The sequence below is a fragment of the Channa argus genome, chromosome 14, assembly GCF_033026475.1.
Source record: "Channa argus isolate prfri chromosome 14, Channa argus male v1.0, whole genome shotgun sequence".
NCBI classification, from domain to species: Eukaryota; Metazoa; Chordata; class Actinopteri; order Anabantiformes; family Channidae; genus Channa; species Channa argus.
This window is the reverse complement of record NC_090210.1, coordinates 16,375,233-16,511,201: the sequence shown is the minus strand read 5'-3', so window position 1 is coordinate 16,511,201 and position 135,969 is coordinate 16,375,233. Positions and strand designations below refer to the sequence as shown.

The window sequence follows — 135,969 nt, the reverse complement described above, 5'->3', positions numbered from 1 at the left end:
TTTGTAAAATCAGCCATTCCATCATGTTTCTTTTTTTTTTTTAATTACCTTCATGGTAAATGACCACTCCATCCATATCTGACAAAACTCTCGAGTTCTGCGCTCTGCAGTAAAAGGAAAGATGTTAGTGTATGGATGTTTTTTTAAGAAACGGTTTAATAAGGGACTATAAACGATCTGCTAATTTTTTTCAAAAATATAATTAAGCTGCTAGGTTGGTTGTTCCTCTGTAATGTAAATGTAATGTAAAACAAAAAAACTCTTGCACTTCATTACTTAAGTAAAGGCACATACACAGATATTGACATTAAAATAAACTTCAGATAACCAGGATGCAGATAATTGTATTATAATACATTATTATGTATGTAGCACAATTATAATGGGGCTGATTAAATGAAGCTAACTGTAATTCCTTCATATACTGGTGAATAGCTTAATGTATAATATTAGATTAGAATTTATTTGTTGATTATAGCAGTAACTACATATGTCAGATTATAACAAAGTGTAGTAAAAAAAAAAAAACAACGGAAGCACATGGAGAACATGCAAGCCACATAAAAAGGCCTGGGGACCTCTAGCCCATGAGGCAACGGCACTAACCACTTGACCACCCTGCTCTCTGTTAACAATCAATCAAATTAATATCTATGTCTAATAATAAAAAACAACAAAATAAAAAATAACAGTCAAATAATAAATATCCGTATCTAACAATAAAAAGTCAAATGCTAGTAAAGAAATGCAAATTAGAGCAAATAAAAAGCAAGTTCGTGTAAAGTGACAGGCAAAACAGGGAACTGGCACACATAAAATAATGGACATAGAGGTTGAATAATAAAAGGACAATCATTAAATGAAGAAACTCCACACCACCTAAAGATATCTTTTTACTTTTTATTTTAAGGGTTAATTCTCGCTTTGGCCATTAGATGTCGCAATTTTTGCCTTTGTTATCCGTTCCTGCCCCATTCATTATTCAATGGGGAGTTTCATTAATCCATTGCTGTGACTCACCAGTCAGTCAAACCTGTTGCTAAGCAATATGGTAAACCAGTGGGTGGGACCAGTCACCAGGACTGGTCTTTTAATTTATGGTGGGTGACATGAATCTACAGAAGGAATGAGGAGACTTCTCATTTTCCTGAAACACATAGTAACCAGCTGTTTGATCTCTATACAACAATTGGTGACTCTAAATTACCTCTAGGTGGTTCGGGGTTGCGTTGGGCTGGAGCCTATCCCAGCTGTCATCAGGCAAGAGGCATGGTACACCCTGGACAGGTGTCCAGTTTATCTCAGGGCCAACACAGAGAGTCATACACAGACAGACAACCATTCATTCTTACATTCAAACCTACACCAAATTTGCAACAGTTTGCAACATGCAAGTCCACAGAGAAAGGATGCAGCTGACCAGTTTTGGATCCAGTATTCTAGCTGTGAGGCAGCACCACTTTTAATAACAATCCTACAAGAAAACAAAGGGAGAAACTCACTATATATTAAATGGAAATCAGAACTGAATATTAAACGCTCGGAAAATGACTAGCATACTATGAGTACAATGCAACAAACCTCCACTGGCTCCAGGAGATGGAGAGAGTTTGGCTGGAAGAACTTACTTTGTTTCTTTATAACACAAAACAAACAATTGGCAACACAACAGCAAAGCTGGAGGCTCTGTGGAAACAAAGATGCCAATCACTCACAAATGTTTTGGTCATGCAAGAAAATAGAAACATTTTGGAACAAAACCATTAAAATTATGGAGGACATACTAAAATGCAAGATCTCCAGAGACATCCAGACTGTGTATTTGGGACTTATAACAGATGAAGTAATTTAAAAGAAAGATGTGTACCTATTCAAAATCTTTATAACTGCAAATAAAAAAGCCATCACAAGAAACTGGTTGAAGAGTGAACCAGCACTGTTAAAGCACTGGCTCAACACAGTAGAGGAAATACATCTCGTGGCGAAACTAACCTATTTTATTAAGAGTTAATTGCAAGATCTTCAAACAAAGATGGGAGAAATGGACTGCATACAGTCCATTTCAGGTTCAGGTTAAGGTTCCTAAACCTAATGTTGAGTGATGCTCGGGGACACACCTGGTGGGCAGACTGGGATTTTTGGGTAGGCTGGATTATGATCCCACAGACTTCTGCTTTCCATCCTGCTGCTCTACCCATTGAGTTACTAGGCCACTCGCTATATGAAACGTAAAGTAAATAAAGAGTAATATATAGAAAAAAAAAATTCATTTGACTGTGTAAAAGTGGGCTAGTGTAAGCTGCGCTCACCCAAATGTTCTCCTACCACCACTAGTGACGATACGATGCTGTCTTCTCAAATCCTGCTACTTATGTCCCCGAAGACAGTGGCGGAAAAACATGGAAAGAGGAAAGGAGTGGCTGATAGGTTCAAGGAGTTCTCTGGAGTTCTGCATCTGGGGATGTCGCTGGCCTCCACCATCTTAGACCTGACCTTTTGTGGCTGTGGTTGCCAGACTTCACATAAAATACTACTACTGACTACTTCACTTATTTTTATGTCGCTGATTTTGCAATACCAGATGAGAGATGTAAACGGATTGGGCCTACTTTTTTGCTCTAATTAATTGCTGCCCACTGTAACTACAGGGTCAGTCTCAGCAGATTTTAAACATGCAGTTGTCCAGCCTCTTCTTAAGAAGACAACTCTAGACTCTTTAGCGTTGTCTAATTTCAAATTCAGTGTGGTTTTAACGTAGTACCGAGTCTAGTTATTATATTATATTTAATAATTATTATAATTATATTCTGTTGGCCAGGGATGCTAGGAATTCAGTTCTGTTGTTCTTCGATTTCCCTCAAGGGTCCATTCTCAGTCCAGTTGTGATTATATTGTAGATGCTTCCACCAGAGTTTATTTTATGTCTTTTCATCGCTCCACAGATGACATTTAGATATATTTACCTCTAAAGGCACTAGGGTCAAAGACACAACTCCACAACTGCGTGCAGGCCAGAAATTTGTGTCTGCATGGACTGTTTGCTGCTCTTGTGCCGACTTGTCCATGGGCCAGAAAAGTAAACCAACTACTCATTTCATCCTGTGTATCAAAGGGAGTCTCAAGACAATAGCATGCGGGAAAGTATGATTGCCCCTATATGGTTGCAGTGGTGTCAGCCAAAAATGGGTTTTATAAATGTTAGTGTAATTTTAAAGCTTTTAAAATAAGGAAAATTATTCTAAAATGATTATTAGTAATAAAATGCTATTGTAATTTAAATCCTTTAATACAACTGTCTAATTTATAAGAATCCAGTGTCAATTATCAATTGTATGTAAACATGCTCTTGAGTGTACGTAGCCCTAGTGGGATTTAGCAACATCAGAAGGACTGGAAGTTAATTTATTTTAAAACTCTGGTTTATGACAGAATTCTCTTCCTAGTGAAGAACAACTTCACAACCTTTGGTCAGATCAAGAACACACTGCAAAAGCAAAAGCTGTTATTTCTGTGCCTGCCAAAGTCTATAGTCAAGGGAAGACTTGGAAAGAGCAGTATTTAGTTGTGTTGATGAAAGTGATCTTGGCCTGCAGTTGGATGATGGACCAGTGAACAGAGCCCTGATGCACTCTTGTGGAGATGCAAAGAGAGCTGAATAATTGCTCCTGCCAGGACACCTTAAAGGTTACCCTTTATAGGTAAGACCTAAGACAGCCAAGACAGCCTTATAGGCACTGATAACACGAGAAAACTTTAAGGAAGACTGGAGTAGTGTTAGAGGGACAATGAAAGTGCCACAGGTCCTGTCCAAGGGACAATGAAAAGGTGTACAGTACAGTACCAAAACTGCTGTAAAAAGGTACAGTCCCAAAACTTCTGCTGTAAAAAGGTATGGCACACTAAATAATGTGATAAATTCAGAAACAGAATCAGACTAAATTGTGCATACAACATATATTTTATATATTTGTGTCACCAGACTGATCCTTTTTTTAATAAGCCAAATTATAATTCTCAATTTACCATGAACATCCCCAGCAGCAGCCCGTTGCAATCCCTTTTTGCGGTAGTTCATTATTTCATTTAGTGGCACATTGGCGTCAAGCCAGCTGTCAAGCCCATATACTCATGTAGGTGTGCAGGCATGATGAGGCTTCGGTCTTAAAAGGCCATGACAAATTGGACTGGAGCCAAATGAGAGAGGTAATTGATGTAGCCTTCTGACAGACACATTAATAATGTTACCTCTTGACCTTGTTGGTGTGAAATGTAGATGTTACTTTAGTTGCGATATCTGTCAGTCATGTTGGTCTTGCTACTTATTCCCGTCACTCTTCGGCTCTGCCATCCCCATCACCAAAATGAGACACAGATCATCTATATTACCATACACCTACTATATGTAGACATCTCTGTTTAGGCATTAATCTCACATTATACAGCACTTTTATTAAGGAGCAGAGATTTGTTACTGTAACTGATAAATAGACAGAAATAAATGTGAAAGGATGATTAATTGAAGAGGCACAAAGTTCTTCCACATACTGTCAATAAATTCTCAATGAATGTTTGAACAACAGTATGTTAATTGAAAATGAAACAACAATCTTTACGAGACAGCGGAGACAAAGAAGCAAGGGGTTATCTAACAGATAACTTTCCAGGGCTTTACAAAAAGTGGTGTTTACTGGCAACCACATCAGCACCATCAGTGTTAATTAGGGCATATTAGTGTATGTATGATATAGTATAATGACAAGATGTAGTGGGGGACAAGGTAATGGAGAGTAAAAGAAAATGGTTTTTCTGCATCAGGTCAAGTTCACATATTTGAAATGTAACAGTATACTGTTTTTATTCTACAGTACTTTTAATCTGACTCTGGTCTTTTATCAAAGATATCCATAAAGAGTCCTGCAGGATTGAGGATACAGTCGAGGAACCACAAAATTCTATCTTAGCATCGTGGTTGTCCAGACTTAAACAACCTGTTCCTGTTCATTTGGTACAAATTATGACTAGGCAACAAGTTTGCAACTCAACTTTGCCCTTTCTAACAAGCATTTTTTCAACGATTTACTGGTTTGCCTCTGGCTAACGCTGTGTGTGCTGCCTGCTTTTCTTCTAAAGAGAAGGTCAGGCCTTTTTAAATAAAAAAGGAATGGAGCGAAACCTTGCTTTGTTAGCCACCACTACTGTGAACTCATGCAGGACCATGCATCGGTCCAGGATGCCAAGCTCCACTGGAGACCAGGAGGCTCGTCAGTCTGGTCTGCAGGGTGCTTTCACACTGGGTTTGTCCACGGCACAGTGATCAGGGGGATTAGTAAAGTAAGTGATAGCAATAACATGATATCAGAGGCCAGAAAAGAGAGCTGAGAGGAGGACAAGCTGTGTCAAGGTAGGACTGACTGACTAAAGAGTTATTGCTGTCTCTGTTTCTTCAGAGAATAACTGTTTTCTTGAGCTTTTTTGCAGATATAAATAGGTACTGTAATATAAAAAATTAGCAATGAGCTTTAGTTAAAAACTGTTTGAACAAAGAAGAAAACTAAAATCCTTGTTTATCATCATGAGGATACATTTTCTTTAAAAATGCACATGTTGTGACTGACGAAGACTAGTTAATTAGTGTCCAAGTTCAAACAACATTGTTTGACTGGAAGATCTGAATAGTTTGAACTCTAATTTTATTCTCTTCTAGTTTTCTGTTTCACTGACCTTTGACCTGTTTCTTGTTTACAGGACAAGGTCTTTAGGCCAAATATGAAGCCAGAAGAGTCTTGAACTGTTTTTTCAGTTAGATGATCATATTATAAAATTAGGAAATAAAGTTTTTGTTTAATTGCCACCAACTTGAAGCCATACTGGCAGTACTATCTTCTCATTTCTCACTATTGACTAGTTTGAGCCAAAGCCTCTGTGAACATTTTGTGTCCCTGCACTAATTCCTCCTACCAATGCATAGAAGCAGGGTAGAATGGGAAGTGTCACCTAACCTCAGGGCTCCTCATGTCACTCCTCCCCCTCATGGAGGTTTTGTAGAGCTCATAGGAAGCCAATTGTCCCATCTGACCTCTGCTTTATTTCCTGGCTCATCTCACATCTGGACACTAACACAATGTAGAAGACAGCAGCATTCACAGTGTTACAAAGCCTGCCTCTTATCTTCAAGGTGCACATTCACCACAGGCTGAAATACTGAAATTATATTAGACATGTGTCACACAGGTCCATTTTCAGCCCACCTCTGTGCCCAGTTAAAGAATACTACTTAAAAAAATTTATAACAACAACAAATATAATAATAATAAATGTGCGTATAATGTATTCAGTATTGTAGCATCATACATTTAGCCTCCACAATCAGGACTAAAAGCCACCATATACATCACATAAAGGCTCCGTACATGCAAGCTGCCCTCTTATGGAATTTCAACTCTTCTATTTGTTGATTTATCTTTCATTTTGAGTTATATAGGATTTCAGTATGTGATTGCTTTCACATAAGTTGGTTCTCCAGAAGGAAACGCTGTTTAGATTCTTTTTAATAAATACCCCCTGTGTTATCTCACTTTACCTGCATTCCTAAATAGCAAAGCTTCTGATTTACCTGAAAGCATGCTGGATCACCTGGTTGGATAGTACTATTCACGTAGGCCAACAAAAGCGAATAAGTACTACAAGCTGCATTTCTGTCAGAAACAAACATGTTTCAAAGAAATATCTATAAAGTTGGCTATTTGCAGCCAACTTTATAGCTGGTCAACACAACTCTCACACAAATGTTATCCTTTTTCTTTATTATTTGTGGGAGAGCTGTGCGACATAGGTCTCTTTTAGGACATGCATGCTATTATTTTTCTTGTTAGTCACTTTTGAACTTCTCACTTTATTTCAATTTTTGTCATATTTTCTTTCCATTGAATATGAATGAGAGTCACTTGAAACTTCCCTTCAACTTGCCTCTTTTCATCAGTTTCCCGTATCGTCAATTACAAAAGAGGCCTGTTACTTGTACAAAGGAAGTCCAGAAATTCTCAAATTCTCTCAAAAAATCACAAATGGGGGCTCTTTTAAAATAACCACCATGCTTTCATTTTAATGAGTATCTTAAAATAAAGTATATTACTGTGTACATTTTTTCGATAGGACTAATACTTTTTCACATTTTACACATTTTGTGAGGCCAACTCTGAGCAGTTCACAGCCTGTCTTCAGCAATTGCAAGTGAGTCAGCAGGCCGGCAGCAGTCGTCATGGTAGCGTAATCAGCCTCAGAGCTGTGTCCAAACACTTGACCTGGAAGTTTTTCTCCCTCAAGATACACAGTGGAGACACACAGACGCACGCACACACACACACACAAACACACACAGAAACCACATAAAAAGCTGAGGAACAACTTTGGGAGTGAAGAGGAAGAATGTGAAAAAGAGGGAGGAAAGGGGGAAGAAAATGTAACATTCAAACAAAGGTAAAATATACATTTCAAACTTGTAAGGTCGCCTGGCTTAGTAATCTAAGGTCTCCTAATTTAAAAATGGTTGTTAATGTACAGCTTAAAAATGTCTGTTGATACTTTACCCCAAAAATCTGTGGACTATTTGACCTGAAATTTGGAGCATATTGCATGTTGAACATGAAAGCGCATGGGGCCTACATCAACTTGGATCATAGCTGCCAGTCATTAAACAATGGCTCCAGTTTTAACATCACTGTAAAACCTGATGAGTTAGTTGAAAACTGGTTGCCTTAAACCACTTAGGTGTATTAACTCAAACCATTCTAGCAACACTGTGAAATAATTTGGAATCATATGAAGTATATCCCTCAAGATGAGTGAAGAGAAATTATCTGGATTGTGTGCATTGTTTATTACAAATACTACTAATTATGCTTCACTTACTTATTTACCTTCCACTAAGATAAATTATTCCAATCTAGTTATGACAACTTTAACTTCTGTTGTGGTTACTCTAATTATTTGAGGAAACTGATTGCCTTAAACCATTTAAGTTACATTAACACAGTTTACACGCACATTTCTGACACAGCTTAAACAATTCATTTAGTTCAACATTGAGCAATTATGACTAAACATTTCCGTGTTCAGACATTTTATGTTCTTCTGTTTACAGTTCTTAATAAAGTGGCACGTCACCATTTATTTGGGGTTACTTTTACCATTAAGTATTAAAACCAAAAACAAACAACTAAAAAGTTGAGAGTTGAATGTTCACACTGACATTGCCATCAATGTGCATCATCTGATTCATGTATATGAAGTTAAAATAAAATTGCCCGTCCAGCTCAATGGGTCTAGAATTCAGAAAGTCTTTGTTAACAGTCTGAGTTTGGACATTGATGATATTAGACCAGATTTATTTAAATGAGTTTAAGCATTTGTAATCACAATTACTTTAAAGTGAAACAAAAAAGTACACAGTATAGTAATATACTTATCAAAAGCATGGTCAGTGGTATTTTGGAGCTACCTGTCTTCAGTTCGCAAGAAGAAAAAATTATTCCAAATTCTCATTGTACGTTTTTATTTTCTGGCAAATGGCCCTAAATACATTTTATTATTTTAGACTCCACAAACTGCTTTAATCGCAGGTGTAGTTATAACAATGATGTCAGTTACAAACTTTGATTTGAGCTTGTTTCAAGAATCATAAAGATTTAATAAGACAACCCATACAAATTAAAAAAAAAGCTGCAGGCTCTCTGGGCATTTATAAATGGAGAGCTTAGATCAATCCAAACAAAAATCATCAGTGAATTTCTCTAAACTCTGTGAGACATTACAATCTGATTCGTGATGACACCTGATGGGGGGGACACCTGCAGGTACTTCCTCTTTACTGACCATATCCACCACAGCCACTCTTCCTGTTGGGTTATCTCCGCCTGAAAAATACATTTTTGTGTGGATAAGTGCAACTGTACAAAAACTGTTAATTGTTCAAATGGAACAATTAAAAACACATCGGCCAGGCACACAGCTCCTGTGGGTGACAAGTTTCTTCATTCCAAAACCCATCAAGGAGAAATGTCTAACAAATATTTCCACAAATGCCTTGATGCCTTAATGTGTACAGTGATCTGAAGTAAGACAGTCAAATGCACATGCATGAGAGCTTCTATAAAATTTTGAGCAATATTTGACAAGATATGTTGTATAAGTATTTCTGAATAAAGAAAAACATCATCGAGTGGAGCAGAGTGTCTGAAGAAGCTGGGGAACGATAGTTTGGGAGCGAAGGGGAAGAATGTGGAAAAGAGGGAAGAAAGGGGGGAGAAAATGTAACATGCAAATTACATTTGTAACCTGTGACATTGCCCGTCTTAGTAATCTAAGGCCTCCTGATTTAAAAATGGTTGTTAATGTTCAGTTTAAAGAAAAGTCTGCTGATGCTCTACACCAAAGTTCGGTAGACAATTTGACCTTAAATTTGGAGCATATTGCATGTTGAACATGAAAGTGCATGGGGCCTAAACCAACTTTGATCATAGCTGCCAGTCAATGAACAATGGCTCCAGTTTTAACATGTTAGGCTCCAAGCTGTGTCATGTGTTTCTTGTCTTGCTTAGAGATTGACTGGTCATGTAAGTTATTTACAGTCCACAGTGCAAGAAAAAAAAATGGCGAAGCAACAATATACATGTGCATCAATCTGTTGACCAATGATTGATTAATCAATAAAGCTTGAGAGCTAACTGAAAACTGGGCTTCATAATTTTAGAAAGACATTTCCGATGGAACATGAATGCATCATTAAATGGAGTGGATTAGATTAAACTATGCCTCCAGGGAATTCTGGAAACCTCACATGACACGAACTGTCTGAATTCATTGGTCCGAGGCACGTGTCTAGTATTTCGTCATCGCAGCTTCTCGCAGCCAATCAGAAATTAGAACCAAAAACCGTAGTAAAAGTATTTGAGCGGTGTCTTCTTCAGGGCAGTTTAATTCTGTTAGAAGCATCGATAACTGTGTGCAGGGAGCCGGAAAAATTAAATCCAGGGGATTTAAAAAAAACTCAGTTTCTTAGTTTGAAATAAATAAATCTGAGCAGTAAGTTCAGACATAAGGGGGTAGGCTTTAACCAGAAAGAGAAGCATGATTTTTCTTTGCCGGACAAGGAAAAGCAACATCAACTATTTTGCCAAAAAGGAATTAATTTCCTCATAAACACTTGCAATTTAATTTAGTTTATTCATCGTACTTAATTAATGAAGACTCGAACAAGACTCATCAGTACATAGAATTCACTTCTCTGTAGGCAGCTGCAGAGAGGTAGCCTACGGAGGCTGATCAGGGTTCATCATCATGGAAGCAAACGATCACCGAGAACCGGAGCGCCCAGTAGACTCCAGGCGGGGCGACGAGTCCAACAGAGTCATCCTGCCTGTCCTCCAGCCATCAGACAACCAGCCGTCCCTTAGGATCACCAACTTTTACATCGACAACATTTTAAGACCTGACTTCGGTCGAAAGAGGAAGGACCGGACTTTGGTCCTGGAGGGAGGCAGTGTGGGGGTGTTCATAGGAAGAGAGGAGCTCGCAAGAAGAAAGGCTTTAAAAACTGGCAACCAGCACCAGGGTGGAGCAGGAAGCGAAGAGGACACAGGAGCATCCGACGATCAGCATCCGGACCCTCAGTCAAGGAGGCTTGACCTGATAGCTGACAATGTGGGCCGCAGGGACGATGGGGATCAGTGCTGCAGGCCCCAGGCCAGCTCGCCTATTGCAGCCAGGCCAATGTTGTGGCCAGCCTGGGTTTATTGTACCCGCTATTCAGACCGTCCGTCGTCAGGTTGGTATAAAACTATACTCATTGGCCACTATTCGTTAAAAAAAACATAGTTTATTTCTGAATTGTACATTTTGCGGAAAACCTCCAACCTCAAGTTTAAAAAAAAGAACACACACACAAACAGTTAAAAAAGTTGAAAAAAAACTTGTGAAAACAGTGAAACAACACTATTGTCTAAGCTGTGCGACCCCTACTTTTTGACTTGTAACAATTGACAAACCAGTAATCGCGCAATCATCATCAATATTATTATCATTATTATATGCTTTCAATGTTTAAAATGTGTTATTAACACCACGAGGATATAGTCAAAAATATGTTTCCCCAAACAAACGACTTAAAACATAAATTATTAACTAATTCGACTTGTTTTGAATGGAATTCGATCTGGATTTGGGGTTTAAAATAAATGGGCTATAAGGACAACAGCATAACTCGGCGTGGTCAAGAAGTGTTTTAAAAATTAACCTAAAATTAAAGACGAATCGAAATTAAAGTAAAAATACGGAGAAGTTAAGTAAATCCAAGTTTAACGCCATTGTTCTTCTATCTTCTTTGTTAATATTGCATTAGCATATTTTTTGACAATGGGGTTGAGGGGTGTCTAAAAAGTGAGAGCCGTGTGTCTAAGAGAGGAATTTGCTGTAAAATGCTGAACACGACGTTTAAGCCTTGTCACTTACGAAGCAAGCGAAAAAATATTTTTGACAACAAAACATGCAAAATTTGAAATCAATCGATCTGAAAGCTCTTATGCATTCCACACTACCGTAAATCTTCTGATTTAGCGTCGCTCTATGTTGAAATCTGTTGTTTAGCTTTAAATGGAAATACATATCAGGCCTATTTAATTTTTTGTCACTAAATGAAAAGTTTTCTGGGATTTGTTTAGCTATTGCATGTAAACGCATGCTTCACCTTCCCTTTGTCATGAGTCAAAAAAAATCATCTGTTAAGTCATCTTGCTAAAACAAACCAGCAGCCGAAAAAACTAGTCATTTATCGAAGTGACTACTGAAAGAAATCGGGAGGAAGAGGAATCAGTCAAAAATGTTGTTTTCATTGTTATAAGCAGACATTAAAAAGTTTCAATCGAGGTCTAGGCCCGAGCCTTGTGAAAATGACTGTAAAGGACCTCCAAAGAAATCAAGGGGGATTTATATTAAATATTACTATTTTAGAAGATTCTGTAAATGTTTAACAAAGTGTAAATATAGTTCATAGTCGTTAAAGCAAGGCAACCCCTCACCGAATGGCTTCAAAAAGGCGCCTTAAAAATTGGATAATACAATCTATTTGGGCCTGCTACGTTTTTCACAGTTTACAGAACAAGGCTTATAATCATTTTTCTGGCCACTTTCCTGAATTTCCCTTTTGATTTTGTCATAATAGAAAAATCTCAATAGAAATAACAGGGTTATCTCTAGGAAATTACATTTTAGAAACGTAGTTTCTATGGTCCCGGGAGGGGAGGGGGCGAGTAACTCCCCCATCTTGCGTCATTTCATAACCCCTCCCCTATGCACCCTCCTCCCAGGCTTCACTATAGTCTACGACAGCAGTTCCGGATGCTGAGGACGGGCAGCACGCAGACTGATGGGCTGTTGCTTCATAGCTCTGCCGTTTCCCCAAAATTACAGCACAAATCCTACAACACATATATTTCAAAGGAATTAGACAAGACAATTCTAATGAAGGAAAAATTAGATGTCACCCACGAAGCTCCAGGGATTGCCAGCGCGATGGAGTTTACAGTGCAATACACATACAAGGAGGAAAACTGTAAAGTCTGGAGGTTTTTATCTATCGTCCATGGGCCGTGATATTTCTTTCGGTGGCACTAAAAACACGAGTCCTCGATTCTCAGTATCACTACAATCTAAAAAACTTAGGTTTGTTTTATGGAAGGAACAGATACTGTTTGGAGAGTCCTGTCATACGTGCTGGCCCTGCGTGCATTCTCCAAAATTACATTTTGGCATTTTGTGTTTTCATTGTCCGTTCTTACTGTAGTTTTTAAATATCAGAAAGTAGGATACTGACCCCAACTAATGACTGTTATTTTGTATTAATCCCCTACTCAACCAAGGGCCCAGATCACGCAAACCAAAGAAGGCTCCGACCCCAAGCAAAGAGGACAAGCGTCCCCGGACGGCGTTCACTACTGAGCAGCTCCACCGGTTAAAAACTGAGTTCCAGAACAACCGCTACCTGACTGAGCAGCGGAGGCAGAGTCTGGCCCAGGACCTTGGCCTCAACGAGTCTCAGATTAAAATCTGGTTTCAGAACAAACGGGCTAAAATGAAGAAAACCTCTGGGAACAAAAACGCGCTGGCGCTGCATCTTATGGCACAGGGACTGTACAACCATTCCACGCCCAAGGACAGCAAGTCAGACAGCGACTGAAGGAGGACACGTGGAGGGAAGGGGATTTGTGAACCATGCAACAGCATCACTTCAGTACCAGCATTCGCATTTAAGACTCAAGCAGAGGCGATATTGTGACATTTTGTTTGTCTTCAACGTGTTTACACGTGTGTGGGCTGGGCCTGCGTGTCCTCGGCCCTGATGGTGTCCAGTCCAAAGCCAAGTCAAAGATGGAGCTATGTCACAGTCAAAAGTCGGAACCACCATGCCTACAAACCGGTCCAGTTCAAAATAGTGACGGTTTATTATTACAAGTGCTATGTATGTAATGTTAACAATTGAACACAAGAGCAACATTTCAGAACAAACACTTTAAGCGGAATATGATGCTAATAAAAATATTTAGAATATTTCTATTTGTTAGTTTAATTGTGCCGTCGCTGAGAGGTAAAGTAGCCTAATGTCCAAAATGTATCCCGACATTTTAGTGAAGGACGTGTTTTGAATAACATTATGCACTACATAAAAACATATTTAGGTTTCAACGTCAATTAATACAAATGAACGATTTATTAACAGTGCAGATACAAGTGATCTTGAGTTGACATCAGGTATTTTATCAGTAGTATTGTTTTCACTCGACACTCCAGTAGGATAATGTTTACAACATTTATGCCGAACATTGAATAGTAGAGCACACCACACGATAAGCACAAAAATATATATTTCGTTTTATACAGGCGTGAAAAGTAAGCCAGCGACACCCTTTAGGGGAGTGACGAGCTGGAAGCATCAGAGAAGTGAAGAAGTCGCTCAGCTGTTGCGTCTGATGAACTTTATTGAAAATAATTAGCTGAAATCCAAAGGTTTTTTTTCTTTTTTTCCTGCTGCAAGCTCAACTGCTATGTGAGACAACAGCCCGCTTTGTGTGTTCTGGGTCTCGCAGTTTCGAGTTTAAAATGTTACTCTCTGCTCTTCACATCTTGGTTCTGACAGTTTATCCTGAGGTCTGATAGGTTTGCACTAAAATAGCTTTCTACGGCGTTTAAGTGAAAACAAACGGTTTAAAATGTAGGTGAAGCTAAAAGCAGCTCAAGCTAAGCCCAACTACACTTCTTTACCATAATATCTAAACCAAATTTTCTAAATCTTATTTTATATTATGGGACAATTGTAATTTCAAGAAAGTTCTCAATTTAAATTATCAGCTCAATTGATTTTTTTAACTCAATTTCAGCCTAAATACATTTAAAAGAAAGAAAGAAAGAAAGAAAGAAAGAAAGAAAGAAAGAAAGAAAAACATGTCCCAAAGCCTAAACATCCATGACCAACCGTCTGCCGACTCTGGCCAAACCATAAAGCTCAGTTGTCAATGGGTAATATGTAACCTACATCCACGAATGTTCGATAAAATGTATATTATATTCCTATTTATAAAACGACGAACACAACAATGTGGAAACTGAGCTCTTATCTGTTTTGATAAATTGTCTCTCCTGCAATAAATGTGTCTGTTTGTGTGCATACAACATATTATCTGATGTGGATCCGATCAAAATCGGTGTGTACGATGCTGTGAATGAGTTTATTTTCTGTATTGTACTTCTAGGAAAATGTTTTGTTTTTTCCTGCAATCAACTTCTGCCTTAAAATTATGTTAATACAAGCTAAAAATATCTAGTCTTCTACAGAAAGCAGTTGTATTTGCAACTCTGACATCAGGATTTTTAAAGAATAAACAATTTATAGGCCCTACATTTAGTTTTTTTTTACACCTCTCAGCGGAGTTGTTTTTATATCCAACATGTTAATAATTTGTATAATGGTCAATAAACGACGCCATGGGACATTTGACTCTTCCGAATATTTTTGTGGAACATCCATCCACATCCGTCCGTCCAGACATTATTTGTACTGCTTATGTGGATGGCGGAATAGCATTAAGCAACAGGAAAAAAAAGTTCTTCTATCAAAGGAAAAAAATGGTTGAAACACTCGGTGTTTTGCTCTGAGCGTGATTTTATGAGTTAGCCATATTTTTATTAGGATAACTTGCTAATGTTTAGTATACAACAATAGAAGAGCGAGAGTTAAGACCAACGGACAAGGAAGGGACGACACTTCCAGGCTGCAGACCTTGGTACAATATTGCAGCACAGATACCACCGAGAGTTTAAGTTACTGTCTCTGCAAAACAAAAATTATTCTAGTATTTCATAACCATGTTCTCATAGTAGCAACGATACACTTTTCACCTGATTTTTTTTTACTAGTTTTATCATCCGCTATCGTTCATTATCACCGTTTTGTATCATTTTATTTGTTTTCGTAAAAGAAAAATAGAACGTTGACACTTTCGCTATTTTCTTTTCTCGGTGAAGTTAAAGGACGACACGAAAAACAAATTTTTTTCATAGAACAACTGTTGCACTGTATTAAATTGAACTATGCAAAACCACATTGGTGTAGTAAAACATCTGCAACACTATGATGCTTTGAAAGTGACACAGAAGTTTGAAGCCACATTGTGCTATACTATTATTATATAAAGTACCAAATTTAGGACCAAAATCAAATTAATAGGTACTTTTCAACCATAACTGAATTAACCAAATTACGGAATATCCCTAGGAATCCCTATAATATCCCTGTTGACGCTCTGTTCTTTAGATATTATTTTTTGCAAACACACACACATATATCTTGTGATGTGCAATTCGTTTTGTGAATGTATAATTCAGAATTTTCTTTGCCCATAAGCACACCATTGCTGTACATTACAAACGATCTTTAATGTGTCAATTTGTCAGGGAAGTGAACCACATAACTATATAATCTTTCCTTCTCCACCTGAATGCACATGTACTGCTTCAGCTATAGAAAACGCAATTGTCACCATACATCAATAATATGATTTATATGCATATAGACATTGAGCAAACTTTAATAGAAGAGTTTTTCTGGTGAATTCCTCTTGGTTACAACACAATTATAACAATTTTGAAATAAAAGCAAAGCTGGTCAACGAAGAACACCCCACGAATATAATTGTAAGCTTTAATTGTAAGGCAAGTTAATAATATTTGGTGTATACTGATATCAGGCAATCAACTGGCCAAAACGCTGTGTTCTCAAAATTAAAAGAATTACTAAACTGATCTTAAACATTAACCCATTAACAGACCTTTAAAGCTAGATGATTTTTTTAAGCAACAACAACAACAACAACAACAAAAACAGTAACATGTGATGTTTGATAATAGGTTTAAAGTCAGCATAATTATTCAAATCCATCACTGTTGCTAAAATCACCTCATACATATGTCTTCCTTTCTGTAAATTGTTTATCTGCATCTAACTAAGATGGAGAAATACTGATAAAAACAAAACTGAGGAGGAAATATGAGAGAGTGAAATCCATCAGCAAACACCCCAGAGAGTTGTCTGGGTCTCATCCACTAGCAGCTGTAGGTAGCAGCAGTGACTTGGACACTGTGAATGTGCTTTGGCTAATGATACACAGCAGCTAGTGATAAAGCTGGAACCAAAAAAAATGTGGAAAATACAGATCTTGGTGGTCATGTTTAACAGTCTGGGAGACATTTGCATTTCTTATGGTCACTTTACACCATTTAACTGGGCTTTGTGGCTTTGGAACAAAAAAAACAATTATTTAACTTAACTTTTGTTTTAAATTACAGTGTTTTCTTTCCTCTGTCCAGAAGCAGTTTTTGGCTGCAAGAAATGTAGATAAAGCTGTGTGATGGTTTCTGTTTTAGATTTAATATCCAATTTCCATCTGCATCTCATGGTCTACAGCAGCGGATGAAATAGTTTTAGAGACAATGGGATTTCAATTGGGATTAGTTAAACTAATGTCAAACTCTATAATGAGATTTCATGTTCAAAGCTTTGGGGTGTCATTGGAAGAATGCAGCAGTAAGGCAAAGTGCATTTGTACTGCAAGTAGAAAATAAGCACTAAAACTAGAAAACACCGCATCACTACCTATTTACCCACAAGAGTTTTAAAAAATCATAATAGCTCAGTAGGAAACGGCAGAATATTATTAAAAACATCTTATTTACCAAAGGTTCATCCATCCTGTTGTCATAAACTCAATCTCTCCAACAGGCAGAGGCAAAGGGCAGATGAGCAGAGAAAAGAAAAGTAGGCTACATTTTGCAAAGTACTGATGTCCCCTGTGTCTCCTGCAGACAAAAGACAGCCGACCCAGTCCCCCTTCCCCCCACTGAGTAATTTAGCCATAGCATTCTAAACGCTTCCTAGTCAAACTTGGAATATTGAACGAGGGGATGGGGGCTTTGTGGCGGAAATATAATTACGCTCACTAAAAGCGGGTGAAGGTGGAGAATGGGAGATGACATCAGACCAATTTCACACCCTAGACTTGGATGGCCATGCCAAGCCTGGGCCTTGCCGCGCTACGCTGATCAAAGCCTACTGCAGCTGCCCCAAAAGCCAAAAAAAGGGCGACTTAACTATGCTAATCTCCAGGACAAATATATTTTAATCTTGTTAGAATACAAGTTAATGCTGTAGCTCAGTGACCAAACTTTATGCTATAAGAGTAAAAGAATACAAGAAAACAAAATGAAACACTGTCTCAAAAGGTTTTCCAACCCAACAAGTGAATGTTCATCCTCAGAAAAACAACAGGAGAGACATAAAGTAGCCATACTGTCATAATCTTCTCCACACACTAACCTCAGTAAGTAAATCCCCCAAAGTACTCATACAACAGGGTGTAGAACATATTTTGCTACTGGCTATGATAAACCTGTCAGTCAGAAAACCAGATACTATAGATCACTTTCCCCACTGTCTGGTAAAAACCATAAATTAAGGGTACTTCAGCGCAAAGCATCTTTGTTAGGTTTAAGGAAGGATCATTTTTGTGGTTTAAAATAAGTACTCTTTTAAAATTAGATGATCTATATTGTCATTGTAAGCACAAGGTTAATGATCATGGTCATGGTAAAAAGAAACAACGTTCACCATGTTGATTTGAAACAGTGTTAGGTTTTTGTAATGAGACAGAAAGCTGGGCTGGTGGTTGTGTTTGACAACTTCCATGCTGGACACCTTTTACACAAATACGAAAAAATCATCACTTTTACAAACATTGTTATCTAATGTAACTTCCAGACTAACCTGTATTTTGAAAAACCTTGGCATCCTAATGATTTCTCATTCATGAGAAAAAAACAAACTATAAACCTTTACAGTGAGTCCAGTAGCTTCCCGTTTGTTTCCTCTTGTGAGTGTTAACCTGATAATCTTTACAAACCAATCATTTGTCTGCTTGTGTTGCTAGAGCATGCTGATATTCACACCTACAGACAATTTAGAGAATTTAGAGCAAACTCTACACAGGAAGGCAACAGCTGGCAGGCAGAATTAAACTGGGGCCCTTCTAGCTGTGCAATGGCAGGGCTAACCACTCCTCCACCATGCTGCCCCCCGTGCTTAATCAAATTTAACTTATATAGAGAGAGAGGAAGTGCCACATGAGTCTCATTGGTCCCTCTGTTGTTCTGTTTTCTGTTCACTAGCATTACCTCTACAGACTTAAAACCACATTTAAATAGCTTCTTGAGTCAATCAACTAACTGTATGTTACATCAACATATGTCCATGTGTCTATGTGCTGTCAATTACTTGGTATTAGGTTTATTACTGTGAATGTCTGACCATTAAGTGCTTTTGCAGTGGTGTTGGTATAAATAGCATTAGATTATCCGCTAGCAGTCCACATTAGTTCTTGACATTTATTTATTTATTTTTTTTTTAAGATTTAAAGTTCATATAGGAAAGTGTGGAAAAGTTCCTTCTTCAACATTCGTCCACAGAAAAATCCAGAGACTTGATAATTTAGTGATAATACAGTTGGGTCACTCTTTCATAAGTCTAGGTTTATTTTGTGTTTGCCTTCTAACATAAGACTCAAATTTGTAAAATAAATTTAAATTTTCTGCCCACTAGACAAAGCGTTGCGCAATTTCAAGATTTCTACAAATAGATCCCTCTAAACACGATCATAAAGGTGTAGAATTAAGGCAGTAAGTAGAGATCAGCTATAGCATCAATTTGTCCATAATTGAGGAAAAGCTAAATATTTTAGCATAAAATTACGTATTCTCTTGAGTTGATGTAGAATCCAAGCAGCGACAGAAGGAATAAAAAAGGAAATCCAGTGGTTGACAACACATCTCACATCTATATGCCAAGTGCAGGAAGATCCATTCAAAAAGTTACTGAAATCCAAAATAGAGTTTCAAGATTTAATGTATTAAAAATAATTGTTCATTGTCATTTGTTCAAAATCAAACTGATTCGTTAAGGGGTTAAGGTCTACTTTGTGTAACGTCAGCAACACAGCTGGTCCCACCACGAATATAACACACCACTATAATTCTTCGTTTGTGTGACTGCGGTCCTTACAGTAGTCTGAAATCAGAAAAAACAAAGAGACAGCCTTATGAATATTGACATTCGTGACTTAATTACATATATGGAAACATGGCTCTACGTTGCAATTCTATGACATGATGGCTAAATTCATAGAAGAGGGCTTCTCTGTTAAGTCCTTTAACATTTTGCTTTTGTTCACAATTACCATATAGATGCTAAAACTGGCATTAAACCTTCCTCGTCCACCTGCAGCCTGGATTGGGTTGTTTGTCTATGCCACACACCTCCATTGTTGTAAAATACATATTAAAATCCCCTCAGCTAGATACACTGCCTTACTGGATAACAGTTATACATTTCAAAACGGGTGGTTGAAATATTTGTAATAATTTTAACGTTGCCCCACATGCTCTGTATTTGCATTTACTTGTACTGCAGCCAGTCAGTTGCACATGTGACATTTCTGGTGGAGTTACAGCAATTCACATCCGTTTGGACAAAGGCTATTTACACCACACATTTTGGAAGAAAGAAGCAAGTGCACTCTATTTGGCTGTGCCTGTGTGCCACCTTTTATAAAACTTTAGCATGTTTATATTTATTAAACATGCTAAAAGACAATTTTTATTCAAATATCCTGTATTTTGATTTTGTACTGTCAACATTTATAGAACATATGTTTGTCTATTTCCATTCTACCAGACTACACATTGGTTTGCTGACTTGCTGCAATTCAGGACCACACAAGCGACATGTGTCAATTTTAAATAGAACAGAACCCCCACCCAGATGGCACAAACTGGCATCGTGCTGGGTAGGCTGTGGAGGGCACCTCTGATGTCATCCTGTGGAACAGTGTGTCTTAATGATTTGTTCTTAATTGTTTTCTATGGCAGAGACCAACCTAATCCAGGCTCCAGACTGACAACTCACCAAATGTGAGTAGTGAAGATTCAGTGTGGTTTAGTGTCTGTATAGTGAAGATGAAAATGACAGGTGTTATCCTTCAAAGCTCAGTTCTGATTGTTTTTTGCCAGGTCCAGGCTTTATTTATTTGGTGGTTCACATTCATCCCTTTATGCAACATATATCCAGCTCCAGTCAGAACACCACTGTGATCTTAAACTGACACCCATTTGCACATTTTACTGAAATGTGAGTCACGTGTACAAGAACAACATCATATAGCAGATTTAGAAAAGAATTGTCCCCTTTCAAAATATATAAAAAAATAAGGAGAACTTTTACAGCTTTACTCACTCAATGTGGGCTACAAAATACAAACGAAACAAAAAAATTAAGGCTTTAAGGCCTTTAAGGCTTTTGGTCTGATTGGATTCTGTTTACCTACTCTTCCACACAGAACTGCTCAAGCGGAGTCAAATTTGATTGTGACTGCTAGGGGACTGCAGTCTTTAGGCCTTTCCACAGATTTTCAATATGATCCAAGTCTGGGTTCTGACTAGGCCATACAAGGACATTCACCTTTTTGACCTTCACCCACTCTATGGTCAATTTGGCTGTGTGCTCACTGACATGTTGAATGGTGAAGCTTCATCCTATCATTAGCTTTCTGGCAGAGGGCAACAGGTTTTCCTCAAGAATTTGACTGTTCAGTGTCCCATTCCGTTCTATACTGACAAGTGCATCAAACAGTGTCAAACCCCACAACAGGTTTTACCACCTCCATGCTTTACTGTAGGTATGGTGTTCTTTGGACAGTGACTTGTATTGTCTTTCCACCAGACAGACATACAGACATACAGTACCTTTTGTCATTAAGGACCATAGAATTTAATGTTGCGTTCATCTGACCACAGCACATTTTTTTCTTTTAGCCTCAGAATCATCCTTGTAGTTTTGTTTGAACAGAAGCTTCTTCATAAACATCTAACAATTCTGAAACCTTTTCTCTAATATCCGTTTCTTTTGTTTGTATTAATTTTTACAGGACTGAGATGCCAACATTGATGACAGGCAACATGCACATTTGCACAAACGTGTAATGCAAGAAGAACAAACAAAATAACTACTAGTCACCATTTCTGACAGCAGTTGCTTCGTTGGAGATTGGATATGAATCAAACCTAGAACATTTGCATATGAATTGATATATGAAACTGGTCAAGATCAGACTTAAAAAAAAAAAAATCTAATTTGCTTTGTCCACACCTCAATGAATAAAATCAGACCTGAGTCCCTTAGTAAGATCAAATAAGATCAAGGCAAATGGAACAGATTTGAGCCAATTAAGCAATTATGTGAATGCTAGAACACAGATGCCTGAATTGCAGAGGGATAGACTGCAGGTATTGCATAAATCTACATTCCCAAAAATCTAGCATTTGTAAAGAAAATCCTTTTGAAATGGAGAAAGACAGCATGGCCGTCTTTTCTGTGGTAGAGAATGCATGACAGAAGTGTGTGATACTCACTTCTGTAGCTGCAACCCCAGATGTATGAACTCGCCCTATGTGAAGCATTTAAGGGGGGTATTTGGCAATTTATCAAAACTAATTTCTGGCCCTGCATACAGCCGTGAAAACTTTCCCCAAATATGACATAGACAAAGATTAAATTAACCGTACATATGTTGTATAAAGTCATCTTATAATGTCATAGTAAATTAATGTGCATAAAATATTTGAATGCAAGAACAAGTACAGTACAAGTTTTAAATATATATAAATAAAAAAGATTTGAGTTGAATAATTTATTAGTTTTAATCATCTAGTGCAGTGTAGAGAAGGGAAAAAGAGCTGCTGATACCTGAGACTCTGCTGCATAACTCCTCATTCACATGCCCTGTGTCCTGGCTGAATAAAGATACAATGTCGTCCTCCAGCTCTTCCACGATCGTTTCACACTGAGACAAAAACAAAAGTAAGTTGGAACACTTATCGAAGAAGAAACGCACACACACGCTTATTTTTTTATCACTAGAGGGGACATTACATTCACCTACATTCATTTCCTGGAGAGTAACCCTAAACTTGAAGAAAGTATGTAACTGTACACGCACCATGAACATTACTATGGCAATATTGGGATTTCAATGATTCCTTTGAACTTTTTCAAAGGGGAGGAAGAATAACTGTACAACATACATAAAAAAAAAAAAAAACACCACCACCAACAAATTTAATCACTTGGGATTTTCTGACATTAACACAGACACAAATTGTTTATATAGAGTTAGATCTACACATACACCCACTCAGTTTTTTAATCCAGTAGTGTTGAAATATCTTGCAATTTGGCAAGCCAGGGCCTCCTAACTTCATTTTAGTAATCATGACCAACTACAGCTTTTGGTTTCTCCGGCTAACGTAAAAAAGGCTTTTTATTTTAACAGGGCTCACTGTACAATGGGAAAGCCCAACTAACAGAGTAAAGACCTGACAAAGAGTTTGTGTAAATTTACACAAGTCAGCAATGTCTCTTGGAGAGTGTTTCCAAAAACTGCAGATTCCAAGGAAGTGCAACCACTTTACAAGGTTTAGAAAAAGATCCAAACTATTCAGACTGTTCAGATGGTCAGGAACAACCTAGAAACCATCATGGCTAATGTCTGCCATGCACTGGTTATTGCTTAAACACCAGTGTCACCGTCTACAGTCAAGCAAGCTTTACATTGTCAAATTCTGACAAAAAGGCTACAATTTAAGTAAGAAGCAACTGCTCCCCAAAGCTCAACTAAAGTTTTTTGAAGAGCGCATGGACAATGGTCATTTCAATATGTTCAGTTTCAATGTAACTGCAACTCTCCATGTATGTTACATATTACACACACCTTTTTGAACAGTGGTGAGTATCTTTTTTCCTAGCCCCCGGCCCCCCCAAAAACGTGTTGGCAGTAACACAATAGAATTCAACATCAGCACAAACTACAAAAATGATTATAATGATAAAATAACACTTCTCTAAGACATTTAAGACATTTCTTCACAATGGAGGATGTATTACAGGATGGTTGGACTGTCAAAGTGTAATTTATTTATCCTTTATTCTAACCTGCTTGAATACATATTTCTTCACGTGTGTATATCAAACAAAAGCATTTCTATAGTAGGTTTACTAAATATTCAGTTAATAATCAGTTGAGCATTACAAATTAAATACAGAATATTCACAAGTTTCTACATAAACTTTTGCACTCACTGCGAATTTCAAGGCATTTGATGACTCCGGTCCATCAAACTGGAAATTTTTGAAATCAGGAAAGGTCCCACTTTCCTTGCTGCTCCTGGGAGCAAACCTCTTGTACTGTTTGTGATTAGTATCAGGGTCCACATGCAGGGCGTAGTCACTCATGCTGTTACACACTTCGTCCAGGAGCTCGCCGAGGTAAGTCTCTGAGCGAACAAGAGGTACCTGGCCAGAGAAAGAAGTATAAGAGCTGCTTGATTGTGTGAGTTTACTGGAACCCTGGGATCATTACCCAGTGTTTCCTGTACTAACTCTGAAAGTTAGATTAACACACAGACTAAACCAGGAAAAGATAGAATAAAAAAACAACAACAACAAAAAAACATCATTAGCATCATTAAAATATGAAAAACAAACCTTCAAATCTGAGATGACACCTATGTCACTGCACTGGCAGCCAAACACCACAAGTCATTAGCTTATGACAAAAGAAAAAAAAAAAACATTTCCTCCTCAGGGTGAGGCCTGGACAGTTGCTAGTCAGGCTACAATACAGGACTCTGAGGTTCAGCAGGGTGACCTCTTGTTTCTTCACTCTCATAAACAAACTTCACCCTCCAACTCTGACTTTTAACCTGTATGAATACCCATTTCATCTCTCCATTCTTTTCTTAACACCCCATTTCAAGACAAAACAGTAAGGCGGTGTCTAGACGGGTCAAGACAGGTGCTTCCCCTGCTCCCACCATCCCCGGAAGGATATTGGGTGAAGGGGTGATGCCTGGGTTGAGGGGGCGATGCCTGGGTTGAGGGGGCAAGGATGTGATGTCGAAAAGGTTGAAAAGGGGGTGCCCTTAGACTTTGGAATGGGTTGAAAAAGCCAAAGGGAGCACTCGGTTTCTTGAGAAGGGTAGGGTAGGGTAAGAGGAGTAAAAAGGAGAAGCAGAAGTCGTCTACAGATGCCAAGTGCAGGGTAAACTGCTCAGCGCCTGTAATGCTTCTACTACCTTTAGCCCATTCATGCTCAGCTATCCTTCAATGATCAAAGGAGCAAATCTTCCTTGTCTTTTTTGGTCAAAAGGTAAGAGGCTGGGGGTGGGGAGGAATGAAGAGGTACAGCATGGAGAGTAAGAGGGGAGTGTTGGATGGCATCCTGCAGATGAACTGGATTTTGGAAAAATTTAAATATTTTATCCCCTGGCCCTTTTGTCTTTTCAGAAGTGGATGTGTTCTCCTCTGGCCCAATCCTGCTGATTACAACACACACACACAATTTGATTTTTTCATTTTCTCCCCATCTGTTTCCATCCTTTCATTTTTTTTGCCTCTTTCTCTGTTTGATAAAAAGTGTGTTCATATATCAAAAAAAAAAAAAAAAAAAAAGAACCAATCACTACTCCCTCTGGTTGATACAATCTATTTAACCCGATTCCTTCACCAGAAGTTCCCTGGAGCTTGACAACACTAAAAGGAAGTCCAGTCAACAGAATGTGTTACAGCATAGGGGCAAAGGTCGGAGGCTGAGTACCATTGAAGGTAATAATGATGAGGTTCACCTGTCAATCAAAAACTGGCTGACCAAAAACAAACAATATTTAGGTTCCTAAAGGAATCATCACCTTTGCAAAGCTGTAACAAAAAAGTTATTAATACAAGTGTAATGTTTCTCCAAATAGGACAGGGACACTGTGGCAGTTGTGTGTCAGCCTTCCCATTTTACAATAAAACCATCCTCATGAACAGGCATAGGTGACAAGGAAAAATAACTGAATTCCAGGTGTGCCATTTGATTAGTAGTTAGTGTATTCAGGTGAAGTAAAAAACAGAATTGTCTTTCATAGTAACTATCTGTAAATGAACTAAATCTTTCAGTCCTATAATTATAGAACACATTAAGTTTGACTGAAGCCGCTTTATTCTAGATCTGATGTTTAGCTTTTAATGAAGCTTTGAAACACATACAGACATAAAACAATAAAGTTCCACTTTGTAATTTTTATATTGTCATTTTTTTAAAGTACTGAAACCTTTAGGATTGCTAAGAACCTGTGTGAACATGACCGAAGATGTTAAGAAAAATGTTCAGATTAAGTATAAATTTAAAAGAATTTAAATGGAAAATTACTAATTTATGAGTTTATGTAGTTAATTTATTATTCAATGATCATTATTGATACTTTGTGTATTAATAACATATATATGTTGTAGAAATATATACTGCATATTGGCTTTTTTAAAATACATAATTTTGGAAAAAGAGAGCCGTACTATAGCTCTGAGGCAAAGGCGGGGGGTAGAAAGTCCAAGTGTCTTCCTTTTGATTAATATCCAGATCAAATTGTGACTTATATTCACATCTAAAATCAAATGTTTGGACATCAAATAACAGATGCATCTTTACTAATCAATAAAAATTACCATTAAAAATTATTTTGAAATCTAAAGAAACAAAATCCTCAATATTATACAACCCCTGTTAAAAAGAAAGAATAGCCAACACCCCCACACCACACCCCAGTCGAACAATAAAACCACATCGATTCATTTTAACTAAGGGCTTGGGCCTGAGTCATTATCATGCCATGCCACAAAATGGTTTAGAATTAAACTCCTTCCTTGCCAGTCAGAGACTTGTGAAAGGAAACTGTCAGTCACAGCGTTGTTTGAAGAATGGGACAGGGGGGTAGGGTGTGGGAGGGTGCGACCAGTTGGGACAGAAAATAGGTTTCTCAGGGATGCTATCCGCCATTCAATTCCCATTGGACAGGGAACCATTATAATACCACTGTGGACAGCGGCTATTCAGTTTCATTGTCCTTGTTATATAGGCAATGAAGACCCATAAATTAATAATAATAATAATAATAATAATAATAATAATAATAATAATCATCTCAAAGTGAAAAGTGGAAGCCATAATGTAATTGTGACTATTGTTTATTACATATCAGAAAGAAAAGGAGTAAATCTATGTGTAAAAAGTTTATTTTACAACAAAACAGAAATACTGAAGCACTGTGTAATTAGCTTGTAGTTAGTTAGTCTCTGCATTGACCATGATTAGTTCAAGCACGTTGAGCTTTTATAGGGGTAGGTACATGTATTTTGGAACTTTGAAGGGTGCACAGACGTTAAATTCTTACCAAGATAAGAGGACACAGCCCAGCTTCTTTTTTACATTTCTTTTGTACTTTTGTTAAATATCTAATGAGACACAAAAGGAAATGCTAGGGTTAAAAAAAAAAAAAAACCTGGCAAGTCACCACACTGTTACATTTGTAGGCCATGATACTATCTGTCACATTGTCACCATGCTATTGTGCATCTTCTCATTCTCAATGCATGACTTCCCACTGGTCACTACGGTGGCGCCACTTCAGCAAAGTTCAATGTCTTTGGAGAATTCAAATGTGGCTTTGTTGCAAGATGCAGGTTTAACTTTTGTGCCACAGAACAGCCCCATGCCCCCAGGAAGTCCTGCTGCAAAGAGGCCAAAGAGCAGAGACTTAAAACCTGCAAATCCTGCTCACTGAGCGTTGACATCCCTCCCTTTCTGATTCACACTAGGTCAAAAGCTACTGAAAAAGAGGGAGCTTGGAGGGCATGGGATCAAGGCTTGGCTTCTTCTGTGGCAATGCAACAGGTGGAGGTTAGTGTCAGCTAAGGGCAGGGGGTGAACCACAGCATCCTAGCCTGGTGACTAGCCTGAGGACATGCTGTTTTCTCTCAAAGATAAAGTATATTATACACACTTGTCACACTAACCTTAACACTTGAATTAACCAAGATGTCTATCTAACAAATTTCTAAGACCAAAGGTGAAGGTGAGGTGTCAGTTATCATGTTGCACAGCCATGGACTATTCTACCAATTCAAAATAGTATTACAGTTAGGGCTCTACATAGGCTGTAGTTAAAGCATTTGTTTTAGATTTTTTTCAGCTAGTCTAAGAAGAGGTGCCTATATGGATGTGACAATACATCGAGTCACTGAAAGCGGGAAACCTGGGATTTGTTTGAATCAGGAACCACATTTTATACACATTACTGAAAACATTTTATAAATAGTTCCTCAAAGCACCTTAAATCTATCTGAATGTATTATTGCAGTCTAAGCCTATAGCAGCATGAGTATAACTAACTATAAGCTTTATCAAGGTTATAAGCCTAGACTTAAAGTAGAGAGGAACTGGGAGCTGGTTACACAGGAGAGAAGCTTGATAGCTAAAGGCTCTGCCCCCCATTCTACCTTTGGAAATTCTGGGAACCACATGTGGGATGATATTGTACAATGAGGTCTTTTAGTTATGATGGAGCTTGACCATTTAGAGCTTCATATGTAAGAAGTAGAGTTATAAATTCGGTTCTAGATTTTAAGTGAAGCCAAAAGTTCCTTAAAAAAAAAAAAAAGAAAAAAGTGGTTCGATCCCCAGTTACAGCTATATGTCAAAGTGTCTCTGGGAAAGACACTGGACCTCCAACAGCCCATTCCTCTCCCCAGCTGTGCAGTGCCGGTCCAAGACCGGTAGAAATATGGGAGGGCGGCGTCAGGAAGGGCGTCCTGCATAAAAACTGTCCCAAATCAACGTGCGGACAATGATCCGCTGTGGCGACCCTCGGGATAAGCGGAAATGACAAAATAATAAAAAATAAATATAAAAAATAATAAGCCTTTTATAATTAATGTTTCCCTTATGGCCACAAGAGTGCAAACCTAAACGAGCAGGACCGGCAGGTTGGATAGACTGGGGATAAATCCAGGGTACACCATGTCTTTCCTTAGATGGGATGAAGTATGCTCCAGCACCCTGGTGACCCCAAGAAGGGCAGGTGGTTTGCATAATGGATAGATGGTCTGGTGTCTAAATAGCACAAAATCGTACAAAGCCTTCATGTTTTCTTCCAGGTTAGTTATATTTCAGCATGCATTGAAAACACTGGCACTAATGTGCTAATCTGATCGGAATAACCAACAGCTAAAACTTTGATTCAGTCTACTGCATAGCCAGAGTTAGTTTACTGTAATGTTAAGCTAGTCAACGATATAACACTGCACAAAGCTTCAGTGTTCATTTTAGGTGAACCAACCAGGCTGAGAGTGAAAGCATACAAGCATCGTTCTGTAATTGTAAGGATAATTTGAAGTGTTTAACGTATTTTATGGTGTAGCGTTGTAGCCAACTATCAGGTACAAAATGATAATTTTCTCGTTCTAAAGAGTCAAAATATCTCACCTATATTCCACTTACTGGTAAGGTACTACAAACCAAATTCTAAAAAAGTTGGGACGATGTGTAAAACTTAAATAAGTGCAATGATTTGCAAATCTCATCAAACAATATTTTATTCACAGTAGAACATAAACAACCTATCAGATGTCAGACACATTTCACCATTTCATGGAAAATATTAGTTAATTTTGAATTTGATGACAGCAACCTATTTAAATAAAATTGGAACAGGTCAAGGTTTATCACTGTGTAGCACACACTTTTCTTCTAACATCTGTCTGTAAATGGCTGGGAAGTGAGGAGACCAGTTGCTGGAGTTTTAAGAGAGGAATGTTGTCCCATTCTTGTCTGATGCAGGATTCTGGCTGCTAACAGTCCTGGGCCTATGTTGCCAGAATTTTCATTTTATGATGCGCCAAATGTTTTCCCAACATTATATACTGTAGATGGGGAGATCTTCAAAGTCTTTGTAATTTTATGTTGAGGAAATTTTTTCTGAAATTGTTGCACAATTTTTAAACGCATTTTGTCGCAGATTGGTGAACCTCTGCCCATCTTTACATTCAAGAGGCTCAGTCTCTCTGAAAGGCTCCTTTTATACCCAGTCATGTTACTGACCTGTTCCCAATTAACCCAATTAGTTGTCATTAATTTGTTATCATCCATTTGTTTCTGTTTGGAAACAAATAGCTGCTCTCCTCTCGTCCCACAATTGTCACCCCTGTATGACATTAACTTTGTTTCTTTTTTCTCCCGTAGTTGTCCTTCTTCTCTGTCTCCCTGTCTCTGTCACTTTCTGCAGGTTTCCCCGGCTTTGAAGCTATGTGTTTTCCAGTGTGCAGCTACTGGTCCTACCAACCTGCCCAATGTTTTGATGTTGCTTTTTTTCCTTTTCTCTCTTCACTTTCCACTCACCCCAGCTGGTCAAGGCAGATGGCTGCCCACCCTGAGCCTGGTTCTGCTGGAGGTTTCTTCCGTTAAAGGGAGTTTTTCCTCTCCACTGTTGCCTAGGGCTTGCTCCAGGGGGAATTGTTGGGTTCTCGCTATACATCTTTATAGCCTTGACTTTATTCTGTAAAGTGCCTTGAGATGACTTTGTTGTGAATTGCCACTATATAAATAATGCTGAATTGTAGAAGTTTCAGTGGCTGTTCTAGCCTTAACATTTAAATTAAACATGAACATAGTATCTAACTGTCCATTAGTGTCAACAGTTTTCTAAAACATTTTTTTTCACTACATGTGAACATCTGCATTCATACAACTGACAAGGGAGTGTCTCAAAGGTTTGCACATTATGAACTTTTCTGTAATGGGCAAGCATCATTACTAGAACTGAGTATTATCCATTTATTACTTTTTTCCACTAGATGATGATTGTTGTGAGCTTATTTTCTAAGAAAACATAACTATAAAAATGTCTAAGCTGTGTTGGTGATCCACCTTAAATCAGGGCTTGTCTTGAAAATGAAGATAAAGCATTGTTAGAAAGGTGAGATGAGCAAACATGAGTAGAGTCAGATGCCCTGACAAGACACAGAAATTGGGCAAACAGATGTCACAAAACACCAAACTAAACAGAAGCACAACTAAGAGCTTGAAGTAAAAAGATGTAGTGGAACATGGTAAGGGGAGGAATTCTTTTCTAATGATTTAATGTTCCATACCTTTTTGTCTTCCATAGTTCCATCAGGGTTGAGTCTAAAGCTTCCTACGTTGATTGATTTCTTTGGGTCCACTTGATGTATTGAGTAGTTCATTTCATCCACAATTGCTTTGCATGCTGAGAAACATGGGTAAATGAATGAAAAGAGAATACTTTTTTAGAAGGTAACTTTTGGAACTAAAGCATACTACAATGTCCAGCAGTTGGTCTGTGTACACAAACTGTACGGCTAAAACAGGCCTCTTGGATACCGACCAATCAAGGCAGGAGGCACCTTAGAGACTAGCTGAACACAAAGCTTTGCTTTGATGTTAACACATGTTAGAGTGACTGGCTAAATTTAAATATATGGATTGTGGTCTGTTTCTATTTTATTGTGGAACCAGTGGCTACATTTACAGTTTTTATTAAGTTAAATGCAAATACTTAATGCATTTACTGCATCTCCCTATGACAAACCAAAGTATAGTGCTAGCCATGGCTAATGCTCTTAGTGTTTATATGAGCCCACACACATTATTATTAGCCAGTGACTCAAGTGCAATTATGTAGACATCTAGATAAACATTGCAAAACTACCTGTTTCGTTATTTGTTATATCATTTTAAAACAAAAATGTTTTTGTGCAGTGTGAAAAGACTGAAGTTTTAAAGATTATGGGCCCTCAAGAAATACTTAAAATAAAAAAATACTTAAAGAAAACCTACAATAAACTACAACCAAACAACATGTGAAATATTCTACTACAATATCCAGTGACAGCTGACTTACCAGAACAATAGAGCACCTTGTCCCTCTTCCCATGAACATTACTGATGAAGATGGCAATCACCATAACAGTCATCCGAATAATCCATGACTTCATACTGATAACCTAACAGGATTTTCAGACAATTAGACTGAATAGTTAGTTTAGTAACATGAATCAAAGTCTAATATAATCAATATAATGATTTTGTGAGTTTTTTTAATGAGCAAAACAAGTGTCAAAGCTACATTTTCCATGTGGTTAAATTATCAACTAGCACATCTATGGATGGGGAATAATGTGTTATCCTTGATCCATTTCTAGATGATTTGTATTGACCCATAAATAGTAATAGTAACTCACAGTTGGATCAGCATTAAACTCCCAAGTATTAGTGGTAATACAGCCTTCTGCTGTGCTTTAGTTCACAGATGGAAATTTTGACATTTTAACATTTTTTTAGCTACAGATATTGATTTTACAACTCAGAGTCTATAGCTCCATCATTGATGGCAAGCTGTTAAATCCAGAGTCAGCTAAGCAGGCTCAACTCAGGGTCAGGCTCTTTTGCTGGAATGTCGGCAATAGGTACCAGCAGTAGTGTCTTGCATTTTAAAGTACACTATTTCATACCCTTCTGAATCGCAGCTTTACTATTGTGGAGGGGTATGTGTGTCCCTATGATCTTGGGAGCTGTGTTTCATAAGGCAAAGTAGTCCCCGAGGGGGGGCCTTCTGGAGCCAGACCTGACAGGGGAGCTTGTCTGCAAGTGCCTGGTAGCCAGAACTTTGTGCCTGGTGGCCGGACCTTTGCCTATGGGGTCCGGTCAGGCACAGCCTGACAAAAAAACTTGGAACCACCACCTTGTGGGCCCACAACATGTAGGGACAGCAGTCAGGGTCAAGTGCAATACAAGGCAGGCAGCAGGCAAGGTGAGGAGTGTAGGCATGCTGATCCATGGATTTGTTAGCTAGTTTTTGGAATGTGGACTATCACTTCTCTGTCAAGGAAAGAGCCGGAGCTGGTGCAAGAGGTTGAGCTTTACAAACTATATATGGTTGGGCCTACCTCTACACATAGCACTGATTCTGGAACTATACTCCTAGAGAGGGGTTGGATTTTTCTGGGTTTGCTCAGAGTGACAGGTGTCAGGAGGGTGGGGGACAGTCACAAGTCTCCAACTGAGTGCTGCCGCATTGTAGTTGCAGGGAACGAGAGGGCTGCCTCTATGCGACTGAAAGCTGAGGGAAAGTCTTTGGTGTTATTTGCGCTTACGCACCAAACAGTACTTCAAAGTTTTTGTCCTTCTTGGAGACCCTGGGGTTGGGTCTTTAAGAAGGCAACACCAAAGACTCCATAGTTATGCTGGGGGACCAGGTGGGCAATGATGGAGAAACCTGGAGGTGAATAATTAAGAGGAACAGCCTTACTGATCTTAATGCAAGTGGTGCTTTGTTATTGGACTTCTCTCTGTGCTCATAATGAGTTGGCCATAACAGGGTGCTCTCCAATTACGAGCGTATCACACTACTCAGCCTTCCTGCAAAAGCCTATGCCAGGGTGCTTGTAGGGAGCCTTCAACCAATTGTCAACCTTCAGATCCTGGAGGAGAAATGCAGATTCCACCCTGGTTGTGAAACAGTGGACCAGCTCTTTAGTCTTGAAAGACTACCGGGGGGCTCATGGGAGTATGCCCATCCGGTCTACGTGGGGTTTGTGGACTTGAAGAACACCTATGACCGTACTCTGAAAGTACAGCGAGTTCTCTTTGTAAGTGTTTTATTTTATGCTTGAAGCCCGGACGGACTAATTCTGAAGGCTAAATGTTTACACATAGACTCTAAAGACCAAACAGGGTTAACATGCTGGCACAGAAGAGAGCGGCTAATGTGTTGTCTTCCTGCTTTTTTAACAGCTGTCGTAACTACGAGCAACCACTAATGCGTCGTGTGGTTAAAACGTACACGAGCCCCTCAGAAATCAACGAACGGACTTTTTTGCATAAAGTGCGTAAACATTGTACGTTATGTAAGACTGACTGCGACTGCTTAGGTCACGTCAGAATGACAGTGAATCAAATACGCAGTGAGATGTAAAGCCGGAATAAATGCAGTACAGTATATTAAGTCATCACGTTCTTGTTATATGCCCGGTGGAATGTGAGATCAAATTAAAAATAAAAGCCAACATATTGGGGCTAAAGGGGGTCGATTAGCGAGACCGTCTTACCTGGGGAAGAGAGCGAGACACACACGCAGCGAAAACGGGATCGTTGTAACTCGGATGACAGCTGTGTCAGGAGAAGTTGCGTACAACGATAAGCCGCACTGAACTTCTGTTCATACTTACTATTACGATTCAACTTAGAGCTGAACTTATCTATGACAGCTTTCATTCATGCCTTACACGTTTTTACTTTCCGCTCTTGTATTTCAAAATAAAATATTCATTGACCGACAATTTGTATTAATTTCAGTAATAGACCCAGAGTGAGATTACAGTTAAGGTAAAAATAATTAAGAGAACATTCTAATATTTTATGTAAAAAAAAAAAATCCTTTACGGATACTTCACAACTGACTCCAAACGCGATGAGGTGCACTTTAATCTTAAAATCACAGTGAGTTTACTTCCCCTTTCCTCATGGTGGCTTCCTTTTAACTTGACGCCGCTGACAGCCGTTGCTCGGTCGTGGTACATCCACGTTTTGTTAGCTGTCGGTCTGGTTCACCAATCATGCTTTAGACTCAGACAGCACAAACCAATCAGGGATATAAAGTGTCTATTTTTTCTTTTTCAACTCTTTATTTACAACAAAGGGGTGCACATGTTTATTCAGACACAAGTGTAAACTTCGTGGAAGCCAGAGGAGCAGAAGAACTTAATTGTTAATTTATTTATTATACCTTACATTTTTGTTCTTCACATATTTGGTTTAGGTGCCACACGTTTAGCAGTGAAACAGGGTTTGGCCCATTTAGATTTCTGGATGTAAAATGTACATAAAACGTTTAATAAATAAAGGAAAATAAATAATGAAGGAAAATAATAAAGGAAATAAATCTTCATACTTGTCTGACATCCTTAAATTTTATATTACTATATGTTATAAGACAAAGCTCCTGTCTGTCCCTAGAATTCAAAAGAAGTCAGGTGCCTAAGTTTTCTGTACAAAAATTGCTTAATTTTCTAAACATCTGTTTTGTTTTGTTTTATTCAAACGCATTAGCATCCAGACTGTGACCCTCTCGCTCTCCTCTTTTTTTTTCAGCTGTAATGGTGAGGAGCTGTGTGTCCCAGACAACATCTGGTGGTGCTGGTGGGGACACCTGGAAGTTGCTCATCACCTCCCCAATTATATTTTCTTTATTGCTTCCTTTCGTTTCTTTTTGCTCTCTCTTCTCTCGACTCAACCCAACCGGCCGAGGCAGACAGCTGCCCACTCTGAGCCTCTTCTGTTGGAGGTTTCTTATGTTAAAGAAAGTCGCCTTGTGGTTGTGTTCAAGGGGGATTTGCCAGGTCTCTTTATAATTCTTTAAGTTTACAACCTTACAGTGTAAAGTGCCTTGAGATGAGTCTGTTGTAATTTAGTGCTAATAAACCCCTGTATTGAATTAATCTTGGTTATTTTAAAAATTTGTAGATTTTAATATTAGTTCTTCAGAGGCCAAAAATACACAAAAAAGATGGTGATTGCATGAAAGGAAGAAGGGAATCGAGGTATGTATGCACATGTGTATGTATGCGTCTATGTCTGAGGTGAAGTAAGGGTGTAGTACTGAATTGCATTTTGCAATTTGAAGTTGTAGCTGTGAATTATAGGTTTTGATTACCTATTGTTTATTGTGTGTACCTACCTGGTGAATGCAATACTGGAAATTAGCTAAATCTCGAACAATGCATCTCTTATCACTGAATAAGATTAATGTTCTTGTACATTGTCCCTAATAAATAAACCCCATGTCCTAAATTGCTCTTGGCAACAAACACCCATTGTTTAGCACCTATTGCTGCCTTGTATGTGAGAACTGCTGAATGGCATTTGCAAGCATATGTAAAATGTAATGTAAAATGTTTGTACTAAGCAGAGGGGCAAATCAACATAAAAGGACCTATGGTTGAGAAGAGGCTAGATTATTGTATTGTATTTATTGTATGTACGAGTAGGTTTCAAATATAAATTTGTGTTTGCAACATGCATTTCATGGTTAAATGCAGAGACTTAATTTCATTGTAACTTGTATGTGCAATTTGTATATGTGCTCAATAATGACAATAAAGATTATTCTTTTTTCATGTGTAAGTTCTTATCACAATAAAGTGTAAATCTTGCTGTGGTACATAAAGATGATGTCATGATCCATCGATCCATTATCTGTAACCGCTTATCCTTTCCAGGGTCATGGGGGGCTAGGGTCTTTCCCAGATCTCATTGGTCGAAAGGCAGGGTTCACTCTAGATAAATGTACTTTGCTCGTGACACAATGTCAAGCTCTACAGTCGCAGCATTGGTGAACACTGTGTTCTTGTCTACTTCAGCAGCCTTGTAGGTAGATCTCCAGTTGCTTCCCCTCCTGAACTCATGTGAGATCCTTTTGTACCTTTTCACACTTGCTGTGGAATTATAGCTACATTGAAAGGAAAAAAGGGAGGAACCAAAACCTTGCAACTAGCTTTGAGATAAAGTTTAGAGTCAAGGGAATTTCAGAACAGGAGGTGCATGTGACAAAAAGCCAAAACTAAGATTTAGTTTACTAGAGTGAATGAACCAGCATTAGAAACATCCATTCTGTTGAACAGTTACAGAGCTTATGCTAATCTGTGAAAATGTAGGGTAAACCTTCATGTCTTCTTGTACTTGTGATCATTAGCTAACAACACAGATACAGCTGCCAAGAGGCTACTGGCAACTTAAAGGATGCCATGTTTTATTACACGCTACTCAATCCATGAGTTCACACGGTGAATCAGTCAACCCATCTTAAGTTCTAATACAACTTTGACCATTGCAAACATTTTAAAACAACTATTGCACTGTCCACTTTAAACATGACTGGATCTTTTAGTAGAGAGGTTAGCAGTACAGCCTCACAGCTAGAAGGTCCCTGGTTTGAATCTACCTGCTGCAGAAAGATAACTATGCAGAATAACTATTCATGCTCACACCTTTGTTTGGTGACTCAGTTTAGATTCACCAATAATTTAGATGAATATTAATAAGAGGAAGAAGAACCACACTAGAAAATCAAAGAACCACTACTTCTTTTTCCACACTGAATTTGCTTATGCTACTTATTATCACTTCCTCATATTTGCATGTATTTCTTAAATTATTAACCCTAGACCACATATATTATCTGAAAAACATCAATAATATTCATACAACTTCTCATTATGTGTTTTAATGTACTGTAGAAGAAAAGTGTAATTAATTTTAATTAATCTGTGTAATTGTCACACAGATGACCTTGGGCCATTAGGACCTCTGAAGGTCTAGGACCCTGGGGGCAGTCACTTTCTGTCCGTGGTTGATAATCCAGTCTCCATGCATTTACACTCCACGGTGTTGCTGGCAGAGTAAAGCAGATCATTTGCAGCCTCAGTCCGACTCAGGGGGGAAGCTGGGTGGAGTACTTCAAAGGGACTTCCAGACCCACCAGAGGACCCACTACACTAAGCCAAGTTAGCATGTAGTTTACTTGCCTGCAGAAATACAAATACATACTATGAACATGAGAGTCATCTAACAGCGTAGTAGTATGAGGAGAGAAAAACTCATGATTAGGATAATATGTCATACATCTAGGTTCATAAGTATTGGAACAATAATAATTTTTTGGGAATTTGGTCTCTGTACACCACCACACCAAGTTTGAAATTAAACACTTAAGAGCTGTTTTACTGTTATTTTTTACACTTTCCCAAGTGTATACATTTTTTACACATTCTCAAAATGTGTCACCACTACTAATCTATGATTGTCAGACATTTTAGACTTGTGTCACTTCTTCCCTTTATCTCAAAAGTTCTAGAAAATGTTGTTTTTAATCAACCTGTTTGTTCTTAGATGGTTCCAGTCCTATTAACCAATAGGAAGTTTTCTGTAATGATAGGAGACACATCATCTTCCTGTGAGTCTCTCTCCTGTGGGGGGCTGCAGGGTTCCATTCTCTGACCTGTGATTTTTTTACTGTATATGCTCCCACTGCGGTCAATCATCCACAAGCACAATCTGTCCCTCCACTGTTACGCTGATGATTTATAGATTTATTTGTCCGTCAAGCCAAATGTGGGTAATGCACTACAGTCCCTTAACTGTTTGGATAATGCAAAACTCTAGGTGTTCCAAAATGTCCTTAACTTGAATGAGAGTAAGACCGAGTGCATCATGTTTGGCTTATCTTTTAAGGATAATGGATTAAACCTGGATCTTGGCAGTCTAGCCACTTATCTTGGAACATCAGTAAAGTGATTTTTGACTGTGACCTAAGATTTGATGAACAGATTAATCCTTGTTATAAAAGCGAGCTTTTTTTCAGCTTTACCTCCTATCAATTGTTAAGGCATTCCTACCCCAAAAAGATCTTGTCAGCTCAAGACTGGATCCAGGTATGAAAGGTAGAGAGACTGTGCATTTGCTGTTGCTATTCCAAAACCATGGAACTTCTTACCACCTGACATCAAGTGGTATGACAAAACTATGGCATTATAATTACAGCCATTTAAATAGACACCCTCATTTTTGGTGGTTTTTAAATAATGGAGCAAATGGCTGACAAGCAGTTGCATGGTCAGATGTGACTTGATCCCTCTTTACTTAATGATTATTAAAGCAGAAGGCTTAGAGGTGTTTATGCGCGTTATATTTGCATTTGGTAGCTGTTTCCTGGAACTCTTCATCCTTCAAAATGAAGTCCAAGGAGCGGTCTACGCACGTAAAGGAGGCCACCATTAAGCTGAAAAAACAAAACAAAAAACAAACAACCCCCCCCCGAATGATAAATAGTAAATGGTCTACCTAAATAGGGCTTTAATCCAAAGTTGTTTCTCACACACACACTTGCACAACAATGCCAGCGGCTGCCATGCCTGGTGCTTACTTGATCAACCAGGAGCAACTTGGGGTTCAGTGTCATCTTATTAATTGAGATACAGCCAATTTGTCAAATCCCTTGATTGAAAGCTAAAACTTTTAATTTTGCTCAATTTCTGATTGTTTCATTTTAAAATCATTGTGGTGGTGTATATAGGCCAAATGCCATAAAAAACAAAAAAGCAGGGTAGAATAAAGCTCTAGGAAACTGTTGCATATGCATTTTCAATTTTGCATATTGTTGTTATTTTAGTGAATCCAATAGCTGTCCTACCCGCGTTGGTCCTGAGCTGACTGAAGCACAGGCCTCATGAACTCATGTGTTCTGCAAGGGTGGAGCATAAAGAATGGCTGACCCAGGAGAGGATGCTCCTGACACAAAGGGAGAAAAACAAGCGAACACCTCCGTGAAGTTTCAAAACGTAAGATGAATAAAGTTCACAGCTGCATCTTTGCTGGTTTTACCTGTTGAGTGATTGTACTGAGAGGATTGTTGAGAAGTCGAGTCTTAAAGTTTGGATGAACAGAGCTCCACACCTCCTCTAGTGACAGACTCCTCCCTTCTGAAGAAGTGACACATGAAATCATCAGCATCAGAAAGATTTCACAAAAAGCAACCTTTTAAAAATATACTGCTGCCATGGTTAAATATTCAAAGAAACAACCTACACATAAACATCTTTATTAATCTTTAAGGTTTTCAAATCATAGCTGTGAAGTGTAATATGCAGATTGTCAAAAAATGATGCACAAACTTGCTTAAGAAAATGTCCAAACATTTCATATGAAGCAAACGATTTTCATCAACTTGTCCTGAGCCTTGCAAGAAAGACACATGCAGCTGTATGATTAGAAACCTGGTTACACGTATACAGTACATGGCAGAAAAATCATCGTTCTCTGACAGAAATCTACCCAATTTCGAAAACCAGCTGTAAACATGACACTTAGTAAATCAGCTGTCCCGAGAACCAGGTTACTTGTAAATGGCCGCTTGTATAGTGCTTTTATCTAAAGCGTTTTACAATGTTGCTTCTCATTCACCCATTCATACACCGATGGTGGTGGCTGACATGCAAGGTGCTCACCTGACCCACGAGGAGCAACTTGAGATGTAGCCTGTACCGGGAATCGAACTGGTCCAAACTGCCTTACCTTCTGAGCTACAGAACTGAGGCAACCCATTTTACAAGAGACTCAACCCAGATTGACTGTGGATATCATAATGAAGGACAATAGCGTTTCTGCCGAACCAGAGACCTTTAGTGAGTTACGCAAACGTGATAACCGCTACACCACAGAAACGAGTTACTTAAGTAACCGGGGTACTCTTTTTTGGGTAATCAGGGAACAGTGTTTACAAGCACATAAATCCACGGATACATGCAGCAGAAGAATAACCTGATTTCTCCTCCACCTCTGACTTATTTTAGAAGCCTGGAGCAACGACTTTCACTGTCTAATGACAAAAAATGCTTCTTTTTGACTTCTCTCTAACTTGCGTGTGTGTTTGTGTCACAGCAGAGTGACAGCGCAGGGGGAGAGAAAGAAAAGACGCATGAAGCTGATTCACAACAGTCCATGTAAACGCGGTCAATGATCTAATAACTCCACAGATTTTAAACGCTGGGCTCTCTAGCCAATATATCAGAGCTAACAAAGCCCTCGACATCGCAGGTGAAACATTTTCTCAAACTAAAAGCAAGTAGAGTTGCCATTAAACATCATTCCCTGGGATACCCATGACCTGAGTGACTGAGAATCTTCACAGACAGTATGCAATGAATGTAAATGGAACCAACCTAAAGTGGAGGCTCTGAAATATAGAACAGGTGTACTGTAGCTGCTGGAGTACAGGATATGATATTCGTACTGAAGCACCTGGCTGTTGCCTTCTGGCACCACACAGACCCCATCATCTTCATCAACAACACACTGTAGAAAAATAGGCAGGGGAGGCGGCTTAGTCTCTTTAGCTGCTCCAAACAATTGTTATTGTTTTAAATTCATTCTAATGTAATTAAAGTACATACTATATGAGATTGAAATGAACATCATCTACCTGTTCCTTTTCTTGTCCTTGCTGATCAGGCCAGGAGTGACAGGAAGTGTGTGTCTTCGAATCTGAACTGGATTCTTCCTGGTTCCACACTGGATGAGAGTTAATGACAGCTGATCTCAGAACAGTCTTCCTAAGGTAGCCTTCCTGTGAACCCTTAACCCAAATTAGAAACTATCATCACTTTTCTTGCCCGCAGTAGGCTTTCAGACTGTCTCTATACTAATAAGGGTGACAGGAAAGACCTTCTCACCTGAACTGACTCCCAGGTCCAGCCATCTCTTAGCTGCTCAGACTGCTGGAGGAGCTGGTGACAGCAGTGACAGAAGGTCTCCTCTTCCAGGACACCCAAACTCATCTCAGATGAAACATGGTGGTGGATAAGTATTAAACCTTTTAATGTTAAAATAAAATTTTTAATGACTTTAAAACAATATGCCACTTTGTGCCATATTCAAGCCCCTCATTGAATTACACAGAAAGGGGAGTTAAAACCAAAAATTTAAAATACATTTTATACTGCAAAGCAATTAAGCAATACACATAGTTTCCTCTTTCTATGCACATGATAGCAATTATTAAGAATTTTTAAAAAACAGTGCTTTTTTCTGAATTCTGAAGGTTTCCACCTACTTCCTGTGCATGGGGCGCTGGTAAAATGAATGTGTACGAACAGTTTCCAACCTGTTCTTCTCTAAATGGTAAATTGTCTGCACTTATATAGCACTTTTCTAACTTGTTGGTACCCAAACCACTTGACACTGCATCTCATTCACCCATTCGCACTCACAGTCAAAAACACAAACACAAACACTGATGGGGGAGCTGCTATGCAGCTGGTCGACCCTCATTGGGAGCAACTAAGTTAGGGTTTAGTGTTTTGTTCAAGGACACATGTCGTGTGACTGGAGGAGCTGGAGAACGAACCAATAACCCTGGGACTGGTGGACAACTGCTCTACCTTCTTGTCTACCTCGTCTACCTCCTGAGCCACAGTTGCCTGCAGTCACCCTTTCTCCACCCAAAAAAGAATTACAATTTCACTGAGAAACACCAGGACCCAAGAAAGACCATATTGTCAATGGAACAGAGACTAGTGAGTGAGACCTTAACTAGAAAGCGACTGAGAATTTTACAGCCTAAAAAAAGAGAAGTCAAAACATATGCTCAAGTACAGTTACTTGACCGGCTTTGGCAGCATCTTACCGTGATGATTTGTTTTACATTTGTTTAGTTGATACAGGTTTAATTTAGCACAATGTGGTCGGCCTATACTGAGCTCAGGTTCATTGATTTTTCATTACCAAAAGGAGAACTGCATATTCCAGTACTGGTACCATAATTAATTGTAATAGTAGTAAATTTTTTTATTTTTGTCCATATGTTTGTTTAAATAGCTATTTGAATAACCTAATTTGTTTTTGTGGTTGAAAAACATCTAAACATTTATGAAGATCGATATGTAAATGTTGGCTACCCCAATCTTTAGCATTGGGGTGTGTAATAGGTAAAAAAAACATTTTCTTGCATATCATTCAATATTGTATGGTATATTACTCTAAATATTAGTTATTGTAAGTGTGCAGCTGTTCAGCAATTAACACATTTTAATTGTGTCATCATTTCAGTTATTCAGTCACATGAATCTTACAATCCCCGTGGCTCATGCAGGAATACAGCTTGATATTAAAACCTTCACAACTGTCTAAAACAGTTGGTCTAATAAATCATGTCCAAAAATTGGGGTATAAATCACAACCATTTATTTTTATTACCAGGAAGATAAATGAATTTGCAAACAAGATAACGATGCAGTATTGTAAAAAAAAAAAAATACATATATCCCTGTTTATGTACATCCAGCGCCTGATCAGTGTAAAAAATTTACGCACGACTGCATAATTTAAATTTACGGTCTATGTTACAACGGTAAATCCTTTTTGGAGACATTATCAGCTCCAAATGTACTAATTGTTAACTTGCACATGACGGTTCAGACGTCTAACTTCTCTAAATATGCATTTCCTCGCTACCTCTCTCCTCGTGTTTTCCTTCAATACCTCTCTACATCGGGAGGAACTAAGACGTAAGGAAACCTCACAGCGGGCTAGGACTGACCCTGCCGCTTGATTACACATAAGGTTCAGACCAAAGGGACCGTTTCACAAAGACACACACGCAGCTAAAACAAGCAGGCAGGAACGTGTGCTCCAACTAGCTGTACTACATTGCTTACTGGTGGACGACAGCTGCCGAGAGGGGCCAGAAAGTAGAGCCTTTATTTTCTTTTCCGGGTCGCGAAATCCCGTGACTTCTTCTTCTTCTTCTTCTTCTTCTTCTTCTTCTTCTTCTTCTTCTTCTTCTTCTGTTGTTGGCCTCAGCTTACAGGTCCATTAATGCCACCTTCTGGATTTGAGCTTCACTAACCCAAATGGAGGCAGTACAAGAGTGGACAAAACTATTTAAGCCAGCTGCAAGTTTATTTTGCCAAACCGTCAAAAACTGTGTAAAGTTTCAACATTTTGCCAATATCATCCACATATTGTCATTGACATCAAAAGCAAAAATCAACTCACATCATTTTTTTCACAGCCAACAAGCGAGACAAACTCTGTGTAACAGTGAGAATGAACAGTGTTAATGACCATCCTCAACACAGACTCTTTCCCTGAGATACTAGCATGTGGTAAACGACATAGTTGACCTCAAGTTTGTCCTGCAGTAATAAGTTTTTGTATTTATTAAATTGTGCACTGCTCGTGGCACTAACTATGTGCTTCTCTTTGCCTGGTTTATATTTTCTTTCAAAAATGTACTTTTGCAGTATCGTGAGCACTCTTAGTAGTCTGGCAGGTACACTAAGAAGTGACCTCTTAAATATCACCTTCAAAGGTGGTACACATGTCTGCCATATTGCTATTGGTCAGACTTTTCACAACTATATACAATTGCAATGCAGTTCATTTTCTACCTGAGTATATCTCTTTTGGCAGTCTGTGAGTGATTTGGCTGGGTGGTGGTTATTGTTAATCAGTAGTAAACAAGTGTTAACTTAAAAACTCCAGAAAGTCACAGATTACATCCATAAAGTCGAGGATATAACATTTTGACCAGATTGCTGAAAATCTTGCAACTGTTAAAATTTGAAATATGATATTTTACAATGAATAACCATGCAAAACACAGGCACTACCTGCAGGTTCCTCTGCACCTGTCACATTAAGTAAGGGTCCTTCTGTTATTTACTGATATCTGTAATTAAATCAGTAAATAAATCAGCAAATAGTTTTAAGTAAGATTAAAACCTTTAATTCAAAGGCCCATTAAGCTTTTTGCTGTCATGTCCATGTTTGTCTTCACGTTTGAAGTTGTACAGCATATTTGTGAATGAGGCTTGAGTGAAGCAAGAATTAGCTTGTAAATATACAGTGTAAAATCAGACTTCAGTTATATTATTGTGTCAGATACACAACAAGTTTTTTTTTTTTTTTTTTTTTTGGTGTTCATCTTATTGTCTGGTTTTATTCTGACCTGTAATCAGTATTTATGCTTCACTTAAACACTGTAGTACTTCTGCCTTCTAAATCTGCTAAAATGCAGTACAACATTAAATCTTCTAGTTATTTTTACCTGTTAATACAAAAGCTCAAATCTAAAGACAATTCAGTCATTGATTCCAAACTAAAATACCTTTGTCATAGGAATAGCACATTTTTATGACCCTGATATTAGCGGATTACCCTTTCTACCAGCCACAGTTGCCCCCACTATACTACTTTCAGAGTTATTTTTAAAATATTTGTGTAAGATGTTAACAAAATATAATGTGTCCAAATTGCCATTTATTTTATTTGCTGCTTTATTTGCTTTCTTTGCGGCTTTTGGGGGACTTTGGTGCAGGAAGGTAGAGCAGTTGTCCACCAATCTTGCAGTTGTTGGTTCAGTCCCCAGCTCCTCCAGTCACATGTTGAAGTGTCCTTGAGCAAGACACTGAACCCCAACTTAGTTGCTCCTGGTGAGCGTTGGCCAGCTGCTGTATGACTGTGTGTGATTGTGAGAGCGAATGGGTGAATAAGAAGCAGTGTAAAGTGCTTTCAGTGCCAATAAGTAAAAAAAGCGCAATATAACTGCAGACCATTTACCATTTATCCAGTTGAGCTGGCATTTCAGTCAGTCAGTAGGAGACGGTGATGGTAATCAATATCTTTTTACTCATTTAAAGCCTGAAAATAGAAGGAAGGCCTTATTTTAGTCACTTCTTAAAACATCAGTGGCATGTGATGGCAAATGAAACAGTTTATTTAAATAATACAAAAGAAACTAAACAATTACAGATATCAATGAAGCAAATTTTAGTTTTCACATTAAAAAACAAAGTCCAACACAGTAAGGCCCAATCCCAATCCATATGTTATACCCCAACCTATGTTTTTGAGAGTTCACACATTTCTGTGTTTTAAATCACGAGGGATAGTGTTAAGGATATATCTTCCTATGAAATTAAACTGTTCAAGACATTATCAGAGGTATTCAAACCTTCTTGTTTGCACACACACGCTAATGGTAAAGCTCGCAATGACTAAACACTGTTAGCAGTAGTATGTAGCAACCCGTTCTCTGACTCTGTCCACCTGCACCACTTGCAGAGTAGTGATGCAATGCAGAAAAAAAATACAATATGTGCAAATATGCATGTGATAATCATACACTAATAACCTAATCGCTAGTTAACGTTAGATATTAGTTGGTTAATTGGCTTATTGACATCGGGTGAGGTGATAATAGAATTATTTTACTATTTTTGGTCAGGAAATTTACATCAAATACAAAAGAACATTAAACCAGGATTACTGCTGAACCTAAGATAATTTTAGAAGCCAGAGAAATAAATGTATTGATAAAGCCTGGTTTTGTGTTTAAAGAGTCACATAGCCCAAAAACGTCACACCTCTGGGTGCTACAGTGAACTGGGACACGTCTGCCACCTCACATGAATGTGCAAAAACCCAGGGTTAAGGCCAAGGGGGAGAATTTGGATTGGGCCTACTGTATGTCTCTTCCTGATTGGTTTTATCAGGCAGCTCTGTACCAAAGTCAAAGAGCAAAACAGCATTTTTCTGCTCAGTCAGAAAAACTTCAATTTCAAAATCAAATATCTACATTTTTTTCTTACAGAATTTACACATACAAGAAAAACTAAAACAAGCCAATTACCACAAAACTGTCAGTCCAAAGACACACACACACACACAAAGAAACAGACCATGTGACAGAAGTCAAAATGAAGCATAGGGATGTAGCTAGAACAGCACAATATTTTCTTTATTAATGCTGACAATAAGAAGCAGCAGGGTTGCCTATAGGGTGTTTATTGGGAAGACACATGAGAATGACAGGTCAAGCTGTTGCACAGGTACAGCCCTGAGCTTAGAGCAAGGAGTGGGTCTCCCCTCTACCAGCTGATCTCACTTCACTTCCAATTTAGCTAGGAAGAAGACTGAAACCTTCTACAATGACAGGCGTGGCTGAATGTGAACCGACTGGAATGAAAATAGGATTACACATGCCCAGAAGTTCAATGAAACATTTACTGTTTGTCATGAAAGTTTAAACTTCATTACTTCTGTTTATAGATAAAATATGCTTTGGGATTTTATTCTTCATAAAGCAAAAGTCAAACAGAGGCTATGAAGATACCTGGACTGATCGAACGCCTTCTGGGTAGACATGCTGTTAGGGATAAATTCCACAGTAGTTCTGCTGAAGCTAATGTGAGGCGTCAATGGTAAGAGTTACAAATGCCAAGTGGGCATCTCCCAAACGTACAAATTCCCTTTGCATATACCACATGATCATTAAACAAACAATTAAACATATACACAACTTCCAGAACAATCATTCCCATCATAATTTGGTTTATGTACTGCTGAAACATACTAATTTCAGCTCAAGTTTAGGAAGCATTTTGAAATGAAATATGGGTTTGGCATCACAGTAAATAATAAATGCTCTGCTTTTCTACCTTATCGGTACTCAGGAGTGTGTTACACAGCTTCTCATTCACCCATTCACACTCATAATCACACGCTCTTACACACCGATAAAAGAGGTGCTATGCAGCCGACCTACACTCACCGGAAGCAGCTAAGTCGGGGTTCAGTTTCTCGCTGAGCTCCCCCAAGCAGTAAAAACTGATAACCTAAGACTACAATAAGTATGGGCAGGAGGAATAAAAACAATGCAGAACCAATGTTTCAGTGTAATTGACCACTACAAGGCAATCATGGCTGGGAGCAAGGTGGGAAAAATTGTACAACTTTAGGGACTTAAGGTTCTGTAATGAAGGTATAGCTAACAGCACAGGCTTTGCTTCTGAAGCACACACCCTCTTTACTTTTGAGACCAGGCTGCTGCTTTGGGACCAACCCCCTGATGCACTAAGCTCCTTCCCTCTCTCATCTCACCCCACATTTATTTGTCACCACTGTATGACATTAACTTTGTGTCTTCTTTCTCCCGGAGTTGTCCTTCTCCCCCTCTGTCCCACTCTCTCTGTCCCTTTCTGCAGGTGTCCCCTGGCTTTGGAGCTGTGTGTTTTCCAGTGTCCAGCTACTGGTCCTACCAACCTGCCCGATGTTTTTATGTTGCTTTTTGTCGCTCTTTTCATTTCTCTCTCTCCTCTTTCCACTCACCCCAACCGGTCAAGGCAGATGGCCGCCCACCCTGAGCCTGGTGAAGGTTTCTTCTGTTAAAGGGAGTTTTTCCTCTACACTTTTGCCAAGGGCTTGCTCCAGGGGCAATTGTTGTGTTTCCTCTATATTTTTTTATAGACTTTATTCTGTAAAGTGCCTTTAGATGACTTTATTGTGAATTGGCGCTGTATAAATAAAGTTTAATTGAACTCAATGGAATTGAATGTTTTAACATGGCGTAGTATTTTGTGTACCTTTTTGTGTAAAAAGCCAAATGAAATTCATAATGCAAAAAAAACCCAACAATTTTCAATATAAACTGAATCATTTACACCTAAGATGAACTAATCACAATAGCCTCTCAAACTGACTGTACCTGAATTAATATAGTTTGTTAAACAAGAATAACAAGGCCCTATTTGTTCATATAGGTTTGAGTGGTGTGAAGGTCCAGGTTCCAAGTTTTCAGCACCAACAGAGCAACAGGTGACTTCCTGTGACTGACTTTGAGGGTTAAGACTGAAACAAAAACAGGTTGTTGATGAAAGCAGTTTACAGTGTTCTTTGATGTAACACAGTAGCCCTGCTGTAAAATTAACTATAGACTATATGTGGAAAGAAAAGTGATGAATATCACAGCCATCTCTCTGCATACTTTCACACATAAAGACTTTTACTGATATTGATTTGGAAATGGAGGCAATGTTCACTCACAATGATTTGCTTTTCTGATCTGTTAGATCAGGGATACGATTACATGGTCTGGCATTAGCTACTACTTACTTTCTGTGAACCTTGTAGTTCTGAAGATGCTCTAAACCAGTTGTCTAAACTATCTGCCCTTGTTAAAATAGCTCATTGTCTTTACACCTGCCCTTTTGTCCCACACGCAAAACACTGACTGATTAGAACTGGTTCACTCGTTATATATCCCAAACCTCGAAATGCACCATTAGGTTTTGTTCCGCAAGTCACCAGGATGTATTTCTTAACAGTGTACTCACACTGTTGGATTGTTGTTTTCCATAAAAGACATATTCCTCTTTTAATCAAAGGTACTTTAAAGTTACAAGTAAAACTTACTGATAATTTGTTCCTCTTTACTAAAACCCCCCTTTATTTACAGTAGTGCTTTAAAGTTTGTAAGACATTTTGAAATTTTAAAGATAAAGATTTCCACAGAACTCTAGCTAAAGGGAAACCAATAAAAGAAACCAGATAAACATAACACTTATTAATTTACTTATTGTGAAAAAATATATAATTTTAAATATCTCTGTGAGCTAAAGTATGTGAACCTCTCATTTATCAAATCATTTGAGGCAAAAGTAGAATTTAGTCAAGTTTTTTCATCAGTGGGATGTGTGTGAGTATGGGAGTTCCTTCCTCATGCGAAAAATGCTCTTCACTATCAAAGTCTGTTCTTGTAGAAGTGTGTCATGGCTCGAACAGACGGGATTTCTTAAAATCTTAGAATTTGTTTGACTTGGTACTTGGTAATTTAAAAAGAGTTTTGGGCTCCACAACTTGAATCAGACAGATTTCGTACAACTGAAGAACATTCAAACCACTTTTACTCTCCCCAGGCGTGGCTGACCGACAAAGATCACACCAAAAGGAAGGTGTATGACTGGGAGGTTAAAAGGACCCTTAGGGTAACATCTATTAGGCTCTTATAGTAGCTAATATTAGTGTTCATGAGTCCACCATCAGGAGAACATTGAACAAAAATAGTGTACATGACAGTTACAGGAAGGAAGCCGCTATTCTCCATAACGAAGATTGCTACCTTTCTGCTGCCTTGTAAGCCGCTTTGAATGAAAGCGTACAACAAATGACCAAACGTAAACATAAACCTTTAAAATACCTTTTACAGCCAAAAACCAATGCATATTGGTATTAAGTAGTGTTGTTGCTTGACACAGGTACAGATATGTAAATATGCATAGGGACTGTCCTCTGCTGCATTTATAATTTCCATTTACAGTATAATATACGCTCATCATTTAGTAGACAGTCTTTTTGCAGTGGTTTACTGTGCTAGCGTGCATTATGTGATTGTAGCCAAATTTACCCTGCATTGATCCTTTGTTACATTTGTTCCCTTTATCTAGTTGTAGGATACCCAGTATTTTTTACTCGCTGATTAACACTTTCAATTTAGAATTTTTAGAGCCAGCTTAACAATTCTTCAAGATAAATAATGCAACAGCAACCCCTGCAATTTAAAAGCTCCACTCTAAAATTGCAACTATAAATTTGAAATGCAATCACTAACCCTTATTAGCATGTTCTGTGTGAAGCACTAGACTTCACCGGATAGATAGCTCCAACATTCCCAGTGGAATAAAACCTAACAGCTGTTGACACTCTCAGATAAGCATAAACAGAACAATCACACTGGACTAAACCAAACTGAAACAAAAAGGTGAAAATCCATCCATGTCATGTGAAATCATCCTGAGACAGCACCAGTAGTGATTCATTATGCCTTATTCATTATTTTGGACATTTGACTATTTAAAAAAACTCCAAATTACATGCATTTTTTGAATTATAAATGAGTGCCTCTGAATAACCCTCTTAATAGACATTAAAACATTCCAGTGAAATGTTTTGTTGGTTGATATGATGACAAATGTACCATTTATACATAATAAATGTCAAAATGGTTTAAACTTTGTAATAATATTATAGTGAACCTTAATGCTGTCTGGATAACTCTGATAAGCAGGGTTGAGAAATATTTTAGAGTAAGTGAGTATCTGTCCAAATCAAAGTCAAATACAGGTTTCCTTGGTTTATCAGTCGATCATCATATATTGCAGAACCTTCCTGCAGCAGTGACAATAACTTGTTCAACTTAGTTTTCGGCTTTGTGAAACCCTACTTAAAAATGTTGTGCTGTCCAGGAAACAGCTTGATACTTCAATATCTGATTTAGTCTTTGTGACCCATTGCACTGGTGCTGAATTGATCAATTGTTTGTTTGACAGTCACCCGTAGTAATTATTGAATAGTGTCACTGAGCGGACATCATCACGGTCAAGAAGTGTACTAGGATATTTGACTTTCCTAACTGATTTATAGTTTTTGACAGGTTAACATCCATTTTGCTGATTTAGACATTTTCATTCATTTGCTTTTTCATCATCTTTTTTTTTTTTTTTTCAATACAGACATCAACACAACTGGTATTTCTCAAAGTGGACATTTTGACTTGTTATGGCACGAAAAGCAGAAGTGGAAATAATAAAGTCAGTGGTGGCTCTGGTCCAAAACTAAAAGCATACAATTTGGAGGATTAGCAGATGTCCTGTTTTGCTCTGTCCAACTAGTAGCGAGTTTCAGATTACATCAAAGCTATGGGAGCAGTTGCCATAGCTATATTAGGGGCATCGTTTCAGTATAAATATCAAAATCAATATTGGTTTTGTAATTAAATCACTGTAGAAATGTGTGCTGCATTTACAAACTCCGCCCTCTTGCTGGATTATAGAGTACATGTTTTATTGTACTTTTTTCCTATTAGTAAAGTAGGCTATTGCTTTCCGTTTTAATTATGACCAGACCATCTGGGAAGTAAGATCATGAATCTTATTTTTGACACAACAACTGTGAAAACCTTAAGTACCTTATGAGCTTGTCCCAGAGTGGGAGAATGAACAAACCAAAAATAAACCAAATCTTGACCAAATAATCCACAAATATATAGTTGATAAAAAAAGTCTGTACTAGTTTGCTTGGCAAAGTCAAAGATAAATTGAATAATTTTGTTGGATCAAAGGCCAATCTACACTCCCCTCCAAAAGTATTGGAACAGTGAGGCCAATTCGACATTTCAGTTTGACAAAAAAAGATGAATTTGAGACGAGATCATCATTTCAGCTTTTATATGCCGGTATTTACATCTGGATCCATTAAAAAATCTACAAGACAGCACCTTATGTTTGAACCCACCCATTTTTCATGTGGGAAAGAGTATTGGAACAGATAGACTCAAAATAAATATGACTTAATATTTAGTTGCAAGTCTTTTGCTTGCAGTAACGGCTTTAAGCCCGTGACCCATTGCGGGGGTTACTCCCTTCAGTCTCCTCTTTAGCTGGTAAAATCCACGCTCTTATAGGGTTCAAGTTTTTGTCTTTGTCCTTGGATTTCTGAGGCTCATATCCATCCTTTTTGGCAAATCCCAGCGTGGCCTTTCTGTTCTTCTTCCTACACAATCTTGCTTCTCGCGTCACAATTTCTTGTTTTTCACCTTTAGACAGCTCTCTGGTTTTCATGTTGGTTACACCTCTTAACTACTAAAACAGTCTAAACAGGCAAAACTCAAATTTGAAACTGAGTTTAGACGTTCAGTGGTATATATTGTTTGAATAATCAATGTCATAGGACACATCTGGGCAACAAAACACACCTGTCAGTCACATTTTCCAATACTTCTACTCACATGAAAAATGGGTGGGTTCAAACAACAGGTGCTATCTTCTAAGTTCAGTATCAGATCCAGATGTAAATACCTGGAATCTTGATCTCTTGTCTCATATTCATCTTTTGATTTCAAACCCAAATGTTTTTTTCAGGTAGAGCAAAAATAAAGGAATGATTTTCAATTACAGAAAGCTGTTAAAATTCCATAATTCTACTGCTGTGTCTATGATAAACTTATTATAAAGGATCCCAGTATAATCATGGCCCCGCAGGTTTTACTGGTGGCAGATTTCCTTTGCCCGCTTTGTTACTGCCAAGAAAAAAATAAATAAACAAATAAAATCATTGCTGATTTATTCCTGTATGTATTTGTTTTCATTTGATAAGTCCTTATTTCTTCTGCCTGGTGAATACAGTGTAAGGGGGTTATGTCCTCGAAGTTATTCAGGAGCTGCTGACAGGACAGTTGTTCCGCAAACAGAAATTGGAGCTATTGTGGATTGAACAGACAATTCTTCATAGTACGTGTGTACTGCTTAGGTCTCACTTTTAATGTGGATTAACACTTTGACAAAGTTGACTGTTGACTGCTAATATATTAATAAATTATATATTTTGTTTGATTATTTAGGGGTTTGACACAAGCTACTCCAGGCAACACCTTAATGTGAAGTTACTCAAAATAAAAAGTTTCACAAGCCAAAATGTCCTCTTAGAGAATATTTTATAATCATTTGTAGTGGTCTGTTAATGTATGGGTTCATGGACAGTCATGCATTTCGCATTTGTTCCTGTTGTTCAAGCAAACTGACACTTTATCTGTTTATACAATAGAGAAACAGTTCATTAATGTTCCATGTGCATTTGTTTCTGGAATAGGTGGATTAGAGTCTTTCATCTCATTTATTTCTAAACACAAAGTTCTTTCACCAAGTTTTTGTTTAATCTCTCAGACTTTCTTATCCATCCATTCATTCATCCATGTATTTGTTATGAAAAATTCTCAGTTGGGCCCCAAGATTTCAGTCTATAAGCCTGTGACAAATTCTATCAGTCTATCAATTCTGAATGACGGGGCAGTTTGTTGTCTTTCTCCTAAACATGAGAAACTTTTTGTGTCTCTCTTGCCTGTTTGATGCTGTACAGCCACTTAATGACTCTTGCATTTCGCTCTACAGCTGAGATGCCATATGGAACACGCTCCCCGGCTTCCTCGTCCTCATCCTCATCCCCATCTGAAAGCCCATCGTTGGATGATCGCCGTGACTGGTCACAGTCAGAGGAGATCATAGATGCTGATCTGAAATTCAGGCTGACAATGTCTGAGTTGGCTCTTGCAAAATTTTCTGGACCAACTGTTTCGAGCTCCTCAGGGTCGAGGCCACAGTAGTTAAAAAATCGTTCCATATCAGCTCCAGCCCGGGCATATCGATCGGACAGGTCTGACTTGGATCTGTGTAACGAGGAGCGACGAGCCACAGATGACCCAAGCTCAAGCTCCAGGGTGGGATCAGATAAAGTATTGGAAGGTTCACCAAAGTCACAAGGCAGTGACAGAGGGGTAGTGTTGTCACAGGACAAGGGGGACGAAGTTGTAAAGGGGCGAGGCAGTGACAAGGAAAGTGCTGGAGGAGGGAGGGAGGCAGGGTTTGGTTTTGGAGGGAGGGGTGGAGCTGAAGAGCTGCTGGATCTGGCAGTCCGAAGTGGCTTGCCATTGCACAGTCTCAAGAGGTCAGATGAAGATTGAGAGGTGAGCAGAGGTGGTAGGGGGGAGCGAGAGCGATCCATCACTCTTCCTTCACCTCCCCTCTCATCCATGACTTGTCTGCTAAGGTTGAGATTTCCTCCATGTTGTGGACTGCGACGCCCCCCACTATTAATTGGAGGGACCTTCAGGGAATGGGAGAAAGACCTCAGGGAATGTGAGGTACTTGGGCTGGGAGCTGAGTCTGGTGGTTGCTCATTAAGTGTCATCGTAGATCGGTAGGTTAATGGCAACCTAGAAGAAGAAAGATAAAAACATGTAATGCAGCAGAATAAAATAGAAAGACAAATCTATTGTGAGATAGGAGCTGATTTAGAAAGTATGAAAAAAAGGTGGGCCAATCTGGATCATTTGTCATTTTTCTTGTCAATGTTACCACCGGCAGACACACAAACCATGTCAACAATCTGTTTTTACAAGCACACATGAAACAGCTTATCCGCTGATTTGATTTAACATTCAGTCATGTCAGAACATAAACCTTTAGCTTTGTCTGGTTTGTGCTGGAATCAAAGTGCCACCAAGGAGCTCTCGCACCGCTGCCACTGAATGCCATCGCAGCACATCTGCAGAAAGTTCAGCTTTCTTCAACTTTTCCCTGCAGAATTGCTGGGTTTCCTTTGTCTCCGTCTCACACAGTGGGTTGTGTAGATTTTAAATTAAGAAGGAATGGCAGCTTTCACTGGCCCGGGTGTTTCAGCTTTACAAATTCATAAAATAACTCATACCTGCTCACTTGAGACCCACTTTTACACTGAGACAGGGAACTTTCACTCAAAGGCCTGGACATCAAAATACCAAAAAGGAATAATATGGTATATTGGGTTTAACACAGTCAAGAGTGAAGAGTTCTATATTGGAGAAACCAAGCAGCCCCTATACAGGAGCAACACCTAAGGAGAGGAATCAGTATACCTCTATCTGAAGGACAAAGGACACTGAGGTTGAGGATGAACATTTTGAACAGAGAAGATAAATGGTACAGTACTAGAGAGGCCTAGGACGAGTGTAGAGAGGGCTAATGAGTTTAACACCCTTTTCAATAGATTTGATTTTGGGCCTCATATCCACCCCCAAAGGAGCTTCACCACAGGTGCCCACATCTTGCTCCTGCATGATTCAGACACCACTCCTGTCGCTGCAGCAATGGCCATCTCAGCAGAGCAGGTGAGAAAGGAGCTATGCAGGTTTCACTGCAAAAAGGCTGGAGTCCTGAAAGATTCAGCCCCAGGGTACTGAAAGCCTGTGCTCCACAGTAATGTGGCATCCTTCCGCACATCTTTAACCTGACCCTGCAGCTGGAGAGGCTGGCTGTAGGATGGAAAACATTGTGCCTGGGAAGTCTAAATGGACAAACTGTTATTTACTTTATTTAAAATTAAATTAATATTTACCTTATTTATCTTTATGTTTTTATTTTTATTACAGTAGTTTGTATTTGTTTATGTGGTTTCTCTTTGGTTTGGTTGAGGTGCTTTTTCTTTCTTTCCTACTTTTCCTGTGTCGAGAAGCTGTAACAAGGCACAATTTACCTATGGAATCAATAAGATTCTTTAAAACTTAATACTTTTGAACCATGACCACCAGTATGTGGTTAAAATCGCTCCTGAAAAATAGGTGTGGACATTCAAGTGCTTTATTAGGCTGTTATTTCAATGTGTCAACATACATTTCTAACTAAAGCTTACTCCTGAATAGCAAAATATAACTTGACTGTTGAAGTCAAAACTGTTTTCTGTCTTGGCCACATTTTGTAGTGAGAAATACATTAAAGCAAGGGTAAAAATCGATTTCTAAAGCTCAAAGTGTGCACAGGATGGCAGTCTAGCTGTTGGGACTCTCCCTAGACATGACCATCTAGCCAAATTATTGATAGGAAAAAAAGTCCCTATTCACGAAGGAGACAAAGAACACAATGGTCAGTTATTATGATAGATGGTTAGAAGTACTCTGCAGTGATGAGACAACCTGTTGAGAGGACAAGGATGTCAGCGGCACTCCATCACCAGAGGCCTGCGCGATATGACCAAAAATTCAAATACAGATGTATTTAGTTTCATACCTTGTTAGAAAAAAAAAAGTTGCCAATAGCTCCCAGTAGCCATTTACCAGCTGCAAGTGTGTAAATTTTAACTAGTACAAGTTTGCATTACATTGTCATGAATGAGTTTAATCTGTTTAGTGCAACGTTTCATTAATAGGATTTTAAATGCTGCTTTATTTGCTCTACAAAAGTAAGTAAATTAACACAAAGTACTTGTGTTCATTCACCTTCACTCTCTTCCCTGTGTGTTTGTGTTGCTACACTGCTGAATCTGTATCTTTTAGAAGGCAGTGTCTTTGTAGTGTAGTTTAGTGTGAATATTTTTAAAGTAAATTACACAATACATAGGTATTTACCCAGATGGTGTCCAACTCCTGGCCATTCCCCCTGATGACCTCATCAGCACAGCACTCTTAGCCCCTCCTCCTAGTCCTTTAGATCCTGCTCCCGAAGAAGATGATGAGTTTAGAAGATTTTTTAATATCTCCAGGTTTAAATTCTCCCATTTGGTGCTGGTGCTGCTCTTAGCACATGGGTCTGACTTGGCATTGTTGTTGGATGCTTTAAAAGGTACAACACCTCCGTTTCCTCCACCAATTGCAGAGCCTCTTTTTGACAACAGGGGGTGGGCAACAGGAGGCTTGGCCAGCACAGGTGGTTTGATTGGTTCCTGTTTGGCATTAATAACTTCTTGACTCTTCACATACTTGGCTTTGTCAGCTTCAAGCCTCTCAACAGCACTGAGGCGCTTTGGATTAGGTTCCACCTGAGACGGGATAAAAATAATATACAGTGTGTTAATAAATACTCATCAATTTTTCATATAAAAATGTGCTATCCACTCACTGCTGCATATCCACACTTGGAACAAACACAACACACAACACGCATCCATATCAGGACAGGGCAGGAAATTTTTCAGGTCCACCGAGATTCCCTTTAAAACCAAGTTGAAAAAACAACCACACAGTTGCTTTTTGTTTTCTCCAAGAGACTTTACATTCCACTACACCCACTCCCACATCACTTAAAAACATGCACCCTATCCAACTAAAAAGTGACAAAAGTAATAAATGCTAGACATTTCCTTAGGAAGAAACATTCATGAATAACTGTGCAACTCGCAGGTACGAGCCATCCAGCAATAGCAGGGTTGGTGCTTTTATTCCCAGCTTCTACTGTCCAAAATTAAATATCATATTTAATATCATATTAAATAAATGTTATTGATCCACACACCGAACACCAAGTTAGTTGCTCCAGGTGGGTGTAGGCAAGCTCCATGTCCACGCTATGTAATTGCAAATTCTTTACAAACTATGGCCACTGACCTGACCCACAACCCCCCAAAATGCAGATACTACACTCTACCTTTGGATGACATTAAACAAGTATATACTATTAGGTTCATAAATATTATTTTGAAGAATTATAGAAGAAGAGTTTTTTTGGTCTTTGGCCTCTGTACACCACAGCAGTCAATTTGAAGTCATTGCTTTCAGGGTTTTGGTAATAGTGTGCTATTAAGGATTCAGCAATTACAGACATTTTAATACACACAACACCATTTATGGTAGCTTATAAATAGTGAAAATAGGTATTGCAAAGGTGCTAAACAATTCTGCATTTACCTTTTAAATACTGCGTCTTGATGTACTTCTGGTAAATATTACAGCATCTGGCCATGACAGGAGATACACTGAACAAGTAAGTGCTGTTTAAAACTAGTTTCAGACGTAGCTACTGTAATTTTCTGTCATTGCTCTTGGTCTGCTGACTTAGTCTGTTCTTGTCGTGTGCTGCCACCATCACCTCTTTTTCTCTTTTAAACTGTAAGTCTGAAATCATCAAGTCTAACTTCATTCGTGCTTTCGCTACACGGTCAACTTTTCAGAACTTACAGGCACTTACAGAGACCTGTGGATACAGATACAGCCTCTGGCAGCTTCTGCACCACACTTTCAACCTGTTTGGATAGTCTCTGCCCCTTTCTCTTCCAGTTCTGTTCATCCCTCAGGTTCTAATCCATTGCCTGCTGATCTTATCTGGGAATAATCCACCATGCTCAGGAGAGCTGAGAGGAAGTGGCACAAGTTCAAGAGCCCATCTGCTCTTGCTGAATATCTGAACCTGCTTGTGTCTTACTGTCAAAGCATCACTGAGGCAAAAAGTGAATATTACTATGACAATTTTAGCATCACCACTGACATCCAGAAGCTGTTCTGCACTTTTAAATCACTCCTCTACCCCCCACTTCCCCCATCCACATCCCTCACTGCTGACAAATCTGTAGATTTCTTTACGAATAAGATGACAGCCATCAGCTCCCAGCTCTCCACCAGATGGAGACATCTGGCTAACTTCCACTCTGACCAAAGACGATAATCCACTCTCCTCTTCTTAAACCATCCTTGAAACCTGATTTCTGGTTCCTATCCCCCCACTCTCATTTAAGCAACTGCACCCATACTAGTCCCAGCCATTACACAAATCATTAATACATCTCTCACAGCAGAAACCTTCCCTACAGCGCAGGCCCAGATTACCCCAGTGCTTAAGAGGCCTACTCTTGACTTCTCCCTAGTGGAGGATTACAGACCTGTTTTCTCTTCTTCCATTTCTGGCCTTTAAGACCTTCTTTCTCAGAAAAAACAGTTGGGCTTCAAAAATTGTCACACCACAGAAACTGACAATTGTGAAATCTGTGCAGGCTGCAAAAGCTTGCAGCCTTTGAAACACCAGATTCTCCTGTTTGCACTCTCTGGGGCATCTCTGGTACAGCTCTGGCCTGGTTTAGGATTTGCTTTTCTAGACAAAATTTCAGAATTTCCCTGTTAAGGGAATTCACTTCTCTGAAGGGATTCACTACTCTGTATTGCCATAGCTTAGAGTTTCTCATTCTTCTTTGTAGATTTGTGTTTAGCTCATTCAGAGGGTCAGAAATGTCTGGAAGTTAGGTGAGCTTAGCCCACCACATCTCAATGTCAATCTGCTTTTTAGATGGCAAATTGTGTTCAGTTGGTCCAATAAATGTGTGACCTTTCACCTTGCAAGCCCATATAAGTCTATATGCAACAGGATGCTCAAATAGTCTTCATTTTAAAGGAGGGGACTTGATGTAAGTACCTAACCAGAACAGCTTCTCTACTACGACATTAAGATTTGGAGGCAAAGTCTTTACAGCAAAGCTTAAAAGAATGGTTCCAATATAAAAAGAGCTGACAAAACAAAACACAATATGATACAGTATCACATTAGTCATATTAGTATTATAAACACACTGTATTTATTCTTTCAATTCTTGGTCTATTATTGATATTGAATTGATTCCATATTGTAGTTTATGATATTACCCACCCACAGTACAGACTAAGACAAATCCTTGAATATTAAAGGAACTGTGATTCCTCTACAGCCTTAGCTGTTTAGGTTAAACATGAGATTTAGCGGTATTTAACAGGTCAGGACTTTTATAGCAGTACAGTTGTATATAAGTTTGGTGACCTCAGGACAAAATGCACATTTTGTTGATTTCTGCATTCACATTGAAAGAAAGGTTCATTATTTTAATGTCTGTCTGTTGCAAAGGTTGTATTTACTTTATTTCTCTTCAAAAACAAACTAAATATAGTAATCTTAGCCCAGACCTTTGCATAAAATTATACATTGTGATAATGAAACACTCATGAGCACATAGTATACCTGTCTCCTGAAGTAGTCAGGGCCCTTGTTGAGTATGCGGAGGGGCACAGTAGAACTGAAGGGTGTTGCAGAGCCACCACCCTTGCTATCTGGCAAGGCTTGAGCTAATGTCTCTGTCGGCATGGCAACGAGGCGACTGGGGTGGCCGGCCGTGATGGCTGAGGGTGTGGGGAAGTTGACAGAGGACGGGGGCACTGAAGGACCCCCAAAACATGAAGACACAAAGTGAAGAAGAGAATGTCTAGAAAGAGGTGTAGGTTCTGACACTCCTCATGGCCTGTGACTGTGACTGGGACTGAGCAAGGTCCGGTGCGACAATCTCTTTATGTTGCTGCTGTACAATCTAATCCACTGGCTTCAACAGTCTTTCCTGACAAGTATCAACCAGGCTGTTGTTTGCAGATAGATGGACTGCAATAACAGAATGTGCAGAGGAAAAATGTGTATGTTTCTCTGGTGTGGATGGGTAGTGGACAAGAAAAGCCCCACTGCTGCTCCACATCAATGTTCCCTTCAGCTGCCGCACAATCTGAAACGGGCAAACAAAAAAAGATAAACAGCAAATAGAGTTAGAGTTAGGCTGTGACATCACGCACCCAGCAACAATAACAGATATAGCTGGGATACACAAATATACCAAACAAAGCACAAATTCTGCGCTTGCGTGCACACAAATACACACACACACACACAAAGCTATTCTCTGAATCTTTTTATGATATTATGTTGTGTAAATGATGATGAAATCCCCAGATTCTTCTAAGCAATGATTGTGTGAATGCTGGGTGGTGGAAAGGTGGGGGGTGGGCAGGCACAAGGATGGGACAGGTGTGTAAAGATAAGGGGGATGGGTAGGGACAAGGATGGGAGGGAGAAGCTTTTTATATGGAAGCGAATAGGGCTCATAACTCAAATAGCAATTTATATTTGAATTGTCAATTCAATTTTCAGTTTGATCATGCAATTTGAAAATGGATTTACCAGTTGGCAAGCGGCAATTCATTTTTTAATTATTTGGATTAAAAATTTTAACAAAAGCTAAATCAATGGAATTTCAAATAGCCATGGCCGTTTTTTTTTTTTTTTTGGTTTTTATTCAATTAGCAACTCAATTTTTAATTGGCAATTCAATATGCAGTTTGGTCATGCAATTTCAAAATGTATTATATAATTGCGACCAGAACCAGCCAATCAGATGATGATCACAGATCGACCTAACTAATGGAAGCTAATTTGAGCCCACTTGCAATTGCTACTCTGCCACACTGACATCGAGCATGTGTTCATTACATTTAACCAAACGCGGACACAGCTGGGAGGGAGAGAGACATGACTGCAGAGCAGCTGCACCTGTTGCTAAATACTCCACAGAGAGCAACGGCAGTAACATTAACCATCGGAGCATCTGAAGACATGTCTTTGGTAAGTTTGTTTTCATAATTGTTGGCCTAAGAATACACCAAATTCAGTTTATTAGTTTTTATTAACCCACTCCCCTTCAAAATATCTGATGTTGTAACAAACGTTATCATAGCACAGTTTAAAATTATGTTCAAATATGTAGTAACAGCTACCCTCAGTTGGCAGTTTGTAAGGTACCAGTTAGACCAAGCTTAAACTGGGTAGTGTTGTTATACTAACTGGTGAAGGTAGACAACTTATTGCAGAACCGCAGCCTGAGTGGAGTTCTTAAATACACAAATGCACATACATTTATTGCACCCAATGGTGGAGGCCACTGTATGAATTATTTTAGTAATACTCATACTAATATTAATAATAAGCCTTTGTGTAATTTCAGATTCCACACAACTGGTGGGACTTGAGGGAGGAGATTGGGAGCAACAATTCTTCTAAAGATGCTTTCACCACCTGCAGTTGAATTGCAGAATAATTCTCCTTCCCTCATGCTGCAGATCAGAGCAGATAATAGAAGATACATTTTTTCATGGGGCTAGCCCATACCCTGTAGACAATAGGTGAAGACTTGTTATAACACACTATTACCACCAATTCTATAAGTTTTTACCAACTAGTTGGCAGACTACAGGAGGAGTTGTTTAGTTGTGTGGACAAATCCAGTGTACCAGATGAACTCATTAATAAATCTTCTAAAAACCATTGTCAATGTTACTAAATGTTCACATGTGCGCCGCTCTATCTACCAACAGGTCACAGGGAGGAAATTAGGCTGCACCATCCTTGGGTGAAATAGAATTTTTGAGATTTTTATGAGGAAATGGTCTTAAAAGTACCCTTCCTAACATGTATCATTAACCTTCACAGGTGAGATGAATTATAATATACTGGAGACAATTATATTATTTCTATAGAAAATAATTAATAGATTGTATTATTAGTAGTACTTTATCTTTGCAGGAGGGGCTTCAGGTATCCAAGTCCTGGAGTAGAAGCTCCTCAGGAGACTTTGTTTTGCTGCAGTTCAGATGCTGTTTTTCTTTCTTGTTGAATTTCAGTTCATTCGTTTCAGTTTCATTTTGATTAGTTTTAGATTTATTCTGTGTGTTTTTTTTTTTTACTTTTGAATTTAGTTTTTCACACATCCACAAAACTAGTCTGAACTGCTGTTTGTCTGGATCACTTAAAATAAATCTCACACTAAGTCGAGTATACTCCTGCCTCCCTGCATGTGTGTGTTCCTCCTCTCCTCAGGTTTGTTAAGATATAGGTCTATTCTAAAAGTTACTGTTTCAGACCTTACACGGAAGCAAATACCATTACCTATTTTGTCATATAAAAAAGGTGCTATCAGTTACCAGTGACGCAAATGATTCGTGGAGTTGTGATTCAGATTGGTGGCGTCTTCTGTCCTCTGAGCTTTTGCTATTGGCTGCTGGAAATGGATGTCTCACCCTTCTCCTCCAGGTACTGCAGGTTGTCAGTGGGTGTTACAGCTGTGAAAGCACCAATCACAAGACATAAAGAATGACTCATCTAAGCACCTGTCACAATTTAACGTCCCCTCCAAAAAGTATAAGAACAGCAAGGCCAAATAATTTGTTTTTGCTGTGCAATAAAAACATTTGTGTAAGATCAAAATGTAGATATTGGGGATTTCATTGTTTAAATTGAAATTTCCAAAGATTCAGTATTGCCATTTAAAAATAGTAATCATCATTACAACTATGGTTAATTAGTGGGCTTTAAAAACTCTCCTGCTAAAGGGTAAAATACTTTCCAGCCTTTTCCATAGTTAGCAGAAGTCTCCCAGACAGATTCCTTTAGACACAATCCTCATTTCCCAATACACGCTGAGCTGCATTTGCTGGCTACAGACTCTGCTGAGAACATCAGTACATCCAGTACTGAGATAATGTTGGCACCAGCTCTCATACAATCTCAATCTCTCAACACTTCCTGTGCAAATTACGCTCTTTCTTTTAATGCCAACAGCAGACTCAGAGCTTGTTACTCTGTGGATATTGCACCAACCTTATTCCTGCGGTTTCTAGCTGTTGGAATGACTTGCTACTGTTACAGTAGTTTAGCTACGATACACAACCTTTACTGCCTGTTAGTGTGAATAATCACTTCTTTAAAAATTTAAATACTTTCATTATCTATAGTTATAGGTATAGTCAAACACATTTGCATACAACTTATATACAAATGGTGTGTTTTCTGTTTACATACACAGAAAGCATCAACACATATGTCACACTAGGTTTGTATGACTCACTGCAGCCATTTTGCAGTGGCTTGCAAAATCATGTGTATTACCACTCGACACTAGCATTTCAGTGTGAGATGCACTCTTGTGGCTAGAAAGGTAAGCAACACCCAGTCATAAAAAACTCTATATACTAGCACATTTACCATATGATTTAGAAGTCTTGTGCCAGGAAGTATAGGTTAAACAATGTACTTCCTGGCACTACTATGTATTTAAAGTATGCTAATCGTTGGTCTCACTGCAGTTAGCATTAACTGTCTTCTTAGGTCTCAGTTGTATCTGTACTCAAATCCCTAGTCTGTTTGTCAATGAGAGTGTGTATAGGTTACTTTAAAAAAATAAAAACCTTTGGGAAATTGTACTATGATAATACTGACATTGATTATTTGAGCAACCATAACATAGATACAATTGTATATTGTTTCATCTTCCATGGAAATGAAATCAAAGTTCAGAATTTCCCTTTTTATTTCATGCCATTTATAATTTGCTACATTAAATAACAAAGCACACAGCACCTTTTGTGTCAGATGACCCAAATGATTGGTATTTAAAGCATTGGTAAAGATAGTTTTAAAGTAAAATCTGACACTGCAGATACATTAACATTAGCGAGCAGCCTCAGTTTCTGTCTGACTGGTTGTACATTAAAGATTCACATACTCGTAGTGCCTGCGTATGCAAAAGCTCAGTAGTGCAGATGGTCACTCCGTGGGAGGTGGATTCTGACCGAATGACCTGCTTTCTGTAGTACAAATACACAGCAATGACACAAAGACCAGTTGTTTCGATTTTCTATATTCAAAAGTAGTGGAAAAAGAAACCATACAACTTTGAAGTCCCCCACATTTTGTACTTCATTCTGTAGTCTGCCAAAGTGCTTGCTGATTATATACCCGAACCGATGATTCTGCAGTTGACTGTGTAATCTTGGCATTTTGTTTGTTTCTTTCCATTAAGATTTGTAATGATTCAAACTTACTGTTTTTTCCCTATGGGAGCATAGGGTTACTAAATTTTTCTTATTTTTATTTGATGGGTGAAATAAGACCATGGAGTTCTACATTTTCTTTTGTCCAAAAAACAGAACCATTGCAACTTGTAGCTCATTACTGTGTCAGCTAATAGTGCATGAGAACAGGGGAGAAAGGGAGCTGGGGTGAGTGAAGCAGGAGGGGGAGAGACGCTAGCATGCATGTAGTAGGGAGCTAGAAATAACCTGAAGCATCAAGCACAAAACCTTCCTCTTCGATAAAGCTTATAGTTAGTTATAGTTATGCTGTTATATTCTCATCTCTCCCCACATTTATTTGTCACCACTGTATGACATTAACTTTGTGTCTTTCTCCTGTAGTTGTCTTTCTCCTTTTGTCTCTCTCTCTCTGTCCCTTTCTGCAGATGTCCCTGGCTTTGGAGCTGTGCTTTCCAGTGCACAGCTACTGGTCCTACCAACCTGCCCAATGTTTTGTTGTTGCTCTTTTCTTTTCTCTCTCTACTTTCCACTCACTCCAACCCGTCATCTCTATAGTCTGAACTTTATTCTGTAAAGTGCCTTGAGATGACTTTGTTGTGAATTGCACAACACTTTAAGCTTTTTTGTGAATTTAATTGCTTCATATTTTCATGTAAAGTGCTGAATTATCTGACCGCTCACCTCATTTAGACATTGGAGTACTTGGAAATGTATTCTTAATATCCAATTTTATGTTAAAAGACCTAATACATTTTTTCTATACTCTTACACATGAATTTCACTACTAAGAGTTAAGAAGTTTTCTATTATATCACTTATATCACACATATTACTTAAACCTCCAGAATAATTCCATGCACAATGCTTAGATCTAAACACACGTTTATATTTGCTGCTTTATTTGTCATCACAAGTTTTTAGCATTCTGATGATCACTAACTTTTATTATTACATATTATTATTTTTTATTTTAGTATTACAGTGTTTAGAAATTCAGCCTGAAGCTTATGCAAAACATTATTCCTAGACAATGGGGGAAAATGTGTGTTTTTTCTTATAAAAGGCATCAAAGTAGTTACACCACCATCATGCAACTAGCCTGGATCCTCCCCACATTTTTTTGTATGTGGAAGGTAGCGGCCAGGGGTTAGAGCCTGTTAATAAACACGAGGGAAAACTAAAGTGAGGGAAGAAGGGAGCAAATTTCTGGGGAGAGTGTGATCCAGGAGTGGGGGAAAAGGCGAGCAAGAAGTTCAGATGATGAGAGGTGGGCAGTGCACGACAGAAAGACTATGTCCGAAAAGTCATGAGAGATAAGGACAGATGGGACCAGGTGCTTACAGAAAGATCTCAAACAAGGGAACCTATGGGAAGAGAGCGCACAAGTGGGAGTCACAATAATGATTAAAGTGAAAAAACCTGGCTGCAATGGTCTGGTGATGAAGGGAAAGAGAGCATGAAAGTAAGGGAGCAAATCAGGGATGAGAAAAGGGGGGGAGTGAGCCATAGGGGGGCAGAGAAGGCAGGGGAGCAACAGAAAAGGAATCTAGAGCAGGAATCCTGACACACAGCATTTCAGCAGAAACACATTCCACCCACTATCAAGTACATTGTGGGAGGGTTGATGATTTGGACCTGGACCTGGACCTGGGATCCTGCAGTCATTGAGCAGACCATGAACTTAATCAGAAAAAATACATGCAATCTTACATTTATATATCAAACTACTTTAGTATTCCCTGTAACCAACAGTAATTCTGCTCAATTATATATCATTTCCAGCTTCTGGTTGCACAAATATATCCAGACCTCCAGACTACATGTCACAGACGAGCTGCTTTTAACATTGTGTTCCTCAAGCCATGCAGTCAGTAAGTGTAGACACTCTCATACAGAATACTTACTGTCTGTTACTGTCTTTCTCTAAACAACCTTGATGTCACTCAGTCGGCTTTCAAGATTGGTCATTCTACAGAAGCTACGGTTCTGAGGATCGAGGAATCCTAGTACTCTTCAAAAGCTGTGGCTCCTTCTTCTGTCCTAATGTCCTCTGTCCTACTTGATCTATTTGCAGCCTTTGACACAACAAGATCCTCTTGTCTGCGCTCTCTGCTCTGGCCTGCTTCAGGTCTGCAATTATTTTCAAGGTATCTTGGCAGGGGCAAGTTTTGAATCCTCTGCCAGTGTGCTCCAATGTTTCTCCATCTACACTACATACTTTGGTTCCAAAATACACTCACGCGGCTTATCCTATCACTGCCAGGATTTTTTTGTCCTTTCCACCGGATGACTACACTGTCTTATCATCCATTTTTGTCTGTATCTCTGACATCCCTGCTTGGATGAGAGAGAGAGACCTCTCCAAATAAATGAAGAACTAAATGTATCTTAAATTGAAAAGGGAAAAATTAGGTTAATGTCTATGGTTAACATTCAAGATTGCTGGGCAGAAGACCTGAGTTTGACATCCACCTGAAATTAACCTAGTAATTTGCCCTCCCTTAGCCAAGAGCTGTGACAGCAAACCTTAATCGTAATAACAATAAAAATGCACTCCTTGCTATTGGTGTCCCTAAAATGCATAATGTGCATTGTAGCTGTATCAGTGATGTGTTTTGACTTGCTCCAATTCAACTGAGAGTGTAGCCGGTGTGAGAGCAGTGTCAGTACAGAATATCTACAGAATATGCTTGGGGACAGATAAATATATAACACAATTTTGTGTTCGGGATTTGGGGCAATTTTGGGCAATAAAGAAAGGAGTGAGCATTTTGCAGTAACAAAAAAAAACTAAATATAAATAATTATTTGTATTCTGAGTTCCTAGGATATGAATACTTCAAGAGACCAGTGAAATTAGCAGATATTAAAATATAGCTTCAGAAGCAGCCTTTTCAGTTCAGCCAAGTGTCCCTGACTGTGGGCAGAGAGGGAGCAGACAGCCCAATGTAAAATCTAACTTACTTAAGTGGACAATATCAGTCAGTCATGTACATGCAAAAAACAAAACGAAAAACAAACAAACTGCGGGTTAATGACACATTAGAGTAAATTATCATAAATGTGTAGAAAAGTAAAATAGAAATATAAAACTGTATGGGGAGTAACTAATGTGCTAACTGTTCAATTTATAGTGCCACATCTGAAAACTCAGTTGTGGCTGCCCCTACATTCCCAAACCGACAGGACCCTGTAGCAGCTGTAGCTGTCAGCAGAGACCCCATTAGAGGCAGAGGAAGACAGGGATCATTAAGCGATCGTGACTGCTTTTATGTTCATTCTTTCTAATCCTTACCCTGTTTACATTTAATTTACTGGGCTCAAACTAAGTCAGTCTAATCAAATTCGAAACAATCCTGCAGTAAATCGTCAATCTTGAAGGTGATAATGTTCAGTTGGTGTTCAAACTCAGAGGAGATGATTTAGTTTTGGGGCTGTTTTTCATGCTGCTGTCGAACTGTAGTGCAAACCGAAGATTTTCTTACCAACCAGAAATGTTGTTATTACCTAGCCCTCACTTATATATCTAACATTCCAGCTCTGCAAATGAAGGTACACAAAAAGGTTGCAGGCAGGCAAAGCACAATGTAAGCATTTAACTGCTGTACCCTGAAACAGAGCTGAATAGACTACACTTTAACATATAATTGTGAGTACAATGTGATAAAGAAACCTGGTGAATGCTAATCAAAAAAATTCAAAAAGTGCTATTTTAGAGAAGCACTCCAGTAGATTAGTGTAACACTTAATATGAATTGATCATATGAATTGGTCTTTGACTCAAACAAAACTGAATTAAAAGAAAAGTAGGAACCAGTCAGACACTGAGACCGGACTGAAATCAATAAATCTGTGTTCACGTCCATCTACCTTAGAAATGGTGTTGGATTACAAAACCTTGTTAGGGGATTAGGAAAACCTGGAGATCTGCAGCCCTGCTTGTTTTCCAAGTGTCCCAGCACTACCCTCTCCTCCCCCTGCAGTAATTATATTGTGTCACTTCCTGTTTCTGCACACTGTGTTGGGTTTCTGCTAGTGGAGTGATACTCCAAGATTTGGGATCTGTCCGATACCAAGTAAATACAGGGCCAGTATTGGTGGACAAAATGGGAGAGTTGGAGCAGCCGGCATCCGGCGTAAAAACTCCAACTACCAAATCAACGTGCGGAACACGTTCTGCTATGACGACCCCTGTAAGGACAAGCTGAAAGCTGTTGATTTTGACTCTAAAAAAAAAAAAAAAAAAAAAACCCCAAACAATTGATAGGGATTAAAAGTGATATTCTAATCTTTATCTTCTCATTCAAAGGAATGCAGAGAACTTTCAGCTCCTCTTCAGCTTTGTTTTCTTCTAGCTTTTACTAGTCGAGTATACTACAGCCTACAAAAAACATTTCAAATTTCAGCAAGTCAGAATTCAGATATTACTTTTCCATTCAGCTTTTAAATATTTATTTTTTTTTTTGGATTTTTGAATAATCACAGTTTAGGGTACTTTTTGATGAATTTCCAACTTCTCCAGAGAAGTGGGTGACATCACAGGCCAAGTTCTCAGCTTCATCTTTTTATCAACTTTTTTCAACATAAAATTTAGATATTTTTGTGATCTTACACAAGTTACTGTACTATACAGCAGTTAGACTAAAATTCCACTACAGCAGATGCTTAAGTAAAAATGCTGTGAATAAATTTAAGAAAATTATTATTTCAGCTTTTGCTATACCATGTGTCAATAAAATGGAGAGTAGCTACCTTAAATTTACTCCTGTACAAGTTGATTATCTTGTTGATACTTCTGCAGCTTCACTACATACAAAACTCAATAATGTATCCCACTGAGTTACAATTTACAAAAAAGTCCTCCGTAACATAAGAACAGCATATTATTCATCACCAATAGAGGACAATAAGGGGCGTCTGTAGCTCAGTTGGTAAAGGCAGTCGTCCATGGACCACAAGTAGTTCGATCCCCGGCCCTGGGTATATGTCGAAGTGTTTCTGGGCAAGACACTGAACCCCTAACAACCCATTCCCCTCCCTGTGCAGTGCCAATCCAAGCCCGGTAGAAATTGGGGAAGGTTGCGTCAGGAAGGGCACCTGGCATAAAAACTGTGCCAACATGCAGACAATGATCCGCTGTGGCGACCCTGAACACACGGGATAAGGAAAAAAATAGAGGACAATAAGAACAACCATCATTTCTTTTCAGGACTAACCCAGGTGTCCTAACCAATTACAGACCAATATCCAATCTCCCCTTTATTTCTAAAATCCCTGAAAAATTAGTTGCAATGCAATTTGTTCGTGTTAATGATGAATCTTCCGCGCACACAAAACTTAGTATATTGTTTACTTTTGATCCAGACAGAACCTGTACAAAATTAACAGCAGAGCGCTTAGTCAGATACCTTTCACAACTTTGACAGACTGTGCTGTGACTGTTGTAGATGAGGGGTTTACAAGCAATTGAGGTTTGCAGATCTTTGCGGATAGCAAGGGGGCTTCAGGCTTTGCATAATCTGGTTATAATTGTATATTTCTTCAGTTAGTACTAACACTATAAATAGTTTCATTAATTCTGCTCTGTTTCTTTTTGTAGTAGACTTCATGTCTGTCCAGACTGGCCACTGGGACGGGACCTTGCGCAAGACACTGAACCCTAGATTTGCTCCCAGTGGGTCAGCTGAGCGCCTTGCATGCCAGCCACCGCTATCAGTCTGTGCAAGTATGTGTTTAAATAGGTGAATAAGAAACAACATTGTAAAGTGCTTTGGATAAAAATGCTTTATAAGCAGACAATTTACCATTTATATAAGCAGACCATCTGATCTCAAAACTGTTTTTTTGGTTGCAAAGTTTTTTCTGATTCCAAATAGCAAAGTTTTTCTCTCAAATACGTTTTATTTGATTGCAAAATAAAGACACAAATTTCCTTTCATATTCACCATTTGCATTTTAGAAAACACATGAAAATACAGTGTAATGGTGAAAGGTGCTGCACTAAAATTTAAAGTGGGTCGACTGATTCACAATGTGAAATCATGCATTGGGTGGCAGCTTGAGATAACATTCCACCTGCTCTGTTTCAATTTATTTGTTACTCTTATTGTGGTCTGTGTCTTTCTGGTTCTGACATTCAGGAACATGCTTAGATTAAAAACAAAAGAGGTGGTACAGCTTCAGCCAAAGTCATTAGCTCTATCATAACTCTCATTTAAGCCTCAGGTTAAATAGAGATGCATTAATAGCCCACAAGCCTCCTACTTTACTGTAACATAAAGTTTTTGAATTCCAAAAAACAAAACAAAAGGGAGTGTATCGAGAGAGCAAAGTCTTAGGCAGACTTACCACAAGAACATTTCCTGGAATTCCATACAGTTATCAAGCATTTGATAACTTTGCGAATGAGGAAGCACACAATCACAGTACACATTGTTGCCCATGGCAAAACTAGTTCCACCTTTGCTTAAAATGAGTTAAAAGTAACCATTTCCATCAAAATGTATATCCCAGACATAAAGCTTTTCATATAATGTTGTCATGAAATATCTAAAAAAAAAAAACTTAGAAGTAACCCAAGGTGATAGTGCCCACAAACTTGATGGACTAACCACTGAAGAAGAGCTGTGGTTCAGGGAAGAAGCACCAGAGCTAAGCACAAATTAATGAGTTTAGGAAAGATCCACAGGTCACACTTTACAGACTTACCCTCCGGCCTTAATCACCATAATATGCCAGGACAGCTTTGTACTCATCAGCCCACAACTTTACAGTTATTTCTTTAAGCCAGATTTATTTTTTATTTGATTGGAATTAGTTTCTGGTCGGATGCTGACATGCTGCCTTCTTTTAAACCAGGGAGAAAGAGATTCACAACTCTCATCACCTTCATGGCTGCTTGATATCAGCTGGAATGTAAAACAAAGCAATGCAAAGATCAATTGAGTAACTGATCCCTACAAGAAGTAAACAAGGAAATGTTTCTGTCAAAAGCCTCTTTCAGACGTGCTGAAATCCTGAGCTTCTCTGGACTTTACTTTTAAAGAAGGCCTGGATATTCTCCAGACATTATTCTGTGAGCGCATTGGTACAGAGTCTGGATTATGTAAGTGAGCCTGTGTATGGATGGCTGTGTATGTAGAGTACGGTGGCCTTTCTGGAAATGCTGGGAAGATTTAATGGGTGTATTGACAGTTTTTCTATCAGTTAACTGCCACAGCGTCTTTTTATGAAATGCATTGCTTTAATGTGCTGTAAACAGAAAAGCGCAGCTTAGTTTTCTGGTCATGTGGTGCCTGCTGTATGCCCCGAGCCCGGCCACTGTGTGTTAGGCTTGTTAAACTACATCTCCAGGGAATGACGAAACCTGATTCTCTGGACATTGTCTGGAGTTCATATGTAAAAAGCTTTCTGAGTTTTAAACAAATTACTATATTTATTTATTATTTATTAACTCTGCTCCAGATTAAAGCAGATTTCACAAATAATGAAAAGCTAGTTTCTTAAAGGAAGGTCTGTTCAGTTGGACGACGAGTGACTGAGGCCACCAAGACACCTATTACTTGTTAGGCATCTATTATAGTCATTGACATGCCAAGTTGGCCCTGTCATTATCCTGTGAGCCCCAGTGTTCCATCCTTCTATACTGACACCGCTCCAGTAAACAAAACTCAGAACTTCACAGCATAACTTATGTCATATTTTTCCTCTTGCATGCTCTAACACTCAGGCACCACATTTCACTAAAATCAAGTTATATTTCTTGGACTAGGCTGTGTGCTACACATGTGAAACAGCTTAGAATCAGGTCCGGACATTGCCTGGAGTTTATATGTGAAAATAGCTTTAGGTTTTCCAGAAAGGTTGTACCTAATAGGGAATACAATAAAAACTAAAATCTGTGATTTGTAAATATGCTCTAACCTTTATTTATGCAAATATAGTTCCAAATATTTTTCTTATTTTACCAACCAACTTCAAAAAAACAAAAAATAGACAAACAAATGTGTCAAAATTGCTATAAGAAGAATCAGTTCATAAAGAACATTTTTCAAGTACTGTGGCAAAAATGTATCATGTCACTTATAACTATGCTACTACGTGCAGAAATGCAACCTGAGACTAACACAAAGGGGAAGCCAAGCACATATTCTGTGCAGAAATGCAGAGTTCTCTGCCCCCAAGCTATTGCAGATGGAATATATTATACTTGCAAAACTACAACAATTTATATCTACCAAATAATTAAAAAGTACAAATAAAAGTACATCTGAGGTAACAGTGATAAAGATGCTTCTTTCCCAACTTTTTAAGGGCGTTAAACTCTAACTTTGCAAAACACAATTACGTTGTTAAATTAGCAAAATACAATAACAAATTGCTAAACTTACTATACATCCATTATGTGCAACTAATTATCCTGTGTAGGGTTGGAGTGGTGGGCTGGAGCCTACCCCAGCTGTCATAGGCCGAGAGGCGGGGTACACCCTGGACTGTCTATCTCAGGGCCAACACAGAGATACACAGACAGACAACCATCCGCACTCTCATTCACCTACAGTCAATTTGGAGTCACCAATTAATCTAGCATGCATGTCTTTGGACTGTGGGGGGAAAACCGGAAGGCCCCCGAAGGAAAACCACCCAACACTTGGAGAACATGCAAACGTTACACAAAAAGCCCACAGTCAGTCGGGGACACAAACCAACAACCTTGGCGGCGGCGCAAACCACTCGACAAACTGTGCTGCCTGTAAACTTACTATAAGGTAAAAATTGGCGAAACAACTATCTCTGCACAGCCGGCAGGTTTTTCTGAGAGTATCTTCAAAGGAAGTGTCTTCAGCACTTTGGCACTAGAAAAGTACTGGAACATCCTTCTAATAAAACATTTTGGAAAAACGTTTCCTGTAGCTTTTAAGTTAATTTGAGAGTCTGTACCTTATACCTAAAGTACTAAGTAAAGCATTTAAAGTGTTACAGGGTACTTCAACCATGTCTGAGAGTTGACAGAAGACAAATTACATGTCCTTGTTGGGTATTCTAACAAGAGGATAGTTCAATGTGCACTTCAGAATAAGTACTGCTAACTAGATCAGAGGCAACAAAGGTTAATCCTGCAGTGCCAGTTAGCCTGCTGAACTCTGTGGCTTAGGTGGCGTCATTCTAGGGTGTAACCTAAACCAGCCACTTTAGAATGGGGGTTATAATAATGACATTTAAATAAATATAAAAAAATGATAACTGTGATTAAAGGCATAATCAAACCTGTAGTTCATTCAGAATCAGTGGACCTTCTCTGATGTTGAGACGGCTGAGTGTTTAGTATGGTTGATTTCCTTTCCCACACAGAAAAATCCAAGTGAACCAGAATGCATAACAAGAAGTCATGCAAGAAATGTCATGTTCACCCACTGGTTAATGGAACTGGGGTGGGAATACAAAAATAAGCACATGAAGTAGATCATATTCATTTCATAGTGTATATTCCTATGGTTAGAAAAAAGCCAAATCAATGCGGAACAACTGCACACTAGCATTTGTTCATAATAGTGGTGATTATGTTATCTCTGCTTTTTAAGAAGATGAACTTTCAACTAGTTGTTCAGCCAGAATTTGCTGTTTCAGGCTTGATCAAAGTTGGATAAAATTCTTTCTACAAACAAACTCCTCCAGTTAGTTTAGGACAGGATCAAGACCATATCTTGTAAGCGATCTCACATCCTTCAGACCTACACAAACTAATCCCACCAAGGAAGAACAATAACCACAGTTGGATGCCTTAGGGATCTTGTACCATCCAATCACAAACCAGATTTCCAGTACTGACAAGTGTCAACCTTCTTAACATCAAAGATGACACTGAATAATTTGACAAATATGTGTATGCAGACCCATGGGGGAGGGTTGGTGGCTCGATACTTGATACTCTGTTCATTAGTATTATTACTATTATTTACTTACTACTCCCTGTCAAAAGTATATATTAACTGTTGTATTACTTTCAATTTGGAGTTCTGGAAAAGGAGGGTGACCATGATTAGTAGCTCCATGGTGTGAGCACTAATCTGAAATGAAGGTTTCTCCAAGTGATGTCATGTGGAGGCATTTTTTGGTTACGAGTAGAGAGATATTTTCATATAGGGAAGTCAATGGGAAGTTTAAAAGCATTCATTTACATTTACATGCTAAACTAAAGTCACAAAGAGCTAGTTATAAATTGCTGAAGTCGACCTTTAATCAAATGGAAACTGGGTGAAGTTTAGGAAGGATGAACATGAAATCAGTCCCTATCATGGATTCCTGTCCTATTCTGTCTGCTGCTGATGGGAACACTCTGCTCACAGCTACAGGGTCCTGTCTGGTTTTGAAGTGTGACAAACCTATGGCACATTAGGTCAGTGCAGTCAGTGCAGCACACCTAGCTTTTGCCAACTTCCAGTTTTAGGTGGATGTAAGCTAACAGCTGAAATTACGTTTATGATCGTGTTTTGCTAATTTTCGTCGTAACCTTTTTACGACAAAATGCGCATACTGACAGGTAATTTTCTTTATTGTGCCAGTAAAAGTTTGACGTGGTCCCAGCTATCTCAATAATCCTGGCGTTACAGAATTCTCTGGTTTAGCCTACTTTTATTACAGATGATTTAGCTGACATCTTTACCCTGAAGTATGAGTGAAGAGGGGTGGACAGGGATGACTGCCAATAATTTCTATGAATACTTGCACCTCAAAACAAGAGTTGACAATTGCACAAAAGTATGTTTTGTTCAATTATTAGCCCTATATTATTTACTGTGTATTTTAACAGCTCACAATAATAGTTACATCTTTCCAGTGTTGTATCTGTTCTATCACTGCAGACTGGCTCTCAGGTAGAGACCATCCCAATACACCTTTAAAACACTCCTTTATATCTAATCTGCAGTCTACTGCCCTCTAATACTGTCCTCAGTCTTAAATAAAGCCAACTAACGGTTGTTACTGATGTGTTCCTTCTAACATTTGGAAATTAATACAACTCCAGCCGAATCTTCAGGCGCTCCTTCTCAGCTCAGCAGACAGGGGTGGGACTTTATTTTGATGGGCACACCATGCGGCTAATCACATGCGAGGACAGACTAGGATCAAACCATCACGTAACAGAAGGAATGGGGGGGGGGGGGGGGTAACACATCGTGTTACTGTAACATATATGTGTTATTGTAATACTGTTGCTATTGTTTAACATTTTATTCAAACCTTTAAATGAACAACTGAACACAGAACCACAGCAAACAAATCAACATAAAAATAAGGCTTTTCTAAACACACTGAATAAATACTTGCTTACCAACACACAAACTATTCACGACTTCTTAATAAGGCTAAAATATAAGGCTCTGAATAATACTAAATTAGGAGCCATTTGGGATCTGTAAGAGCTGGCTCTTTTAAGGGAGCTGAGCCAAAAGAACCAAATATTTGAAAAGAGCCGGACCTCCCATCACTGGGAGCATTAGCTAACTCGAAGGCTGCTCATTCCCTCTGCAGAATTATTTCATCAGCACCAACCATAAATGCAATTATATATTTTAGTCAAATATATCTAGCTTATTTTTATTAAAGTGAACCTTAAGTTTCCCACCCCCCCCTGACTTTAGGAAACACAGAGCTTTTTAGATGTTTTACTTTAAATTGCTCTCAAGTGGTTTGCTGTATAGTCATGGTGCCTGGTCCCCCATGGGGGGCATGAATATTTATTATTTGATTATTTAATAACTGTATATATTCATAATATTTCATGAAATATACATTTTTTGGGGCCAATTTGTTATTTACAGATATTATTTACAGTTTATTGTTAAAAGCTATTGCTTACAAAAAGTCTACACATATAGGACACATATAAACCATATAAATCTGTGTACAGATACAAGCCTATGTAAAAAGTCAAACCGACACTAAGGAAGCCTTCAGAATGTAACTAAGTACTGTCACTGATTTGGGATAAAATAATATTCCATATCATGCAAGCCCAAGTCATGACAGTACCTCCACCATGCTTGACCATGTAGTCTGTAAGGTTTAGAACCTTGCAGCACTTTATTAGAGATTATCTAATAATCTAATCTAAGACCTGCAGTGTCTGAGCTTTAGTGTCATTTAGTGGTGAGATTGCAGACTGCATCCTTCTATCCCTCACTCCCTCCCTTTGAAAGAAAGCTACAGTGTCCTACAGGTCCATGTTGCGTACGACCAAAAAGTACATGATAAGACATTAAACGACAGCTATGACTGCTTCACAATAAGAGCTACCTGGTGTTTTCCTGTGCTCCTCTGTCATAATCTGGTTTGGAGTAGACACCAAAAAGGACAAGAACCCATTGCAGTGAACAGTGAGAACTATGAAAAGAACACACACAGCCCTATGCCCTAACCTTACATGCAAGCATAGAAGGACCAATTACTGGTACAGCTAACTCACCAAATTGACAAAGAAAACTCAATACAGTAGCATGGAAATCCTGTCGACTAGCAGTTTGGTGTCTGGGTTGTGCCAGTAACACATTTAGATGAGCCTTAAACTTTTCAGGAGAATGCTCTATGCGCTGATGAATCAAAAGTTGAACTGTTTACAGGGGGTTACATCTGTAAAGCGAGCACAGAATTCTTCATAAAGACAAAAAGACAATGTGGAAGTGGTAGTGTGATGTGGAGATGTTTTCCGCATCTGGGCCAGGGACACTATAATAGAGGCAACCATGAATTGTGTTCTCTACCAGAGAATCTTGAAAGAGATCATCAGGTCAAATGCAGCTGAAATATGCAGCGATACGATGAAAGCATAAGAGTAAGCCAACCTCAGCACAAGTCAAAAGGAATCAAATAGAAGCTGGCGTCTCCCAATGAAAATGTGCACTTGAACCCAATTAAGATTTGGTGGCAGGACCTGAAGATCAGTTAAGCCAAAATCCCCGCCCCCAAGAAATGTCAGAGACTGATCTCCAGTAATCTAAGGCATTTGGTTGCAGTTGTGACTGCTAAAGATGGCACAACTGCCTATTGAGTTTGGAGGGTGTTTACTCTTTCACGATTTACATATTGGATAATGTTTCTGCTTCAGTCGGTATCTTTCAAAGTTGCATTTTCTTCCTTCAGGTTACCTTTGTTTTATGTTCGATTTAGTCTGAAGATCTGAATACACACACAAAGGGAAAAGATAAAAAGGGAGTAGAATATTTTTGAAAGCTTTGTATTTGTATTATCTCTGACAAAGAAAGACTGGTAGTGAGCATGGAGGAGTAAGATCAGTAAAGCAAAGCAGAATTTTAGGAGCGCAAACATGTATAAAGGAGAGTAAAGGTTAATGAACAGCAGTAGTTTATGTTTTGAAAGATTTCCTTTACTTACTTGAGCCGAACAAATGAAGCAGCATTAAACAACCATATTATGAAAGGTTGGAGTGTAGAGGTTATGTTCATCTGTAGAACAATGTAGAACAAACTTTCTTTTCTTTTTTAAGTTAACATTAGCCTGCAACACATCTACAGCTCTTAAGCAGCTAACAGAAGCAACTTTTAAGATGGAATATTTTCTAAGCATTACTTTGTTTATTAGTTTGCATTATAAACCAATCAACCTACCTTTAATTTTAATACAACTTTGACCATTCCATGTGTTTTATTGTTTGTCTTGCATGCAAAATGCTTTACTGACTACTGGAACTTCAAGCACTGTCAAAAAATGTAAATTAAACCAGAAATGCAAATAAATATCATCTGAAAAAAAAAGACCACAGAGCCCGTAGCCTGTGCACTAATGGGCCCCCAATAGACTAACAGTACAGAGATAATATTGTGATGAGAGCCACAGAAGTACACTGTACATATTGTAAAATGTTTAATTAAAAAGTTGCACAAATGTCCTAAGGAGAAACTTATTTAAATATGTACCTTTTTTTCAAGTACATAATTAAAACTGAAATAAGAGGCCTTATCATGTGGTAAGTTCAATGAACATAAGAAGAAAGGCTCTATTGTGATATACATCTTTGTCAGGATGTGAAATTAACTATAACAGGTAATCGATTTTTTGGCATTTTGCAAAGGCCTAAAAGGGAAATACTTAGATTATTTTGTTTTACCTGTTGTATCAACCAAATCTAATCTATAAAGCTGAGTACAGCCTTGGGAGAAAGACAAGTCATTTTGGAACAAATATAGAAACTTGGGCAGCATGGGGACATGCATGGTCATGGTCTCCCAATACTTGCAGGGATTTCCTTCACCTGCTCTAATTTACAGTCTAAAGACCTGAGGTTGGGATACCTGGTAACTCCAAATTGCCAGTAGCTTTATTTGAGAGTGAATACTCTGTCTGCACCTATGTGTCAGCACTAAGACTAAAACCAACATAGACTGATGACCTGTGCAGGATTCGCCTTTCGCCCAATAACAGCTGGGATATGCTCCAGCAGCCTGTAACCCTTAACAGGATAAGCAGTTTAGATAATGGGTGGATACTGATAACGGATAAATAAAACCACGTAAAAACTACCACATCAAGAAACCCATTGTGCTGTACTTAGGATTATATATGCAGAGACCCAAGGCAAAAGTCATCTAACACACCTAAAACGTACAAAAACATCACACAGGCTAAAAGCAAATGCGACAGTCGGTTGGTGCCACACAGTCGTAACAGATGCAGTGTCCACTAAGCTCGGACATGTCTCAAGGGCGACACATTAGCGGTGGACATAAACATCAACGTTACTCCCGTTGCGCGTAACGTTACGCCACGGCGCTGGTGCAATACTACGTTAAACCCGCACCTAAAGGCTCCAGCAGCTCAGCCACAGATGCACGACATGACCCCGAGTTACGGAGCTGGAAGCGGGGCGCTGAAACAACACATCAAAGCTCGGCACAAAGCCACAAAGCCGCCAGTAACACGGCCTCTTTTAACCGAATTGCTAAATGTTGCGTCCCATCCATCTGCCTTAGCAACGCTCTGTATGGCAGTGTAGCGAACAATAGCCGTATTACGGACACGGCTGGACATGAAGAGAAAATAGGTCCTGCATAACGTCAACTAAGTCAGTATAGCTTCAGTCATAAGTGTGACAGACAACCAGCTTAGCGTTACAGCTGAGCCAGTTATCCAACCTTACCTGAATATCCAGCTACAGACAACAAAGGATGCTCCTGCGGTTTCTCTCCGTTAGGTCGGATACGTCTGTTCGGCCTGACGGCATCCTGTTCCCAGACAGCAGCACTGTCACGCGACGTCAATAACACTGACTTCCGCCTACAACCTCCATAATAACGTAATACTATTCTCTGCAATTCGTTCTTATTTGTAAAAACTGACGCTTACCAATACTGCTTTTTTTAAAGAGCAGTGAAACAGACTATCATAGATAGAACGCGTGACAGTGTTTGCATTTTTTTCTCGGTGAACCAAACGTAGGAAATTAGTTTGTATTAAATATTACATAATTAATCAAAATTACAAAGAATCTGTAAGCAGCCACCGTTGATGTCTTTGTACTGAGTATGATATTAAATGACTTCAGCAGCTAGACGTTTTTCATGTTAACACGAGGAACGTCATGACACAATAAAGAGTTGAATCTTTAAGCTACAAAATGTGAAAAAACGCAATGTTTTAAGTTTCTAAGTGTGAAAACATGTATATTATAAATCACTGTAGTTGACATCTAGTGTATTAGTTAACTTAATACAACAGTTTTAGCCCTTCAAGTTTTTAAGTCTAATTCAGCTGCTGTTTTATAAATAATGATTTCTTTTAAAGGCACCTGTTCCTTATTATCACATCAATGTTTAAAGCCATGTTAACTGTACATAGCATTATTTAAAAAAAAAACAATAAAAAAACCCTGTTGTTGTAACATACAGCAACTATTAAGTAGTGCACTGTTTTATTTTGAAAGGTAAAGTCCAATATTAAAAGTCTATTAATGCTGTCTCTTGACGCAGCCGCCAGTACCCCAGTCTCTGCAAGAAGACACATACATGCATCTGAGCAAGAGAACAGACCAGTCAGTGAAAACAGCAGATTTTCACTGACTGGTTTTTGACATTTTTATTCTAAATTTGCTGACTTGTGTATGCGATTCCCTTCAGTACGTTTCCATGGGTTTGTATTTTTATGAAATTTGAGCCCCATATAGTAAGCTACTCAGTTCTCCCCCCATCTGAATATAAATGGAGCAATCCTTCCATTAAAGAGCCAGTGCTGTGCACAAGGACAGTTTCTCGATAAATAAATTTTGCTTGCGCTGGGGCTGTGAGGTTGTCAGTCCAAGGAGGTCACTAGTTTGTTTAGAAAAGAGTAAGCTATAACACATGCTGTTTATTATGCATAGCTGTGTTAAAGCCAGTGTTCATGTGATGTTCATCTCAATATTAAAGTTTGGTTTTGTAACCCTAGAGAAGTGGGTGGATTTTGTATGAGAATTTAAAAAAGTACAAACTCCAAATCCCTCCCGCTCTTTCTGCCCTGCCTTGCTCCCTAACCCCACTCTGCAGAGAAGGCTCTGGTGCATGCACAGGGTAGTAAGTGTAACCTTGGCAACTGTTGATACCAGGTGTTCAACATGGCATAAACAGGTAAGAACTAAAATTGTCCTTGACATAGCTAGAAAGGAATGATCTGTCTATATTTTAGCTTGACACTGGATCATTTTTGTATTTAGAAATAAACAAGCTATCATTTAAAACAGTAATGTCAGTGGTTTGGAACTGCTGTATTAGCTTTATTTTGTAATGTCAGGACCTTGGTTTGGTAGATAGATAAATAAACCAGGAAAGCAGCTTGTAATATAATTCATATTTGTATTTCTTTAAATTTTGTAGTGTTTATAAAGACGTCTAAGACAGACTGTTACAAAGGCAGAAATGAGAACAAGATGCAGCAAGTAGTGAGACAGGGGAGTGGGTCTTGGTGGGGACACACTTTCTACTTGGAAACTACTGTATAACTCAAATGATTGCCTGAGTAGCTACAATATAGGTGTTGTCAAATAAAAGTCGGCTGGTGAAACACTTGGAGTGCAGCTAAGATACTGCACAAGACCAAGCTCCCAAGCTTTAAGCTCCCAGGCCTCTGGGAGAGGACCCAAGCTTGAAGGAAGGAATAAAATAACCCCGAACAATGACATTTTAGTTCTTATAATATAATAACATACATTTTTTTGCTAAGTTGATTTAGATTAGTTAGGGCAGTTGTTTAGAATTATAAACCCATTTCAGCTTAACTAATTTTGTGGCAACCATATCATTTTGTTTACTTAAGTTAAATTTGTTAATTTACTGAACTGCTTCAAAAGTCCTTTCAACTAACAACCAATCCAGATATATGACCCCCATTATCACCTGATAAACGTCCCTACCTATGTCATGTAATACAAACAAATTCAGTTCCATTTTTGATGAAGATTGAACCAAGTGTCACATGAAATCAATTCGACCAAAGCTACATGTTTTCAGACCAAAGTGGCATCTACACAGAGCTAGTGATTTTCAGTTACGTGCAAGTGTGATTCTTGCCAAACACAATATACAAATTCAACAGATAATGTTGACTTCCAAGGTCTTGAATAAACATGAGGGATCTTTGTTGAGAAATGAGGAAGGCCTATTCAACAAACTGCCCACTTCCTTTGTGTGTAACTGTGGGAAAAACTGCTTAGCAAATACCATTAGTTGTATATATATATAACACTGATTTTAGGTATAGAATTACAGCTGTTTATTTCAGCTTATGTCAAAATTCAATCTCAGTCATAAATTAGAATAAATATAACTGTTACATCCAATGTGATCAGAACTACCATTTAGACAGGTGCATCAGCCCATGTTTTAAGTAATATATGGTGTCCGGTCTACGCTATCACTAGTTTTGGAAAATGTTGAATACTTAATGTCTAATTATAAAAACCCAAATTCAAATGTTTACTTGTATAATTGTGCCCTTTTCCTAAAACTATACAAAAACCTACTACTAACTGAACACTTCTGTTATCATAAATTATGTTGCCATCTTGTGCTAGCTCCACTCACCAAAGCTCTCCAAATACTGGTCAAGCTCAGCAAAGAGGACACCTTCCAGGTCAAGATGTAAGCTGAGCAACGTCTGCTTCAATCTGATGAACAGGAGGTAAAACATGGGTTCAATAAGTGGTTTAACTAGATATTTTGAATATTCTTTATTTTTTTATAAAAATGTGACATCCAGCATTTGTCAAAAATTGTCATATCTAGTTTTCAATTTCCTGCTCCCTGCTTTTCAGGTTATCTAGTTCTGTTGGTTCTTTAAATCCACTTGGGATTTACATTAGTAAAACTGGATTTTATAATCTGGGATAACTGTGTGCTCTTGTGTTTGTTGACTAGACCACATACACTGACACTAAAGAACCATGATCAGCGCATTTCCCATTGGTTATATGCTAATAAAAAAAATGGCACAATGAGAGAGAGAGAGAATAAAAATGAAGCGAGTGAGTGGACACAGGGGAGAGACAGGGAGGAGTAAGAGAGTAACAGTGCTCATTTTTAGAGTTGCTATAAAGAATTTGAAGTATCTGCAAAAATGCATAAAGATAGAGAAAAAATGTCTGACAAATTAAACATGAATCCTTAACTGGCACCATCGCTTGCATGTGCACTGATTTGGCAGTAAGTAATTTGTATAATGTGTCCATTATGTTCAGAGCAGGAAATCATAAAATAAAACCTGCGAACAAGTGAAAGTACAGCTATGGTAATGTTAGTGGTGGAGACTTTATTGCAGGGGAATTTATTTTCTCAATTGTGTTATATTATGAGTATATAATGAGTTTTAAAGATGCAAGATTTTCTGTCCTTATGTTCTGCCGTCTGCAAATGATAAGATAAGACTTTATTGATCCCACAATCGGGAAACAGAAATACAGTAAGGGAACTGAGATGTCCTTAAGGATGGCAGACAGCAAACAATTTCCAAGTCGACTGAGGTGCAAGAACACAAAAAATAATGTTATTGGATGCCCCCATTTGAATGAACCAATATTCAGAACAATTACCATATTTTTTTATTATTATTTTATTTTATTTTATATTTTATGTAAGAAAAAAAACATAGATACTGTACTTCATGCCAATGGGAAATTCACAAAAATTGATTCAGTGAGCAGCCACAAGAGTGCAGCAAACACAAAGCAAGACAGCCATCGCCTTACTAATAAACTGGATGTCATTATATTATGTGGACTACAGTGAATAACAAAATTATACATGAGGAGCCACATTCTGTCTCTATACTACACATTTTCAGTCCTTGTGTATATTCCATTGTCATGGATGCGTCTCTTATACACTTCTAACCTGAATCCTTTTCAAATCCAGTGCATGAGTCTAAGTAATAAATCTGGTAAATTATTTTTTATGCTGGGATCATGATGGGTTTCAGAGATAACATAGTAAAGTAGTAAAGTACCTAACTGAGCAAGTTTTTGTTGGTGTCTTTCTTTAGCTCGTTATATATTTACCACATCTGTCAGCAGTAAAACCATACAGTTAAACAGGGAGGAAAGCTTTTAGATAGTGGTTGATTACCTAACTAAATAGATAAAATGTCCAAAGGCTTTCCCCCCAAAATTCTCACACACATTTTTTAGTGGTGAAGCAATAACACATTATTATGTTATGCTTGTGTTGTGGAGCAGATGTCTGATGTTGAAATTGGAATCAAGCAAGTTTAGACAAGTTGAGCTTTCCAAACATTATGACAGCCCTGGAAAAAGGTTATTGATGGGTCAGGGTTTCTTGTTCAGTTGTCTTCCTCTAGATATGTAAAGGTTTTAACAGGTAGATCTCAGTACACTTGTCTTGTCTTCATTTAAACTAATGTCACTGTGTGCAGTTTGAATGGAACACCATCACTAAAACAGCAAAGTGACATCACTGTAAGGTGTATATAATGATGAAAGTGGCCCTTCCAGAAAATAAATAATTAATTGTCTATAATATTTTAGGTGCCTGTTTGTTTTTATACATGATTAGTATGATTTTTACAGTGTTTTCAAACTTATAATTAGTGGAATAAGAGTTGCTAGTTGCAATTAGTGCAGCACCATCTTGGTACTTAATATTAGCTATTTCCAAACATAACTGATGTGAATGATTACACGCTCATCCATCCTTTTATCATCTACAATTCTTACCCTGCTGCCGGGGCCTATCGCAGCTGGCTTAGTGTACACACTAGATGATCATCAGCCTATAAAAATATGACTGATTATTACAGCAAATGATCTTCTTTTAAATCCCATGACTTGACACAAAATGGTAAATGCTCAGCTTATCTAGCACTTTTATCGAAAGCACTTTACAATGTTGCTTCTCATTAACCTATTCACACACAAACATCGATGGTCATTGTTGTAAAGCAAGGCTCTCACCTAACCCACCAGGAGCTAATTGGGGTTCAGGGTCTTGCTCAAGGACAACTTGACAAGTAGCTAGGATGGACTGTGAGTTGAACCACTGAACCTGTGGTTTGTGGATGACTGCCTTACCAACTGGGCTACAGTTGGTAGAAGTTTGTACAGTAGGAAAAAAGGCAGGTTGGGGTCATCTCAACATGGCACATCAAAACAAAAATTCAACATAGTGTCTGTTTAGCAGCTAGGGGGGCTGGTGGTTCAGTGGTAAAACATTGGGTTGGGATGCAGTAGGCCATAGGCTGGAATACCACCCCACCAGGTGTCACCTCACCCGGTCACCAAAGGCCACCCTGGTGCCGGCCCTGAGCCCAGATAAAATGGGGGGGGTCTGTGGCAGGAAGGGCATCCGATGATGATCAGTGTGTGTCGTTCTGCTGTGGTGACCCCTACAGACTAATACGGGACAAACCGAGTTGTCCCTCTGTGTCTGTTTAGCAGCTGCAACTATTATACTCTATTCCCAAACAAATTATTTTAAGTGCAATTTACAAGAACTTTAATGTGTTGCAGGCATCAAATTTCAAATGTGCTTATATTGTCAACATACTGCAAGTCGTTCTGTAAAATCACTAAAAATCTTTGTTGAATTTTTTCAAATATTTCAATTTTCAAAAACTGAAAAATTACATATTTTGGTTTTTATGGTGTTGGGATGCTCCAAGCGGACTGTCAGGGGTCGCCGGGCAGCCCAGTCTTTGGAGTTTTTCACGCACTAGTCAGACTTCTGTTTATGGCTTTTGGGATGATTTGACTTGTGGAAATGGCATTATTAGTGTTAGCAGTGTTGGCCTGTAGGTGAGTGAGAACACTTTCAGGGCAACTGTGGCGCAGAAGGTAGAGCGGTTATCCTCCAATCCTCGGGTTGTTGGCTCAATCCCAGAGCTCGAGTGCAGACCATTTACCACTCTTATTGCCTCTATAAATCAGTCCACAAAGAGAAACTGGTGGTACAGAACTTTACCAGAACTTTGTGCTGTTGTTGTATATTCTCACCAAACATATCCTCGATTAAATGCGTCTTTGAAAATGGTAAATTAACACTGCATTGGGTACAAGGTCTTCCTCTTTCTCTTCCCAATACACAAGTGCAGAATATTCAATACTATGCCTGTCTGCTCACGTCTTTGCGTTGTTGCTCCAGATAAAGCTGAGATGGTTCTGATGCAACATGTTGGTCTTGTCTGCAGTGTTTTTTTTTGATGGTGTGTCACAGCCCTTACAAAAAGTACCACCTTTTCTGGGTATGAGGTTTATAGAAACATATCCCCTGAGATGACAGCCCTGTATGAATATAAGGTTATGTCATCTAAATCCCAGGGATTGGGAAACAAGTAATTCATTTCATTTTTGTGAGTCACTATCATGAGTAAAATGTATTAGCAAGGTCATTCTACACATGTAGGGTATTAGGAGAAGTATGCTGCCAAGAAAAAGATTTTCTATGGGAATATTACACTTTGGCTATTAATACAATGTCTACACAGACATTTCTTCACTTCTTGGAATTCATCCTCCTTAATGAGACACTGAGATGCAACATAAACCCCACAGGGATACACTCAGTTGAGAACAGATTTTGTTGTGTACTGCCCCAGTTATAACCTTAGCTGTTTTGTGTTAAGATTAAAAAGTAATCTTCAGTGTGGGTTTGTGGCTGTATGAAATCAATAATAATTTGGTCCCACATATTAAAATATAACATTGATATCGAGTGAAATACATGCAATCAAATTCAGTTCACGTGTATTTGTTTGCATAGCCCCAAATAACAACAAAAACAACAAATCTACTAACAAAGAACTAGGGGACAGTGGGGAAAAACTCCATATAATGGAAGGTTCCAGAATGCTATAAAAACCACTGAGAAAACACTGGGCAGATTCCTGGGGCAAAAATGTACACATTGAACACACAGCTATGAAACTGGCAAAAAGGTACAGAGAGAGGGAGACACAGAGAAAGATGTAAGACTATTCAGAAAAGAACACACAAAGTTAATGCCCATTTGCATCAGGGTCCCCTAGTAGTCTACATCTATAATAGCATAACTAAGTCAGCTTAACCTATAAACTCTTTCACAAAGCAAAGTTTTAAACCTAGACTTAAAAAGAAAGACCCCATACCTCCTAAATATGAACTGAGGGGTAGTTTCACAGGAGAGCAGACTGATAGCTAAAGTCTCTGACTCCCATTCTGCTTTTGGAAATTCTGAGATCTACTGCAGTTTTGTGAATGTCCTGCACTGGCTGTCCTCTTATTCCACTGGAAACTTGTAGTACTTATGTTTCAGAAGACCTACAACATTTAATACTCCCAGTGGTGTTAAACTTGAGACTCTTGCTGGATGTTTTTCCACACTGCTGTTTTATCAGGGACATCATGTTGTTTTTTCAGAGTCTATAGCAATAGAGTATGGAATTATGTTCTGATGTGTTTTTCTTCCTAATCATAATCAAGACAATAGGACTAGGTGTGTACACAAGCACACACACACACATACACACACACACACATGGACACACAAAAACACTTGCAAAAGATCCTATTTTATAAGCTATATTGGTAAGTAAAAGTGTTACTTACTACTAAAACAACAGCAAATGCAAACCATAAAGTAGTTCATATTACTGGTATTACAGCATTTTAATCTGTACATGGAGTGACATACTAAAAAAACAGGTATTTGTTTAAAATATATGCTGTTCCTCTGAAAGAATATTTTCAATAATGCTCAGTAGTGACTGTCCAGGCCATGTGTGACCTAACCAATTTGAAAAAATATATATACCGTATAAAGAAAATATGACTGAATTAAATAATGATTGTTATCGTGACCATACATTTAATGTTTCCATGTAACATTTTTATTCTAGTTAAGCCGTGTTAATGTGTGTACATTATTAGCGTTTTATTACGAAAATAAATTTTAGATTATTTGTTTAAATTGTTATGATTTTTGTGCAAAAGTGTGGAAACCCTCTTATAAACGGGGATGTGGTTGCCTTTAGAATTAACCAATCACATTCAAACTGATCTATACATCCCTAATTAGTGATTCTGATTAAGCCCTGTTAAGGATTTTTCTTAAGGATTGCTGTTCTAGTAAGAGACATCAGACAGGCTGCTGTGACCAGTGCCTTGAAAGAGAAACAGCAGAACACATTACAGTACCATGCAAAAAATATGTCGAAGAAAGAGAAACAATTATTATACATTTACAGAAAATATGGCCATTTGAAGTCAGTGTTGCAGGTATAATGAAATATGTAGACAATATAGACAGCGTGAAAACAATAATCACTTAGTCAGTAAAAATGACAAGACTAATTACATGAATATTGTAGACTTTGAGGACATGCCAGCTGCCATAAACCTGAAAGAAGGTAAAGAAGAATTTTTGACACTTACTCAGTTGCCTCTTACTGCAAAAGCCATAGCCTGCAAGGAGCTTACACAACATCAAAGGAATCTCATTGTTGGAAGGTATCAGTCAGCCGAAGAGCAAAAAAACAAAAAAACAAAAACAAAGCATTAGATATACAATGGACAAGTAGACAATCTACACCACATCTGACTTTATGAAAAGAAAAGGTCTGGGAGGCTGCAAGAGGCCTAGAGCAACAATAAAGGGGCTGCAGGAATTTCTGACAAGAAGAAGATTTGTTTTGGGATTGTCCAGGCAGAGCCCGGACCTTAATCCAATTAATAATCTGTGCATTAACATGAAGGGGGCTATGTACAGTAGATCCTCTTGCAGTCTGACTGAAATTTATTTTTGGAAGGAAGAGTAGGCAGATTCCCAAGGCAAGATGTGTCATGCTGATAGATTCCTACCGAAATGACTGAATGCTGTCATAAAATCAAAAGACGCTTTAGAAAAATATTAGTTTAAGTGTGTTTTATTTTTGTTATTTTCCCTAAAAGATTTTAGTTTTTTTTTAATAAAATGACATAGGTTATAGGTCACATTAAAGATGAAAACCACTCTGAAGTGAAAGGCTCAACCCAAAAAAAAAAAAAAAAAATCAACATCCTGACAAATGTTGCAGGAGCGACCCTGAACTCACAGGATAAGCTGAAAGGACAAAAAACTAATAAAAAAAATGCAGGATAAGTTTTGAAGCATGGATTTACTTATATGCAGTAAAACACTGCTCACAGTAAACAGTAAAGCAAAAATCAAATGCAGCATTCATTGTAGTGCAGGTACAGTGTCCCCTAGAGACAAAGCATACAGAACTGTAAAAGCACAAACATGGAGGAGTAGTGGGGCAGTTTCTCTGGTTAAGTCATTTCATTCTTTCCGAGAAAAATGAGAAAACCAATCTGCACGTCCCTCTGTAACAGTCTGCTTCTGTCTCCAACTGGACCAACAGCATCTCCCTGCACCTTATCTCTCTGTCTCCTACCTGGTTCTTGTCAAGCAAATGTCAGTGCATCTAGTAAGTCGACCTCTCCTTTACTCTTTCCATTAAGGTGCGTGTTCAAGGCTGAGTTCTCTAGATTCTGTTATTTTTACGACGGATCCGAAAACCTTAATACTAAACAGCTGGTTTGAACTTTACAGTTCATTTCACTTCCAAAAACTAAACTGCCTCATTACGTTACCTTTTAGCAGACTGCGTTAGCGGTTAGAATGGCTCTAGTGGTAGCACAACAGTCCGCAAGAAGAATGGACTACTAATGCTAGGCTGTAAGCCTGTTACAATCTCACAATTATGTGTTTTGAAGAGTCATGACTTAAGACTTTTTGAACTTCTCCCGATGCTGTTTGAGAGAATGACTAATATATCACTCAGCAAAATAAATCTGGTAGATTTTCTCATTTGTAGTTGCTGTCCTTAAATTCCATTTGAATGTCATCCTCCGAAAAACTGGACAACAAAATCTGGAATTCCTCTGCAGGGGAGTTTTATGATTACCCCGTGTAATACACAGCAGAAAACATGACTAATCAATTATGTTCCGGTCTGCAAACCCTGAAAGTTCCTGGACATTCAGAGAGAATCACTTCCTCTGATACAGGGAGGATCCTCTAGTTAGGATTTACAGATGGCAAAAGTGAAGTCCTCCCACACCATGCTGAAATGATTTCTGCCTCGGCACATAAACCTCCTCCTCACTGACAGGCAACACAAACACATTTTACATGTAGTTATAGATATAGACTCCACCATATGCAGGTGTTACCTTACAAACTTTATAGAATAACTTATATCTCATTCTTTCTGTGGATTTGTGTGTTTGTGTGTAGAGACAAACCCTAACAATTAGTCATATGGTAACTAATTGCTTCCAGGAGGTTTCCCTGAAATGACACTGGCGCAATGTTTCCACACAATTGCTTATGCGTATGTCTAAACAGGTCTCACATGTTTACTGCTGCTTTCTGACCGACCTAAATTACTTTACTATAAATAGATTACATTACAGGCATCACTGAGAAGCCACAAGAATCCAGTCCCACGTTTATGTTTCCAGTATTTGGAAACATGTGGCACTTGTTAACATAGAGTAAAAAAGTGTATAGGAGTTTAAGTAGTACACGCAAAAAAATATTGGATGGTTGTCATAATTATGTTAATGGAAGGTATATAAATATAAACTAACATTATTATACTACTGGTCAGAACTGTTTAACATTCTTAGGCCAACTTCAACTTTGTTGTTTAAGAAAGGTTTCATTAACCAAGCCTATATTTTTTTCTAAATCTCTATTGAGATGTAAGCGGCTTTTACAGGCAAAAGTCAATATTTAGTGTGACCTCTCTTTGCTCTTGGCAAAGGATGTTGAAATCTTTTGGGAAGACTCTATTAAAGTTCTCCTAAGTAATCCTAAGATAAATTATACCAAGGTCCCTTTAGCAGTTCCCAGAGTTCTTCATTAGGCTTGAAAAAATAAAACTGTTCCCAATCAGAATCTTTCCAGAGGTACTGGCATAATGATAAAGCCTGTCGAAACTGAACACGACTAGCAGAAATGCAACTGCAAATCACAACAAAACTTTTGGTTTCACCACAGGCTTCAAGGACTCATTGTCATTGTTTTCATATCTATGCATTTATTTTGAGATTCTTGCACTTCCCTGCTCTAACCATTTTGTCCTCTTGGTTTTTTAATATCTTGCAATACACACCAGGCTGCCCTTCCCCTTCCCCCCTCTCACTCCCTTTGTCAGCAGTAAGAATTAGTTTGAGCTTGTATCTGTGCCTCTATTGTAAAAGGTGGTTCAACACATGAAAACGTCTCATTGTTCTCTGGATTTCATGGATTTCATTTAAGGACCTTCTGTTAAGACGGGTTTTCTGGCTCTTATTAACTTCTGCCTATAGTGCAGGGTCAGTCCCAGGAGTTTTTAAAAATGCTGTTGTCCAACCTCTTCTTAAGAAGCCAAATCTAGACCCCTCATTGCATTCTAATTTTAGACCAGTGTCTAACTTGCCATTTGTGTTGTGTATTTTCTTTGGGGCAGCAACTGAAAAAGTGTGGTCCCCTCAAAGCTTCCTCTTCATCTTAGGGACAACTAAAAGTAAGTGATCTGCAGACCTAAGAGAGCGTGATGAAGTCCAGGCAGGAGGAGGTCAGACAGATAATGTGGGGCGAGACCATGTAAACATTTAAAAACAAATACAATTTTTTTAAAATCCATACGAAAAAGGAACCGGGAGCCAACGAGCCGGACAGCAGTGTTTTGGACTAGCTGTAGCCAAGCAAGTGACATCTGGCTAAGCCCGACATAAAGTGCATTTCAGTAGTCTAATTGAGTTGTGATAAAAGCATGGATTAAAATCTCAAAGTGGTGCAGAGAAAGAAAAGGTTCTGCTTTGGCCAGTTGTCTCAAATGTAAAAAGCTGGACTTGACCACTGAACTAATCTTGGCATTAAGTTTAAGATCACTGTCTTAACCCCAGGTTTGTTGCCGTAGGTTTCAAATATTAACTTAAAAAACCCATCACTAGGCTAAAACAGCATGGCTGTTGACACCTGCTCTTGACCTAAAAATATCGGCGCCAACTTACAGTAACCTATGACACTTAGCTCTACGTGCTTGATGATTTAAAATGTATTTTTAGCAGTGAAATGCTTTTGAAAACCTATAAGGATGAGCAGACACAAGATAAATAAGTTTTTAAAGATTTAATGAAGCTCAAAGGGGAGGTAAGATGAACTGATAGGGATTGGTCTGTAGGCTTGAGACTGGGGTTAAGGGAATATGGCTTTTCTGGCCCTCCAGACATGTTGGTGGTGCTTGTTACTACCAGACACAGGAGACAAAGGTATAGACGTGTACACAGAAGAACGGGATGTGAAGTTAATTTGATAACATGATTGTGATTCTTGCTTGCGGGTGGATGGTTACTGGACGTTGGCAAAGTCGTGTCCTTGTCTAGAAGACAAGAGATCAGGCAGGCAGAACGGTAGTCTGTCTAGGGGCAGGCAATGACCAGGCTGAGGTCATGCTGCCTAATTAATTGTAATTAGTCAGGAGCAAAGCAGGGTGACGTTAGTCAGAGACGCACGCAAAATACCAAAAGTTCCATCAGGAAAAGGGAGCTGGCTGGAGAGGCAACAGAAGGCAATCTTACAGGTGAGGGCATTTTGATAATTGTCCAAAGAGTAAACCAGGGGCAAGAGCAACATATACAGAGAGCGGGAAACAGAAAGTGGTGTCAGAGAATGAATGGTGAGAAGATGCAGGATATCTGGAAGTCAGAGAGAAATTTCCTCAATTTAAGACATGAATGCCTGGTGTCACAGAAGTGAAACAAAACTACGGAATCCAAGAATGGACATAAATGCTATTATTTTTTATTGTGTTGTTATCTTATGATACCGGGATATTTACTTTTAGTAATTGTTATTTTTATTTTTTTAAATCATCACTTAATTAATTCTTAGACTTAGATAATTCTTCTCATTATCTTGACATAACAAACTTATCTCTAAACTAGTTAATTTACAAAATTCAAATAACTGGCTTCCGAAGATCACATCTAAAGCCTCATCCTTCACAATTTGTGTAATAAAATGTGGTTTTGCTACAGTGAATATAACCTGTTTGATGACATTAATATTTTACCTTCGATGATGATTAAGTTTTAAGATAATTCAGATAAACGATGCTCCCCTGATCGGCTATATAAATGTACTTTTTCAGTTTTGATTGATTGTTTGATTGATTGATTGATGCTCCCTGTAGATTGATGACATATTTGCAAAACCACTTTCAAATTCAGACCTTGTCAATTTATGGCATCCTCCATTACACTGTGGTGCACTGACAGGTCTGACAATTTATTACTGGTGGAAATTCCGCTTCCAGTCAGGCTACTGTGATAAGACTCTGCATCACATAACACTTATCTACTACTAAAAGGGGAGACAGCTGCAAAAGAAAGGAAGTCTGGGTGACTTCTCCTGATATGAATGCACCTGGTCATCAGAGCATACACTTGTCTCCTTCAGTTCTTGGCTTGTACCAGGTAGGAGGGCATAGCAGCTCCCCCACCGGTTTGTTTGTGAACGGGTGCATGAGAAGCAATGTGAAGTGCTTTGTGTACCAATAGATAGAAAAGTGCTATATACATGCAGACCATTTACTCCATGTTCCACTGAATAGATTACTGAAAGTCTAATAATACATACTCCATGTGTGATACAGTTTTTTTTTGGGGGGGTTTGGCTTATAAAGAAAAATAGACTCACTGTAAAGGTTATGGTTCTTCTGACATCACATTTCTCTCCAAGCATCCTCATCATTCATGCACTGTCATTGGGAGAAGACACCCTGTACAAATCTGTTCCCACCTAGACTAGTGTTTTGATCCCACACACTCCACTGACAGAGGAGACGTCTACAGACAGAAACCGTGAGTCCTCCAGTGCCACCCGTTGGCACTAACCCACTGGTTCACAATATATATATATATATATATATATATATATATATATATATATATATATATATATATATATATATATATATATATATATATATATATATATATATATATATATATATATATATATATATATATATATATATATATATATATATATATATATATATATATATATATATATATATATATATATATATATACACACATATATACATATATACATATATGTATGACAGATTAAGATCCAGAAAGTACCGGCTATCACAGACCACATAAATGCAGTAGACATTAAGTTCACCAGGAAGGACAGACTGGTCGTCCTGTATACAGACATCTGAGGACAGCTCTCAAGGTGTGTGGTTAACCCAAGATGCTATCTAGATCCAGCAGAAGGAAGACTTAGGACATAGCATATTGACTGCAACAGTCTACACATTTTGGACAGATAGGACAAATTGTATAGGAGATGATTATGTAAGGGCATATATTTGTGAGAATTTTGTGACTGGACCCAAAGGTTGAGATAGGGGCGGTAGTGGGTTATATCATCAGTAAAGATCAGGGAGCCTGTTCTAGACGCAATGATGCTTCTTCTGCCTTGATTCAACAAATTGCCTGCATATTTTGGATCATGTACACACATGCTCCACATTCTCACCTTTCCTGTACTTTGGTAGAGGTTTATCTTGGTTTCATTCGAATTTTTGTGGCTCATTGCTCATTTTCCTAGTTTTTTTTGCAAATCGTTGATGTTCGTCAATTCTAAAGAAATGAGGTATGTCAGTCATTGGTCATGCCTGTTCTCATTCAGGAGGACTTCAGACTGAATGAATGGTTGCAGAATTCCACATCAGTGAGCAAGCATGTGGGAGGGATCAGCAAAAAGACCAAGGCGGAACCCTGAAAAGTTCCACAGTACCCCCATTCTCCAGCTTGCACTACTGAACAAAAACAACACTCAGAGCAGCTTCAGCCAAGAGGAGCATAATCTACATAGACGTTTTCTGCGGCCGCATAGTTCAGAACACATAAAGGAGCAAAGGAGAAAGGACTTGCAGTTGTGTTACCATGGCATCTCTGAAAATTGTGCTTTATCTGGGAGTCTATCTGTCTTTCAGGATTACCGCTATGGCAGGTAAAACAACGTGATTAGTTAACGTAATGTCTCTAAAGTTCTCTCATGGTTTCTATTACATTCATTAAACAAGACTGGGATTTTAGCTTTTGGTGTTTGTTTGCACCCCTTTCAAAACAAACATGTGATGAGGGGAGTCCAGATGGTAAAGCCTTTTTGTGCACATTGCGACTTGTGGAACTGAGAACCATAAATAATGTTTTGAAATCTATCAGAATAGTGAAGACAAAAATAGAATAATAAGACTAACAATTATATTGATTGACGACAAAAAGTCACTATAGCTAACAGGTACGAAATACAAAATGATAGAAACGAGACATTCAGAGTCCAGTCTAAGAGCAGAATTCACTTCTGTCACAGAACCTTGTGTATTGCCCACTTTTGTTTTACTGCTAATGTTGTCGTACTCTGTATACAGCTCGTAGCTCTGTTACTGTTGTTTCAAACAAACTCAAACAAACAGAATAAGCTATGCAGCCTTGCTTTCGTTAGTCACAGTTTTTGCCTGTGAGATTAGTGCCTCTATCCCAGCCCAATGGGGGTGAAAGGAATTTTCTCAGACCCCACTGAGCACTGTTTTAATAGGGGCATTTTCTTCTGTAGAAACAGAAGGAGAGCACATACTTTTGGCCCACGTTCAGCTTTGCTCACTGGCAAAGACTTTAAATCAAAACTCAAAGTCATTCACAAACAGATTTACCAAGATGATATGTTACACTTAGTAACTGATAAAAAGGTGAATATTCAGAGATCGAAAGAGAGTTGAGAACAATTTGTTGTATTTTATTCACAGAAAATAACGTGCCCAAAGCAGAGAATGTTCACTGGACGTCTCTGGACTTTAAAACTACCCTCACCTGGACTAACAAACCATATAAGTACAGATACAGTGTCCGGTACACTTGGTGAGTAAATACCCCCCCACACACACACACACACATGTTTGCTTTTTAGCGTTTTAATTGCTATAAGTATCATTGTACCTGTCAGCTTATTTGGTGTTTATTTTTATCACGGTTATTTCAACGTATATAGCAAATTTCCTCTGTTTTGACAAGTGTGAAGGCGAGAACTTGGAATGTGAATGAGCACAACAAATTTCCTATTTGACTGTCAGGGATGAACGTGACTGGCATGACTGTCCTGACTGTACCCTAATATCAGCAACCGAATGTGATCTGACCGCCTGTCTTAACGCCTCGGACAGGTAGGAACAAGACATGTCTTCAAGCTCTGCATAACTTTCTTATATAGGAACTTGTATTCAGACTCAACATTATATTTGACTGCATCATAAAAACTATTGCCCATTGCAACTGAAAAAAACAAAACATAATCTGTTTATTGTATAACTATACTACAGTTTGGTTAATTGTTATTAACACTTGATTAAGGTTTTTGTCCTGACAACCAATGTAAATTGTGGCATCTTATGTACACAGGTATGTGTCAACACATATGCATATTCTTGACATATTTCCGCATCCTGGAGTGCCACAGCACATTAAAAAATGTTTTTGACTTTTCACACATTTCTATGTAGTTCAGTCTCTTACCTTCTCACCATACTATAGATCATTCACACTATTATTAACAGTTCCCCACTCTCATGGGCTATTTCACTGTGTTGCTTGGGATATTTGACCAAAATATCTTTACGTTTTCCTTTTGGACAGGACCTACATGGCTGACATCCAAACAGAATCTTTGGACAACAATCTTGACACAGATGACTTACCTCATACTTTTTCCCCAACGTTCAACCTCTATAAAGAAAGTGAGTAGCGCACACACACACACACACACACACACACACACACACACACACACACTTAGTGCGCAGGCTGAAATATATGAAAATAAAATTGTTGCTGTTTTTGCTGAGAATTAAAACCATGTGCTTGATCTCATTAGAGAGGAAATAAACTGAAATAAACTTACAGAGGCACAAACGTGGTGGAATAGAAAAAGGCATTATTTATTTATTTATGGAAAGTTGTGTGTAGATACACATTGTAGCCACAGTGACAAGTGTGGACAGATACATACAAAATATGGTGAAGCATTCTGCACTGTTTGTGAGATTTAGTCCATCTGTCCACTAAGATATTTACAAAATGGCTATTTATTATCCAAATGATATCTGGGGTCTTTAGAACAGTAAAATCCCCATATACTTTGAAACAAACCTCAAATCCTTCTAAATCCTGCATTATGGGGTTTCACAACAACCACAAGGCCTGATATATTTCCCCTTTCAGAATACTGACGTGCCGTAAATCCCTGAAAACTGGCTAAAATGTCTCGCGGTCATCCTAAACAATGCATGTGATTGGCTGGCTGCTCACAAGGAAGAAAGTTAGGTTGTAGCAGTTACTAATTTGTCCCCGGTATTACTGACTATTGAAGAAAAATGGACTCAGTGCCTGTCCTGTAAATGACAGAATGACAGAGATCCTCCTATAAACGTCGGATTTACTTGTGACACAAATCAGTGCATTTTGTAGGATGAAAATTATAGCTGAAGGGTAAAACACAGAGAAATGGACCTAATGCAAACAAATCACAGCACGCACTCCTAGACTTTTTCTTTTAGGACAACACATTTTAGAAGTAAAAGCTTGAGTATTTAATAGAAATCTGATCTGGCTGTGACTTAAGTCTCTTAAAATTATTTAAGAAATATCTTCTTAGCTTCCTAACCATGAGAAAAGACCAAAAAAACCCAAACAAACAAACAAAAAAACAAACATAGAACTCAACAAAGAAAACTGAATGAGTTTTGAAAAATCCACTACTCCACTGCTACAGCCTAATCCTGGGTTTGAATTACCAGCCTTGCAGTTAATGTAATTTATGTTTATGTTATACTCAGCACAGTAGTAGCTTATGTATCTTGTGCAATAATCCCATAACCCTTACACGCAACCAGATATCAATAGGATGAAATAATAGGACCTAAAACATTTTTTTTGCAGAGGTCTGTGCTCTACTGTGCATATTTTGTAGAACTATAAATAATTATTGATTAAAAAATGTATGTGCCATGATTTCCATATACATTTACAATTTATATCTTGTGTTAGTGATCTACATTCATTAGGAATCATTTATGGTAAGTTTACATCACCAGCATGAGTGTTTACATATACAGATGTTGTTCCGTACGTTTGCTAAAAGAATGAACCCACATTAGATATTTTATTTATCTTTATCTTTTTTCTAATGGCCTCACCAAAAAAAAAAAAACTAAAATAACATTATACTGACATGACTTCTATTTGTGGAGATGGGTGTGGTGTAATTATCTATTATATTTGGCAACGTGTTGTTTTTTGAGGTCAGCATGTCTGTTGGCAAGGTGGTTTTAACTTTTACCGACAGTCTTCGTGGTGTCCGTCTTATCAGAAACACATGTTTATGTTATGTTTCCTTACATATAGAAAGTTGCACTGTAAGCTTCAGATTGGCCTCATTGTTTAGCCTATATGTTTACATTTTGGAACATTAAATATGCTGAAATACTAACATTTTCATTCTGGCTTTGGACAATTGAATGTACAGGTAATTGTCACAGATTTCCTTGTATAAATTCAAAACCTTTAAAAAAAAACAATAATGATTCTGAGGCAAGTTCTAAAGTGTAGCCTACCACTTCCTGCCTCATAATAAGCCCATTCCCCTCCCCAGCTGTGCAGTGCCGGTCCAAGCCCGGCAGAAATTGGGGGGATTGCGTCAGGAAGGGCATCCGGTGTAAAAACTGAGCCAAATCAACACGCGGACACTAAGGCGACCCTGAACTCACAGGATAAGCCAAAAGGACAATAAATAAATAAATAAAATTATACTATATGCTAAAAATTGAATCTAGCTTTAAAGCATAATTGTTGACATTTTGGAAAGCTAAGTACACTGAATTACCTGTCGACAGTCCATTTTATTTTAGGCTTTGGAAGTATTGAAAACAGTCACTGAACTACTGTGATAGTTAAGACATCTGAACAACCTTACCCCTAACACAACCCTTGTGGTATATTTTCTCTAAATACACTCCGGTGTCAGATTTGTATTGACTTGGAACTGGTTTTAATTAACACTGAACACTGAAGTTTAAGGCAAGAAGTCTTACCATCCCTGCCGATTTGTCCTCTCCTCAGGTAACATCAGTACTGTGAAATTTACTGTGAAGCGTAAAGATGATAGCAGAGTGACTGTCAACATCACAGATACTCTGACTGGTATTCATCAAAATGGAAAGCAGCTCACCATCAGAGATGTTCTGAAAAAGGACCTTGAGTACAAGATCATCTACTATAAGTCTGGAAGTACAGGCAAGGTATAGTATTCAGCTCTCAACACTGCCACTGATGTGAACTAAGTAGTTACTTGCTCCACGCAAGAGTAGGAAACAGTGTAGAGCAAAAAATAAAACACCCGACAAAGAGTGGACAAACAAAAAGAACGGACACAACTTAAAACCCAACTTTAATGCATCAAACACAAAAAATTATTATTTCTTATGCAACAAAGAAAAAGCTATGATCCCATCTCATGTAATTAAAAGCTTTTACAGTAAATGACATTCATCTGTTCATAACCCAAATCAGCAAGCAATAGAAACTTTTTTTAAACAGCCTAACACTGCTGACACTCACTCACAAAGAACAAGTAGTTTAGATGCACCCTTACTCCTAATGCACTCTATAAAGCACTGAATAAGAGTTACAAATCCCCCCAGACCTAATGGATTCCCAGCTGAATTTCACATTTCCGGCAAATTTGATCACCACTCTTTTACAGAGGGACATAGTGTTTCACTGGGAAATCAAAGCCACTTTCGCAATACCATCACATGAACACAGCGGTCATGACGCTCCTACTAAAACCCAACAAAGACCCAACCCCTCCTTCCCCTTCAGCTCTCTCTCACTATTCATTAGAGACCTGAAAAAGCCCTACTTACAAGAATTGGGACTCACTCCACAACTATTATGAAACTATTCCACCCTGCCCAAACAGGCTTCATAAAAAAATAAAAGGTTGCATACCACATTATTAGACTTTTAATCTTAATTTCTCACAAAACCACAACCTAAACCATGATGATATGATTAGATGAGGAATATACACTTATCTGTTTGTTTCTACTCAGTACCATGTTTGGGTTAGAGGTGTCGTTCATCCATTGGATAAGAACAATTCACGATGGGGTCATATCACAGACTTTTACACTTTACCAGTGAACCAGACAATGATGCCGACTCTCTCCCTCTTCTTATGCCATTTTCATTGAACCACTGGCAGCAGCAAAAGGACAAAACTCCTATACACCAGTTAGTGACAGAAAATGTGTATTTATGTAGATGATTTATGATTATATTCGCATTATTCCTAGTCATTACAGGAGTATTTTATTGTTATGAATATGTTTTCTGTGTTCCCAAATTACAAAGTAAACTGGAACAAATCCACTATAAGGACACTCACTGAGAAAGCCTGAAATCCTTCAGCTCAAGAATCCCCCCTTCCACTCCTCTTTGGCAACAGCAAGAAATTAGATATTAATATTTCTGCTAGGTCGTAAGAGCTTTTTAAGCTTAACTACACGCCTTTGTTAAAAAATATAGAAGGCAATTTTCTGCATTCTCAAATAAAAATTTGTGTTCAAATTCAGCATTAAATTGGACTACAACTGAACTGCCAACTACTGGGCCCCAGGTGAAAATTAAAGTAGGCATCCATCACAAAAGAAAGAACTATCTGGCCTGTAAAGTACTTTTCTAACCCAATGAGTTTTAAAATTGTGGATGCCCAAACTGTGGAAGTTAGCACAATGTGGAAATGATCTTTCTTGAGTTCAAAGCCGTGAATGTTTTGCACCGAAGAGGAAAAGAAAACACATGGTGTGACATCACTGTCAGCTTTTGATTATATTAATAGTTGGTTGTTGTAAATATTTGTCAGGCTGTAATATCAAGGATCATTAAATACCAGGTCCTGTAGAACATTTTGAGGATTTCAGAATGACATGAGAAGGTCTTAAACCTGCAGCAACAACTGTGGATGGAAGAACAACTAGTGTTTTCACTTATAGTCTAATGTGTTGTTTTGCAACAGAATCAACTCATTTTATTGGGCAGTCCTGTTTACAACAACTTTGGACATTATAGCCAAAGGTTATTTTTGCTGGGAAACAGCAGGAGCTACAATTTTATTGCAGTGTGCTCCTTTTTGTTTTGGTGTGATTGTTAATCATTAGGCCCCAGCATTGGGTTTAGCTTCCTCTGAGGCAGTATACTACATTGAAAACAAATGCAAATTAGAAATATCAAACCCAACATAACACAAACCTAATGCAAAGTTAAGCTACCATTTTTAGTAGAAATATGCTTTTAAACTCGTCTCAATGATGAGAGGAGCTGTTAAAATCTCCTGTTAAAAAAAGACTCATTGAACAGCCCTGGCAGCAAGGCAGAGACAATCACTTAAAAATATTAAGGGAGGCTCCACTCACAGAAGAGCAACAGATCGTGTCTGATTAGTAAGTTTTGTAGCATTGTTTTTTGCAGTAATTTGGTAACTACGACTACCTGAAGGGCTGTATACAGTGTGGTGAATCATAAAGAGGAAAGCAGAGCTGTATCAGAGCGGGGAGAGGGGGAGGTTGGCAAAGCAGACAACATGTATTCACGGAGGGGCATATCTGAGTTTAACCTTTGTGAATAAAGTTTGAGTCCTCTTATCAGTCCCAAGGGTCTTGTAACTCAAAGGCCAGACCATTACCTGGCCATCAAACCTTTTTTTCCCTTTAGTAATGCAGACACTTTTTGAAGTTTTAAATGAGAAGTCTGGATGAATAATCTCCCTCTCTCAAAAAATACTTTGTCTTTGGTCCACTATAAAGTGGGTAATTTTAGTTTTGTTCTGTATGTATAATCACAATTACACACCACCATCCTGTGTTGTCTGGCTACTCTCTCCCCTACCAATACTTTGCAGTCACTGAACTCTTTCAGATTACAATGTCGGCATAAGATGTCGTCCACCTGAGTGCTTCTACCTCCGCTCTTATATGTCACCCTATGTTCCTGCCTCTTCTGGAAGTGTTCACTACAGCCATTTTCATGCTCTTTGCAAAGTCTACCACCATCTGTCCTTCTGCATTCCTGTCCTGAAGACCAAACCTACCCATCACATTCTCATCATCTCTGTCCCCTTCACCTACATGTCCATTGAAATCTGCACCTATCACCACTCTCTCACCTCTGGGGAGGCTCTGCATCTCTTCATCTAACTCACTCCAGAATTCCTCCTTCTCTTCTAACTGACATCCTACGTGTGAGACATAACCACTAACAACACTAAACATCACGCCTTCCATTTCCAGCTGATACTCTTTTCACCTCTTGAACATTCCTGACAAACTCCTCTTTTAAGATAACTCCTGCATTTCTCTTCCTATCAGACCCATGGTAAAACAACTTGAACCCTGATTCTAGCCTTGCCAAACATGAATTGGAAGAGTATATTAAAAATTATAACATTCCTTGTAAATCAGTTGAATTTCATTCTGTTTTTCTAGCATATGATCTAGTGGGAGATTCAACTTCCTGTTTTCACATTACACAGGCCGATCAAGACAAAATTGGTTAACTTTTTAATAAATTAAATAGTTAGATATTTTTAATGATTTACTTAATAAATGTCTCAAAAAGGCAGTTTTTAAAGGAAAGTAAAGTTTAACATGGAAATTTGATTTGACCATTGTTGTGTGCTGAAATATACTCAAAAAGGAATTTTTAGGTTTTTGTGTCTGTTTTGTGATTCTTTTAAAACCATTTAATATAAATAAAAACATCTAAAAGTAATAGAAACATAAATGTTTGCGGGTGTTTCCAAGCTCTTTCTTGACGAGTGTGTAAAGTGTAAAGGTTCCTACTAACGATTAGGATACAGTATGTTCTGAGCTGGATAATTCTGAAATCATTTCAATTTTCATTTTACATTGGAAAAATAAAAACCTGGTTAAATCAAGAATTGCTGACTATCTAAATGTCTGAATATTAAGTGAGGTACATGAGTGGTGAAACATTTTCTATTCTTACCTAATAGAGAGATATGACATCTCACTTGAGTGTGGTAGATGTGCCAAACCTGGATGCAGGATTGAGTTACTGCTTTATGGTGGCAGCTTACATTTCCTCCAGACCCCCAGCCTCCCAGCACGGAACCTGGAGCCAACAGCAGTGTACAAAGGAAGAAAGTCACGTACATGGTAAACACACTCTTCCCTATTTAATCAAGGTTGTCCCTTTTAACTCTAATAATTCCTTGCGTTTATTTCTTATTACCAATCCTTCAAAACACTGTACTGTAAATATCTGTATAAATTCAGTAATGTAAGGTGCACATACGTTTTTTCAGCACAACACGGACCTTTTGAATGTGTTTGCTGCAGTGATTAAAAAAATTATAAGACAAAGAATCTAAAAAAGCTGGACTTAATATTTTGAATATTTATATATGCAAATATTTTATGTTTTCCCATGAGTAGCTTAGATTATGAGTGTCTGCCATTTTCTAAGAACTAATACAACACGTTTTAAATGCTAAGCAGCTTATTTTTTGGAGACGTCGGTTTCTAAAAATCTGACGAGTCACGTTACAAAGAAAACTAAACAAACCAACAAAATTAATTAATGTTGCATTTTACACAGTATATGAAAATCAGTGCTTTAAGTGAACAGGCCCCCTAATTTGCTCAGAACAGAATAAAACATCAAACAGAATGTGATTGAATGTGAAAAATTTGTCAAAAGTATGATTATTTTAGGTTCTTCTCTTTATAGTCCTCTCGATTGAATGTAGGATGCCACAGCTGGGATTAGATTTTGTGATTATGTTTTCTCAATTTCACATGGATGATTACTTTGGCAGGTCTATGCTGCTCTCTGGTGGACAACAGTGAAATGTGGAGAAGGAAAATTATAAGGGAATATCTTAAATACGTGTCCCCTCGATTTTAGCGTGACCATTAAGGCATATAAAGTTTATTTATGTTATATTCTATGGTTAGAGCCACTGTATAAAATCTCTCCAGAGTCAGTTAAATGTAATCTGTCTAACTATGACTCTTATCCCCTCTCCAGACCTGAAAATTGGAACATGGGTTGGTGTGGTCTTCAGCCTGGCCGCAGTCATTGTCATCATCGTCACAGTTGTGGTCCTATGCTGCCGGACACAAAACAAAACCATCCAAACATCTCAGTCATCACAACCCATTTAATGTGTGTGTACAAGTCTTTCCATCACAGAGAGCTGGTCTCCTCGTCTCCTCTCGGATTCAAGGATTTATTATTTTCCTTTTTTGTGTGGTGCCTGCTTACAGTCAGTGGTTGACGAAGTATGCAAAAACTGTACTTAAGTAAAAGTACAAATACACACACAAAAATATAATTTTTTACTACTTAAGTAAAAGTAAGTACAAACGATTTAATTTTACCTAGTTTTAAAAGTAAAAGAATGTGGCAATTTTTTGTCCCTTAACCTTACTGTGGACTAGTCCTGCTGAAATAACTAACGAATGGCAATACAATTACAATTTTTTTCAGTTTTAATTCTAAAGTACTCATGTTTTAACATCATACTGTCACAGTCAGAACCCGGTCTAGCATCTCCCATCCCCATCAATCAATTAATAAGAAACAATTATTTGTTCTTCTGCTGCTTGCAGCAGCACTCTCTCCAGCAGGTGGCGCCCTAGGCGACCGCTAATATGGCCTATGTCTAGAGCCGGGGACTCTGGTCATAGTAACAGCCTAACAGCCATGTAATTCCAAGATTAAAATACTGATGCAACCACTGATAAAATGTCCAGAGAGCTGGAAATAAGGTGAGGATTCACAGAAGTAAAGAGCCACTGAAATCCCATCGACGGGAAGAAGTGATGAGTGCAAAGGCCTGTGGTTGTCTTGTAGCATTACATGCACTGGATGGTCGCATGTGGCTTCTTCCTTCAGAAGGAGAGGAGACAAACAATTGCCTCAATCATTCAAATATGAATGTCTGACTAGGCACGGACCGCTCTGTTCCAGTTCTCAGAGCAGTAACACTAAAAAGTTACGCTCTAGCTGTGTGCACTACTGCGCACTGAATGCAGATCTCTGTAGACAAGCCAAACCCAGCACAACATACCAAGAGAGTCAAATTAGTGCATATATTTGCTTATATGCCAAATAAGTCTTGACTAGTCCTAACTGTGTCTGCACCTGGTTTATTGAAGCTATTCCTTCCTTGCTATTAATTCGTCTTCATTTAAAAAAGGAAGAAGTTGTATATAATGAAATGTCTTAAGTATAAGTGTACATATTTGAAAAGTGTACATATTTGCTTAAATGTAGTGGCGTAAAAGTCAAAGTAGCCATAATTAAATTTGCTGAAGTCCTCATTTGTTAGTTCACGTTATGATACACTCTTAAGATAATAATGGGTAGATTGCTCATAATTCTACTTTTCAATACCACTTCTGTATTTCTGGCATGTGGCCCATGTGTTTGAATAGCCTCATGTGCACATACTCATGTATCAGTACATTAAAAAAATCTGCTGTCTTTATGATCTGCAAACTCACGTCTGTAAACCAATATTGTGCTTTTGCCTGACTGCTTGGTACAAAAATGGAGCAGTGAAATAGAAAACATGAAAATCAGCAGAGTGAACTAAAGGACTGTACATAAGGGAGAACAAAGGATCAAGAGGGGACAGGCAAGTCACACAAAGCTGAAGCAAGAGAGCCTAAATGGTGCAGATCAGGAGGTCTACCAAGGTGAGAGAGCACGTGAGAGTGAGGCTGACTGGGGTGAACAAAACTGGAAAGACAGGCAAACAGCAAAAACAGTGTCTGGGGAGTGCGGTTATGGCAAGTCTATTATCCTTATGTGGTAGATTTAATTTGGATTAATTTATGTTAGTTTATATCAGTGTTTTTAGCGAACAGGTCCCTTAATTTTCTCAGAACAGAATAAAACATCAAACAGAATGTGATTGAATGTAAAAATTATTTTGTTTTTTTGTCTTTATAGTCCTCTCGATTGAATGTAGGATGCCACAGCTGGGATTGGATTTTCTGATTATGTTTTCTCAATTTCACATGGATGATTACTTTGGCAGGTCTATGCTGCTCTCTGGTGGACAAGACTGACATGTGGAGAAGGAAATTCTAAGGTCGATTTTAGCATGACCCTTAATGCATATAAAGTTAATACAAATATGTAAAGAAAATCCTTGACAGATATTCATATTTATTTATGTTATATTCTATGTTTAGTGCGGTTATGGCAAGTCTATTATCCTTATTTGGTAGATTTCATTTGGATTAATTTATGTTTTTTGTCATATGGCACCTTTTCTTTGATTAAAGTTTATAAAAAATCTGAAAATTTTCTCAAGATTTGTAATTTTTTAAAATCATTTGTAATTACATTCACAGTTCTGTTTGACACTCATCACTCACACAAACATCCTAGAAAATCTCAGTGGTTTAGACCACTTCAAGAAAAGTAATTGAAAATGAGAAAAATAGTAAAATACCCTGGAAAACGTGTTGTCATTCTAAAATAAAATTGTGTTGACTTTTTTTTTTTGTATTAAACTTGAACTCTCAGATCGCCACTGACAATACGTCTGTGGGTTTTTACGGGGCAGAGTATAGGCTGTATATGGGTCAGACGTGCGTGGTGAGAAGGTTAATACATGGAATGCTCCACAAAGCTGCGGGCAACATGTGAATTTGAGCTCAGATGAAATTACAGTTCAAATGTCGCCTGACAACCAACTTGTGTAGGTGAAATGCTTCTTCAATTTGACTAATTAGGTATTAGCTATCGGAGCCCAATGTGCGCTAATGGCTCGGTTTTCTTAAACCCAGTAACAGTGGAAATGGCTACACATGAATGGATGCAGACGCATTTGAACACCTTTCATTCTTTCCATTTGACCAAATTATGTCAAGAGGGAAGAAGTTTATTTTATATGTTAGGATCTGCACCAGCACCAAAACTGCTGTTGGCAAACTGAACATTGACTGTGTCCTGTTTCACTGTTCCAATAATCAGTTTAATCCAATTGATATCATACTGGATATCATTAAATGTTGGAATGATGATGACTGATTCACTGTTCTCATGCTGAATCAACCTTTACAGGTAATGATAAAATTGCAAAGTCTAAATATAGCGGTGTAATATGTAATACTAATGAAATAATGGTTCAAGTAACATTAAAAAGTCCATTACACATGAAAAATTTACCTGACAAATGAGCTTTTGATCAAAATATCATATTGCTTAGTGAAGAGTGGGAACCCTGTCTACAATTCTCCTCAGCTCTAACGATCCATTTAGACTCAGTTAGTTCATTGCTTGGTTTCAGACTCACGAAGATCCACTGAAGCAGCTGCAGCAGGCAGCTTTTTCCAGTGTAAAAAACATATTTGAGAACAGTCTCTTAAAGATGCAGCAGACTACACAAATTATATTGTTTTATTCCAACACAGAGCATCACACTTAATGTAGACAGGAATACATACATCACACATAAATGTATTATCATCACATTGTTTTCCACTGTTTTAAATAGTATTGGACTCAACCATGGCTTTTAAAGTGCACACATCTATATGACAGAAAACACACACAGCAACAAATGAAAAGCTGATGCAAATGTAACTTCATCTTTCCTGTCTCACTCTGAACGATATAGCTACTCTGACAACTGCTTTCAGTATCCTGATTATGTAACTACAGCTAAGCAGATTGTGAAAAAAGCAATAGAAAATTAATATAAAGCTGGAGACATAAACTGTTGTTGGGGTAAATACATTTGCTTGCCAAGTTTGTCTTTTTCACAGTGCATGGAACAAAATTATTTCAGGATAGTGTATAATTTTCCCAAGTGAACCAATTTCATAATTTCTCAATAGTAAGAAAAGTTTTAGGGTTTGTGTTTTAGCTATGGGAAGTGTTTGATCACTACAGTTTGGAAAACAAGTTATTTCGCTTGTGATTTAAAAGGAAGCTTCTTTTTTGAAACACTATTAAGTTGTCATATAAATTACTTGTAAGGATAAATTAGATCTGTTTTTGAGAAAAGAAGGTGGTTTTATAGGGGTTTCACAACTCAAGGATAAATATATTAATATTGTATGTATATTGTAACTGTTGTACAGGATACCAGAAGCCGTTAGCTTTCAGGCACTGGTCATTATGTCCGGTGGCAGCATTTCTCTGTGTGGATCAAGCAAACAAAAAAACTGTGATTTATTACAACTTTACTTTCCTTTGTTGGTATCATGTGATTTCTCCTGGTTTGGAAAACAGTGAATGGATTTTGAAACTTGAACTTGAAAATAAAGCTGGACATATACAATTATAGAAAACTGTGACATATACAAATATATTGTGTTTTGCTTCACTACATTAACTATTTTTTAAGTTAAAGTTAATATTTACTTTACTGGTTTAACCGAAAACAGAAATCCATGTCAGGGTATTTATCAGCTAATGCATAAATATGACCTAAACTATGATCACATTTTCAAGCATGTCCTAAAACTGGATAAACGAAATCCGATTAGTCAAACAATGTTTGTATGTGAAGCAAGTATTTCAACCTGTGCCTTCTGTAACTGGTGTCACTCAGTTTTGCAGCAATAACCTCAGCTAAAATGTTTCCTGCATGAATACCCTGCTTCAGGTCCTTCCACAGCATGTCTTTATGATTATGGTCATGATTTTGTGTTTGCTATCCCAAAACATTTCTTCTGCTTTAATCATTATTTGGTAGATTGACTTGTGTGTTTAATGTCATCTTGCTGCACCATCCACTTTCTTTTGAGCTTTTATTTTCCTGTAGAATTTGAATGTCCTATTCAATTTATGGATCCATTAATGATGCCAACACATCCCGGTCCACCAGAGGAGCAAGTGGCAGCATGTTGTTCAGGGAGATTGTTGTTCATCCAAGTTATCAGTTGAAACCAGGTGTTTACAGTACATACACTGTTTAAAAAGACGTATAACCTTTTTTCTCACTGACATTAAATCAGACTAAACATGTCCTGTTTTAGAATTTTTTAAATGATTTCTATTGCTAAATGCCAGAATAATGAGAGAAATAATTTTCCTTTTTCAAAGTCAGACGTTTACATTGACTAAGATCACTATGCCTTTAAACAATTTGGAAAAACCTATATGATGATGTCATGGCTTTAGAAGCTTCTGAGTTAATTGGAGGCACACAGGTGGATGTATTTTTAGGGCACACCTCAAACACATTGCTTCTTTTTGTGACATAATTTTAAAATCAAAAGAAGTCAGCAAGGATATCAGGAAGGGAATCGTGGAACTCCACAAGTTTGGTTCAACCTTGGGTACAATTTCCATATGCCTGAAGGTGCCATGTTCATCTGTTCAAACTATTATACGCAAGTAAAAACACCATGGGACTGTAAAGCCATTATACCGCTCAGAAAGGAGATGGGTTCTGTGTCTCAGAGATGAATGTGCTTTGGTACGAAATGTGCATATCAAACCTAAAACAAAAGCAAGAAAACTTGTGAAGAGGCTGCGTGAAGCTACTAAGAGAGAATCATTATCCACAGTGAAACGAGTCCTGTAAACATTTTAAAAAATGGAACTGATCCAAAACAGGAAAAGTTTAGTCTAATTTAATGTCAGACAGTGAGAAAAAAAAAAAAGGTCTTTTTAAACAGTGTATTTAAACATCTGGTTTCAACTGTATACTTTAACCACCAAGGTAAAACATTAAGAAAGTTAACATCAAATGTGTTTATATTCTGTGTTGAACCATACAAAAATCTAATTTTATTGCACAAAGTTTGATGGATAAGGAGTTACATATCTACCGAAGCTGAGTCATTTGGATTTTGCTTAATTAACCCGTTGCTCTGTTATCTTGAGGTAATGAAAAAATAATCTTGTTATCATGAAAAACAAAGTTGTTATCCCGAAATAAGTAAATAATTATCCCGCTATCATGTGTTAAAGGCACAAAAAAACAAAAACAAAACAGCATCTATAGCCATTCTCGGATGCTTCTGCCATATATATGATTTGTTTGTCATATTTGTTTTAATATATTCCCTCTATTAAGTTTATGTTTAAAATCTGATTACATTTTACATCATATTTATGCAGAAATAGAAAACATTTTATGGGTCACACAATTTAAAGCACCAATCTACTGTAATAAAGGGTTTATTAACAATTCCTAACATTAAATTAATTTCTATGTCAAGCCTGAATGTATCGAATGAATGACAAATTTGATACATTCACCTATAACCAATAAGTGACTTTTGAAAAAAAGAGACAGCACTGAAATCAGGTACACATTGACATATAGTTATGAAATATGGATTAGTCATATTGCCTGATAAAAATGATTTTAGCTGTTCATATTCGACCAATATTTGCCATGAAAGCTAAAGATAGCAAGTGGCGTTTCAGGTATTGTTGCTTGTTCTACAAAGCCACTAAAATCTGGTTACACAATATGTACAGTTTAAACTTTGTCTTGATTGTGCACATTTATTTTGTCAAATCAGTGTCAAAATCAGACAGTGTTTGCTTTATAAGGTTCACAGTGTTGTCATGCAATCATGGCAATGTAGAAAAGAGGTAGAAGTGAACAAATATTAGGTGAAATGCTCTTTCAGTGCCTGTTAAGTCTGCTCCAGTGTGAAGGTAGACTGTCACGTGACATTGTACATATTTATCATCTGCATGGAACACACAAAAAAAATCTCTTATCCATTCACAGTCTTCATGTTATACAACAATTTGCCACAAAACTGAAACTGATCAGCAACAACACTGAAAACACCTATAGGTCCCCGTCTGCTGCAAAAACAGCGTGCATATCGAGGCATAGACTCCCCGAGACACTGAAAGTGGCCTGTAGTATCTGCTGCCACAATGTCAGCAGCATATCCATTAAGTCGCGTCAGCTGCAAGCTGGAGCCTATATTGCTGGGATTAATATATTGCATCATACTGACATCTATTCGCCGAGGTAATTGTAGCCCATGCACCTGCCTGTCGACATGACATTACGAAATAAGGGTCAGGTAGACTGACCTGATGACCCTTCCACTTCTCCATGCTCAACTTCTGATGCTATAACCCAGTTGCATAACCAGTATGACTGTACATTTACATAATAGTTTACATTTAGTCTTTTGACAGATTATAAGTTAGGCAAAAAGACATTAAAAGCAAGGTGCCAGGAGAAGAAATCTTTTAGTTTTGTGACACACAAGTGCCAGACAGGAAAAGCTGCTGGGTTTCCAGATTTAGGTACCTTGTTCCGACAATATGGGACCAGTGGGGTGAAGAGGTTTGAAAAAGCAAACCTCTGAAGCAGAGCACAGTAGGCAAGAGAAATTATAGGTGATGAGGGTGACAGATATGGGTGTTAAGGTAGCAGGGTGGTGTTAACCGTTCTGTATGCAAGAGTCAGACCGTTAAACAGTTTCATAACAAGATAATCAATGTTATCAGTGGCCTGTCAGGGGTTTTAATGTTGTGGCTGAACAGTGTAGACAGAAACAGTGAAATAGCAATTCAGTGTGTGTCACCTTCAAGTTGCTATGAATGACAGCAATCTTCATCGTCAGGTTTAACAACAGCGTTCAGCTTTTTGTCCACAGAATCCACTGTGTGAACCACAGTGGATTCTGTGGATTCTGTCTTGCTGCTCTCGTAATGTTGTTTTTGGCAGCAACAGAAAGCAGCTGTATACAGAGAAAATCTCTGAAAAGCTACTGCGTACTAAACACTAAAGTAAAAAAAAAAAGACTCTTCCCCTGATTGGGGAAATAAGCAAATGTTTGCAGACATATTCAGCACGTATCAGCTTACAAGATAATTTCATTATCATTATTATTTACAACTAGTTTCTGCCATAAACAATACAACAAAAGTTATCAGTTATTGCAGGTCTAAAAGAAATTCATGAGGAAGAATGTTTTGCAATAAACCAGCATAACTCTTCACGAACCCAAAGCCATACACATACAAACAAGACAGTTTTCAGAGGCAGTTGAACCCGAGCATTTGCAGTAGCTACATTTTCCAAAAGGTTTCTATCTGTGCTCAAGGCCACTCTCTGATGTCTTTGGTTAAATGAGGATGATCATGTTGAAAATAATTGTATGAAATTCACTGTTTGTTTCCCACGCTACCTAGGGTGTCCCAATTCCATACTTTAAACTAACTCCACCACACTACTGCTAATGTTTACAGGGAGACAGGTAGGAAGGTACTTGGTGTGTCATCGCTAGATAAAAGTTGACAAGGAGACTTAGTGGTGGAAAAACAGAAAAAGAGGTTAGCTAAGAACAAGTTGGACATTAGGAGGACTGAAGAGAGTAGAAAGGCAGTTGGTCCTGATGACATACCTGTGGAGGTATGGAAGTGTCTAGGAAAGGTGGCAGTAGAGTTTCCGACTAGTTTGTTTAACAAGATCTTGGAGAGTGAGAAGATGCCCGAGGACTGGAGGAGAAGTGTACTGTTGTCCGTTTTTAAGAACAAGTGAGATGTGCAGAGCTGTGGTAACTACAGAGGAATAAAGCTGATGATCCAAACAATGAAGTTGTGGGAAAGAGTAGTGGAAGCTCGGCTAAGGGCAGAGGTGAACATTTGTGAGCAGCAATATGGTTATATGTCTAGAAAGAGTCCGACAGATGCCGTATTTGCTTTGAGGATGCTGATGGAGAAGTTCAGAGAAGGTCATAGGGAGTTTCATTGTGTCTTTGTAGATTTAAAGGAAGCGTGGAACGGTGAGGTTACAGGGAGCAGAGGTGAAGAAGGTGCAGGACTTTAAGTACTTAGGGTCAACGGTATCAGCGAGAATGAAAGGAAAGGTGTTCAAGACGGTGTTGAGACCAGAGATTTTGTTCAACTTAGACACAATGGCACTGAAGAAAAGACAGGAGGCAGAGCTGGAGGTAGCAGAGCTTAAGATATTGAGGTTTTCTTTGGGAGTGACGAGGATGGACAGGATCAGGAATAAGTACATCAGAGAGACAGCTCATGTTAGATGTTTCAAAGATAAAATCAGAGAGACCAGATTGAGGTGGTTTGGACATGTTCTCCCAGTGCTTGTGTGGGTTTCCTACAGGTACTTCGGTTTTCTCCCATAGTCCAAAGCCATGAAAGGATGTTAGGTTAATTTGTGACTCTAAATTGCCCATGAGTGTGAATGCTGTCTATCTGCATTGGCCCCTGAAATAGGTTGGCTGTAGAGTATAGGTACAGAGTATAGGTCGCCTGAGTTTTGAAAGCATTCAGCGCTCAAAATGTTATTGTTGCACAGCAGCTTCTGGCATAATTCTTTATGTTTCCAGTTCCTAAAATGATAATAGCCATAGTTTTAAGTTTGATGATTCTATCTATCAATATTGACATATGCCCCAGTAACAGCATTGTGTTTATCTATTTTTAAATTTTATTATAGATTTTTTTATTATACAGACTGAAATAGAAGGGGCCTCAAAGTGGCACCAGCAAAGCATCAGCCAATTACAGGGAGGATGAGAGAAAATAATAATAATAAATGTATGTGTATTCTCTGTATTTTTGCGTAATCAACATCAATGAGTATACAGTATTTACCTGTTGATATTTAGTAATTGTTATGGAACAGGGACACTGATGTGGTCAACTGCAGTGTCAATTTAAAGGCTTCTCAGTAAAGGTTCAATTGTTTAGTGCTACCACCTCCAGTGGTTTCTGAAGGTGGGTTTTAGGATGCATTTCATTCTGGAACAAGGCTGTAACAAAATGTACTGTGAATACTTTCTGATTGCACAGTAATGCCACATGCTCAGTCTGCAATAAAGTGGTGCCACATAGCAGCAATCCATTTGAATTCTCTTTCAGTGTAATAAAAAACATGTGAAATTATAATTTTGCATTTTGTTGTTGATGATGATGATGTTACTGCTGATGTTGCGGATGATGATATTGGTATGTTTTACTGGTTTAATGCAAGTTCTTGAGCTCTATGTTGATCATTCAATTGAGGAAATGTAATTCATTTTGTATTAATATGTATTCAAAATATTTTTTTTAAATTTGTATTAATTTACTCAATGATTTTATTTATTATCATTTTATTGCCATTTCTTTCACGTTTTTATGTTCATGAGCATATTTATGGCAAATTATTAATGAAGAGATTTTCCATTCAGGGACAAAAAGTATCTGTATCGTATTGGTATAGATGAAAAAGTAGCATAAAGTAAGGGTATTGTACGTATCGAAAGGTAAAAAATGTTGGTATTGCCCATCCCTAGCGGTCAGATCAATGCTGGGTGTGGTTACACATAGAACAATGATGCTGCTGTCACAAAGAAAATGGGTTTAAAACTCTAAACCAATAATGCCATGGACATTGGACTTTAAAGTACCAGATTACAGGGCATGCTATGGTGAGGTTATGCATATGCACTCACTGTAAAACCCAACCACACTCTCTCTACAGCTTGCATCTAGCTTACACATAAAACTACTAATTGACTAGATAATCTTAAAACCACACTGGCAGAGTATATCAGCTATATACATTTTATCTATGGGACAAAGTCCACTTACAACAACAGTAAGTTCAAATCAAAACTGGGGAGGTTATTTTTACTGTTACAACTTGTTGAAAATAATTGAATAGCTTGAGAGACTCAGTTCATAAATGTGTGCTGGCAGCTGATACTGTGAGTAAACAAATAATAAACGAATAGAAAAGATAATATCAACCTTATTTTCAACCGACCTGGGTGATGACAAGGGTCATCTGGGGTCTGTTCATTTTCTTGTAATCATGTTCCCAACTTTGACTTCCATAAATTACTCTACACCGACTAAACACATGGGCCAAATAAGTTTATTTAACAGTATTCAATTACTCTGCTGAACTCAGTGGGTCTCATGGTACAACAGACAGTTTTAGACAGATTTTCCCCTTCTGACTTTTATGTTTTTTAGAAACCTCCAATTATAAAAACATCTGAAACTAGAATTATTGCCTTAAATAATGGCCAAACAATCTGTCGTTATCTTTTTAATCATCTCTCCTTCTCCTGTTAGCCCCCTTTCATGCCCGTTGTCTTACATTTCTCCTCATCCTCTTTGTATCTTCGGCTGCCATTGCTGTCATTGCTGCTGAAAAGGGTACCTCCAAATGACTCTTGGCTGGTCAGAGATCACTTCAGGTCGATGCCCTGAGTCTGGGACTGAGCCTTCTCCTTGGCCTTAAAAACAGGAAAGACAACTGACATGATGGCCAACAGGTCAAAGAGGTTAAAAACAAATTAGATAAACTGAAACATCAATTGGTGTCATAGCACCAGCTGGCAAATGGGTCTTTATTATAAGATCCATAGGAATGATGTTTTCTTTTTTCACCAGTAAATAATAGTTATGTTAATGTTCAGAGTGTTCAGATGACATTTGTGTAGTATTTTGAGTAAGTTAAAGTCTTGCCAAGTGTGCTTGGTAATAGATATATATAGTCCGAAACAGCATTAAGTGCATCCAAGTTTCATTTATACATAAGCTGATCTTCTATCTTGTACTTTTATGTGAGTAATATGATATGTGTTATGATCCTGGTCTTTGTCTTCAGTTTGTCTTCAGTGGTGCAGCCAGGAGAGTGGGTCCTGATCAAAACCCTGACACCAGTGGAAGGGCCAGGTAAACTTCGCAATTATTGGGAAGACACAGTTTACACTTTGGTTAAATAAGTTGGCTTTGACATGCCAATTACTGAAGTGAGACCAGAAGTATCTCACTTCTGGTCTCACTTCAGTAATTGCAATACTGTAAAAGGTAAAAAATATGTAAAAGGTATTTTAATGTTGAGACATTTATTTCATAGGGGAAGAGTGAGACAAGTTAAAAGCTAATACTTCTATTGTCTTTCAGGTTTAAAAATATATTCCAAGGTTAAAAGAATCATACATTTAATTCATGTATGTACAATCCATTAAGTATATTGTAACTTATAATGTTTAAAACAGCTGTCTTTTCAGTTATCTCTGTTGGTCTGAGAATGATTGCTCGTCTCTACCCACCATGGGAAATTGCATTTTCCTAATTTTTAGGTATATTTAGAGTGTTTGATAATGTGGAAGGCATTTAATTGGTTTTGTAGAGAAAATAATTGGTGAATCTTACTCATGTTTATATTTAAATTTAGTAAAATGACACATTTAGATTAAAGGCACATAAGTTTCATGCAGTTTCTTAACCTATGTGATATGACCTAGTCAGACTTCGAAAAGGAATGTTGCTAGTATGAAATACATTAGGCAGGCAACCAAAATTCCCCACAGGCCTTGAAAGTAGCATGGATATGTGGGGATGGACCATCCAAGTTTGCCTTCCTCTAACATTCAGCCAATATTACTTAGTTAGATCTTGAATTTTAAGAAGTAGTTCAGACATAACCGAGTTGCAAGTGCATGGTTTCCAACTTACCTTGAGAGAAGGCCGAGGAGGCCTAACTGGTCTAACAGGTTGAGGTGGCTCTACCACTAAATTTGCCTGACATCTGTCCAGGGGTTCTAGGTCATCAGCTACATCAGGGCAACCAATGTATCCTCCACCTTCAAAAACTGAACCCAGATCAATTTCTAGCAAGTTCTGGCTTGTGGGCACATTGGAAGTAGCCAGGTCTTGGTTGGCAGACACATTGCTCATGGCTATGCTGAGACTGTCAGCTGCACTGCTGTTTGTGGTGCTGGTAGTGCACATAGTGGTTTTAATGAGTTCCAGTCCCACAAGGTCTTCTGATGCCACATCACTGTCTGAACTGTCTGAATTGTTACCGATTGGTCTGATAGTGGGCTCTGGTTTCGCAATACATTCATTGTTGTTTGCTTCAGGGAAAATGTCCTTATTCCAGTCAAGCACCTCCTGTTCCTTATGGCTACCTAAATCTAGCAATTCCTGATTTTCAATGCTACTGAGTTGTAGGAAATCTTGGTTATCATTACTTTCTGAAACTAACACTTTCTGATTTTCTTTGCAACTAAAATCCAGTAGTTCTTGATTGCCATGGCTGTCCCAATCCAGCACTTCCTGGTTTTGAGGATGGGACAAATCCACCACTTCTTTGTTACCACAGTCACAAGGTTCGAGTAGTTCCTCATTGTTGATATTGCTATTGAGTTTCACCACTTCCTGGTTATTGTGAGAGAGAACCATAAATTCCTGGTTTTCATGGCTGACTAACTCCCTGTTTTCAAAGGTAGAAGGTTCCAGCACTTCTTGATTTCCGTTGTTATACAAATCTAGCGATTCCTGATGAGCTTGGCTACAATGTTCAAGTACTTCTTGGTTTTCATAAGAATGAGGGTCAAGTACTTCCTGGTTGCTATAGTTGGAGAGTTCTACCTTCTCATTGTTGTCATAGGTGCAAAGGTCCATTGCCTCCTGGTTATCAGGGTCACAGTATTCCAGGACCTCCTGGTTCTCTTCTTCAGGACTGAGCTTAAAGCCATAAGGATCAGAGTCACGAACAATATGGGAGGCTGTGATGTCAAACCTGCAGGGATCCAAGCTCAGCTCATCTATTGGAGAAGAAGAGGGCTCAGGGTTTAAGATCAAATCATTTTCAGCACATTCTGGGCTTAGCTCATCTTCATCTGGGTCTAAGAGGGTATGACTAGAATGTTCTGGACTGAGTTTAAATCCATATGGGTCAAAGGAAGAATGACTGGTTAGCTCGTAGCTCAACTCAAAGCTGAACTCTCTCCTCTGATCTGATTTGTTCTGCAAATCTAGTGAGTTTTGGGGAGTTGCAGGATTTCTGGGAACCTCTTTGATATTGGTAACCAATTCTTCTTCCTGGCTGGTGCTTACAACACAGGAAAGAGTTTGCTTAATCTCATGTTGCCAGTCTGGATCCAACAGGACCTGTTTGTCAGGTTCAGCAACCACCTGAACTGAACAAGAACCCAGACCTAAAGGAAGACAACAACAAGGGGTCAAGGTTGTATAATTATAAACCTTAAAGGGCTGGAGAGCCCAAGAGCAAGAGAATATTGTTATTGACATAACACATATTGATGTCACAAATATATATACACTGACACATTTTAATTACTTATTTAAAACTCTATGAAGAGGAACTTAGTTGCTGTAATATTACTGGAGTAATGTTTCACATATAGTAACAAACTGCAGTAAAACTGCTGTAAAATAGATATTACCTCAATCGAGCCAACTGCATCTCCATATTACATGATTTTCCCCTTTTTACTCTGCACTTATTGTCCAATCTCAAAAAGTAAAGAAAGGTTTTAACAGTCACTGAATTTCCAGCCATTTGATAATTATTTGGAGAGAATGTTTATTGTGAATGCTGTTTGCAAAATTGTTATGGCCACATTGTGCCTAGAGATTTACAGATGCAGGCATTGAAAGTGTTAGAGTCTTACTGTAGCATGGCGTGTAATTTCAGTATAAAGTCTGTAGGTGGCATTCAGCTTATACTCAGCTGAGCTCTGTACAACCCGAGGCCTATTACTTAAGTAAAGTAAAGAAAAAAGAAAGTAAGAAAATCCCATGGTCAGGAATTACTGTACTTCATATCAAGGCAAGAGATACTATATAGTAAAGTTATAGTTATCCTCCGTGCCTCTTAAAAAGTATCTTCTTAGCAATATCTTGTTTTGTAAGGAACATTTTTAATGTTTGAATGTTATTCGGATGTGGTCGCTTTGGTTTGACCTGCCATTTTTTGGAGCTTGGCTGTTTAATTTACTAACACATGCTGTAGATTGCGCTTCGGATCATTCTGTATAAACACCTCGAAATTAGTTTTCATGATTATATTGTTTTATTAATTAACCAAAATTAAACAACACTAAAATACATGTTGGATGCAGGGTAGCGTTGAAAACAAGTGTAACAGTACTAATACTAACTTAGTAACAGCTGACTGAAGGAGAAAACAGCAACAGAGAAAGAAGGCAGAGGTAGTGAATCCATACACAGCACAAATTTTATGAGTTTTCAAAATTTGTGAGATGGAAAGAGACTTAGGTATTTTGACTCTTACAGACCACTTTGTGTTAGTTTCTAATTTTAGTCAGGCGTTCACGCCTCCTTGTTTTAAAAATCAAAGTCGGGCAATGACTTTGAAAACAAGGAGGCATCACTCTTTAGAGAATCAATGTATGTTTGATCCTGTGACTCTTCTGCTATTTGCAGCCTTTTGCAAAAAGGCAATTGGTTTCTTATGCAGATCTAACAATTTTCCACACTGTTGCAAAGTTGTTTTTTATGACAAATAACATAATTTTGCACACACGCACGTGTATTGTGCATTCAATTATGTAAAATTAAACAGCAGTGGTAGGGGGTTGTGGTAGTTAAGCTACCTCCAGTATTTTCAACTCTTCCACTAAATTTATCTTCCAAAATTAAATAAAACATTTTAAAACTCCATGAACATGACCAAGTGATACATTACTGAAATAAGAACGAATGCTTCCTCATAAATGAAGGTGGACAGTGGTCAATCGTTTTTATGAGCCAGGCTGCAGATTGCTGAGATCACCTGGGTCTCTCAGCAGTCTGGCAGTCTTCAAACAAAAAATACCATGTAGTTCATTTTTGAAAGTGAATTTCCAACTTGGCTAGAACTGGTATTGTCAACTGACTGGTCAGCTGGAATGCGGCCAACTCCTGTGCAAGGTCATTCTAAAGTAAATGCTAAATGTTCTGCACTTGCTTCCAGTAAATCTTTGCAGTAGACCAAATATATGCAGAATAATTAGGATCGCATGAAAACAGCCTATGATAAATAAAAACTTTAGGAACTAATCTTAGTCAGCGAATCCAAGTAATTCAGGTAACATTTAACAGTTACAATGGTTATGGTTTAAAACATGAAAGTGCCTTCTGGCCCACCGAAGCATGCGCTCTGCCAGCTCGCCACCTTACCACTGCTATATACCCCTATCCATACGTCTGAGGTGAAATGCAGAACTTCATTCCAAAACCATGCCTCAGTGGGATGTAATATAAACATCAACTACGTTCCCCACAAATGGAATTTCCGTTTGCAGTTTAGTTGCATTTGAACCTTTTATTTGACAGAGTGACGCAATTTTGACCAATTACAATAATTTCTACGACCCATAATGCTAGAGACAGACTCTATCAGAGCCACATCATCAAAGTCAAGCCAAACACGGAACTATAAGCTGTATAATAGATCAGATTTAAATCTAGTTTTCCCCAAGAGGCTGTTTATGCATCCTCAGACAGTAGGATTAAGTACTGTGGACTGAGGAAGTGACTTTGCCACATGTGGTAGCTAAAAGGAGAATTGCAGGTTGGATTTTATGAGCCTGGGTTAAAACACACTGCTTTCTTGATGCAATGCCACAAACAGAGTAACACTGCAAGCATGATGTAGTGAAATAGTATAACACTTTGAATGTCTATACATTTTAAACAATGATGAATGTTTGTAGGTTTTTTTTTTTATCAACAAAGTTAAAGAATGCAATTTGACACTTTTACCCAAAGTGACCCACAGCACAAGTCGTACACATGGGACAATGTGGAATTTGGTGTGTTAGCATGGAACAAATCAACATGTGAAACCAGGAATCAAACCAGTGCTGCACTTACTGAACCTATTACTAAACCCTGATTTACAGTAAGGTAGCATCTAATATTACTGTCACAGTCTTCAGAAAGACATAACTGTTGCTTTGATTTTCAAAAAGAAAATCATATGCAGACTAGGTAAAATTCTAGATCCCCTCCCTCTCTCCTGGTCTTTCTTCCTCCTCTTATCTGGTCTTAAAATGAGAAGTGGGGCTTTTATTTCTGTAATGTAAGCTGGCCCTTAGCTGTGCCTCACATTCAACAATAACGATACTGTCCTTGAAAAGAGCTTAACTTGGGTTTATACTGTACTGTAATTCTTGGGTGTTTAATGAAGGTTCACTTTCCTTTCGTCTTTCTTTATCTTACTCACTGTAAAACTGAACACAAATAACAATAACAATAGAATAACTCACATCTTATAGGCACAATTTAACTTTTTGACTCTCAACAGCAATGATAATCACCACAATTTACCCCCCTAGCTCTTAATTAAGGATTTTCTATCTCTAATTTGAGGCAAAAATAATAATGCAGCAACTATTTCAACAACCTCCAAATAATATCCAAGGCAACAACGCAAAAAAAAAAATTAGCAGCAGGCCTCTACCATGCTTCAGTAACTCTGAGGGGAAATTCAAGCTCTAAAAGCTACTCCTGCTAGGAGTAGGACTAGAAGGGGGCACTACGGTACACAAAACTTAATGCATAAACCTGTGTAAAGGTTTTTAGCAGTTGTAAACACACTCAAACAGAGAGCCGAACAATAATAATAATAATTATTGAAGAATGGGAGCAGGAAATGCAGCCTCACTGATACAAGCAACAGAAAGTATCATTTGAACAAGTGTAATATTTGAAAAGTGCCACTGTATTTAATTAGAAATCACCTTGCTCCAGTTCCACCGTTGCTTCAGTTGTAGGTTCTCCAGCTAATGATCCCAGACTTTGTTCTTCAATGTCAGAGGGGGGGGAAACAGCACAAGGATCCAGCTCATATACATTAGGGTCGGATTCCACAGAATATTGACCATAGGACCTCCAGCCTTGGATGGGATCCGGTCCTAGCTCCTCTGGGGAGCTCTGTATGGGTTTAAATCCCAGAGAATCATCCATCACAGCCACAGCATCCAGGTCCTCACGGCTGTAACTGATCTCTATGTCACTGTCTTCTTCTGGGAATTCAGACTCAAAGCACTGCGTTCCTGTTGACGCTTTGTTTTCAGCACAGGACAGATTTGCATCCACATCATCGCAGACATTTCCTGACCCCTCATCAGTACCAGTGTTCACCTCTGGAAACAAAACGTCTGCTGCAAAGGGGTTGCTACCTTTGAAAGGGTCTGAAGTAAATCCATCTGGTAAAAAGACAAGTTAACAAAAACCTAGTGGTTACTGGTTTAAATGGAATATCTGTTATAATTTTTTATATACACTGAATTATTATTATTAGCTGTATTTAGTAACCATTCATCCACATACTCAGTGCTAAAGTGGCTCTATTCAGAGTTTGTAAATCTTTAACAATCTACTCCGTATAATGTACAATATGATGCACTGAACTGTAAAATACAGTAAATAAACATACACGCCCCTGCTGTATGAAAACATTTAGAATTTTTACAAGTTTACATAGTTTACATTTATTGTGGAAAATAAAACACCAGTGCACTCAGTCCAACAGAAAGGTGTTCCTATGTTTTCCAGCAAAAACATTGTCACATAAAGTACTTTAATCATTTTCCCAGTACACATAATTACTCACCAGAAGAGTCAGTGTTAGCAAACAGGTCTTCATTGAAAAGATCGTCTGCGGATAAAGTGAAAAAGTCTTTGTAAAAAACTATATGTACATACCGACCGAGAGGTGGTAAGACAGAAAAAATAGGGGGGGCAAATAGTTGGTTGATCTGTCAGCATCAACAATGACATTATCAATTTCCAAAAAATAAACATGCATACAATGAAAAACAAACAAATATATATTTTTGTAAATATAACATGCATAATATTTGCTTTGAAAAAGACAAGACAAATTTGATGCCACTCAGATCCTGTATAAAATTTGGAAAGACGTGCACTAGGATCCGTTGTGTAATTGCCGAGAAATATGGCTTTGTGTGGATGTTTGCAGAGCCCACTCATGAGGTATGTCTCTATGTTACAGACGATACATACGATCAGTGTGACAGTGGGCAAAAGGGTCTGCTTGGTAGAAGTCCAGCTGGCTTATAGGGTTGGGTTTAATGTTAAATTCTGTCTTCTCTCTCTCCGTTTCCTTTTCATCGATCTCTCTCTCCTCTGGGTCGTCCTCTATATCCGATCTGTCCATCTGTGAAACATAACAATAACGTGTTTGCATTTGAAACCAAATATTTTCAAAAGAACTGACCAATCCTGAAACTAAAAAAAAAGAAAAACATTGTTATAAATAGATACAATTGTATTCTTATGAACATCTAAGGTGGTTTATTATTTCTTTTGTCACAGTAGGATTTTGCAGCAGTTCCAAACAGACAGATTATCCCTGCAAAGGATGGTTTTCAACTATTTATTATTTGTTTATGAATATTTGGATTTAAAAAGCATAGATAAGTGGTAAAATTGTAAATGGTAGATAAAGACACTGCATGTCATAAACATGCTATTAGCCTATTAATACACGTTTTATTATTTTCAAAAAGGTTTTTAATTTGAGTTTAAAACCACTCTACACATCTAGATCTGCCCCTGTTGGTAATGAGAGGTGTTCTGTGGAAAAGAAGCTACCTTTGGTGAACTGGTGTCGCTGTTGTCTGCTTCTTCTCTGGTATGGGCCAGATTATTGCAGAAAGTTGAGCTGCTGGCCCTCTGAGCCAAAGAGAGAGAATTGTAACATAAAATATTTTTTTATAATATTCAGTGAGACAAAAGAAAATGGAACTTGTTTAATTACAGTGTCAAAGAAGTGAGTTATTTGCAATTTGTTTTCTCCATAAATGAGTTATGCAATTTCATCTGATCTTTATCAAAGTCACAAACTGGATAAAAACAAATAATCATGATCTTTGATTGAACACAGCCATTAATAATACAAAGCAATTGTGGAAAAACTGTGTTTAAGTAACCGACTGAACCACCTTCGGCTACAATAACCATAAGCAAGTGCTTACTCTGCACAACATTCAGTTGGGATATTGGACCATTTTCTTATCGATCTGCTTCAGCTCAGCCATATTCTTAGGACGTTTGCTGTAAATGATTCTCTTGAGGCCACTCCAATGCAAATTTTGTGTCTCCAAAGTTATTCCGTAATAGATTTGGTTCAATGGTTGGGTTTATTGTTCTGCTGCATCATCCACTTCATCTATGCTTAAGCTTGTTAACTGTGACATTATCCTGTAGTATACACTGTGTCATGATCCTAGTCCTGGACTTCTGAATTTGTTCTCTAGCTGCTCTGCCCCATGATCTACTTACTCCAACACCCTGTCCTGTGTCATTCTTACACCTGTTCCTTCTCTTGCATTTGACTCTGGTTCTCTAGATTTAGTTCCAGTTTCTGATTCTTATTTTGTAGTTCCCCTGTTTCCACTTTCTGTCCTGTAGTCATTTCAGGAATTCCACACACTTCATCAGACCTAATTCCGTGCCCCTGCCTATTTAATACCCCAGCTAGAGTAACTTGCTGCCAAATTATTATCGTCTTATTTCTGAAAACCCCAGCTCCTCTGCGCTGCCTGGCTCCTGTTCTCTGGATGCCGTCTCTCGTTTTGGTCTGAGGTTTGGTTTATTTCTCCTTCTGGCTCACGTTTATGGTTTATTGTTTATATCTGTTCCTAGTCCTTTTCGGAATGTGAGCTAGTGATGGAAGAATCAAGGCTTTATTATTAAGCAAAGTTAAAGGCTTTAGAACCTAAGGTTCTTTTGAATATTAGCCTTTACATGTATTTTCTCAGCCAGTTACAAATATAGAAATTGCAACACCAGTCAGGTAGGTACCGTACATGCATTTATTTTATGGTTTTGACTCCAGTGTCCCTTGAGTGACATCGGAAGCCTTCTATTTCCTTTGACCTTTGACTCCAGTGACATCAACTTCCACTCTGCGCCCATGACATTTGCTTTTTTTTTTTAATTTAAATTGCCTTTTTCAAATTGTTTTTAATAATAAAATAAATAAAATAATAAAAAATATACACTCACTAAGCACACTTATCCTCATAGAGTAGGTACCCATGTGGAGTTTTCATACTGGATGACAATCCAATACCTCATACACTCTGCATGATATCATTTTAGGTTGTTAATTTTCAATTATTGAAAAAATACAAATTTAAGAAGATGAGAAGTCCTTCTTGTCTGTTCTCACTGACACAGACCATGAAATATATGTACACCAACCACCATTCCAAAGACACACAGACAGAGAGACAGAGCACACACAGACATCAGCTCTACCTCTTCCCGTCTTATGTTACATGAGCGTCTTTTTTTATATTGTGCTTGCAGTCTAGTACTGAACAAGATATCCCTCCCCATACATTCTCACTACATTAACTCATTTTGAATTCTTTTTTATTTACATTTATTATATATTTAATAAAAAAAGAAATAACTTATTGTCGGCTCCTATGGTTCAACTATCCAGACTGCGATATGTTTGTGTAGCAGACACTAACCCCCAACCTAAATACAAAGAGATGGAGATTCAGAGGCCTGGAGATGTTCTGAAGGACTGAAGTACTTGGACAACGGCACATAAATTCTCATTGAGGATGGCCGTAAGGAATGTCTGTGAGTGATTCATACCCTAAGCAGGCCTCTCCTTTTCTCTTCATTCCCATCCATACTCCTCTCATGCAGACCTCTCGTCTCCACTGTTACTTTATTTTGTGTCCATTTGACCATAAAACGTAACTAAAATGGCTTTTTGCTGTCTGGGATCAATCTGCTTTTTCTATTTGTTGAAGGCCCAGAACAGGTTATGTGTATAATAAAAAAACATAAAAAAAAAAAATTCTAAAGCATTTTCATCTTCATCGATACAAACACAAAGACCGCCTTTACATTCGGAGGACTGGACTCTTTAAAGGGCAGACATCATTTTTCTGTGTATGAAAAATGAACAAAACTAAATAGTCTTACATGCACGACTTTTAATGTAATTACAGACAAGGATAAGGTTTTCTGTATGAGGCCCGTTTCAGATGATGAACAGTACATTATTTCATGGCCCCAAACTAAACTATATGGCTTACCATAAGGCCCATAATGTGCAGATTCACATGAGCCAAGCATAAAGGGAATACTTTTCAATGGTACCTGCTTAATATTAGGCGAATACTGCATGGTTGCAATGGTTTAAGCCTGGTTTTCCTTCTTTTTTTAGATGCTTTTGAGAGCTGCAGCTAGATAAGAGTAAACAACAGCCTGTAGTTAAAGCAAGGAGAAGTCTTGTTCGTATCAAAGCAACCATCCGAAATTAGTTGTTCAGGCAAGACGTAATCTTTTTTTCATACCAACACAAACATCACAATCTACTATCGCTCTCTAAACCATATTCACACAAAACACAGGTCACAAAAACACATTTTGTTAAACCTGAAAACAACTTTCAGTAAAAACATTATTTACAAATCACAAAACTAATCAGACACATTTTACAAATCACATTCTGTCATCCTTATTGAGAAAATTGAGATCACAGTCATATGCAAAAGTTAGTACCCAATAAGAGATCTTAGTATTAGGCAAACACAATCTCTGATAAACTATTTCATACTGTATAGCTTTTTTCACCATGCCATTATTAAGTTAACAAAAATGAAGCCAAATAGAAAAAATAAATAACACGCGGATTATACCAAGTACCGTCTTACAGCCCAGTTAAGATTTGAGAGGGGAAGTTGCAGCCAGGTGCTGCTAATCATCATTTACTTTGATTCATTGAGCAGAACTCTATGAAAGCAGAAGTTGTGGCAGTTTGCTGGTCTGGAGCATTCAGGTGTGGGTGACACGATGCCAATGGGTCACACAATGGAAAGACATGTCTTTTTCAAAAGGTTATAAAACCACTTTCAATAAGCATCTGAACAAAACACAAGACTTCTATTACAACATCCTATGGTCAGATGAGGCCAAACACAGCATTTCAGCAAAAACTATTTATACTTGTTGTCAAACACGACAATGGAAGGGTGATGATTTGGGCTTATGTTGCTGTGGTCCTGGTCACCTTGCAGCCATTGAGTCAACCATGAACTCCTCTGTATACCAGAGGAATCTACAGGCAAATGTGAGGCCATCTGTCTGAAAGCTAATGCTTTCTCAAAACTGGGTCATGCAACAAGACAATGATCAAGAGGACACCAGTAAATCTACATAAGAATGACTGAAAATTTAAAACAATCAAGGTTTTGGAATGACCAGACCTTAACTAAAATGCTGTGCTGAGACCTTCAGGGACTGTGCATAAGCAAATGCCTTAAAATGTCAAAGAACAATGTGAGAGAGTGATAACATCACACAGGAAACAATTACTTTGAATTATTGCTGCTAAAGGTGGATCTACAAGCTATTGAATCATTGGGGGGTTCAGTATTGCCCACGTTTTTTCCTTTTGGCTTCAATTTGTTAAATAACTAATGCGACAATGAAAAGCATTACATGTACATATTTGTCGGAAGTTGCATTTCCCTAATACTAAGACCCGGTATAATTAGATGGTTTTTATGTTTTTACACAAAAACAAAGGGGTGATAATTTTTGCATATGACTGTATAATTTTATTTCATATTAAAAAATGTTATGGGAACAGAAGATCATTATTTTCTTAAACTTGTATTTTGTAATTCTTTGATCTAAACTTACATCATGATCATTCAAAAGGAGAATATTATGAATTATAACTAAGAAAAGTGCGCTTTTTAAATATTTTATTAATTTTTTTGTGGTGGAACCTCCCCAAAGGGCGAAAAAAGGTTTCATTCTTGAACAAAGGTGTCAGCCAGAAGTGGTGATGTCATGGGGGCAGGAGTGGATGTCAATGGCATGGGGTCAGTGATGTCATTGGGGTCAAAGGTGGAAGTCAAAAAGCTGTCACTGACATCACTACTTGGATGAAAGGAAGACGTTCTAGGCTCCGTAGCCAGACCTTTAATACAACACAACATCAGCATAAACATAGGCTCATCAGTGATTATCCCGCACAAGTCTGCTAGAAATCTGGTGGCCATCACTGACAACCAGCTAAGCTTTACCATATCTCCTCTGTCTCTAGGGCAGGGGTCTCCAACCTTTTTTCCCATGAGAGCTACTTTTACAAAATGAAAGTGGCCAAGGGCTACTCATGTTATGTAACATTTATTCTCGTAGCTTATTTCAACCCAAACAAACAGATAAGTGGTTTCCCTGAACCTTTACGAAATGTTGGTGTCCACAACTCACATTTCGCAATAAAACAAATCACAAAAAAAAATTATATATTTTTGCATTTAGTTCATGCAGATTTGCCCTCTACAGCATCAGATAGAGCAGACCCTACCTTTCTAAATATTCTGCAGTGCCCTGCTGATGGGGCTACTGGGGTACACAATCAAACCCCTCCATCTCATTTCTGATGACCCAAAAAAGACTTATGACACACCAAATCTCCCAATCTCTACACCTACTTCCTGTAGCTGCCCGCATGAGGTTCAAATCTTTGACTCTTGCCTACAGCGTGGTCAACTCAACAGCAGCCGCCTACCTGAACTCCCTCAACCAGATCAATCCCTCCCACTCACTATGCTCTGCTCTACAATGCCAGTGTCCCCTGCCAATGTACAATGTCTGTTGTCCCTATAGCAGAGATGCTTTGGATAAAAGCATCTGTAAAATGACTAAGTCTAAATATATATGTAATAGTAACAGTAAAAAGCCTATGTTAATGCAGATAGACATACTGCATAGATTACCAGATGGCAACTGGCCTATGTCCCAACTGTAAACATAGTATGAGGTAATTTCACATTCTCTATAGAGCAGAATCTTTACACGCCACACACTTTGAGTTTCTCTGCTGACTGACAGCTGGCTGGCACCAGGTCAGTCCTCACAACCAAATCAGCTCTAATTGTTGAGTGTGAGATGGTCTTTTACCTGGTTTGATTTAAGCATGCATTTTACTTGAAATCTCCCACTGTGTGTTGCGTAAAACCATAACACCGGAAAATTTAACAAGCTGAATTCTCACGTACCACAGCCTCAAGTGTTGATACCAAGCTGACTCAGGGTTTTACATTCAGAGGTACAGTTTGCAAATTCCTTAATGTGTGAACTACACTGAATATGATGGACTGTTACACTTTCCCAGTTTCTTTAGTCTGCAAACCGAGGGTGACATTAATCAAGTTATTAGCGGGTTAATGCTAACAGTGTAGCTGTGCGAAAGAGATGACAGTGGTTTACCATTATCAGGTCAGCATAGGCAGGCAGTGATTGGCTCCTTCCCCAAGGTCTCACAGGAAGTGGATCATCTTCAGTGGTATCTGCAGGAGATGTCGATTCCTCCAGCTGACTTTCTGGAGTGACTGCACCCCCTGACAAAGAACACAGTGTGTGCTCCTCCTACAGAGATGAGCAGAGTGAAGAGTCGGGACATTTAGTCTTTAAAGTAACTAAAGAACTTACACTTTTTTTTTTGAAAGAGGAGCCAAATTAGAAGTTAAAAGATCAAGATCCAGACTTGCTAAAAAAATGCTACTCCTTTCTAACTATATTAAGATTAAACTGTTTCATTCATTCAGTAGAAGTCAGAAGTCTTTGTTATAAATTAAAAGCAGTAGATAATTACAATATGACAGCTCTCAATGAATGAGCATCTTATCAGAGCACCCTCCTTCCTCATATGCAGCAAGAGTCAAGTGCGTTTGAATGGCAGTGGTGTCTCCCCCCTCGACACTGACACGCTTTGTCCCAGCCAATTCTGCCCAACCCAAAGGTTTGTTTGTTCCAAAAATTATTTTAAACCAACCACTGTGAATGAATGCACATTTCATATAGAGTACACCTACAGCTGCTTCATAAAGTATTCACACCCCTCTACTTTTTGCATATACTGTTAAATCATTAGGCACAAAAAAGAGAATTTAATTGAAGAAAATACAATAAACTGCATTTTCCCTATAAAACTACACACAAGTTCCCGTGACGACAAAGTAAAAACATACTGAAAACTAAAAAACTCCAGAACTTGTTAGACATAATTTAGAAAGGAAGAGTATATAAGCCTCCGCGATTCACATTGGATATCAGGACAAAAGCCAAGACATGAAGCTCTATAGACCTCTATGATCACATTCTGTGGTGAGGAATAGCTCATGGTGAGGGTACAGAACTTCATATAGTTCTGAGTGTTTCCAAGAGCCCAGTGGCCTCAATAATTGTAAAAAGAAAATTGAAACGATCAGTGCTCACTTCTGGAGTTGGCCATCCAGCCAAACGGAGTAACATGACAAAAATATACGTTCAGGGGCATAAGTAGAGACTACTCAGAAATGTAAGAATGATAATTACATCACAAAACATGTCTCAAAGATTCTTCTACTTCCACTTTACCAATCCTGGGTTGTGTGTATTTTTCATTCAAATGTATTTACGATGCAGTAAAATGTGCAAAAAGTGAAGTATACTTTTCAAAGCAAGTGTATACAGTATGAACAGACATAACTTCTGGCACCTGCAGGATTTCCTCATACGATTGCCTAATGGAATCTTGCAGAGGTGTGTTCCTCTCTCCAGCCTCCTCCACCTTACTCTTGGCCTGTTTCACTTCCTCTCTGAGCTTCCTCAGCCTCCATCTGGCTCTGGCAAGTTCTCGCTCATACTCCTCCACTTGGCTCTCCTTGTGCATCTCCTCTGCCTGTAGAGACAGGATCTGGCAAGAGTCCAGTTAAGGGAGTTAATAGTTTACACCAAGGCCTGTTGATGACAAATAATGTTCTCAGTACAAAGAACAGATTTGAGTAAATCTACTCCATTTCTTTCTTGTATGTCGTATGTTGATGTTTATATATCTGCTACACTAAGCCAGGATGGAATACGTTGATGAAGGCGACCTGGGGAAAAGTAAGATGAGAAGAGAAAAATGGCAGCAGGTAATGAAATTCCTACCTGCTGACTCTCTTCATAGCAGAGCTGTCTGGTTGTCTTTATTTGCTGTACCAGCGTTTCTTTGTGGTTTTCTAATTTAACCAGAGTCTCCTCTAGCTCCTTGCGGTCCGACTGCTGCTCTTGCAGTTCCAAGTTCTCCACCGTCAGTGCATTCTCCAGCTCCTACAACCACACAGTTTTAGATAAAGAATTTATAAGAACTCATTTTATGCTTGTAGATGTACAACCATAGAGGAACAGGTGAGAAATGTCCTTTCACTATGTAATGCTCCATCACAGAAACATATTCCACATTTGGCTTAACATGGGATCAACAACATCCTGACAGAACATCGTTGATGACACACTGCTCATGATGACAACTCGTGTTTCATCCAGAGTCTCCATTAGGCATTTTAATCTATAGAAGCCCAGCACAGCTGTTTGGACACCTTTTCTCCAAGACTGGAAGCAGGAAAAAGGAAAAGAGGTCTACTTCATTTTTTTTTTGTATCTTATACTTTCGTTACTGCTACACTCAGTGTGTCACGATCCCTTTCTGAGTACCCTGATCCATCACCATTTTCTCACCTTTTTTACATCATTTTACTTCCTGTTCACCACTTCCAGTTTTTCCTGGAGATCTCTGTCACCTCACCAACACTCTTTGGTTAATCACGCTATTTCCTAGCACAGTTTTGATCTCCTATAACCTCTTTTTCACCCACTTCCAACTTGTCATGCAACTCTCCAGCCAGGTATTTACTTCAGATGAACCTCTCTTTATTTTTGCGTGCCTACCTGACCCTGCCTGATCCACCTCTTGTCTGCTTGTTGCAGTTTAACCTGTTACCTGAACTTTATTCTACTCAAACTGATTATTTTGCCTCTGATCTGACCTGGCCTGATTTCCACTGCTCTGTAAGCCACCTGTTTTCTCGACTTTAGATTTAGAATATGGAAATTGCATACTTGACTTTGAAAATTTTATTGTGGACTCTTAAACCCTGTCAAACCTCACCTGTCTTTTCTCCAGTCAGCTATTTTAATCTTGCTAACTTCCTATGGAGTGCTCGTATTTTCTCTGGTCACCACCATCTTGCTTTCCCATCATCCACTCCTCCACACTGGCAATTGTCAACACTCGTCCACATCACCCAGGGCTCCATGTCATTTTAATTTCCCTCTGAGAGTTGAGACCTAAATTACTGTATTTGTTCAAACACTCACTTCTCTCTTGTGCCTAATGACCTTTGTGCATCAACCTGTCTGGATTAATCTCCAACCTCATCACTATTCACCATATGTCTTTATAATACATTTATTACTTGCACAACTCTCTTGTCTGAATTTCTGTCTGAGGTCAGAATCTAAACTGTCACAAAGTGAAAATTGAAATATGTTTACATGGGGGGCCTGGAAATATGGAGTTAAATGTTTACTGCCAATGACCATACCAATGGCAGTTTTGTTGTTTCTGGAACAGGCCAGTACCATATCAGGTGGAATGCTTCATGCCATGCAAATGAGAGGCAACATTGTAAAGTGCTTTGTATAAAAATGCTATGTAAGCAGAGCATTTACCATTTAAATGGCTGTACACTGTACAAACCCAAATAAAAGACCACATAAATATGATATACAAATAAAACTTTTTACTCTGACAGGGTTGTGTTTAAAGTTACTTTTCAATGAAAACATGCAACAATACATTTTTCAATGAAAACATGCAACACATAAAAAGAGTAGTTTCTTGTTGCATAAACAACTGGTGGAGCACAGAAATATTTAAACATAAACAAAAATGAATGAAGAAACAAAACAGGGGAAAGGGAAAACACTGAACAAGTATATTCTTTGCAGTTGAAAACAAAGAGCAAAGAACACATTTTGTCTAATAATTTCAAATTCAGAAATTTCAGCACCCTGAATTTTTCCGTGCTGCATAATTCGGTAAAACTGCAGAATCTGCCTTTAGGTCATGATCACTACAGCGTATCTTATTTCTTTTTTTTACTGAAATAAGAAATTAAATGAGAACAAACTATTGCATCTGGTTAATTCAGGCTTGTGCTTAGCACATGAATCTACATGTGTATCTGACTGCATGAAGCATCATGACATCATATAAGTGCATCATGGGAAATGCAGTGATGGACGCGTGCCTATTTTGAAACACTATGCATGTGCACACACATACACACACAATATCAATGCTTACATTTACAGCCTCAAAGAAATGTGACATCAACACAAAACACACACACACACCAGCGCTAGATGCTGCGGTCTTCTTACTCTAATCTCGGCTGCCTTGGCGAGGACTCTCTCATCTGTTTCCACAATGTCTGCGTCCCTGGGAGACGACCAGCAGAGAAGACAGGAGTGTTTAAAAATGGAGGAGATGGAGCACTCATTCTTCCAGTCTTCTTTGCCTCCTCCATGCCTTCCTTCCCATGATCCATCAATTTTTTCCTGCTGCCCTGCCGACTCCTCCATTGCTGCTCTTGCTATCTGTCGCTACACTGCAGAGGAGGCGGAGCTGCTCGTGTGAACGCGCGCGTGTGGTGTGTGCGTGTGTGTGTCCATGGTGATCAGTGCATTCAGGCAGAATGCACCAATGTGAAAATGGAAAAAGGGGGGTGGGGAATGAGTCAAACGGAGACTGGAAGTAGTAGAAGAGTAGGAGTATGTATTTTCTCTCCTTTAGTCTTCTCCATTCATGCCTTCTCCCCTCCCTTTCTTTCCATCCACCATCAAGCCTGGTGCTCATACATGTCCACCTCCTCTTCTGTGTCCTCTTCCCAATCCACTGCAGTAAGCATCACATACACACACAGTGGAAGCAATGACTGAGCCACTCATTACCCACCTAAAACACATTTTTTTGAAAATAATAATTAATTCCATTCGCTGAGCTGGTCAGATGTGTGGCATTGGGAGAAAGCAATTCCAATAAACATTTACAGTTTGAGTCATGCGTTCAGGCAAAGCCCACCAACATCTACATCTCTCCAAAACGATTCAAACTCCATTAAGGAAGACAAATACCCATATAAAATAATATTAATATATGATAAAATACCATCCATTACGTGTAATAAAAAATGGTAGAAAGATTTAGCTGTTACTCCTAATGCACATATCTGGATACAAATTAGCTAAACATAATACAGTATAATAATCTAAAAAGAGTTCACTTAACAGGGCAAAAATTTTTCAATTGTGTCTATAAACAGAACTATGTATGAAATGCTGAAAAAGTTATTAAGATACAAGTTTGCATTATGTGGCCCTGTATATTCATCAATACATGTAGAAGAGACATTATAAAAACATAGTCCTTCTGCCTGGTCTGCTGCATCCCACTTTCCTACACTCTTATTGTGAGACTCTTTGCTTTTGCTTTTCTTGATGCTAATCACCGTGTGTTCAAATAGTCATGATTAAGCAAATCAACCATATTCCAACCTTAAAATCATCAGAGTATCAGCCAGATGATAAGTCACTTCCTTGATTCATTAAATGACTGTATCTGCACAAAGTGTAAACATGAGACATGTCCAAGTAGACATTCAATTCACAATGCAACTTTGTTATACAGTAGCTCGAAGCACTGTTGCACCAAAACAAGATCCAAACAGTTTTCTGTAAAATAACATATTGTTTTATTTGATTTTGACCCACTGGAGCCCAGCTCCTGCTACTGTTTTGTTCTGTAATTTTTTCCAGAAAACTGACCATTCATCAGACACACCTGTACATCTAATGCAATCCCATACAGCAGCTCTGCCATTTCTACTTTCACAAGATTATAATTTCTCAGTTTTTATATCGAAAAGTGATAATTCTAGATGCCTTTATTATTAAGGTCATTGTGGGTGGTGGAGTCATACTGGCATTAAGTGGAGGTTCTAGTTTCTTTAAAAAAGTATTCATAATACCTAAATGTAATGTAATAATAATAATACCTAAATGTAATGTAAATGAAATGGCATGTTTTTTAAAAGTGTTAGATCAATTGTGGCCTGTGACCATAATTATTTACAGAAATCAGCTAAGACATGTTTTCTCTTAGTGAGAAATTTCTAAACACTTGAAGAGCATGTTCATATAATTAAATATAATTAACATGTAACATAATTAAAAAGGCTATAGTAGTTTTTTGATATGCTGAGATTTGCCTCTAGCTGGTAGACCTCTCAAGATGCTCATCTTCAAAAATGCCAGAAGAGGGTGCTCAAAGTACAGGGAAAGCAACATGGAATGGCCTGAATTGGGGACCTACCTACCTTCATTAATTAAATAGAAGTTATAATCATCACTGCCACCCTATGGGCCCAACAAAATACTAGATAAAAATGTTTTTATATGCCTTTAATAGCTGGTTTATCTATGTTGAATTAAATTAGGGATTTGTTTTTAATTCAATCAGATTCATTCATATTTAATAATATCTACTACTATACTACTATATGTACGAGACTATATGTATGAGACTTTTGCATAAGTGTGTATGGTGGAAGAAAAGATGTAGACTGAATTAACTTAACGGAGCACACACACACACACACTGTTGATATGTGTCATTGACCCTCCATTCATTCCTTGACCATCCCAGCTGTCAGTCACTTCCATGTCGCTGCATCTTCAACGGCTGCACAGTGTCACAGTTAAGCTCTAGACGCATATCTAGGCTCAGTTATGCAATTTGCCCACTCACTGCTATGAGTGATCATGGGACAAAAGACACTGACCCTGATTCAGTTCCTAATGGAACACTTGGCTGCAGAAGACGACAGAAAGGACAGAGAGAGAAAAAGAAGGGGTGGGAGTGAGGGGGGGTGACTAAGCTACGATAAGAGATGATGAAAGAATTGGAGAGAGAGAAAAGGTGGAAGTAGGAAGGATATGAAAGATAAAAAGGAAGGAAATAAGTTAGGAACAAAGGCAGCTAACGAACCTAAGGGAAGATAGGGGAGAAGAAGGTAAAACAAACAGGGAAAACAAGGCAAAATTAATGGAGTTGACGGAAGAAAGAAGGAACGAGTAAAAGGGCAGGAAAAAGCCATCAGTATCTCAGAACAACATCATCAGACACTGCAGATCTGCTCTCACACAGATTTAGGTTTTGATTAATTAAAAACATAGGAGCATATTGTTTAGCCCCCAGGGCAGACTCATACAGTGGAGAAGCTACGCCACAGGGGACGGGGGTGGGGTCACATCTCCAGCCACCAACATAGATATCTAATAGAGACTGGAGGGGCCAGAAGCGGGGGCTGGACATTTCCTTGTCCAGGGATTATGCAGCTCAGTCAGACTCTGGCAGATTATGTCTGACCAAAACAGACTCCACCAGGGTAGGAGATTAACTATTAACTATTTTTAAATAGTTTTGTTGGGTGAAAACAATCAGCTTCATGATTAAGGGGAGAGCTTCCAGGCATCTGATGCCCCACAGATGTAAAAGCGATGGTTTTACAAAATAAATCTGCTCTGCCAATCCTTTAAGATGCATTGCTTTCAATATGTTTGGAAGGTTAAACTGTAATTGGCTTTATTCTACTAATCCACAAATATTATTAGAAAGCTTCCCAACCCAATTAAAAAAAACATGTATAATTAGAAATCCCCTCTGTCATTAATGCAAACCATGTTAAATGGGTACAGTTCACAAATTAATTAAGAATACACAGATAAACCATGGTGTGGAAGTAAGGATAACATGGCAAGATTTC

The 135,969-nt window shown here is 38.2% G+C and overlaps 6 protein-coding genes across 14 annotated transcripts; 2 read left to right on the top strand and 4 right to left on the bottom strand.

Moving 5' to 3' along the window:
* The first annotated feature begins 9,733 nt into the window (after positions 1-9,733).
* en2b (engrailed homeobox 2b) lies at positions 9,734-14,487 on the top strand. The gene is made up of 2 exons (XM_067529277.1): positions 9,734-10,822; positions 12,912-14,487. Exons 1-2 carry the CDS (start codon positions 10,336-10,338, stop codon positions 13,226-13,228), a joined length of 804 nt encoding a protein of 267 aa, XP_067385378.1. The 5' UTR covers positions 9,734-10,335; the 3' UTR covers positions 13,229-14,487.
* A 4,993-nt stretch (positions 14,488-19,480) lies between these two features.
* On the bottom strand, positions 19,481-33,839 carry cnpy1 (canopy FGF signaling regulator 1). Its single transcript, XM_067529282.1, has 6 exons — positions 33,647-33,839; positions 31,441-31,543; positions 30,671-30,786; positions 23,786-23,998; positions 22,394-22,490; positions 19,481-19,660 (listed from the first exon to the last, which is right to left on the bottom strand). Exons 2-6 carry the CDS (start codon positions 31,532-31,534, stop codon positions 19,620-19,622), a joined length of 561 nt encoding a protein of 186 aa, XP_067385383.1. The 5' UTR covers positions 31,535-31,543; positions 33,647-33,839; the 3' UTR covers positions 19,481-19,619.
* A 2,471-nt stretch (positions 33,840-36,310) lies between these two features.
* atg10 (ATG10 autophagy related 10 homolog (S. cerevisiae)) lies at positions 36,311-42,921 on the bottom strand. Of its 4 annotated transcripts, none has more exons than XM_067529278.1 (7): positions 42,806-42,921; positions 40,823-40,962; positions 40,573-40,725; positions 40,313-40,445; positions 38,976-39,073; positions 38,785-38,882; positions 36,311-37,120 (listed from the first exon to the last, which is right to left on the bottom strand). In XM_067529278.1, the coding sequence occupies exons 2-7, from the start codon at positions 40,925-40,927 to the stop codon at positions 37,027-37,029; spliced, it is 681 nt and encodes a 226-aa protein (XP_067385379.1). In that variant the 5' UTR covers positions 40,928-40,962; positions 42,806-42,921; the 3' UTR covers positions 36,311-37,026. The 4 variants fall into 4 exon arrangements, with proteins under 4 accessions (XP_067385379.1, XP_067385381.1, XP_067385380.1 ...); XM_067529280.1 differs by having other exon boundaries at positions 40,823-40,927; positions 42,806-42,913; XM_067529279.1 differs by lacking the exon at positions 42,806-42,921 and adding an exon at positions 41,203-42,799.
* A 1,839-nt stretch (positions 42,922-44,760) lies between these two features.
* fam110b (family with sequence similarity 110 member B) lies at positions 44,761-79,165 on the bottom strand. Of its 4 annotated transcripts, XM_067529274.1 has the most exons (6): positions 79,028-79,121; positions 73,141-73,299; positions 61,984-62,121; positions 59,207-59,735; positions 55,861-56,270; positions 44,761-53,694 (listed from the first exon to the last, which is right to left on the bottom strand). In XM_067529274.1, exons 4-6 carry the CDS (start codon positions 59,327-59,329, stop codon positions 52,791-52,793), a joined length of 1,437 nt encoding a protein of 478 aa, XP_067385375.1. In that variant the 5' UTR covers positions 59,330-59,735; positions 61,984-62,121; positions 73,141-73,299; positions 79,028-79,121; the 3' UTR covers positions 44,761-52,790. The 4 variants fall into 4 exon arrangements, with proteins under 4 accessions (XP_067385375.1, XP_067385373.1, XP_067385377.1 ...); XM_067529272.1 differs by lacking the exon at positions 73,141-73,299 and having other exon boundaries at positions 79,028-79,157; XM_067529276.1 differs by lacking the exon at positions 61,984-62,121.
* Positions 79,166-94,163: 14,998 nt separating this feature from the next.
* Positions 94,164-105,447, top strand: LOC137098246 (tissue factor-like). Its single transcript, XM_067474287.1, has 7 exons — positions 94,164-94,406; positions 95,203-95,314; positions 95,527-95,616; positions 96,086-96,186; positions 98,567-98,745; positions 102,522-102,684; positions 103,559-105,447. Exons 1-7 carry the CDS (start codon positions 94,340-94,342, stop codon positions 103,693-103,695), a joined length of 849 nt encoding a protein of 282 aa, XP_067330388.1. The 5' UTR covers positions 94,164-94,339; the 3' UTR covers positions 103,696-105,447.
* A 1,483-nt stretch (positions 105,448-106,930) lies between these two features.
* LOC137098245 (uncharacterized) lies at positions 106,931-132,821 on the bottom strand. Of its 3 annotated transcripts, none has more exons than XM_067474284.1 (10): positions 132,500-132,821; positions 130,250-130,411; positions 129,816-130,013; positions 128,546-128,704; positions 122,885-122,965; positions 122,294-122,447; positions 121,881-121,925; positions 121,006-121,473; positions 115,967-117,453; positions 106,931-114,738 (listed from the first exon to the last, which is right to left on the bottom strand). In XM_067474284.1, exons 1-10 carry the CDS (start codon positions 132,725-132,727, stop codon positions 114,691-114,693), a joined length of 3,030 nt encoding a protein of 1,009 aa, XP_067330385.1. In that variant the 5' UTR covers positions 132,728-132,821; the 3' UTR covers positions 106,931-114,690. The 3 variants fall into 3 exon arrangements, with proteins under 3 accessions (XP_067330385.1, XP_067330386.1, XP_067330387.1); XM_067474285.1 differs by having other exon boundaries at positions 132,527-132,820; XM_067474286.1 differs by lacking the exon at positions 132,500-132,821 and having other exon boundaries at positions 129,816-130,057; positions 130,250-130,382.
* Positions 132,822-135,969: the final 3,148 nt, after the last annotated feature.

Bases quoted from the DNA above. Each gene is read 5' to 3' on its own strand.
- en2b (XM_067529277.1), top strand. From the start codon at position 10,336: ATGGAAGCAAACGATCACCGAGAACCGGAGCGCCCAGTAGACTCCAGG. The intron at 10,823-12,911 runs GTTGGTATAAAA...TACTCAACCAAG, and splicing joins TTCAGACCGTCCGTCGTCAG to GGCCCAGATCACGCAAACCA.
- cnpy1 (XM_067529282.1), bottom strand. From the start codon at position 31,534: ATGAAGTCATGGATTATTCGGATGACTGTTATGGTGATTGCCATCTTC. The intron at 30,787-31,440 runs GTAAGTCAGCTG...CATGTTTCTCAG, and splicing joins CAAGGTGCTCTATTGTTCTG to CATGCAAAGCAATTGTGGAT. The intron at 19,661-22,393 runs GTATCAGCAGCT...TTCTGATTTCAG, and splicing joins GTTATGCAGCAGAGTCTCAG to ACTACTGTAAGGACCGCAGT.
- atg10 (XM_067529278.1), bottom strand. From the start codon at position 40,927: ATGAGTTTGGGTGTCCTGGAAGAGGAGACCTTCTGTCACTGCTGTCAC. The intron at 40,446-40,572 runs GTAGATGATGTT...ATTTTTCTACAG, and splicing joins AAGGACAAGAAAAGGAACAG to TGTGTTGTTGATGAAGATGA. The intron at 39,074-40,312 runs GTTGGTTCCATT...TCACTTCTTCAG, and splicing joins TTTCAGAGCCTCCACTTTAG to AAGGGAGGAGTCTGTCACTA.
- fam110b (XM_067529275.1), bottom strand. From the start codon at position 59,329: ATGCCGACAGAGACATTAGCTCAAGCCTTGCCAGATAGCAAGGGTGGT. The intron at 56,271-59,206 runs GTATACTATGTG...ATCCCGTCTCAG, and splicing joins CTGACTACTTCAGGAGACAG to GTGGAACCTAATCCAAAGCG. The intron at 53,695-55,860 runs GTAAATACCTAT...TTCTTCTTCTAG, and splicing joins AGGAGTTGGACACCATCTGG to GTTGCCATTAACCTACCGAT.
- LOC137098246 (XM_067474287.1), top strand. From the start codon at position 94,340: ATGGCATCTCTGAAAATTGTGCTTTATCTGGGAGTCTATCTGTCTTTC. The intron at 94,407-95,202 runs GTAAAACAACGT...TTTTATTCACAG, and splicing joins CAGGATTACCGCTATGGCAG to AAAATAACGTGCCCAAAGCA. The intron at 95,617-96,085 runs GTAGGAACAAGA...CCTTTTGGACAG, and splicing joins TGTCTTAACGCCTCGGACAG to GACCTACATGGCTGACATCC.
- LOC137098245 (XM_067474284.1), bottom strand. From the start codon at position 132,727: ATGGAGGAGTCGGCAGGGCAGCAGGAAAAAATTGATGGATCATGGGAA. The intron at 122,966-128,545 runs GTAAACCACTGT...TCTTTGGCTCAG, and splicing joins CCTATGCTGACCTGATAATG to AGGGCCAGCAGCTCAACTTT. The intron at 114,739-115,966 runs GTAAGTTGGAAA...CCTGTTTTTAAG, and splicing joins CTCCTCGGCCTTCTCTCAAG to GCCAAGGAGAAGGCTCAGTC.